This window comes from Squalius cephalus (genome assembly GCF_949319135.1).
Source record: "Squalius cephalus genome assembly, chromosome: 3".
NCBI lineage: Eukaryota > Metazoa > Chordata > Actinopteri > Cypriniformes > Leuciscidae > Squalius > Squalius cephalus.
This window is the reverse complement of record NC_137124.1, coordinates 17,381,932-17,508,803: the sequence shown is the minus strand read 5'-3', so window position 1 is coordinate 17,508,803 and position 126,872 is coordinate 17,381,932. Positions and strand designations below refer to the sequence as shown.

The following is a 126,872-nucleotide window of genomic DNA, read 5'->3' as shown; positions in this document are numbered from 1 at the left end:
GATTGAGAAATTATCACCTGCCACTCGCGGATTATGCATATGGTTATATATCACATGCGCTTAATGATGCGTCACACCTTGATTACGCAGCATGGATTTAAACCCATTGGTTCTAAAAACCACAACACACAAAAAAAGTCAAAAGTTAAAAAATGTTACCTGATCTTATACCACACCATATGTTGGTTAAATATCATTTTTTTATGATTTCTAACTTGACTGTTCAAATGCGCATCTGTAATGCGCGATGTTAGTCCTTTGATTATTCATACAGTGATTCATACATTGACTCATTCATTCGTTATTTGCTTTATTTCTATCTATCTATAACTTCCAGGTGTCGACGTTTTAAAAAATAATTTCTATAAAAATGATCTGTTTATTATCTGGCGCGAATCTGTTAAACTGCGTTTCGTGCAACCATAATAGCTGTCTTGTGGGGCCAACATTTAACAATTTAACAACAAACAAACACATAAAACAGTATTTAAAATATTAAATGAATTATATAAATAATGACCCTAAAACAAAGTGCTGATGTAGCCTACCTCAGTCTGACGCGATTACTTTTCGTGAGCGCTCTAACTTTAGCGGAAACATTTAAAAACTATTAAAACATATCTATCTATCTATCTATCTATCTGTCTGTCTGTCTGTCTGTCTGTCTGTCTGTCTGTCTGTCTGTCTATCTATCTATCTATCTATCTATCTATGTCTGTCTGTCTATTATGCAGAATGAATCCCCCTGCCCCTGTGTTGAACAGACTCTGCTTAACCAGCGCACCGAGTGACCGATTTGTGCTGGTGTCATCTAATACAGCTGGGACGTGGTTTCAATTACGGCCACCTTATGATAGCAATCACTCAAGGACATGTATGTAATGATTCTCAGCACATGAGGCGAGCACTGCAGAGCAGAACTCCAGCTGTTTCGCTCACCCTCTTCACGTCTGATTCCTGAGGCGCACATTTGATGATGCTCAGGATGAGACAGGCAGAGACGAAGGGATGCTCGTCATATAGGCTTTTCTGTTCACTTGTTTGAAGCGTAACAATTCTCGAACGCATTTAAATAATAGTGAGTTCGTTTAAAAAAGGATAAATGCGAAGAGCTCGAGAGCGCGTCTATAAGTTAAAACCATCCATTCATTTCCTCAGTCTGTTTGAAATAGTGCAAGCTTACGCATTCTACTTTTACTTTTCTATCTTTTTACTAAGCCAAAGTAAACCTGTTTGCGCTGTGAAATGCAAGGGATTTCTGTCTTTTTTTTATGATATTTTCCTAAGAAATTATTTCGCGCACGATGTCTGCCGCTGTCAACCTGGATGCGTCTCTCAACTACACACTGCCGCCTAGCGGAGACAGAGAGAACGTCTCAATCTCCGATTCCAGCGCACGCTGTCATGCATCTAGCATGTAGCTATTATTTACCATGTTTCCATAGTGGGCAAAAAAATGGAAATAATCCCTTTCGTATATCAAATAAAATGAACTATTATTGCAGCATATTACTGTTAAAAATGCCTTTTTCGCTCAAGCTTAAGAAGTTTACTCAGAGACCACAGGTGTATAGTTATTCTGAATAAAATAATTTGTATTTATTAAACTACATAAATCTGATATAGTTAATCATGTGTGTGTCACTGTTTCCCCGGGAAATACGTGCTAAATGAGCTCAGACTTCCAGCTTAGAGAGTAAGCAAGTTCACATCTTGATGAACTCTTGTTTGATGTGAGCGAATTAGCAGTGACGCAAGGTCCTGAGGGGCCTGGAATTACCAGATTTATTCCAGAAGCCTATTAAAGAGGATGGGTTGAAGGTGTTGGAAGATTCATGAAATGTTGCTATGTTATTGCTAGTTACTGAAAACTCATTTCAGAGGAAGAGTGAGTTACTACGTTTTAATTAAAGTGTACAAAAGTTTTACATTTTAAAGTTGTGGAAAACATGAACCATTGATTTCTATACTTTAAAAAAAAATAAGACCAGGAATGTCCTTTAAGAAAGTAAATTGGAAAAATGTTGACTTTAAAGCTTGAAACTAAACTTATCACAATTGAATGAACAAACACCAATAAAATAATTGCAATTTAAACACCATTAACATTAGTCAGCTCAGCTCTATAACATTAATCTGATACTCTTTGACCCTGGAACCTTGTGACACAGCATTATGCCCTTGTATAAGCATTATACAATTCAAAGTAGGCTTACATACGCATAGCCTATACACAATCACCGATGTTTGACCAAAGCTCTTAAATAACACAAACAACGCCAACACCTTTTCAAACTGAGGTCACGAGATCCTAATATACACCTGTGAAGGTCATACACACAAACCTGGCTGTGCTAACTGTAGATTCTATATTAAACAACTTTCACTTCCTGTTCTACAGGAAGTGCACAAAGGACACAGTGAGGAGCACGGTCTGTCAGTGTAACATGACTCACCAGTGCTACTTATTCACGATGAATCCATTCTGAGTTAGCAAACGGTATTGAAGCTGAAGGAAATGACAGTGGAAATAAGGGTACATGACTAATCGCCATTAGGGCCACACACACGATTAAAGGATAAATCAAATCCACATGTTTTCAAATCATATACAAATAAAACAGTTAAAGGGAATGTTTCCACAGACACATATCCCAGAAATAACTACTAATGATCCACTTTTCCATAAAGCGATTAACATTGCTCACACGTATTTACCAATATAAACAATTCTTGAGAAGAACAAGCTCTGATGAATCATTGGACAACTATAACTTCAGTCACTGAGATAGACTGAGCATTATCAGCTGTCAATGTAGAGCTCATGATTCCTCAAATCGAGTTATATATGACGGATACTAGATGGTAGGTAGATTGTTATCTGAAAATCATCAGCATATCCCAATTCACTTTGATTACACAGACCACAGCCGGAATATAAGGGTCACCGTGAGGTCTGATGGCTTTCAGCTGCTAATCTGGTTTGCATTACAGCTAGTGGATGCAGTTTAGCCACAACAGTTTACAGTACATTACCTGATATAGAGGATGAATCATTGTGTTTTGCCTATAAAAATCAAGCCAGGTCATTTCCACTGTTTCCAAAGCCCATTTTAAGACCTTGTAGCATGTATAAATGTAACCAAACCTCATCAAACTGTGGCCCTGGAACCAATAGAACATTAGCAAGGGCTTAAAGAGACCATGTGAATCAGTGGAAGAGAACAAGCAAGTTCCCCTGGTGTTGTCACTCAATGAAATCGTGTGTTAACTCTGTTATTTCCCTTCCGTTAGTGAGAAGAGGCACATGGCATCTCTCCTTTAATGGGATGGATCACAGTCAGACAAAGATGCGCAACTGAGAATGTCAGTCCAATTTTATCTTAAATAGAGCAGTGTGGATTAAGTTGTTTTATGTTGTGGTTTCCATAAGAGCCAGCTCACAGACACTCATCTGGACAGAAGTACTATACATCTGCTATTTATTCAGGCAGAGCCCCTTAACATTCAGATGGCATTTAAAATTAGCTATACTTTTTTGGTTACACTTTATTTTAAGGTGTCATTGTTACAGTGTAGTTATACATTTAAGACAACATGTAATTATAGGATTAGCTTTTGGTTGAGGGTTAATTGCATGTAATCAATTTACTGTTATTACTATGGTAAGTACATGTAACATATGTAACAAAGACACTGTAAAATCAAGTGGGTAATACTTTATTTTACGGTGCCCTTGATACAGAGTAATTACTTAATTAGGTACTTAGTAATAGACGTTGTAATAACATGTAACAAAATGTACTTAACATGTAACTAAGTTATGGAACAGCCTGTACTTACAGATTGTAATTACACACATGTAATAGGCAGCTACTGTTACACATGTGTAACAAGCCGAGTTGGATAAGGTTTATAGATACACATGAAGTACACTTAAGTACATTCTTGATACACTTTATTTTACGTAGCTTATACCTGTGTAATATTATGTAATTACAATGTAATTAGGAAACTACTGCATGCATTTAAGCTGTGAACTAGTAAGTTAAATCAAACTAAGGCAGAGATGGATAAGGTATGTATACACAAAGTACACTTAAGTACATTCTTGATACACTTTATTTTACGTAGCTCATCCCTGTGTAATATTATGTAATTACAATGTAATTAGGAAACTACTGCATGCATTTAAGCTGTGAACTAGTGAGTAAAATCAAACTAAGGCAGAGATGGATAAGGTATGTATACACAAATTACACTTAAGTACATTTTTGATGCACTTTATTTTACGTAGCTTATTCCTGTGTAATTGCAATGTAATTAAGAAGCTACTGCATGCATTTAAGCTGTGAACTAGTGAGTTAAATCAAAGTAAGGCAGAGATGGATAAGGTATGTATACACAAAGTACACTTAAGTACATTCTTGATGCACTTTATTTTACGTAGCTTATACCTGTGTAATATTTTGTAATGGCAATGTAATTAGGAAACTAATGCATGTATTTAAGCTATGAACTAGTGGGTTAATTCAGATGGATAACATATGTAGATACACAGGAAGTGCACTTAAGTACAATCTTGATACACTTTATTTTATGTTACATACAAGTAATGCTACAGAACATACACATTTACCATGTGTAACTGCAGACCTTAGCCTAACATATTTAAGTACTTGGTGTTACATTGTGTTACACTAACTTTCTTACATAATTACAGTGTACCAAGTCCGTAACACGTATGTAACAGACTCGGCTTGTTACACATGTGTAACAGTAGCTGCCTATTACATGTGCGTAATTACAATCTGTAAGTACAGGCTGTTCCATAACTTAGTTACATGTTAAGTACATTTTGTTACATGTTATTACAAAGTCTATTACTAAGTAATTAATTAAGTAATTACTCTGTATCAAGGGCACCGTAAAATAAAGTGTTACCATGATGTTCTAAATTTTGCATTCAAAATGTAACAGTGATGAGATCATAAAATTTGCATGCTAGCTCTATTTTGTTATTTATTTATTTTTAATATTTTTTTACTTGAACAATTGATTAATGACAGATATCATTATTTACTGTCCTCTTGCTATCAGAAGGACAACACCAGCAAAGAGCTTCTGAATAAATGTTAGAATACATTACATGAATTTTGTCTGTATGTTTGCCCAGATTTGCAGTCTGAACGAGTCAGTGCTAGTTGCCGAAAGTCAGAGCCAGTCTGCAGATTTTGGGCAGTCAGAGACGACAGATTTAAATAATAATCACGTTGTTTATGATACACACAGACCCAGTATCATAGTATCAAACGTGTGTGATATTTTGAGCTGATTTTAAAACACAATTTATTTTAATTTGTCATGCGTCTTTTAGCAACGCATGACAAAGTTATAACAAAGTTATAACTATAACTTATATAAGTATATATAATATACTAATATATATATATAATTCAGACTATAACTATAAAGTTGGACAAAATGTATGACACTTTTTATGGTTTTAATAGCATATATTATATAGATTCTGTCAGAACGAATCACTGAACTCAGTACAGAGGTTAACGATTTATTTCGGTGTCAACTGAGTAAACACAATTAGGCACAAAAGCCAGAGAACCATGAAGACACATGGACCTAGATCTCTATGCAACATAACAGGAACTGCACATTAAAATCTTGAAACCAAAAATCGCTGGGGATAAAAACTATTGGAACATGTTTGTAACACAACTGTAACATCACAAGTCACAAGCTCAGTTCAAAAGGACATGTGCCCCACTCTAACTCGGAACCAAGGTTGCCTTTAGGTCCATCTGGGGTCAATTCAACAACAAAATGCAGAAAGTGTGTTTCACATTAACACTGTCAAACTGTTTCTGGTGTCCTTCTGTCACCCTGAGTCTGTTTTTGGGGATGCTGAGTTACTTTGTTATTTGCCTCCTAAAATGAATATTTGAATGTGAAGGTATAATTTGAAGCTAGCTTGTTAAAGACGGTATAGTCTTTTCTTCCCTATTGTGATGTATATCCAAGTGAAACGGTTAGAGCGGGACTTCATTTTGTCTATCGGGAATTGCTTGGATCGTTGGATGCTTGTGGTTTGCTATTGCTGTGATGTCATGTGAGTGACAGGTTGTCCTGCCCTCGCGCCATCATTAGAGAAGAGAAGGGATGATGCTGCAAGTTATTTTGATTAAAGATAATGAGGGAACATGAATTCTGGAATATTCCTTAAAAAAAAGAAAAATATAAAGATAATTTTCATTTGGTACCTTTAAAGCTTTTTGGGATTAGTGGGTTAACATACTCAAAAAAACAAAAACAAACAAAAGAGTAAATCTTAAACGCAGTGGCGGATGGGCCTGAGGCCCAAATGGAAATTGGGAAAATGGTTTAAATATGTAAAATCTTGAAACGATTCCAAAATTGGATTTTGTGCATGAAGTTTATTTTGGTCTCCTATCTGAGATCAAATCTAAAACCAGAGTATTACACCATTTTCGATTTACGATCCGGTATGGCAGGAAGTCGGGTACTTTACTCAAGGTGACACCTTCTGAGTTTCCAAGGCAGAAGCAGAAATCCCAGAAGAAGAGGCACAATGAGTTATTGGATGAATGTGAAAAGACAAGGTCAAATGAGGTGCATGACAAAATGAAAACATGTGAGTATGTCATAGACTATACGAGAAAGAGAAATTTACAGTAAAAAAATAGAAAAAAAGGCAGCGGTGGTTACCAGAAATTCAACGTAAAAAAAATAATATGACAATGTTTCCGGTACGAGATGGCATATAGGTGCCAGATATTTTACAACTGGGTCATAAACGCAAGTGACTAAACCCCATCAGGGTAACACACATGACACTAAAACAATGCAACAACATAAAACACCTACTGTAATGTATGTTACTGATTACAAAAGTAAGAATTAAAAAAAACTTTTTAAATAAAATGATCACATGTGACGTGTCATGCAAATAACATCAATTTGACAGTATTTTACAATAAAACATATAATGCAATGGTTAACCATTTACAGATTTTACTGTTTACTCTGTAAGACAACTTGATGACAAGTGATGATAAACTTACCTTAAAAACCTCAAAAAAAAAAATAATAATAATTCTAGCAAATGTAAAACTGAAAAAGAAAGAGAACTGGTTTATCAAGGAGAAAACAAAGAAAATGAAATAAACATCCAGTACATAGCCTAAAGGTGTTTTGAGAAAGATGTACAGACCTAAAAAAATTCCCAGCCAACTGATTAAAAGATATCAGTGATGGAGATGGGAATTTTCCCTTTTCAGTGATCTCTCAGTGAAAACTGCTTCCATTAGACCGAATCAAAGGCTATTGATCACCAGCAGCAAGCCATTTCAACAAATATGTCACATTTGATGAAAATATCAGAAAATTTTGAAAAGGTGTCAGTTCATTTTCTTGTTAATGAGAATTACACACTGATATTAGCAAATCTTTGATGAGATATGTTGTGAAATCCAGAGATTCTGCGCAGCTCCTCACTTCGGGAAACCAAGAACATTTATGACCAGCTACTCAACAACAAACACATTCCTGTTCCTCAAAACAGATGGAGGACAGAAGAAACAGATGAGGGAGAAATGACTGTTATATGAAAACCGCCTCAGTTTTGTGAGGTTCGGTATATGATATATCTAAGACAGGAGTAAATGCACTAAAATAGTATAGTATAATATATTTTAATAATAAAATTAGCCTGTGATATTTATATAGATATTATTACAAATTGTAAATTAATTGTAACTACTTATATAATTGACAATTATTATAAATTATTATAAAATAAATATTATAACTGATCATGTCCCAATCTCAACTGTACAATAATAAAGGCATCCACAACAACAAAAATATAAAAATAAGAGCTAATAGCTTTGTAACAACACAAGTAAATATTTAATATTTTCAGGATGTCAGAACAAATATTGAACATGTTTCGTCATTGTTTGCTCCACTTAATTTACCCGAAAAAATGCTCTTGTTTTGTTCCCTGTCAAATCACCTGCCTTGCAAACATCTGTGAGTGAAATCTGTGAGTAACTGAAGTGGGCACACATATGGAGAGCACAGTTCCAAGGAAGAGTAAATTACACTCGCCCCGTCTTCATGAGCACGCAGTTGTGCGGGGCGAAAATACCAACATCGAGGTGTGGGGCGGTCGAGGTGTATTTCGCTTGGCAATGGCAAGCCATTTTTTTGTAACTTTGCACGCGGTTCCGCTTCTGAAGATGCAAAACTTCGAAGCAACTCTGGCCGAGCAGGTACGTCTGTACCGGCATCTTACCAGCACCCAGTTTTGCGTTTGTCCAAAGCTTTTGCTTACATTTACAAAATTAGCCTACAAATGACGTGAAGGCCAAGTATGGTAACCCATACTCAGAGTTAGTCCCCTGCATTTAATCCATCCAAGTTAGTGCACACATATTAGGAGCAGTGAGTAGTGAACACACACACATTTTTTGCAGCGGCGCCCGGGAAGCGATTGGGGGTTAGGTGCCTTGCTCAAGGGCACCTCCGTCAAATAAGCCTTTTTAATGAAAATAGAGGTCCATGTTCAATAAAAATGTTCATGAAACAAAAAAAAATTTTTTATCAGAATACACACAGACTCACTGTCTACACCTATTTCTAGATGCACAAAGTTACCCAAGTCATGTTCCTGGAACAACATCCATATCCCTTACCCTAAACCTGACACCCAACCTAACATACCTCTAAATATCAGAGAAAAATGTTGAGAAATGTTGCTGCAATGGTGGTCCAGGATCAACAAAGATGTTGAACCAGGAACATGACCTATATGGGCAAATCATTCCAAATACTGTGGCTGAGGTCATATTGTGAACCAAAGAAAGTAATTCTCCTCTCGAAAGCAATCATCTGTACAGTATATCTCTAAAATAACTTCAACTTCATATAAACGTTGAAATTAGATTTTTTTTTTAAAATCCAACCTTCATACACTGGGGATGGGGATGGAGAATTTGTGGCAAGAAAATGCAGAAAGGTGGCAAGGATGGTAGTACGAATATTTTGAGATATTTTTGGTAAAGGTTTGGGGTTGGTAAGATCTCTTCTGCACTTGTAATATTACAGTTTAAAAATAATTGTTTTATTATGTCATTTATTCCTGTGATGGCAAAGCTGAATATTCAGCATCCAATTTCTTTTAGAAAAAAATTCTGACCCCAAACTTTTGAATGGTAGTGCAAATACCAGATCATTAATTTTGGTATAAATAACAGTTGAAAGTTAAAAAGAGCCCTTTATTTTGACGATTTACCCTTCAGCTGTGGTATGAAATCTCGGAATCAAAATCATTGTTGAAACCCTAAATCAAATTATTTATAAAAGAAGAGGTTTTGATTTCAGGGCAAACGTTTAAAATAGAGATATCAGCATTTGGACAGTAACAGGACCCAAAAGAATTTGACAACCAAGGGAGTCCAAATCTAATCTAACCTAAATTCCTAGCAACTACATTCCAAAGCAGTCATTCAATCCGATTTTGTCCAACCAATTTAGTCTAAAAGAGGGAAGAATCAAAATGCCAGGTCCTTTGTCTCTAGCATGAGCTGTATCGAATAATGTGTGGTTTAGGTTTTCCAGTAAATTTTTATTACAGTCACAACTGAACAGGTTCCTCATTTACCCCCTGCTTCATGTCTTAAAAGTCACTCAATTCATATGGATTCATTTTACAATCTCTTTATGAACGTTTTGAAGCATCAAAGTGGTAGTGGTACTCTTCATTTGTGTTCCGAAGATGAACTAAAGTCTAACGGGTTTGAAGCATCGTGAGGGTGAATAAATGATGACAGAACTTTCTTTTTTGGGTGAACTAACCATTTAAACAAGACAAAATATGTTTTTGAAGGAAATTAGCATTACAAAATGCAAAGGCATTACAATGCTAAAATGATATGTAAAGATTCTAAAACACAGACATGTGTGAGAGCCTCCGAAGTAAGCGTCATCTTTTGATTCTCATCTTAAACAATATGGTTTAGTCAGTAAGTTGATGCTAAAGCAATTTAAAGTAGACAAGGTATTATTTACGACCATATTGTTGATGATGACTGATGCGATTTACAACAAATAGTGTTAACTAAGAGGGAAATATGGAGTGATTGAGCGGCTGTGTGGATGGAGATGGATGGTTGAATGATAACCCCCCACTACCCACTGGCTTTGTGGAGGCCAGTGCTATTAGCATGTCCATGTAACAATAAATCGCCAATCCCACACACACACACACACAAACTCACGCACACCCTTAGCGCTCCACAGCAATGATGGATGGGCCCCTTCAGGCCTGTGTAGGAACCGGGGTGTGTGTCGCTGTCAGTGTTCAAATTAAAAACCTAGCCCCTCCCAGAATCCCTCCCAAACACCTTGACTGAAGGGGAGGACACACACCGCGCACACAGAGGAAGCCAGAGTTTTGTTTCTGTAACCTTTGACTCCTGAAGCCCATCAATAACCTCCCAGCAGCACAGAAGAGAGGGAGGGTGGGCTGCCATCCATCTTCATTGGAGGAGAGGAGAACGTGCGCTCGCTGTCTCTCCTCTCTTCCCTAATCACTCCATCTTCTCCCACACTCTCACTTCACTTTCACTCACAACCTTTTGTCTGTCAGTTCTCCCTCTTTGCATTCAGTTTGTCTCCTGTGAATCTCCATGTTGATGTACAGGAAATCAGGATCTACAAATTGTCCAAGTTGAGATTTTAACCGAAGCATTTGAAATAGTGTCAATCTAGGGTCATTTCTGCTTCTAAAAATATTTAAAGAGATAATATTTGCAAGAATAATAAAGCACTGAAAACTATGAAATATAAGGTTTATATACACCACTGTTCAAAAGTTTGGGGTCAGATTTGTTGTTGAAAGAAGTCACCAAGATTTATTTGATCAAAAATACAGTAAATATTGTGAAATATTGTCGAAGTTTAAAATAACTTTTCAATTTAAAATATTTGAATTTATTCTTGTGATGGCTAAGCTGAATGTTCAGCATCAATACTTTAGTGTTCGTTGTCACATGATCCTTCAGAAATCATTTTAATATGGTTTTAATTTTGTTTCTCATTATCAACATTGAAAATAGTCGTGCTGGTTAAAAATTTTCTGTAAACCATGATTCATTTTTCAGGATTCTTTGATGAATAGAAAGCAATAAAAAAATATAACTGTTTCGCAACACTGTAAAAGTCTTTACTTTCACATTTAATCAACTTAATGCAGTCTTAATTAATAAACGTATTAACTTCTTTAAAGAAAATCTTACTGACCAAAACTAGTGTCCATGCAAATCAATAAACCAACAATGCAAAAGTAAAAATGAATCAAACTAACCATTAAAGCAAAACCTGGAGTAACGAGCAACAGAAGGTTTTGATTTACATAAATCGCTCAAGTTTCCCTGATTACAGAATACAGTTTAGGTGTTTATATGACACACTGATGGTTATTAGGCCTTATAAGGGCTAAGTATTTTTGCACTGGGGTTCAGACATCCCAATGCAAAAAACAAAAACAAAAAAACTTGCAGCTTTGATCAGTTAGTCAAGTGATTGTTGGTCACTGTCTTGGTAGAGAATATAAACTGTGGCATAAAGAGAGAGAGACAGACTGAGATTAGTTCAAAGATCACCATATTTCCATAATCAGTCTGATATGAAGCCGTGGCAGACACTATGCAAACACCCCGCCACAGTTCTTTCCTCTTCGGCTTTTTTCATCTGACCCATTTGCAAAAACAGTCACAGATTTGAACAATAACTTATATAAAGGCATATAAACATGCAGGTTATTTTTAACTCTCTTCCGTAAGAGACAAAGATCCATGGGTGACATGCTATCAGCTTTCGCCATCGCCGACAAACTGCTTTTATCTGTTTCTTTTTTTTTCTTCCTTTCTGTTCTCAGCAAATGTTTATTATAAGCTCCACTGCACGCGATGTTGTCTCTCTCTGGATACTGAGACAGGAGTGAGATAGTGACCTCACCTGACCTCTGCTGCTCTGGCACACGAAACATGGGCACTTTTGTCTAGATACATTTGATATCTTTGCTAATGGAGTTGGTAAAGCAGAAATATTTCTAAAGTGACATTCATTATCAAACTGCATTTCATCCCATCTTGGATTGTTGTCAAGGTTTGAAGATTTTGAAGATTTTCTAAGTTCCCACAGTGGTGTTTGTAAACTCAAGGTCTGCCTCGTGAAATGTTTGTACATTTAACAGACACAAGCATATACAAGTGTGACATTCGCCTACGTTTGCAAATAGAGGAGATCTACAAGTAATTCACTAAAGCTGGTGACAAACTTTTTCACATGTGTAAAATAAAATTATAATCATGTCATACAGATTTACTTAAAGTGCCCGTATTATGCTATTTTAAAGGTTCCTCATTTTGTTTTGGAGGTCTCCTACAATAGGTTTACATGCATCCAAGGTCAAAAAACATTTCTCAAAGAGTCTGAAAACGGTTTGTTTGAAGATTCAGTCTCTCTAAACACCTTTCCGCAAGCAACTCTGCTCTGATTGGTCAGATGGCCCAGTCTGTTGTGATTGGTCGAGCGCTTACATAACGGAAACGAAACGCTCACACACAGTGATACGAATTATGGCGTCAGTTTTTCCGTATCAGTTCCAGCACAACTCCAAATCCTTTTGAAGTGTATGAAAAGCTGATTCGCAGCGCTGAACACAAACCGAACTCTTCCAAGCCCCAGCTACAGTTTGAGGAGGGGTCGAATTAATCATCTAATGAAGACCATATAGGTGGGCATTATGCAAATCTGTTACAAAGTTACATAGGTATGTAATAGGAAGTGAGACTCAGCAGTTCAGAATCAAATCTTTCTTTTAGGAGACAATAACTTTGTCACACACAAACTTTGCAGAGCTTTTACATTCACAAACAGCTCCATTACACAGTGCAAGAAAGTATAGGGTCTGGGTAAGTCAGAGTAAGATAATCTGTAATCTTGATGATCTGATCTGTTTCTGACAGATCATCACTCTTCTTTTTCTTTGTAATGGCCCATTTGGGGACACAGGACAATCTTTTTGTTCTGCTAAAAACATGCAAATGCGAAGCCTGATCTTGATCGCATCATCTCTTTCCTTCTCTCTAACACGTGCAGAAAGCTCAAAACGACAGAAGTCGTTCAACCACTCACTGGATACATGCGGTCAAGAAAGGATATCAGTATATACAAACTTCAGTAGATCTTTGTCAGTGAATTCTGTATTTTTTCCAACTTTTGAACTAATGAATTTATGTAAATCAGGGGTCTTTACCATGGGTCCACAACCCACAGCAGTATGGCAGGTTCTTTTTTTAAACAAAAGCAAAATACTAAGTTAACTTTAATCAGTGCTAAACTTATCAAACTAAAGCAAATGCTTCATTGAATCTTCTACATTAAACTGTATCAAGTAAAATTAGGAAATGTACACACAAACCATAACTGACTTTGAAGGTATCTTATGCTCACCAAAGCTGCTTTTATCAAAAATACAGTAAAATCATAAAATTGTAAAATATCATAATAAAAAAAAAATCAGATTTAATTCATTCCTGTGATGGCAAAGCTGAATTTCCAGCAGTCATTACTTCAGTCTTTAGTGTCCTTTACCCTTCAGAAATCATTCTAATATGCTGATTTGGTGCTCAAGAAACACTTTTTATAATCAATGTTGAAAACTTTGATCGTTTTCCAAGGATTATTTGATGAATAGAAAGAACATTTCTTTGCCTGGAAATGGTTGAAGAAGGGTTAAATCAGTGAATGTGACTTCAAGACATCTTGAACTGACAGTGGAAGTGAAGTCACCATTGCCCGTGGACATCTAGCAAAAAAATGACAGTCTATTGAAGTGTTAAAAGAAAACTTTCCAAGAGGACTGGATTACCAGATTCCCTTACCATGGGTTATATGACAAAAGGAAAAGTCATTCAAGCAAGTCCTTTATCTTGGGTCGTAAGAATGAACAATTCATCTTCAGTTTTACATTTGGCTCAACGGGGTCATAGCTGCCAGAACTTCCGAACTTCTCCATCGGTCCCGGGCCGTGAGGGAGGGAGACGGGCGCTGAGACCGGCAGTAGGAGGCAGGATTCATCATCCGGTTATAAGCTGGCACGGCTCGGTTCCTGAACCCCAACAAAAAGCCTGTCGCGCTCAAGTGAGCCCCAAAAGATTTGTTTTGCCCGAATCGCTCAAATATTGTGGGGAATCAACAGACCCAGAGGGCCACGGTGTCTCATCTGAGAGGATGAAGAAGCGGAAAAGGAAAATGTGTTTGTGGTGTGGTCACAGTTCAGTAACGTTTTCCACACACAGAGATAAATAGTGGTAGCAGGGGGCATCTCTCACTGCATGATGGGACAGTGATTGCACAATATTGGATAAGGCAGGTTTTTGTGCCATAATGAAAAGGAAGGAAATGAGGGAGAAGAGTTGTGTGTGTGCCGTGTACTTCAAATGGTTCTAGGTCATATAAGGTCTAATCTAAGAGTCACTGACCACTTTCATATTTCATCAAGCATACTACAAAACAATTAAACTCAGAGTGACTTCATCTAAACACAGACAGACTGGTAAGATAAAAGTATAAATACTTTAGTGAGTCAAAAGTATTTACAAAATGTATATATTCATGTACGTCACAACAAAAGCCCATTATCAGATTCTGTCATTGTTTATAAACATTTATCAGAGCCATGGACATGATGTTAGTGCACATCTGGACCAGTGTTATTATTGTTAACTAAAACTATTACAAATAATCTTCATTAATTGAAATAAATTAAATTTAAAATATAAATATTTGATGAAAAGCTTAAAAATTAGAAATGTTATCTTGGCAACTAAATGAAATAAGAAAATCATATAAAATACAAAAAATACAAACAAGTTGAAATGCTAAAATTACTAAAACTGAAATAGATATAAAGCTAAGTAGAGATATAAAACAAACAAATACAATTATAAAACCACTTAAATTACTAAAACTAAAAAGACAACTTAAAATATAAAAATAAAAGCTGATTCAAGATATTATTAAATACTATAATGGTCTACTAAAATAACACTGATCTATTGGCAAGGCGCTCATGTGGAACACACGGGTTCCATGTTGCGACCATGTCACATGTTTCCATTCTGCAATTCCGCTATTTTGTGCCAACTGATTTGCAGATGCAAAATAAAAGTACACAGTCTCGATTTATTACATATTTGTTGGCATTTGCAGAATTTATTAGCATTGTAGTATTCATTAGTGGTTTAATATAACAATCTGTACAGTGCATCTCCCTCTCTCTCTCTATATGTTCTCTACAATCAGAGCTGTCTGCAAAGGCTGAATGTTCTCATGCACGCTCACTCTCATACACCAATGCACATCCGTTCCCTGGTCGCACGTCCAAGGCCAGGTGCTGTGCGGAAAACACATGAATCAAATATTGGCATGAAAAAAAAAAAAAAGTCAAGGCACAGACAAGAAGAGCTGAATCCAGAAAAACTGCTTATGGTGCTTGTTCTGTCCCTAAAACTGAAGAATTCCCTTTATAGTTTAATAATTTTGCACCTACTGTAAGGGACAGGCTTCAAACATACATCTTTTGTGCCAGTAAAAAGAAAAATGAAAGAAAAAGAAAACTCCCGTTAAACAAAAACAAACAAAACAATCCCTCAGTTCAATTTGAAGAGAGAATATAATATTGCACCCTCATTCCTATCAGGGAAAATATCAAAGTTATGGCAAGACGTCACCGTTTAAATACAAAGAGCCATTTAATATTAGTTTTAATGTACAGCGGTGTACAATCTCTGGACCGTTTAAATGTGCTGACATTAGCCTGCTCTTGTATAATGCCTTTATCTCTAAGGCATTATAGTAGGTTCCAGGCCTTACACATCTTCAGTCAGTTTTCGGATTGAATGCTATATTTGCAATCAATGAATACAAGACACTTAAGCCTCTATTCTGCGCATTGGAAGTCCAATCAAAAACAACTTAACCTTAATCTGGTCATTTTTGTGACAATAGTAAACTAATCGTTTCCAAAGCTACCACACAACTGTCATTCTTTAAGGTATTAAAATATAATCTACGTCTTGGCTGTAACAGACTAAAGCTGGAGTATGTCTAGTATACAATTACTATGCATTAAATATTTAACAAGGGCAGTAACTGGATTCCCTGTATTGAGAACGCCAACAACAAAAAAATCCCTCATTATGATCTGCACTCACATGAACCCTTGACCCATCTGTGATAATATTAATTTATCTTCTCACAGATATTAAAGGGATAGTTCACTCAAAATGAAAATTCTGTCATCAATAATTCACCATCATGCTGTTCCAAACCTGTGTGACTTTTTCTTCTGCAGAACACAACAGAAAATATAATGAAGATAGTTGGTAAACAAACAGTTTTGATTCCCATGGGGGAAAAAGATACTGAGACATTTCTCAAAGTATCTTCTTTTGTGTTCCACAGAAGCAAGTAAGTCATACAGGTTTGTAACATAATAATGACAGACATTTCATTTATGGGTGGACTATCCCTTGACAAATTATGACAGCAATACTCAAGCATAGTTAGTGTTCCAATTTCCTTTAACTTTGCAGCAATTTAAGTAATATCCACACTACAGTGCAACTGTAGTTGTCAAATTCAAAAATAAGATAAATAATACTTTAGAACTGTTGTAAAGGCAATTCAAATTGTGAGACAGGAAGCTAGTGTGACAAAAGAACAATACAAGAGAATAAAACACAACAAAAAACAGTTTCAAAGAACAAAATGTGATTTGGTGTCCTTTATGTGTTCAGTTAGTACACAGGAAGACATGGACACCATATCACACAGGCACGGGATGGTTTAGCAGGTGCACCTTTCAGAGAGGAGCATTAATATGTGTATGTGTCAGTCCAAGTGTCTTTGTGTTAAAAGAACAATATACCCAACTAATGTAGATGTGCAAGCGTAGTCTACACGCTCTGATGTGGGCCGTCTGCTGATGCGTTGGCTTTCTCAGGCTTGGTTGGTGGCGATGAGATTTTTCAGCTGTTTGACAACAGTGTCTATAAGCTTCTGCTTGTCCCGTTCGTTTTTACGGAACTGAGCGAACATGTTGTTCTTGCGGCTGGTGTCCCTCATCCTGCACACAATGAATGAAGCATATCAGATCATTAGATTACAAAAACAGAAAAAAAGAGGATGCAAAAGATTGGGTTTTTTCACTTTGATAGTTTAGACTTTCATGTACTGTAGCCTCAGTGTGAAATGCTCATAAAATGAGAACAAAGAGAGTACAGAGTATGTAAAAGTAGAATACAGAAAATGAAAGAGTAGGATGGCTTCACTAAAACATAACCTTTCCAAATTCGTCACTCATATGAAAACTAGCCAAGGAATATGATGAGACAGGGTGGCCACTTAAACTCAAATGTAATGTTGGTCACAGGGTGCTGTACCACTAAAGAGCTCAAGGAAGGGCACAGACTTTAACTGAGACTACCATTGTGTGGTCAAGAAAGACATTCCAAATGGTGCTTCCATGCAGGAACCTTGGAGCAGACTTGCATGGAGGTTCTAATGATCCTGCTCACTTTCCTGCCGCTTGTGCCAAACGCTCATTCTCAGTAGCTTGGAGATCACTGAGCCAATGCATGCACATTCCTCTCATTCGCAACCGGCCAAACCGTGGCAGAGCTAGGCACCAGAGTTCGACAAAATACTGAAGTGACCCATCATCATTAAGGCATTGAAAAAAACACATTCTTTTATTCTGCATAGTCTGTAGTCCTCCGCTTTTAAAGAAGGCATATCATGAAAAACAGGATTTTCCTTGCTCGTTTGATACTGAAAAACAAAACAGCAAATCATCAATGAAAACGGACATCATTTACACTACTGTTCAAAATATTTTTTTTATGCTTTTAAAAGTCTCATGCTAACCAAGGCTGCATTTATTTGATCAAAGTCAACTGTAATATTGTCAATTTAAAACAGCTGTTCTTTATATATATTAATTATATATATATATATATATATATATATATATATATATATATATATATATATATATATATATATATATATATATATATATATATATATATATATATATATATACATACAACTATATTAATGCATTTTAAAATGTAATTTATTCCTGTGATTGCTAAGCTGAATTTTCAGCAGCCATTACTTCAGTCTTCAGTGTCACATGGCCCTTCAGAGATCATTCTAATATGATGATTTGCTGCTCAAGAATCATACCTTATCAATTTTGAAAACTGCTTAATAGGGGTGGGAATTTTTAGGCACCTCATGACCTAATCCGATTCCGAGAGTCACGATCCGATTCCAAAACGATTTTTTTTTTATTATTATTAATTAATTAATTAGTTTACTGACTTGAAAGTCTTAAAATCTTTTTTTTTTATTACATTTGTAATTATATGAACTTTTTACAAATTAAAAATATAAATTAAAACAATTTTAAGAACTGAACGTTCTCCATTCAAGAGCTGATGATTTTTCTCTTTCTCAGCTTTACTGATGACATCATAGACAGCGGGAGATCTAATAAGCTGTATTCACACTAATGCACAGATCTCTTTTAATTTAATGCATCCTTGCTGAACAAAATTAGTTTCCCAACATTTTTGAACGGCAGTGTACATATGGAAGTTTAAAAAGTACATTAGCAAAAACAGCCTGTTTAGGGTTAGACAATGGGTAGAAAATGGCAAAACTAAGCTTTGTTGAAAAAAAACATTTAATTAAAATTTACAGACCTTTCAAACACAATGCAAGTTACAAATATTGTGAAAGAAAGAGTCACTCTGTTACAGAAGCAATTTCATGATCACCACCAGCCACAAATCCAATCGTTCTTTTTCTATCAACTCATCCTGCGAGTCTTATTCACTAAATGTTATTAGGCGAGATAGGGTCACCACGGACACATATCTGTATTGCCATAGTGTGCATCACTGCTTTTTTACAGAGAGCCGCCTGTGATTACCATGGTGATAAGAATCACCACCGCCTAGTGAGGAATGCTTGCTTTGTTGAGCATGAGAGTTTGTGACTCGCTTCTGGAGTTCAACAAACAAGTGGAGATGGAGGCGGACAGAGTATTAGAGAAGTGATTCTCAACTGGTTTTGCTTCAGGCAAGGATTTTACACTGGAGATTAGCTATCGACCTGACCAAAAAGCAAAATTGTTGATTAAAATGATTAAAACGACAGACTGCTCTCGGTTGCCGATAACTCATTCCACAAAACATTGTAGTTGGCACAAACCATGTTTTGCTCCATGTTTTTGACGATGAGGGCACTGGCCTAATGTGGATAGCTGCTATGGAGAACTAGAACTTTTGAAATTGACATTCACAACAGTCTATTCATTTTCATAATTAAGAATGTAGTAAAATAATTTTAAATGGCAACATGCAACTTTTAAATTGCATTTTTATTAAGCATTTACAAAACTATATCAGGGTAGAAAACATATTTGTGTCACTCTAACGCTTTTTGCATTTTTCTTCCCTGCTGTCTATAACCCCATCAGAACAGCTTGTAGCGCATTTCTGGGTCATAACCAGTGCTCGAAGTGGGCCGGTACATACTGGTACGCAGTACAGGCACTTCTATATTTTAAGCTGTAGCGTACCCTCACTTGCATATGCACTTCTCACATGTTGCCGGTACCAGGTTCCACTGTAAATTTTTCGCTGCGTTCACTCCTCATCACACTTTCCTCCAGCGAAAACAAAACTAAACAGAATTAATTTTTTTAATTAAAACGTATTATTGTGGATGTGGCATTAGATTAACATCATGCACAGAAATGATTAAAGACACAATCACACTGTGAAAATGATTTGTTGGTTTAACTTAAAGTAGCCTTACCTGGTTGCCAGATTTTGAGTTCATTTAAACAAAAAAATTAAGTTGATACAAAGAAAGAGATTAGTTTATTCAACAGAAACTCTAACAGTTATGTAATCTGAACAATGTTTATGAACCTAAGCTGATTTGACAAAAGATTTGTGAAAAATCATAATTTTGTTTACAGTGCAGTGGCAAACAGCACTTGGTCAATGCACTGATTTAAAATGCTTATTTTAGATAAACATCATGTAGATATTTAGTTGTACTAAATAATGACCCAGCAGCTGATTGTGATATTTATAGCCTTAGAGTAAAGGGATTTGTGGTTTTTGATGTCGCTTTGAATTATCGAATTGGCAAATTGCAGATTAAACATATTGTCAATCTAGACAATTAACCTAATATAAGATTTGTCTATATTCTAAACTATTATTAATGAATGAGACAATATATTTAATGTTTTTATTAAAAACTACCCACACCCAATTGAGTTTAATGCGTTTCTATTTTATATTTTTCCTCTTCTGGATGTACAAAAATGGGACATTTAACCAGTACCAGTAAAATATATTGCCCATCCCTGCAACGAGGTGATACACAACCACATCACTGCTTCCCTGACTTCACTTCCTCAGTTTCGATGCTTCCTCCACTTACAAACAATCATGATTTTATTGGATGAGGTTTTTTAAACAAACTAAAACTCATATTCTTATATTTAATCTTCATTTCCCCTCTCTAAGTAACTAAAAAGCCTTTTCTTTTTAAGTACACTCCAATAAACAAAACTTTTCTCTTCAGCGAACAGGTTGTGCTCTGATTCCACACACACAGACACAGACACAGACACACACAGACAGACACACACACACAGTATTCGTGCTTAGTAGTGTGCTAACTCTGGCCAGGCTAAATAATACAGATCACTTTCACTGAGAAAGAGGGGCAAGAGGGTAAGGCTGAGGTAAGTGCAGCTCAAATGGGATCAGGCGGATATGTGTGTGCGTGTGTGTGTGTGTGTGGGGGGGGGGGGTGTTGTGTAATACCAATCCACTGCTGTTTTATATCACAGATACAAGAGGACAGACAGAGGAGGGAAGGAGGGAGGGAAAGAAACCGAGAGCGACAGAAGAAAGCTGAAGTGATCGAGGTCACAAGTCTAGCAAACATACACACACACACACACACACACACACACACACAAAATTGAGGAATGCATACTTTCTGCAAACATGTACTGAGTTTTAATAAAAAGCATGCAAACACTAACATTGACACTCTTTCTTGTACATAACGTACAACAAAATCATAAAGTGTACCAAACCCTGCAAGCATACACTGATTACACACTGATCATGTGAGTGATTATAAAAAAACTTGTAAGAAATATCCAGGTCGTATTTTACACCAAAATTAAAAGAAATAAAAAAAAATTACTATTACTGTTGTGTGTGTGTGTGGTTCAGGTATTCGCTACGTTATGGGAAAAATGCCCTCACAAAGATGGCAATATCTGAAGTCCTTATGGGCACATTTTTTGGTCCCCATGAGGAAACCGTGTCTAAGTGAAATTCTTTAGGGTTTGGGGATAGAATATAATGTACAGTTTATACAGTATAAAATCATTATGTCTATGCAATGTCCCCACAAAACATGAAAACCCATTTATTTTCTTTATGTAAAATATTGTTTCCTATTCTTATTTTGGGAGGTAAAATATAACCTGGAAATTTCATGAAAATCACCAATGTAAGGGCACATCAACAAAATGCAGAATACTTACGATCGAGAAATCCTACTCATGAGTAACACATAAGATAATGAGAGAAAGAGAAAAAACCTGTTTGCATCTGATCAGATGTCTTAAAGTAAGTGCATGTGGTTTGATGAGCGAGAGATGAGAGGAGAAAGAGATCAGTGTGAGACTCACTTCTCTAGGAGGGCTAGAGCCGTGTGAGGATTGACTCGCAGGTACTTGCAGGTGGGTCGGCCGTAGTCAGCCAGATACGTGGACCAGTCCCACTGAGTGAAGAGATCCAGTAACTAAAACCAGGATGGTGGTGGTGCGGGAAAGACAAGACAAAGAGAGATCATTAAAGTTCATTAAACACCATCATTGGCCCTTGTTAGATCAGGCCAGTTCACTTCTCCCAATGTTACATAAGTGAGCAGGGCCTCTTAAATGAGATTATAGAGGAGACACAGGGGAAAGCAACATGACAAAGCAGGGGATTAGAGGAGAATGGAGAGAGGTTAAAGAGAGAACAGCCATTTACACTCTTTCACCCTGAATGCAGGGCTCTTTCTGACCCGGACCTGACCCGATAATGGGCCGGTAATGACCCGTGATTGACCCGGCCAGCTACTGACCTTGCTGGAGCCTGGCCAAAAATGCACCCCTCAGCACTGGCTCAATAAACAACAGAGCACATTCCTCCCTCCCAAACAAACCCACTCGCACAAACACACACACATTTAGACGCAGATTCAGTGCTGGGAATGCAAACAAACACAATCAAACATGTCATCAGAACTTGCCAACAGAAAAAAAAAAAAAGCAAATGAATACACAACAACCTCTGTATTCAACCGTAAACACACATAAAGGACACATGAAACCATATATGCCTATGTGTGCACAAGGGAAAAGCATCCAGGAAAGCAAGAAATGTCTTTAAGTATGTTAAATGCACTGTTATTGAGCTACAGCAGGTTTTTATGAAGTCGAGCTACAGTCTTAATCGGTCTTTCCAAACAAGTATACAATGAATATTTATTAAATATATGTCAGATATGTGCAAATAAGTGCACAAAGCTGATGAAGTTTTGATTGAAGTGTATACATGCTGGATGAAGCCACGCTATAAATGCATTATCAAGTTCTGCTAAGGTGTCGGGCAAAATTTCAACGGCAAAAAAGGACCATTGTCTATTGTCAATAGTGTAGGGGTATATAAAGCACAATTCATTGTGCGGAATTATCTTTCAAACCTTGAACCCATAGCGCAACCTGCATGGAGAATTCATGATTGCGTGGATTACTACTGAAGTGACTGAATTTTGCCAGCAAAAATTCGGTGAACAACAGTAAATATGACCGCAGCTTTATTTCGACTTTTCAAAAAAAAGAAGAAAAGAAAAGACCGGCAGTCAGAAAGTATTGTCTTAAAAGTATTGTTTTAGTCCAACTGAAATCAAAATGTTACTAAACAACAAATTCAACCACCTGTATTTTCAAACAAAACTTCTCATGAAACAATGCACACGCACACACACCCTGTGCGATGGCAGATAAGCACCTGCGTGAGATAAGTGATTTCTGGATTTGCATACATATCTTGTTTTTTCCTTTCTCTTCTCTTCTTCCCGCTAGCATGGTCTATACAGACCCACCAAGGGAGGAAGGCTGAGGAGAGGAGAGGAGAGGAGAGGAGAGGAGAGAGAGAAAAGTAGGCCAGGTTTTGCCGCTGTCATTTGTAATCTGAATGCACTTGCATTCCACATAGCGCTAGCTAGTGTGTCAAACTCGTCCATGACCTGGGTTTCACCTTTCCGCTCTGCCTCTCCGCTCCGCCTTCACCTCCCAATGAACTTCCACTCGGTCTCTCTCTTTGACCTCGGCGTGACCCCCGACAGTGTTATCGGCCCCTTTCTGAACAAACAGAGGGCCACGCTAGAGAGGAGCTGGGGCATGGGGGCGTGCGGGCGCTGGATTATCACTTCCTCTCATTCTTCTAAAAGAAAGAATGATGGAGAGAAAGGGAGCAAAAAAAGAAAACATGACGTTGCACATTGATGTGTTGCTCTCGTTTCCCTCACAGCCTCAGCGTCACCCCTCGTTCACACTATCTCTCTCCTCTCTGGGCCGTTTGGATAAGGGCTTATAACAGTTATTCCGACCGTCGTACTTGTTTGTTTGGAACATAGCAGGAATAACTTTTCTCGTTAATAGCCTGGGGCTGTTGGGAATTGACTGCCGTGTTATTCTTTTCTCCCCTTAGACTTGTTGCACTTTCTGGCAGTGTTCTGGAAAAACAAGGTTTGATTTGCCACTTTACTCATGCAATAAATCTAAAAATGCTCTGGTGGGGAGTTTGTTACGTAATGATCTAGTTACCTATGCCCTAGTAACCTAGTAGCCATCTACAAACGGCTTGTGAATAACCAGCCAATAGAGTATAATTATTCATTATGACTTCATGAAGTCGCTGCGAATGAGCTGCTATGTAAAACTAAGATGAAAGGATAACGTTCTTAACCTCTAAGTCGGTTAGTTTTGTGTTCTCTAGTCACTAATGCTGAATTGTTTTTTTTTCTCTTTGTGCCATCACTGCCACTATTAATTCATCCATGCCTTCTCCTCGCACTCCTTTTCTCGTTAGTTCTCCTCTCACCTCTGGCTGCCCTCTGGCTCTCAGTGTTGTTTAGTGCGTTCTGGAACTATCAGCCCCAGAGGCTCATGCAGGCCAAAGTCAGTTGAGCTTAAGCCTGAATAATGATAACATTGATAATAACCAGCATAGAAAAGAGAGATCAGCCTAGTAAAGAAAGAAATAACAACAACCCCACTTTGCTAAAACAAACTAGAAGGGAGGAAGAGAGAAAATGGGGCCAAAGTATCTATAGTTAAATATACAGATTGCCTGACCTATATTCAAAAATGCCTATGCAGTTATCTGGTAGAGTACAGCTTTGGGTTGCATGTTAATAAAAATGTCTTCTAAACATGGGATGAGTCACAATGGGCTGGTATGTGAGTTGTGATTTGAACGGCAGCAAATAGGGCTCAAGTGACCGGTCATAAATGTGAACGACGAGCAAATCCAATACAGATACAGCAGCAGTAAACCTCCGCTGGGAAGAGCAAATATGAACATGAGATATCCAGAACACCTTTAAGTGCACCAGTGTTTTCTCTGATGTAGTCAGTAAAAAGAGCAACAAGTGTTCAGTTTTAAGGGATAGTTGGCTAAAAAAAAGAAAACAAAAGAAAAGTCTGTCATCATTACTCAACCTTATGTTGTTCAGACCCATAAGACTTTTGATCATCTTTGAAACACACACACAAACCTTTTTCATTTGTGTTTCAAAGGTGAACAAAAGACTTTGGAATGACATGAGAGCGAGTACATAATGACAATTTTCATTTTTGGGTAAAGTACAAGGTGATCAATTAAACATTCAAAAGGTTTGGATAAGAATTATTTGTTGATTTATTATAAATTATAATTAAAGAATTATTATAAGATTGTTGGGTCTATGGTTAATACAAATACTGGTGAAAATCAGATGGTGGGCTGCAAACTTTATGGAATGACTAACAATTATGATCGCCAAACATCCTGTCCACCCCTAGTCAATCAAGTGGGTGGTTTTGAACTCTTAAGGTGCCTACTAGTTAACATGCATTCTGATCCTCATACCATCACCGCTTATGATTATTTCTAGAAGTTTCTGTGAGAAATCTGTTAACGTTAATGAGAAAAGGCAGGACTTATCTTGACATTAACCTGCACATGTAACCAACAGAGAGAGGTCTGAATCAAAAACACTTAGCTCAGCTATCCATGGCTCTGGATCATGTGAATGTAGAGAGAAGAGTGGAAAGAAAAAAAGGGAAGGAGGAGCAACTAAAACATCATTCAACATCAGACGGTCAAAGTCCACTGGGAGGAAAATGATAAGGAGTATCTGAGTACTGAAAAAAGGAAAAGTGGCTCCCTGTTTCTCAAGCCATTTTTCAGTCCACACAGCAGTAGCACACAAGGTCAGAGGTTATCCATAGAGGTTATCCTGGCTTAGACTCCATCTACGCTAAAGTGTCCAGCAAACAGTAAGCATGAGACACTCAAACACAAATCTCAGTCTATGCAAACAAACATGCTCTTAACTGCAGGGAAACGACATGTCAATCAAAAAAGATTAACAATGTTGAACGTTTGCTTTCGCTGTCTGTGAGAAAAAAAACATTTTAAAATCGTAGAGGCACCAGTGCTGGGAATGACAGCATCTGTCAATCAAAACGAGAGAAAGTGGAGAAGAGGAATAAGAGACAAGAAAGACAAAAAGAAAATAAAGGGGTCCATAATGGAAAAAAGATGATGTGGAGGAGGAAGAGAAAAATGATGATGGAGAGGGAAAGGAAGAGGAGGCAGCAGAGGGAGAGCAGGAGAAGAAGAGACTCCCTCTTCTTTGCTGCCTCAGAATGTTGTGCAGGTCTCAAATGAGTCAAAACGAGGGAATAAAAATAAAGGAAGGAAAAACATGATCAGCACTTTACAATAACTCATCTTTAGTAAATACAGGTATATAGCTAACAATGACAGAAAAAACTTTTATAGCATTTATTAACCTAGGGCAATATTAAAGTTGCAATGTAACAGAAGTAGCAATGGATCTTTTATTCCTTTTGTGACGTTATCGAAAAGAAAAAAGTACAGGGTGGGGACTTTTGTATGTGAATTGAACTTTCAGTTGAGTGTAAGAAAGGGGTGGGGTATGAGCGGACTAAATGATCGGATAAGTCAAGCATGTCACCAGAGAGAAGTTTGCTGTTTAACTGGAAGATCAAGTTATGGCATTTTGATAAAAAATTACTAGGTATTAGTCATTGTAATTTTATATCTAATGCATTAACTAATGATAACAAACGAATAAGAATCAGAATGAGCTTAATTGCCAAGTATGTACCTTTCAGTACACATGAGGAATTTGTCTTGGTGACAGAAGCTTCCACAGCACAGACAAAATGACCGCGACAAGACAAAGATAATAAAAATATATACAAATATATATATAAAAAAAACACAATAGACAATATGTGTATGAAATCTTAAGTGTTACAGAGACATGCAAGTAACAATCCTAACACAATTTTGAAGGAATAAATCAATAAATAAAAAAACTCAAAAGATATTTTGAAGAACATCTCAGTTTTGACGGTGAATAAATGATGATGGAATTTTAATTTCTGGATGAATTATCATTATGAATTTTGCTGCTATATTATGTTAACAAAATAAATGGCAGAGACATACGTCTTTAAACAGAGTGTACCAAAAAGAGGCAGTAATGACCTGTACCCATCAGAGTACTCCAGAGTGAGTAGGACATAGTGATCCTCTCGTTCAAATAGAATTCACCCTGCACTGAACTCTGAACAGAGTAAAATCAGAGTGAGTGTAAAAATGAACAATGACCACTTACCATTGGTCTGCTCTGCTAGGATGCTGTGCTCCCTTCTGCTGGTGGGTCTGTGCCACAACTGAGTGGCTCATTTAATTACATTAGAAGAAGCAGAGACCTAAATGATTAAGACTGGCCAGAATTCTCAAGAGGGCTTCAGAGGATCTCAGCAGAGCAGAAGCTCCAGTCCGAAGTATTCTGACAGCCGTAAGTTGATTAAAAAGGGTACAAACATTGCTGTAACAGGCCGCAGGACACAGAGTTCATGAGATTAATTTTCCACCTTTTCAACTCAATGACAATACTTAATTGATACAGAGATTCTCTTGCTGGGTGTGTATAGTACAAGTCACTACAGGACACTGCTAATCTCTAACTGCAAAGTGAACATTTACGGAGGGAACTCTAAGCATGTCGGAAAAGCATGAGGGAGGTTGGGGTCAGAGGGTGGTCAAGATGGAGATGGTTGCGGTGGCCGATACACCGCCTCTAAGCTGAACCCCTCTCGGGTCATTGTTCTGTTATCAGCCCTGTTCGCTCCGTTTGCAAGCCACATCAGGGACAAGCAAAAACAGCCCTCTTCCTGAGGCCACAACGTCTAAGGAGCCATAGTCTGGGGAAGACTTGGCCTCAAACTTACCTTCCTGTCCTCTTCAGACAAGGAAGAGTTATCTCTGGGGTTATGGTGTGGTGAAGCGGTCATAGAGACCTGAGGAAAGTGGCTAAATCCAACAGAATGCAAAACTGTCCCATTCCTGAAACATTTAAAGATTTCAGAAGTAAACCTTATTAAAACCCGGTTCATTGAAATCTCAGATGACAAAGACAAACTGTGACTGAAGTATTATAAAAAGTTAACCAAAAGTATACAAATTATTTGAAAAGATAATGAAATAAATAAATACAAATTATATTACATAAAATAATAAGTATTTGGGTCACAGAACAGATGATTTGGCACGTCCCTCTGTATACTTTCTGTGACCTTCTGGTTGACTTGTTTTGACACCTATTTTAATAGTTACGACTGTAATTAATGGACGTTTGACCGTTTACGTTAGCCTAGGGGAAGAGGTGGCCTTACTTTCAACTTCCTGTCCATTCAGAAAAGAGAGTTATTGCCAGGTCAATATGACAACAAAACAGTCACAAGCCCTTTCAGTCCAATCCAGAAGAGATCAACTAAGAATGAGTGGTAACAAATAAATTAGCAGTATTTATGTGCGAACAGTAACATTTTGCATTTGGAGTATGAGCTCATTTTCACTGTCCATTTCTCCACACAACCCGTTTTAAAGGAATTGCTAGTGGTAATTAATAACTGTTAGACTGAAGAACTTGGCACTGGCCTGGGGAAGACATGACCTCTCTTTTACCTTCCTGTCTATTCCGACAAGGTTAGTTATTGCTTGGGAAGAAGTGTGACAAAATGGTCAGAGCTGAGCCAGTAGAAAACATCTAAAAGAGTCTGCAATGAAGCACAAAAGTATATATGTACATAAACTCATAACTTATATGTAAGATTTTGGGGTTGATGCTTAAAAAATAACACTTTTATTCAGCAAATGTGCATTAAATTGATCAAAAGTGACAAAGTTACTTTTTTTTTTTTTTTTTTACAAAAGATTTACATTTTAATAGCTGTTCTTTTGAACTTTCTATTCATCAAATAATCCTGAAAAAATGTATTACGGTTTCCAAAAAAGTTAAGCAGCACAACTGTTTGCAACATTGATAGCTCGATGGTGTTTTATGCCCCCAATGGCTCCTTAGAGGCAGCTAACTCTACCCTCAACCTTAAACCTACCCATCCCCTCGCTGCCTGGAAGGCGACGTTGGGGGCATAAAACACCAAAGACCACATTGATAATTATAAGAAATGTTTCTTGAGGACCGAATTAACACAATGCAGCCTTAGTGAGAATAAGAGTCTTTCAAAAACACTTTCAAAAAGCCCCTAAACAGTGGAGTCCCTATGGAGAAAATATGGGATTTTTACTTCCGGAAAATGACTGTTGCGCTCTATTCCTAAATGTGGTAAAAAGAAGATGAAATGAAGTGGAATATTCAAATTCAAAACAGCTTTATTAACAACATGACACACACAATGTCTTTTGTTAAAGCGGTTTCCAGAATCATATTTATGCCAAGGGTGTCTCATTGTTCATACTTATAAGGAAATAGCCTTTTTACAGCTTACAGGATATGGACAAATCAAAACTACTCTTACAGCTGCTGTAGGAAAATTAAGATGGAATGTGGATCTGTGTGCGCGTGTTGTGGTGACAGACAATAAACCAGCATTACAGAACTCCTACCCCTTTCACAGGGCATGAATAAGGATATAATCTGATAAAAGTTTTTTTGGTGATGCCGTGATGCTGTCTCTATGGACGTGAACTCTGATAGCCCTCGTGATCAAGGTCAAAGAGAGGCTACGGACTGAATACTGCTCACTCATGATCACCACAGCATAAAGACAAACAGATAGACACAACACAAAGAAAGTGAAAGAGAAAGAGAGAGAGAGAAACAAAACAAAATTAAACTTAGGGTCAGGTTGGTGCTTGTTATCCCAGCGGAATTTACCAAATCCTATTTACCTTACTAAATGACAAACAAATTGGCATTTGTAAATGGTCTACAACACATTGTGCTTTCCGGTAAAAAGGTGATGAGGGTTGAGATGGAGGTTGCTAAATAGGCAAGACCGGTAAATCAACCTTTCTGTCAAGCCTTTAAGTAGAAATTCACAGAGGGAGGAGGAGAATGAGAAAATAAGCTAAGAAAAATAGAGAAAAAAGAAACAGGGGGTGGGAAGAGAGAAAAAAAAGGAGTAAAAGGGAAAATAATACCAGTCTCTTTTCTGTACCCCCGTTACCCAGGCTCTCCCGTGAGGGCATAGCCCCTGGCGCGGGGCTGATCTAAAATGGTACAGGGTAAGCGGCTCAGACTTTGGATTCTGCCTGACTCCCTGACTGGACCAAAGCCAAGGTTACCAGAGGGTCAGCTCCCCCTCTCTCTGTCCCAATTCCAGCATGTATAACATGCATAAAACAGAGACTTGCTGCTTTACCATACAAACCCTCCTAGACCTGCCAATCCTAACTGAGCCCGTGAGAGACGGAGAGGGAAAAAGAGCGAGACAGATAGCACGTCAGGCTTATCGTCCGCTGGCTCCGAGGGAATGCAAGCAGGGTCGCCCGGAGGCCACTCGACTGGCCCACCCCCTACTCGCTCACTCTCCCTCTCCCTTGGACGGAAAGACAGGCGGAAGGCTGGAGAAAGTGATTACACCTGGTCTAGTTCTGGCTGTTAACTAGAGGAAGGTCAGCCAGCGTGCGCCAGGGCCAGAATGAGTTCACTGTCCAAAATATCACATTCATGTATCTTCCCACTCGCTCCCACATTCTCTTTCCTCATCACTTAAGAGTTGTCAGCTGTGTGCTCTACATAATACAATGGGTGAAGTTTGCACCAAACATGCTTAAAAACATTAAAATGACTATGCATGAGTAGTATTATATATATGAAATTAGTGTTAAAAAAGGATGATTCTACGTCTTTCGTTCTGTAGATCAAATATGTATAAGTGTTCCATCATAGGATGACATTAAAAATGCATCTGTTTCTTAGAGGTTAATCATGCGCAAGTCACTTTGGATTAAAGCATCTGTTAAAAAAAGTGTAAAAAGATACATTTAAAAAACTAAAGCATAATCTATACACAAAATATATAGTTTTTAAAACTTAATTACAATTATATATATTCTAAGAAAACCAAATGACAAGCAACTTATTTTAGTGCCTCTAATATACTAATGTTGATCAGGGTTGAGTACAATTCAGAAGTTAAGAATTCTAAGAAATGTAACAGGTAATTCATTCTGGGAAATATAGAAACTGAATGGAACATTCTATAGATGGTATTTCAAACATCCATCCATTCATCCACAGAAAAACACACAACTTCTGAAGCAGGGGAAGCTGCAGGGAACAACCAATCCTTAAGCTTTTGCTCCTTAACACAGTATCACAATAACAATCGATAATAAAAATAGAAAAAGAATCATCAATAAAAACAAACATACCTGTCCTATATCCTATACCTGTCTCTTTATCCTATTACCCTGATATTGTGTTCTCCAATTATTGCCTCCTTTACAATCAGAGGTCAAAGCTACCTTATAAATCTATGACAAACCCTTTTTTCTTGGAAGTGTGTAACCTCCAGACCAGCACTGTGACACTACGTAAGAGTATTCTTCTTTCTTTGTGTTGCCTCAATTTCTCTCTCCCAAGGTCACAGGTTTTGGTAATCAAAGGCCACACCAGAATGTCAAGCTGTACTAAAATCCACAGAACAAGAAAATTAAATAGCGTGACAAGCAGAATATATAAATAAGTTTTTAAACAAAGGAACATAAGGCACAAGAACGTTAAATCCATCCAAACTGACTAAAACAGTGCTCCCACAGTGTAAGTTACCAGAACCAAGGGTCAGAACTGAGGGAAAACCACAAATATGTGGGTCCCATAAATGACCCCTATATCAGCGCACACACAAAAACAAAAACAAAAACATTCTATTCTACACATTTGAAAAGTGGTGGAGCTCCAGTCCTGCAGCTGGACAACGGGAAGCCCTGTTTTGAACTGGAGCGGTTTCCAAGCATTTTAAGAAAAAGTTTAACTTAAAGGGATCGTTCACACAAAAATGGAAATCCTGTCATCATTTACTCACCCTCATGTTGTTCCAAACATGGAACACAGTAGAAGATATTTCAGGTGTTTATGTCCCTATAATGAAAGTCAATGGGGTCAAAAACATTTATGTTCCTAAAAAGACAAACGTACTATGAAACTAATCCACACGACTCAACTGGTATATTCTTTTGAAGCAACACGATCATTTGGCATGATGAACAGATTGATATTTAAGTCTTTTTTACTCTTAGATTGAATAAAAGCATTGCTCAATGCACAGAACACAATCAAATATGGCAACAAAAACTTCAACTAATGTCAAATCTCATTGGTTCTTGCACATTCACAAGGCCAAACATCTTGACATTTGAGTTGCCATATTTGATGTAGTCCGCATATGCATGTTGATTCATTTTTGGTTTTGATTTGAAAGTAAATAAAGGCTTAAATTCTGATTTGTTCATCATACAAAGTGATCATGTAACTTCAGATACACCAGTTGTATGGATTAATTTCAAAGTACCTTGATGTCCTGTTTGGACCATCGAACAATCTGGACCCTTTTGACTTTCATAATATGCCGAAACATATCTTCTTTTGTGTTCCACAGAAGAAGAAAAAATCATACCTGTTTGGAATGATGTAGGTAAGGGAATGATGAAATAACTTTCATTTTTGGATGAACTATCCTTAAGGATTCGAGAGAGAAAGAAAGAAAAGGGTAAGCTGGAGAAGCAAGAATCAGTTGACAGTTTGTGTTCATGCTGGAGTGAGAGAGAAGATGCATATCAGTGCCATCCTCATAGGGCTGAATGGGACCCTGCCGCAAAGAGAGATGTCAACCCCCTGCTCGGAGAATATCTGCTCCCTCACTGACTCCATACAAGCAGGGCAGCTCATCCGTCTGACCCCTGGAGACCTATGACAGCGCCTCAAACAGGCCTTTCACTGACACACACCAGCACACCATTGAGAAAGAGCAGGGGGGATGGCTTTAAGCGTGACACACTCACTGGGCATTGAGAGGAAGCAAATGGGGGACGATTAAACTGTGACACCTGTCACTGGCTTGTTTAGGGAGACTATGGAGAAATGGTCTGAGGAGAGCACTGCCTGTGTCGTTTCCTTTTCTTTCTCCTTCCTACATTTCCACTCCTTCTCATTCATTTTCACATATTTTCCATAAGCAAAGGCAGGAAAATCTGGGAGAGCTGGTTTGCTTGTACAATCGAGATTCTGTGGCAGTCTTGGTTCTTTCAAACTTTCTATCTCTCCCTAAAGGAACCACAAAAAAGCGGATCTGTGGGAGGCTGTAGCTGAACAGGGTTAGGAGAAGAGCACGGCCCATATGGTTTCATCCTCAATCTCTCTTCGTTCCTGCGCACCTTCACTGCCTGACCTCAGCTACTGAACCAGGCAGGTTAAGGTTCAGGGAGACTGGTTGACAGAGAGGCTCCATTAAAAACACAAACACACACTCTGGTTCATCCTACTGACATCACTAAAAGAGAATGTGGGACAAAGGTGGTCTTAGACTCACCAATCCTCCAAAGGTGGAAAATAACCTTACAGATCAGGTCCATGGTCATTGAACTGCCGGTGGATGACAAGAAACTGACTGGAATTCTTATTAACTGTGAAATAGAATGTCCTTAAGGAACAAATCATCTTCTTAAATCTTAATTTAAGCATTTTTGGCTCTTTTGTTTGTGGAGACAGGCTAGGAAATTGGATTTGCATCATCCACATGAGCACCATGGCTTAATGTGTCTTTCAGAGCTCAAAATATGAGGAAAATTCAAAGGAAAAGTTCACCCAAAAAAAGAAAAGGGAAGTTCTGTTGTCATTTACTCACCCTTATGTTGTTCTAAACCTGTATGACTTTCTTCTCTGGAACACAAAATAAGATATATTTATATATATTTAAAAATTTTGTTGTCTATATAATGAGTCCAATATTGTTATGTTTCATTTTTGGGTGAACTCTCTCTCTAAATACAAAAATATATGCAACCAGAACAGTGTTGACTGACGTGATAGATTGTATAAGAGAAGAAGGTGGAATAACAGCTGCAATCCCACAGAGAGCAGAAGGATATTTTACTGCAGTGATTCACTCTCCAAAAGGCATATGCTTGACAGGGAAATACCAAACGGCAATTTTGGAAACGGCTGGAAATCCCACATCTAGATAGAGTTCGGTTTCGATTTTCAAAGTAACCTTTATATGCACCATATGCTCACTCATCTATTCACCAGAATTTCCACTTTCTCAATAATGATCACATTGTGTCTCATCATTAATCAATGTTTAATGGTAGTTTGCTTTCGTTTTGACTTTTCAAAGTGCAAGGTTTTAGCCTTTCAGTTTTACTCAAATAGAAACTCTTAATAGAAAGTGATGTTATGTATAAATTCATTTTCCCCCAAAGCCTGCATGTTGGCGCATGTTAGGCAACTGTGTGAAACAAATGATACATTAATACTGCAAGTATTCCTTGAATGGGACACTCCCGTTAGTCATTTCTCTGAACCGGTGAACTTCCTCCTATACCACAAACAATATGAAGATTAATTATAGTGTCACAAATCAGACAAAAAATATAAGAGTTCAAAAAAATAAATAATAATAATAATAATAATAATAATAATAATAAACTACAATAGGGTACATCCACTACTGTTCAAAAGTTGAGTCAGAATGATTACTTTTGTTAATTATTCAATTAATTAATTTTATTGTTAATTTAATTGATCAAAAGTGACAGTAAATACTTTGTTCCAAGAATCAAAGAATCCTAAAAATGTAATCACAGTTTCCACAAAAATATTAAACAACTGTTTTCAACATTTATAACAATAAGAAATGTTTCTTGAGCACCAAATCAGCACATTAGAGTGATTTTTAAAGGATCATGTGACACTGAAGACTGGAGTAATGGCATCTAAAAACTCAACCATGCCATCACAGGAATACATTACATTACATTAAAATATATTAAAATAGAAAACAGTTATTTAAAAATTATAATAATATTTCACAATATTAGTGTTTTTACCGACCCAAAACTTCTGAAGTGATTCTATAATTGGAGATGCATTTTGCATTTTGTATTAAAGATACATTTTAAGCTATATAAGACACTTTTTACCGCAAATATTATATTGTTATGGCCTGTAACATCTTGTGATCCATGACTATATGTGACCCTGGATCACAAAACCAGTCACAAGTCGCACGGGTATATTTGTGGCAATAGCCAACAATACATTGTATGGGTCAAAATTATAGATTTTTCTTTTATGCTAAAAATCATTCAGTTATTAAGTAAAGATCATGTTCCATTAAGATATTTTGTAAATTTCCTACCGTAAATATATACAACATTTCTTTTTGTGAGTGAATGCAGTACAATCGCGAACATAAATGGACAACTTTAAAGGCGTTTTTCTCAATGTTTTGATTTTTTTGCACCCTCAGATTCCAGTTTTTCAAATAGTTGTATCTTGGCCAAATACTGTCATATCCTAACAAACCATACATCAATGGAAAGGTTATTTATTCAGTTTTCAGATGATGTATATATCTCAATTTAAAAAAATTGACCCATGTGACTAGTTTTGTGGTCCAGGGTCACATATATTTATAATAATATAAGGTACACTATGTAACTTTCGGCACTCTAGAGGTTAATAAACAAAACTGTATGCACCTTGCAGAAGAATGTTGTAGCTGGAGCTACTTCTTTCTGTTTATGTACTTGTATATATACTGGGTTACTCTGCAGCGGTTGGCGTCCTGCTCTGTCTAAAATAGTCAGAATATAGGCATACCGTAGTGATTCAGGATAAACCTAAAACGCGATTTGGAAGATGGATTTGTTATATACATTTTGGGAAAAAACAAACAAACAAAAAAACATAGTTACATAGTGTACCTTTAAAGAAAAAAATAAATATGTATACCATCAAATCGCCTACACAGGTAAGAACTACAGATTGAAGTTTGAGAAGAACAAAATATCTCATTTTGTTACAAGAAGTCTTTATAACTGAAGGAACATTCTCCAGATTCCCTGACTCTCTAGAGAAGGTTGCTGACTGAGATTTGGGAGCAAGCAGCAAATTTTCTTAAACCGCAGTGAACTCCTTTCGGGGTGGAGGGGGTGGTGGTGTTCAAATTTCTGGCTCGCCAACATGTCCCCGCCTTGCACCCTGTTGCCGGAACAACATTTTTTCACTATGGGTCACTAGCGGACTCTGAGTTTGTTTAGCGATTACCAGACACACACATAAAAATATAAAGTAATATAAACAGACTCCAAAATAACCCTGAGAGTATTAAATCATCAGATGGTGCCAGAACATTATACGGATTACATTTCAATCATTCGTTTCTGTGCAAGCATCAAACCACACTTAAACCAACATAACCAACTTTGACAGCAGAAAAGAGTTATCACAATCACGAGAGAAAAGTGATGTCAGAGACAAAGAAATAGAGGTAAAAGAAATCAGACACAGCTGCAGTTGGCTAGCTAGAATTGTATGGACACTAAGAAGGTGCCCATATGGTTCAGAAGGATGCAAGCATAAGCCTCTAGTGGTGTCACTGGTGTTAGGCTTTCACCGCCAAGGACTAGGAGAAAGGAATGGAAGGGGTTAGAGAGGGGAAATGCATTTTACATTGAATCCTTTTAACAACGTTCCAGGAATACTAGGATAATGCCTGTGGACAGGCCACAGGAATGCTTAGCAGCCTCATGGTTCCTAAATTCACGGGATCAGGAAAATGTTTCCCCGCCCCCTCTGCACTTCTATGCAATGCCCTAGAATGAATCATGAAGTGTGGGGAGGAGAGACACCACAGCAGGGGATGTATTTAATGTCTCTCATACCTTCAACCATCACCATCTATGACACAAATGGAGGCTTTTATGCACCTGTACCAGAGCACCACATTACTTTGAGCCCCGCAGGTTTGTGCACCAATCATAACTGAAATGAGAATGGTTTTAAAAATTCAAATTCAATAAGTGAATTTGTAATAAATATGAATGCAAAATCACAATATCAAATTTGAATGTAAAATAGAATCAAAATGAACTGAAATTCAACAAATGTTTTACTAGAAAAGCAATATTATTGCCTTTTAAAGGCAATATTTGAATGTTAGCATGACAAAGTCTTGTTTGAAAGATTTGTAAAATTAAAAAAAAGATTTTTAAAAAATCCTTTAAGTTTGAAGGTTATACGGACAGAAAAAATGACAAACAGATGAATAAATAAATCAGACAGACAGACAAAAACCATATGCAGTTAACCATCAAATTAGTCAAATCTAGTCAAACTCTACTTAGACCACCCCTTCATACACTAAAAACAGTTCCGCCATCAGGGCCTCCGCATTAACCAAAGCCTGGCTGGAGGCTCTTTCCACCCCCCACCCCTTAGAACTCAGAGGAATTTGGGAAGGCAGAAGATCCAGCGCAAGAGTTGAGGCATGCGGCAGCCCCGAGAACGTGCACTGCTGGGGGGCCAGCTTCGCCACAGAGGCCAGCAGGCCTCCCACACCAAGGCCAGCCAAGGGTTCCCATCACCACAAACCTTCCCTAATCTGCTATAAGACTCCTAAATATAGAACTGCAGCATGGAGCATACCATTTATCATAATGTCTCCTTCTGATTCCTCAGTCTAATTTTTATCTGTTGCTTTTTCTTGGAAAATCTTGGAAAACCTGCTAAAAAGACTGGAAGGCAAGTCAAACACAGGAAGGTTTTTATCTGTCTTCAGTATTTTCTTTCACCTCTATATGCTTCACATTTTGAAATGTCAAATTACAGGAAGGCCACTTAAACACAGTGTTTGAGATTGACAATTGATTGTGTCTGAAGTCCAGTTCTTATGTCATATCTTACGTAATTACATCATATCCATCCTTATCCTTACATGTCATCCTTCATGTGTTTTTGCTATATGTACATTCATTTTGCATGTAACAGATGAACCCACTCTGAAAATTCAGCCATGACACCATAAAATTCCAGGTAGGCATTTTGGTTGAAGAATTTTAACTCTGCTTCATAACCAAACACAACCGTATTTCGCACTCCAAACAGCACTGTCAACCATATCTCCGTGCTATATGAATGTGGCTGAAGAGTAAAGATTAATGTAATAATGAATGAGGACGTCTGAGAATTAAGTCGTTCGTCACGTCATCCTCCATCCATCCTCTTATTACTCTCTGTCTAAAGCACTTTGAAGCATAATTTGGATGTCCTTTTCTTTTTGTATTCTTGTCTTTTCAGATAGGAGAGTGAATCCAGGTTCCAGCCTTTCACCAAAACCCCTCCCAGAGCTTCCGGACCTTTTCGTTGTCTATCTCCAGAAGGATTGACCCGCAGCCCCATCCCAGGACCCGGGAGACCGGGACACAAACGGGCCCTTCAGGTTGATTTATCGGGCGTATTCAGGGCCAGGCACGCAGAGGGACAGAACAGTTCTGACGTCTCTGATCACCAGAACAACCCCTTTAAAAAGCCACCTCTTGAGAGAAGTCTGCACCTCTAACCGACTTCGGATGCTATTGAAATTATAATAACAATAACAGTATTAATAATGAAAGATATCTTTGTAGAGAGTCATGCATCATGACAGCTCAAAAGCAAAACATGACATTAAAAAAAGCAAAATGGCTATTTTGTTCATTCTTTTCTTCAGCATCCTCTTTTCTCCTCTCTTAAAAACAAAACAAAGCAAAACCACACAAGCGCCTTCATGGTGAAGTCAGGTTTAAAAAACTAAAAAAAAAAAACTAAATGGAAAACAAGTGGCACTGCATCATGATGGCAGGCGGGACAAAACGGAATTGTTTTAGTGGAAGAAAGAGCTATCTGTCACTGTCTGTCAGCTCATTCATCCAGTACTCCCTGAGCATCCAGCCCATCCGTCATCCCCTCTCAGTCCCTGACACCCGCCCAGGTTGGCCACTTTGGCAACAAGGGAGGGGGTCCCAAATATGGACCCTTATAACCCCACTGTTATTGTTTCCCTCTAGATCTCGGAATTGACAAACACGCATACGCTACATACTTCTTACCAGCCGTTTTTTTTTTTTTTTACTTTCATTTGACGTGTCCCAAAAACAAAAACAAAAAACTGTACTTATGTTTAATACAACTGATGCATGACCTGATACAATATATACATTTTGTCTTTTGAGGTTGAGGTTTTTGCCAATTTTATTTTATTTTTAGAAAATATATAATGCAAAAAGATCAAATAGATATAATTCAATTGGATTGAAATTGAACTACCACATGAGCATCACTTACTAGAGATGGGGGAGAAAACTAATTCATCGATGCATTGTGATTGATTCTTTAACAATTGTGAATCAATTTACAAAATGTAAGAATTGATTTAGCTAACTTCAGTTAGATGTACAAACGCTAACTCAATCGCTTAGCTGTTTTTTACAGTATGCAAGACATGCAAGACCTGCCACACAGGACTGTACATGAAAGCCAATGTTGCAAAAGAACAACCTTCAACAAAGAATATTCCAAGCTTTTGTTTGTAGCTTTTTCATTCTGAATTTAAAGAGTCACTTAATACATGTTATATAATGTATAAGAAAATTTCAATGCAGCTTCAATGGGCTCTACACGACCCCAGCCGAGGAATAAGGGCCTTGTCTGGCAAAATGATCAGTCATTTTCAAAAAAATATTAAAACTGTATATACTTTTTAACCACAAATGCTCGTCTTCCACTAGCTCAGCGATGCACGTCCACAACTTCACGCATTACGTAATTACGTTGGAACAATTACGCGTGACATAGGCGGAAAAGGTAGGGTACGGTAAAAACTTCATCTCATTTTCTCCACCAAATTCAAAATTGTCCGACATCGTTGTTTCATCAGGATTTGACTTAGTCTTTGCATGTTCGCTTTGTAAACACTGGGTCAGTACTTCCGCCTACTTCACGTTAGCATGCATTGTAGCATTGCAGAGCTAGTGCAAGAGGAGCATTTGTGATTAAAAAATAAAATATAGAAAATCTATCGTTTTGCTAGATAGGACCCTTATTCCTCAACTGGGATCGTGTAGAGCCCTTTGAAGATGCATTGAAACTGCAATTTGGTCTCCCGTTGGTCCCCGTTGAAGTCCACTATATGGAGAAAAATCCTAGAATGTTTTACTTAAAAATCTTAATTTCTTTTTGACTGAAGAAAGAAAGACATGAACATCTTGGATGACATGAGGGTGAGTAAATTATCAGGAAATTTTAATTCTGGAGTAAACTAATCCTTTAAATGGATCATGACTCCCTGAATCAGAATTGAATTATGAGGTGCTTACAAATAGTCTCAACATAGGGTACATGTCTGAACTTAAAGTATGCATGTTAACTGCTAGGCTACGGCTCTGACAACATAATACTGAACGTTCAAATGAACTGCAGTAACAAAATCGATTCTGTGCAACCAAAGAACTATCAAAATGTCCTCTAAACAAAAATAATAGGGATAAAAGAATAATGCCTTGGAGTGTTGTCTTTCTGATTGCAAAATCACCTTGATGATGATCTCAGTGTGTTTCAGTTTTTGTTTTTCAAGCCAGAGCAATGGTACAGGCCAACGTTTTCTATCAGCGGCTCCAGTTCCGCAATGTTCAAGTGTGCAGAGGTGCAAGTAGGATAAGATGACTCATAAAGAACCATCTAAAAAAAAATCTTACCTTAAACCGAACAGAAGGAGGTCTTGAGGCCACCTCTGTACCACAATGGTAAATACAAAACCACCCAAAGGTGAATATCAGACAGGGCCTTGAGACCAAAGATATGAATAAAAACACACACAGACTCACACATTGGAGGAAACCTTCAAACAAAACTAAGGCTAGCGTGGAGGTTTAGGGGGTTGGGTTTGACAGTAAAGGGGAAAATAAGAGAAAGAAGGGGGGGGATGTTGAGGGGTAAACAGGGGAAAACAGAAGAAAGGGGAAAGAAGAATGAAAGAAAAGAAAAAGGAGTGGAAAAAAACAAAGACTTACTTGTCTCAAGTCGATGAAGGCGAGCAGCAGAGTGTCCCCCTGGAAGCCAGGCACCGGGCCGGCCCTGGCAAACCCTGTGGGAAAGAGAGAGGGATAAAGAGAGCAGGGAATTCGCCATGGAGCGGGAGATTGGCAGACGGATGACAGCCGGGACAAGGGGAGGACAGGGGGAGGTTCAGTGGGGGCGGGGGAGGTGAAATGGAAGGGGGCTTTGAAGGTTTTGGGGGTGCTGGCAGAGGGGGTGGAGGGTTCGTTTGGTGGTTCAGAGCAGAGTCATGTCTCTCGGTCTGCCACCGGCTTTGTGCGGCCCATTCGGTGGAAAAAATCATCATCAAACTCTCATTAATTCTCCCCAACGTTGATCTGACAAGCCAGATAGAGGGACTGTGTGGGGATGAGGGGGCAGCCTTTACCCCGTAACCTGAGGCCTGACGGCGATTCCCATGAGGCCGCTCTCCCAGACCAGTGGCGTGGTACTTAGCGAAGGGGCCGACAACACTTGTGAAAAGCCAATGGGCTGGGGGTGTGTGGGGAGTGCAAGAGTTGTAGAGGTTTCTGAGGGCCATTGGACCTTTCTGTGCCTTTGGACGGGAACCCGTAAACAAGCGGCTTCACCATTCTGAAAAACGGAACATTTGACACGCGGAGACAAAACAAGCCGGGGCCAGAAGAAATCCCTTTCACCTCGTGATGCTGCGTGCCTTTCTTGCCTCTCACGCAAATTACACGCCTGCCATCTTTATTTCTGACCCCCGCAAACGCTGAGCCAGCGACTGCTTACCCTCGCGCTTTTGTTGCTGCGTCTCAGCCCGAGACTATGCCGATTTTGCGAACTTCCCCATTCCCCTTTTTACAGGAGAGAGACCTGCGGCAAAGGCGGCATGGTTTACATGACGCGTGTCAGAGCACATCTCATCAAGATTCAAGAACAGAGACCTCTAGGCTTTCACCTAACTGCCACATTCCAGTGTAAAGCCCTGTTACTGACTACACTAAGAAACCTCCCAAGGGATAAGCAAGGAAATGCTGTCAAGATCTTTATGCTCCCCAAAACCAGCTGAACTGAACAGGAAGCAACTCTTGACGCCCTCTCCCTTTGAATGTCCAATCGCTCGCTCCTGGTGTTGTACAGGTCAAAGAGGCGCCGCAAACACGAGAGAGGCCAATGTCAGTTTAACAGAGCCTCTTGTGGGCTCGAGATAATAATGCAGTCGTATGATGACTGATAACATTTAATTAGGAAAAGTGATTAGGAAGCATTCTAGTATATAATATGACTGATTATTATTATTATTATTATTATTATTATAATATGACTGAATGTCCAGTTGTACCTGAAAGTACCCAAATGGCCAATTTTACCCAAAAATACTCAATCATAAAATAACAGATTACGAAACGCAGTAACACATTACAATAAAGTTCAATTTCTTATAAGCATTAGGTATCGTGAACTAATTATGAATACACTGTAAACAATTATTGTTGATTTAACTTAAAAAAGTAAGTTACCTGGTTGCCTTAAAATATTGAGTTCACTGAAATAAAATATTTGAGTAAATACAATGAAGGAAATTGGTTTAATTATTAGAAACTCAAAATATGATGCTATGAACCACATTAATTATCGAAGTTGATTTGACAAAAGATAAAAAGTTGTGATAACAAATCATGAAAATATTTTTTTACAGTGTTCACTATTGTTATTTTTAAACCCTACTATAGTTAAATTAAACCCTTAAAGTACCTTAAGGAAAAATTGTATTACTCTAAAGGTTCTTATGTGCATGTTTTAGGGGTACAAAGTTGTCCCTTTTAGGGTACTGCCCCAGTGACGAGCTGTTGTACAATTTTTGCTAATTTTTTATGACAGTGAAACCATCAAGATGCTTGTCCACCCCTTCAACACTACACATCACGACTATGTTATGACCTTCTTCTTTCTAAAGCTATTTCCAGACTTCAATACATTCAAAACGCAGCAGCCAGAGTACTCACCTGCACTCCACAGTTTACCCATATTCAACATTACACATTAAAAACAAATTTGGGGCTGCTTATGATCAAGCTTTATGCAAAGAAATATATTTTCCAACCCTTCTGAAACTCTCCAAACTGAACCTCATCGTTTCCTCTCTTCATCGTGCCTTCATATCTCCCTCCCTCTCTATCCCACAGTGCAGACACTTCCAAACTGTTGATAGATTGAACCACAGACACATCATCTGTGCATTCAAGTGGTTACATCTTTAAGAAGTTATTTTAGTTTTCCATTTTGTCCTAAGACCCAACCTTCAAACTTCCAAAAAATGTAAACACCTCATTCACCAAGTCTCAAAAGGAATGAGTGTATGAGTATGGGGGGGGGGGGGGGGGGGGGCTTTATTATTACTCGAATGACATTTTGATTAAAAAGCTCAGTTTTGTGGTTTGAGGCATACAAATAAACAGAGGGTCTCTAAAAATGAAAGTAATCACTGGTAATCACAGGCTGCTTGGTAAACCAAAGCAAACCACAAGAAAAAGGTGTCATACAGTGTAACTGATGTGACCGTTATATGACTGGGGTTATTTTCTCTCCCTCTCTGTGACCTATGTGCGATAGCGTGCTCTGGCTGAGGATCAAGGGAAATCCATTAACCATACGGGGTTAGGTGCTCAAAGGCAGTTTTAGCTGTGGTCACACGCAAAGCCGTGAGGAGAGATGAGCCAAGCGACAAATCTCGGATGCTAGCAAAAAATGCATACCCTTCTCTTTTCACCTTTTTCTCTAACTTTCAGCTTAGTCTTTCAGAAAGTCACATGGGTGTCAAATAAGAAGTTAGTTACAGCAAACACAGCATTGTGGCTTGATTAAAAGTCTCCAGTAGGATTCGGGAAATTTTAAATTGAGCCACACCAGGATGAAGTACAATCATGCAATCAGGTTTAAAGGAGGATTATGAATAGGTCACTGAACTTTTACTTAAACTTACTCTCACACTCTTTGACGTCCACGTTGAACTGCTGCAGGGCTCCCATAGACACTTGCCTGACATCAGCCTCCAACAGCAGCTGCAGCAGGGAGGTGGAAAGGTGTTTACAGGCTGACATACATGCCGTCTGAGCCACCTTCCCCTAGAGAAAGAGACAGATGAGAGAGAAAAACAAAGAAATCTGAGGTTCACAAACTGAATATCTTTCACACAGTATAACCCTCTCCAATAGGTGGTAAAACTATGGACATTTATTTGAATTGTTTACATGTTTCTCTCCTCCCTGTCCCTGTCCAACTGAATATCATAAGATAATCCTTTCATTCACTCGATAGTCAGAATCTGCTGCATTCTGGTCTCTAATGTAGATGTCCAGGAGCACACACAAGAAATACTTTTCATATTGTATTTACAACCACAAGAGTCAATGCTTACATGCAATCTCACAAACATAAAGAGGGGAGCTTAGCAGCACTATGGTGCATATTTATGCCGGGAGAACCGCAGTGCTGTTTAAACATCAACACACGTTCACCGTCACACACGCTGATACACACACAATTCAAGCTCCAAGCCGAAAACCTCAAATATGCCCTTGTCTGCCGTCCAGCGCCTTCCTGACAATCAGGCTAATACTTTAGGGGAGATCCAAAGCTATTAATATGACACTAAACCTTAAAGAAAACAGCAGACTGGAGGGCCAAGAGTCTATGTGGGATTTTTATCTGATGGGGTCAAAAAATAAAAACAAAACACCATTATACAAGAGGACTTCCTGCACATTGGAAACACTCGGGCAATAAATCTAGTGAAATGAAGGATGAATACACAGTAAATCCATGTAAGAGAGAATGAGAGGTCTTTTTGATCCCTTTTCTGTCCATGTGTGATGGGTAGAGAATGGAAGGAAAAACAGAAAGCAAGACAATGTCCTCTTTGCTTCAGTCATCTCATCCTTTCCTCTTCTTCTGTCTCTCTCCATCTCACATGGAAATTCCACTGTAGACATTTCTTAAATTAGAAGCTACTAGCATTAACTAACTAACTAATTCTCAGGTTCGGTCTCTGACAGCTTAGAGGCCTTAAGGACTGTGGTGGGGACAAATAAAAATAAATAAATAAAATAATATATAACCTAGACCACTTCTCAACTAACTGCACTTTTCTAAACCACATCTATCCAACTATTCCAAGGTTGTTCATTACATTAACTATGGACACGTTTCACTAAGTGACATGTTTTGCACTTGTGCTATCCATCTTTTTACAAAATGAATGGCACTTCGCTACATATTAAGATTTCTAATGCAATGAACTTCATAGAGTTTTAAGAGTGTCTTAAGTTTCTAAATACTTTTCAGGGTCACTGTACATTGTGAGCACAAGATCTAACTACAGCAGCACAGCCCCGACATAAGGTTGTTCTTACAGAATCAGAGGGCAAGGACTGGGGAGGGTTGGCGTCACCACAACATCAGCTGACCATATGGCTGTGAACTTCACTTCAGCTTCTTTGTACACAGTCATGTAAAGTATAAAGTACACACACATGCACCTGACCGACAAAGACCTGAATGGTTCAGGTCAGGTGGGGTCAACAGGAAAAGCACTCCCCTCCTCTCTCACTCCAAAAAGAGGATGGAGGCGTGTGATTGTGTCCTGTGTGGGGTCAGGCCCCATGTGAAATTGCTATAATCCATCTCCACCAGCTTCTGAAATACCTATGGCCTATGTGTTAATCTACAGTTGGCATGGATATAATGAGTAGAAAACTGTTTTGTGCATTCAACGTGACACTTAACATATAACGTATACAACTACACATATGCACACACATTGCAGTCATATTCAGTCAGCCACTAATCAGGCTGAAGCACTAACTAGGTGATTATAGATGATTAGAGTGCATGCACTGCACTGCAGTGATTAAAAAATAAACACACTTGTTTTCCGGACTCCTGTCTCTGTATGTTTAATAGCCATAATAAATCACAGAGGCCAAAGGAGTAAGGGTTGTTTCTGTTCCTCATGGTGGAATGAAGACACACACGGGTACCTGTCTCCTACTGGGGACATTCTCATCACTCACGAGTCATTTGGTCTGATTGGAGTAAGGCGTTTGTAAAATGTGGTGAGCAAGAGGCATATGCAAGGATTGCACAATCTTGGCAGGGGTGAATAGATTCTCTATTTCCTTATATTGATATATTTGTATTCATTTATACATGCATTCATATTTTCTGCTGCTTAACTGAAGAAGCATAAACTTTTGAAACCCGCATTCATACTGGACAATAGCAAAGAAACCAAGAAACCATGTGAGAGAGACTGAAATTGACTGATTTATAATTCAGTTTTTATCCAAAGCAACTTATAACACTATATTATACAAGAAAACAAGTAGTGTGCTACTACACCAAATTTCAACTGAGAACTCCAAAGTACATGCAGAAAAGTGGAAACACTCACAAGAGACCAAGCCAAATGCAAAATATTTGCTTTTAATGACCCTTCAGGATCAATTACCCAATCAAAATATGAGAAGAATGATATATTGGGAAGAAGAATAGATTAAACTTGGTTAAGGTAAAATGACAAAATGATTTGGCAAGAAAGGCAATCTCCAGCATATCATGGAATATGGGTATTATAGTATTATGCAAAAAAATTCATAGAAAAACAAAAAGCCCACAAGAAATACAGAATACATTGACTACAATGTAATAAGTTATTAATATTTTGTTGGTTCCATTACAGCAGCCATTCTCCTGGGTATTGACTTTGCGCATATGTCGTTCTTAACTTCTTTCCAATCCTCCTTAAATTCTTCTCAAAGTTGAGCTTCATTGGAAGACCTGCATGACTTATCACAATTCAGGGTTTATAATTTCTCAAATGTTTTCAATGGCTTTAAGGTCAGGGGACTGAGGAGGCCACTTGAAGACTTAAAAATGCTGAGCATGAACACTTATTGCGCGCAACTTTGTTGCATTCGTAGTGCGTTTGGGAGCGTTATGTTAGAAAATACATATTTGCTCTCCAAACAGATCCTCCATACTTGGCTACATAGTGTTCAGCAGGATTCCCAAGTATCAGTCCATTTTCAAAGAGCCAGCAACTTCAAACACCTGCTGAAGACATGGGTCCCCAATACTATTATGTTTCCCCTGCCGTGCACCACGCATGCTTTAAATATTAAAACACTCCAGTCATCTCCTACGAAAATACCTGACAGCATACAATGCTAAGTTGTTAAATTTCTACTTGTCAGACTGCAGAACATGGCTCCAATCTTCCATACTCCAATCTTTATGTTGGCAAATATAAGGTGTTCTTTTTGTTTGCAGTTGATAAAACTAATAAATGCTTTCTTTACTGTTATACAACCTCTCAATCCAGTCTCTTGTAGCTGTTGGTTTATAGTTCAAGATGAAATTGGAGGTTTCTCACAATTGCACGTTTTATCCTTTTATCCGTATTATCGTTTTACTAGCTATTAGCTAACTCTGGTGCAATTACTTTTAATTGTGCATTGTCCCTGTAAAAATAAACAATAAAATTAAATGAAAATCCAGATCTTTAGAAGCTGTTTTGAGGTGGTCCCACATTCAGGTGATTTTCATCCTTCTGTAAAAATGTTCACCAGCCACAATACTTTACATTCTGCATGGTAGTGGTCTCACTGTGCTTTGAAATAATTCTGCTGACATTGTGACCATTCACTAGCCTGGAAATCCAGACCTAAATCTGAAAGATTAATGGTCTGGCATCGACTAATGAAAATCGGCCAGCTCAAGGGGCGGCACCAAGCATGCATTTGAAAATCTCACTGCACGCAATTGGATAACACTACGACCAATCACAACAAGCCCCGTACGCTTAGCTATCAGCAGAGCTAACTGGTGGATTAGACTCTTGCCATATCCGGTCGGCAAAACAGCAAAAACGCCCTTCTTGCAAAGGAACGATTCGAGCGCCATCTTCTGTTCCTCTTTTAGATAAAAAGCCAAGTCTAACTCGTTAATTGTAGCGGCAAAAGCAGTTTCAAACAACTGGTGTTCATCCATAGCCATCCTGCAATGTTTACTAATAACTTCGACGTCACAGCGCTGTCGTCATCTTTAGCTCGCCTCTGGCCCGCCTATATCAGATAACCTGATGTGATTGGTGCAGCTCGGATAAAAGGGCATATTTAATGAGTATCATTACTCGACGCCAGAGTAAACTCGCTGAGCAAATTCAACTTGTGCTCTCGCGAGAACTCTGGATTTCCAGGGTAACCATTCACATCCAGCACGAGCAATATCCAAAAACAATTGACCAAATGTAACTATTTTAACAATTTCCTCCTTGGTTGCAGAGGAAAGCTCCTTCCATTTGGCCATTTTCACTAAAACCCACAAAATCAATACATGTATGGTTGAATCCCGGCTACATGTATAAATCTGAACAGATTAGCTACTTTCAACACTTAAACGTTAGAGCCTTCGTTCAAAGATATGTGTTTAGAGCCTGATTTAAACAGTTCTGCTTCGTGTGGCACACCCCTCTCACAGTAGCACATTTGTTTTACAGTTCAGGGCAGGGGGATGTTAACAATTAGCTCAGGGGCTCAAAGGAGGGAGCGAAAATCAAAAAAAAAGGAAAGAAAGTAGGAGAGGGTGCAATGAGTGAACAGTTAAGAGGCCGCTTGCACTCCTCCTCTCCAGTCTCCAGTTAATTAAACAAAGGCTCATCAAAGCCCTCATTAAAAAATACTCAACAGCAATTGGCTGTCAAAATAAACAGAACACACGGTACAGTGAGACAGAAAGAGAAACAATAATAAAGCAAGAAACAGAGATAAAGAGGAGGAGGAATACAAGAACAAGGGGTTCTGGACACTGGGCCAAGGTTAGATTTCTTAATAACAATAATAATAAGTTTGAAACGTCACAACACTTCTACAAACGGCCCCAACACGCACCACATGCGGTGGACCCCTGAGAAAACTCAGCATGGAGTGTGTAGGCTCTCTCAATGCACTCATATTTCAAACGCGCCGGCTTATTTATGCAACACACACCGATCCCTGTTTGCAAAAACAACGAATGTACACTCACGACATCCTAACGAGAAGCAGAGATTATCGCTCGAGGAAAACCGATGCCTGTCTGCGCTGATTACACTCTGGTCGGAGGAAGGGTGATAATATGTGTTGGACTTCCCGACACCATGCTGCACTGTTCCAGCATTTCACAAACACAAAGGGAAAACAAAGACAGAAGGCCAATGAGTTTGGAGCTCAAATCAGGCTTCAAGTAAATAATGACATATAGTGTTCGCCTTACAAGGTGCTTGATGAGATTGATATGGAAGGCCTTTCTGTTACCTAAGGGTTTCCACAGCTACATTACAGAGGGCCAGGAAGCATATAAAAAAAAAATCCAACAAACATTTTAACACATTGCTTTGGAAATGAATAAAAGAGCTGTTGTAAAGGTTTTAATAAAAGAAAATCAGAGGATACTGTGTGTGATAAAAATACTAACAGCAGTTGTGGCTCCCACTTTTTGGAAGGCTTTTCAAAGATTACCTGCTTGATTAAAATGCCTCATTCACACTAGACGTTCATGTATATTTATGCAAATTTTGGAATATAGCATTAAAATGCTGAAACACTAAATGATAAATACTTTTCCAAAATTTGCATTAAAAGTAATTTGAGGAGGATAAATGTTTTATTCTGTATGAAGACATGAGATTTTGTTTACTTGAACAGATGAGATGGAAAGGCTGCTTTATATGGATTGTTTTTGCAGTTTTTAAAATGAAAGGTATAATTTAATTAAATTAAATTCAGAATGAAACTTAGATGGAAAAACACATGATGATAGTGATATGCAGCAACAAAGAAATAATACACTAATGTTCAAAAGTTTGTGGTCGGTAAGATTTTTTTTTATGTTTCTGAGAGAAGTCTCTTATGCTCATTTATTTGATCTATTTATTTTACACAGTAAAAACAGTTATATTATTAAATATTGTTGCAATTTAAAATAACTGTTTTCTGTTTTAATATATTTATAAATGTAATTTAATCCTGTTATGGCAAAGCTGAATTTTCAGCAGCCATTACTCTAGTCTTCAGTGTCACACGGTCCTTCAGAAATCAGTCTAATAGGCTAATTTGGTGCTAAAGAAATATTTCTTATTGTTATCATTAATGATTTTGATAACAGTCGTGCTGCTTAATGTTGTGTGAAAACCGTGATACATATTTTTTAGGATTCTTTAATAAATAGAAAGTTCCAAAGAACAGCATTTATTTGAAATAAAAATATTTTGTTACATTATAAATGTCTTTACTGTCAAAAACAAAATCGTACTGACCCCAAACTTTTTAACGCTAGTGTAAGTCACTGACATTCAATGTTGGTGATTTAAGGCAACACGAGCAACGGCAACAATTGATGATATGATGAAGCTGTACAGAGTTCAGCTTCCTTCAAATGTACAGCAAAGTAAGCACGACTAAAAATGGGAGAGCTTGATACTTTCAAACAGCAAAAATCAAGACTTTGAAACAAAACCACTTCCAAATTAAACAAAACCAATTCTACTAGCAGATAGGGTGGACGTCTATGTTATGGCTGCATCAGACACTACAAGATAAAGCTCCTCATATGAGCTGCCACATTTTCAGAGCATTTTGCCAACATCAGCTCAATAATGACAAGTTAATGCAACAGAGACACAATGAATATTAAGCTTGCACACAAAGGTTTTATGGATCAGATAGCAAATACACTCAAAATGTCTGGCGGAGACTGTCAGTCTATGAACAGACCACCATGTAGAAACAGAATGTTATGGCAAATAGGCGGCTCCACAATCCAAAAGTGCCCTGCCAGTCATTCAGTTCCATCAAGAAAAACTGTAAATTGCCATCATATGATGCTTTAAGTCGTCGGTTCACAGTTTTATACAAACACCTACTGTCGCACTTTAAGAGGATTGTTTACTTTGCATATAAATCGACGTAAGGTAACGTTATCGGTGCAAGGCACACAAAAATCTCACCAATTATTATCTGAATTTTATGGTAAAAGTCTACAAACAAATACCAATAACCTAAGGGACAAAAAAAGCACTACTGTCACAGCTTCAGACGCCTCATTTGTGTTCCATAACAAGCATTAAAATGCATCCAAACAGCTATGAGTAGGTCAGATGAACACCAGGCAGCATGCAGAAGTACTGTGACGAGAAATGGCCAAGGTTATAGCTGAAGTTAGACCACACTGCAAACATACTCACCGGTAGTGTGGCGTGCTCTATTGAATTGCCCTACAGAAGATAGATAGAGACAAAATTTAGGTCAAAGGTCGAGTTTATGACTCCCCCGGGTTCAAATGTGAAGTCGGTCAACCACACTCTCCCGTATCAACTTGGCCGAACAGTTTACGATCAACACTGAAAGTCCCTCTGAGTGTCAAAGATGGTTTGTGGTCGGGTGAGAAAGGCCGAGCAAGTGAGTGTGACTGATGGGACTGTGGCTTTGGAGTCATTATCAGAGTTTTTGGCTCTGAAGTTGATGGCAGGGTCGCTTCCACACACACACAAACGGTCAGTTCTTGACCTTTCCTGAAAAACATCAGGAGTGTGAACTGGGGACATGGTGAGGTTGCGCAGATGGGGCTGAGTGAATCAGGATGCACTATGTTCACATGTAGAGCTGGAATGTGCAAACACAATAATATAAGCAGGATCGCTTGACTGTACATCTGTGGTTCGCTGTTATGCGTGTATGTGTAGATGGAGAAAGTGAGACATTCAGCCTGACCGTAACCTGACCTGGGGTCGTACAAACATTGCCCCCTGTTGGTGAAAGTCAGCCAACAATGTGAGCGCTGTTTTACAGTGGGCTGAAAGGGTCATACTTCTCTCTTACTGAAAGCTTAGAAAAAGGGCAGTCAGGAATTTAAGAGATTACAGGAGCGCAGGAAGCAGCATTACCGCCACCAGCCCTGGATCAGAGACAATCCCAGCCAGTCATGCCGACACGGAAAGGTGTTTGGTTGAGGCCCGTAGGAGGGAAAGCTCTTAAATACTTTGATTGTCAGAAATCCCTCATGACAGGGGTCAGGACCGGGCTGTGCCAGTGCTAAACTTCCTTCACTAAAGCTGAGACCTAAGGTCACGCCACACAATCTCTTTAACTCCATGTCAGCTGAGCCACACATACGCTTGCAAGCCCAGAACACTCCAATTCTCTTACTTGCTATGACCCTACTTAGCTTTCTGTTGAAGTTCAAGTGTACTGTGAGGAAAATCTTCTTTAAAGTGATGGAGTCAAATAGGGGAGACAACAAAAGCTCAGTCAGAAAATGCTGGGTACAGGGATGGATTATGGCCCACGCCAATAGAGCCTTAAATTATTATTAATTTATTGATGTTTCTAAAACTGATGCAAATAAGCAACAGAGAATCGCAGTGCGTGTCAGAACTGTTTGCAAAAAAAAAATGTGCCTTACTGTCACAGCAATAAGTGAAATTCCAAGTTGCAATTGCAGAATGTAAAGCCACTATTAAAAGATTCAATAACATCTTAACCCTCTGAAAACTTCTTTAAGTTCTTGTATTGCACAGTGTTTACAAAAAGCTTGTGCTGTATGCCCATCTTTTTCAAGGTAAGGTGAGTTTAAGATGGCGCCCAGGATCCTCACAGAACCATAATCTCTCCTTGGCTGGGTACAAATAATATGCAATTAAAAAGCATTCATGTAATCTATGTCCAAAAAAATGTGTATGTGGACGAGATACTCACGGGCAGGTGAGTGAACACTGCAAAGGTGCTACAGAGGAAAGCAATGAGGTCACTCAGGTAGTCACTGGCCTGTCCACCTCCCTGTACTGCCGTCCAATCATAATCAGCCAGCTGCAAAAACTGGTCAATCTTTTGATTCAGGTTAGTGTAGATCTCCTCTTCAGCAGCATGCCTTGCATCCTATACAAAGAGAAGCAAAGAATGAAGAAAGAAAGAAAGAAAGAAATAAATAAAGTACTAAACAGGCACAACATGCATGTTAAAAAATACTAAATAATAATTCATACAATCAATGGGGGGAAGGGACTGACACCACAAGCTGCAGGTTCCTACCTTGAAGGTTGAGGTTCCATAGAGTTTGGTGGCATTAATGGTGTCAGGAGGCACGTTGGTTATGTTGGAGATGAACCCTTCTAGGTAGTGACAGGACTGCTCCAGGTGAGTGGTGTTGACGATGATCTGAACCAACTTTGGGAATCAAAAGTGATTCAAATTAAGACTAATCCATTTTTGACTGATACAGCACAATTAAAAAGTGAAGATCTGTATGCTTTTTAACTATCAGACTGAGCTGAATTTCACAAAGAATTACAATCTTTATATAAGAAATCCTGCGGGTCATAAAGAACTAGTTTTTCCACCTCCACATAGAGAGGTCGCCTGGTTGAGGTAAGGTGTAGTTTTCCTTGCTTTACCCTGGGCAAAAAGCCATATGTTGACTGTGAAACTGTAGAGTTTAATAATATGCATTTATGGTGAAATTACTACATTTTCGTGCCAATCCATGTCTATTTTTATGTGAACAATGCGCTGTCACTTTAATTCAGCACAGCAAATCTCGATGCGTAAATGATCGCTGCACTGCTGCAGACGCTGTTCCTGGAACGCATTTCCAGACCGCATCAGTGAGCAGTGTGAACGCTCTAACCTGTTAACATGGGCACGAAAAAAAATATGCACTGCAAACGGAATAAGTGTGAACCTGGCATAATAGACATAACATTATGACTGTCTATCTATAAAGGTGCTTGGAAACATAGTGTATTGTGAAGCGCTATACAAATAAATTTGATGAAATACAAAATTCAAGTTCAACAGCAACACTGCTGCTTAGTCTTTTTGCCACTCAGAAGGTGTAACTGCAGTGACATCATGTGCATACCCTCCATTTACAAATAATGCTTTGAAATTATTAGGCTTTAATAGGCTAATAGGCTTTGATTATAATATGAATAGGCTTTTTTACAGTGTACATTAACGTTTAAAAGTTTGGGTAAGTAACTTTTCTTTTGGAAGGAAATTTCAGCAAAGATGCATTAAAATGTGTCATAAGTGACAGTAAAGACATTTTAAGACGATTCTAATCGGTAGAATGATTCCTGAAGCATCATGTGACACTTGAGACTTGAGTAATTGCTGCTGAAAATTAGGCTTTGCCATTACAGCATTAAATTAATTTTATAAATTATTTTAATATTAAAAAAAGAAAACTGTTATTTTAAATGACAGTAATATTTCAAAATATTCCTAGTTTTACTGTATTTTTGTTCAAATAAATTGGTCTTGGTGAGCTTAAGAGACTTTCAAAAACTTTCAAAAAACTCCAAACTTTTGAGTGGTAGTGTGTATCACTTTGTAAACAATTTAAACAGTTACGTTGATAGATTAACATTTTTACATATAACAGAGCTTTTCTTTAGTAATAATGCAGCTATTTTTAATCGGAACTTTGTAAAACCACATAGTACGGTCATCAAAGAGAAAATCAATGTTTGGGGAAAAGATTCTAGTGGCATGAGTAATAACTAGCAAAAGCTCTATGTGGGAGTAATTCTAAAGGGGAAAGGGTACGGAGAGGAAGTCAAGGGTATGGTTAAAGGGACAGAGAGGGTTTGTCTGTGGGACGGAGACCTGGAGCAGCTCTACGTTTAGTTAGATGGTCTGTGGTGCAGAGTTTGAGGTCCACAGGCAGGGCAGGGCTGTCAGCAGCAAGGCGCTGATGCGCATTGGTGCTAATTGAGCCCAGACCTTTAGCTTGGACCCGCTTTTCCCTCCCTCTCTCCAGTCATGGTGCACCACGCAGGGAGTGAAGCCTGATGCAGAGCCCGGGTCACACTTCCGCACCTCCACCAGATCCGGGGCAGGAGAGGGGGAGGAAGGAGCTTGATATCTGATCTCGTATGTGTGTGTGTGCGTAAAATGGTAGTAGTAAGACTAGACTTTGCTATGCAAACTACCTGAAACCAATAATAAAGCCTTTGCTTTTTCAAAATACAACACTGAATGTCTTTCTTTCTTCCTCTGCTATTCTTTCATCATTTTTTCATCAGTGGCACCCATCTGAACAGAACACATCTGGATTTGAGGGGTTATAAACAGACCTGACTGCAAGCAGAATCAGCAGATCGGAGAAGAAACTAACCACATTTGAGTGACAAACACGGGGCTACATGCTACCAGCCAGTGACAGGTCATTTTATCTGCTTGTCACTGTTGCGAACAATCCGCCTCAGATTGGGCTTTGATCTGAAATGTTGTTTACATATAGCAACTTTTAGGGGTTGTTTCATTAATAATAATGAAAAGCTGCTGAGTCTGATCATCAATGTAGTTGGTCTTTTTCGTGAGTGCTTCTTTGCAGGCAGACAATAGACTGGGTAAGATAATAACATGCTATAGCTTGCAAAATGTAATTGTAATGATCAAATGTAATGTTTTATATATTTGAATGAAAAAATAAAAATGGTGTGTAATTGATAATCTATAGTAATAGTAATTAATAATCTGAGTGACTGGTATTCACCAAAACTGCAGTTGTTTCCCATCTTGAGTGAGAGAAAAATGGTACTAAAGGGGTCTGTCTACAAGATGTGGATATAATGTGACACAAGAACAGTTTTCCAGTGATGTCTAGCATCTTGAAAACTGAGAGTCCAGACAGAGACTCTCTGTTGAGGTTGGATTGAAACTGAGACAGCAAAGGACATCAATAAAGAACAACATAGATGTGTGCAAATAATCACAGACACAAATGGAAGAGAGAAAGAACCTCACCTCTGCCAGTCCTACGTTTTTCTTCTTTATGGCATACTGTAGGCAGTGGCTAAGGGTTCGTGTGAGCAGGAGATTTGTAGATTTACGGATCATGTCATCAATTTCTGTTGAGCTGAACATGAAAATTCATCTCATTAGGAATACAGTTATAAATGCACATATTTATGTCTATAATGCAAATCCATAACCACATATTCAGGATTGGAGGAACATTGTGGACCAAGTGTAACGGTATGGGGTTGTGTCTTGCCCCACCAACACCAGATCCCTTAAAACCTTTTTAGATGATATAAAATATCTCACATGTTTTCAGTAGGTCAGTAGGTTTTTTTTCAAAAGAAATAATACTTTAAGCAATAATGCAAATTTATCAGAAAACAGAATAAAGACATTTATACTGTTACAAAAGTTTTCCATTTCAAATAAATGTTGTTCTTTTAAACCTAATTATCAAAGAATCCTGAAAAAAAAAATGTATCCCGTTTTCCACAAAATTATAATAAGAAACGCACAAAATCAGCATTTTAGAATGATTTCTAAAAAAAAATCATGTAATGGCTGCTGAAAATTCAGCTTTGCAATCAGTAAATTACATTTAAAAGTACATTAAAATAGAATTTTAATTATTTAAAATTTTAATATTGCTGTTTTTCTATTTTATCAAATAAATCAAGCCTTGGTGAGCAAAAACATAAAAAATCTTCCCGACAAAAAGACTTTTGAACTGTACAAATTCTGAAATTGCTATATGCATTTTGTGCTACTGGTATCGTTGAACTCTTATAGCGGTGTAGCAGTGTGAATGATTTTCTTTCAGACCCAACATAAGGAGTGCAAAATCACAAGCAAAATGTTTTTGCAGTCGTTCTGAATCACAGAGAGTCCTATGTGCTCTAATCTCAGCCTTGATACTCCACCTCCTCTGAGAGAAAAAAAGCACAAAGTGGAACCAAACAGATGCAAGATTCTAAGATGTACACATGAACACTCACAGACATGGGCGGGATTTAAAACCACTCATCAGGGCCCAATAACACCCTCTGGGTTTCAGTAAACGCATGTTCCAAAAACCAGAGAACAACCACACACAGATATTACGGTTTAAATCAACACGAGGGAAAAAGGGGGATATCACTTTTCTTTATTCTTCTTTTCAACGATGGGGGTGGGGAGGAGTAAAGGGGCTAATTTTGTCAGCCAGTGGTCCTGTGCTTGTTAGTATGGCTGCATCTTCTTCTACCCCCCCCCCCCACCCACCCCCACCCCACAGACTGGTTCAAAAATCATTTAAAAGAGTAAAAAGAAAGAAAGGGACAATATGTCTCAAACGTGTCCATCAATATGAGCCAAGGCCCAGGGTGCAATAGTTTTCCCCCTCGATCTGGGCAACAAACGCATTCCTCGCAAATTACTAAATCGTCCCTCATTGTGCTGAGAAAAGCAGAGGAGGAATTTGAAAAACGTTCCTCTCCTCAGCGGGGGAAAAAACTCTGAGCTCTCTCCGCTGACTTGGCAAACAGGAGAGCTGAACGGAGCAGAGAGTTGGAGGTCAAAAAAAGGGAGAAATGGAGGTGCTATTCAACCACAAGATGCTGAGAAGTTGCTTGCAGACCTACATACAGATTAGAATATTAGCATCAACAGTGACGCTGCAAATTCATGGTGACTGAGATATTTTTAGTTTTGTGAATTTTGTTCAAATTTCAGCAAAAGGAATGTCATCAGTTAATGGATTTTGAATACCATAACACAGCTCTGAACTTGAACATTACAATATGGAAATGTTCCTAGTATTCCTTTAAATTGAGGACTGAAAGCGAGCCATTGGTCTTTTGTGACAATCTGGAAACTGACAGTGTCTGGATGAATCCAAAAGCCTCTGGCTATTCCTCATTTTAAGAGGGAGGGGGCTGCAATACAGAAAGAGAAATTGTAGTCTGATTAAACACAGACGTTTTACTGGCATTTACGTTTGATTTATTCATCCATTCAACTCTCTCACTTATTCAGTGAAAATTAAGGTGGGGGTTTGGTCTGATAAACAATGATCTGAGAGAAACAGATGAGAAGGGAACCAACGGAGACTGAAAATGTCCAATTAACTTCATTGGAAAAAGAGAAACTAAACCAAAGAAGAACGCAAGACAGCTACGGCTCCCTTCGGTTAGCACAGAACGTATGTTTATTAGCTATTCAACCATCACAAAAAGTAACGTTTCAGCAAGCTTTAACTCAAGGGTAACTTCAGGTTAATATGGTAAATGCACATTTGTAAAGCGGCTCTCATGAGAGAGGTCTAAAGTTCGCTGGACATGCATTGGGGGAGTCACATACATTCCTGACGTCTGGTCTCCAGGCACCTGCACATGGACTTGAGCCCCTTACCTCCCCCTCTGACCACATCTCATCTCAATATTAGTAGAGGGAGACCACAAGGACTAATTGCCTCCGGTGGACTAGTCTGGGTAGTATGCAGAGCTGTTCTTTTGCTCCTTTGGTGTGTCAATCATAGGTTTCCGTTACCAATAGCAACAGGCTTTTTTTTCTCTACACTCTTCCATACATACACTACACACATACCCAGCATCCTGACCCCACCATCTGAGACCTCTGGTTGCACGCCATCTGGCCGCCTGCACTTGTGCTAATAGGGATCCATTTTTACAAATATGTCAAATACGAAAAAATCCAGCGAGTCGAGCCATTATTTGACAGTATTCTTAAATTAGCTGTGTGTACGGGGGATTTTGGCTTGATCTGGAGCCCTTGGACCCCACACGCCGAGGCACGGACTACTGCGAGCGCAGCCAAAAGAGGTCAAATGTTTATTGTTGAATTTTAACTGACATTTGAGCGTGGGGACCGGCCACGTTCTGAAAACCACATAGAACATGACTGGTGGAAGTGAGGAGGCAGTGAGTAGCCAAAGTCTTGGTAGGGGTCCCAATAAAACTGAGCCAGCTTTCTCTGCCAACATCCATACAGAATTATATATGACACGGACACCTTTAAAACACAATACAAATGCTAAATCCAAAAAGGCTCCTTTTTAATTACTATTCCCACAGAGTCTAAAAGCCAATGTTTGGATTTTAGCACTAAGTAAAGGATAATGTTTAGTGATCACTATACAAAAATATTTGACTGCAGAATGCCAAAACTGATCAGACAAAATCAAGCATTCTAGAGAACAGTGTAATAAATTATTTTTGATTATGTTCTGTATATTTTTCCATCTAATTCAAGGGTGTATCATTTATAATCGGGGACCAGATTGGACAAAATGCTAGCTTACTGTGTGCAGGCGAGCATATGGAACTTAGTGATTTACTCATTTCATTCACCAGTATGAATACCTGTAGATTCAATAATTTCATGAAATCATCCTGCAGACGGGATTGGACTGAGCCAAATACTTTGACACCTCTGACAAAAAACCAAGCAGTTACCCTCAACGTCCATTGCAGATACACTCTCTCCAGGATCTGGACAGTCTAGGAGAATTTAGCACGCACAGACTCCGTCAGACAGGAAAAAAAGGTATTATTGCTCATTTAAAGTCATTCTTGCAGTGATTGTAGAATATATCTCCAAAAACAATACTTTCACAACACAGGTAGTCCTGGACAGGCAATCATTGCTTGAAATTAAGCCAATGAGTCAGGAAATACATTCATCTTTTCTACTGTTATAATAGGCATCTTCTATCGGACCACTCTACAGGCGACACTGTTAAGAGTGTCTGGTTGGCTAGACAATGTCTCAGACACTAATCACTAATGATGATGATAATGGAGTAGTAATTTGGTAGGATGCCGGTTTCTATGTGTTCTCTGTCCTGAAACATGTTCCCTCATTTCCTTAGTAAACCTCTACTACACAAGCATGCACACAAGAATTAGGATATCCAACAGAGACATCCGCTTTTAAAGTAACCAGACCTGACGAGGCACTCAAAGAAAGAGCCAGAGACAGGGAACATCAAACGATCACAATTGAGAGGACTCTTCTTAGTGCATAGCTCAATCAGAAGGAGGAAGACGGAAATGCCAACGACAGTTCTACAGACAGTGGCCTTTAGCCTCGACCCCTTGACCTACTGTTCCATTCAGGGTATTAGGAGAAAGGATGAGATATCAGATCACAACACAACGTGACTGAGGTTAAGGGGTGGTTGGGAGATGAATGCTTAAAGATTTTAATACAAAAGGTCGAAGGTTCATTCCTAAACAGAGGTGACACAGCAATGAAACCTGCTTGAGTAAGGCACTTAATTAAGATAAGGCGAATGCTATGAGGCCTCCGAATTCCAGACCTCAGTCAATTTTTCATATTTAAAAATAACATTTGAATTTCTCTGAATGACTAATTGGCAGTTTAAAACTCCTCCTATGCATGCATGTATAATTCATAATTCAAGTTATACTAAAACAATTCATACTGTAAGAGCACATACAATGTTAGTATTACTTATCATCCATACAGCAATGCTTATTAATGAAAACTATTACAGTAATAAGTACTGTTGCTTGAATAAACAACAAAAAATGAAATTATTACCTAGCCTATGGTAAATTATTAGCAAATTGTGATGCAATAAATAAGGTCTAATTTAACAATGTCTATCCCCAAAAATAGACAGAACAGAGAGTATAGAGTAGAATGGCAAAAAGGGTCTGACTAAATACATTAGTGCAATTGTAGGCGTTATTATAGCACAATTCTTAACACCCCACACTAAAGCTCAATTATTTCCAAATACTGGTTATGGCCCTGTCCACACCAAAGGATAAATGTTATTTTTATTCTAAGTGCTCTGTAAACATAGGCCTACACTATGGTTTAAATGTTTGGGGTCGGTACAATTTTTTTAAATGTTTTTCTTATGCTTATGTTTCTTATGCTGTCTATGGCTGCATTTAAAGCTACACTGTGTAACTTTTTTAGTTGATTCTTAGCAAAAAACACTTAGTTCTTTCAAAAATATATGTGTTCATTAATGTATATTTACTTCTTTCAAGTAATAAAGTATTCTCTTAAGTTTATAATCTGCCCTTGAAAGTACATACGGGTGAGGGGTTCGAATGCCGGTCGCCATGTTGCCCGTCCATCTTGAAACTACATTAGCCAAAGAGGGACATACCTGTAAATTCAAGCTTCGCCTTTTGCGTTTTTCACTCAGTGACACCGTGACGAATGCGAGGGGGAGATTACTCACGAGCTCGCGAGTGCCGGCAGATTTGAAAGATAGTGTGGTGTGTGTGTGTGTGTGTGTGTGTGTGTGTGTGTGTGTGTGTGTGTGTACGTGTGTGTGTGTGTGTGTGTGTGTGTGTGTACGTGTGTACGTGTGTACGTGTGTACGTGTGTACGTGTGTACGTGTGTACGTGTGTACGTGTGTACTCATATTTGAAAGAGAGAATTAAAACGTCAACGCGACAGACAAATCAGCAAGACCATAGTCAATATTGGAGTAACTTTTCCCAGATGGAAAGAGCTCATGAGGAGAAAAGATTTTAAAACGGACGCCGAGGTTGCCTGCTTTCTTCTCGACAGGTAGCCTAATTCAGCCTGTTGTAATTCATTTGTGTAAATTCGAAGTTTTATAGTTGCTTGTCTAACCATAGCATGGTTGTGCATAACGCCAGAACGACCTCTAGTATAACTTCATCCTCGCGTCAATGGTGAAAAACAAGTATTGTTTACCTTGTAACATAAATCTGTGCTGCGACGGATCACAGGTAATGAATAGCCTAGTTTTAAAGGCGCAATTTTTTAAGCTATATAAAAAAAAGGACACTGTAAATTTTAGTTATTTTTAATTGCTTTTACTTTGTACACATTGTAACGTTAGCCTTAATCTGATTATGCTGGGATAGCCGATTCCAAGGGTGACGTTTACCTCCTGACATCTGTCCTGTAGTTTTATTCATTTTAGACGTATTGTTTATTATTGTCATGGACGAAGTCGATAACTGGAAGCCATGTTAATCTTGGAATAATACGGCCACCGTAGGAGTTAAAACGCCCTCGGAATTGAGAGGAACAGAAACTAATATTCACTGGGTAGTCATATACAATTTCACCGCTAGATGGGGGTAAAAATCACACAGTGTAGCTTTAAAAAAAAAAATCCAAAATACAGTAAAAACTGTAATATTGTCAAATATTATTACAGTTTAAAATAACTGTTTTCTATCTGAATAAATTTGAAAGTGTAATTTATTCCTGTGATAGAACAGCAACATTTTCAGCAACCATTACTCCAGTCTTCATTGTCACATTATCGCTTCTTTGATTAATAGAAAGTTCAAAAGAACAGCATTTAATTGAAATAGAAATAATTTGTGACATAATTGTCTTTAATGTCACATTTTAACAATTGAATGTGTCCTTGCTGAATAAAAGGTAATGTGATTGCAGCGCATACTTTAAAGTTGGATGGATTTTGAATTTGATTGGCTGGGTCGTTACAATTGTGGACTCCAGAATCCTCTTAAGAGCATTTTTAAAATGTAATGGTTGAAGGTATTATTCTTGGTGTGAACGGGTCTTAACTGATAATAAATTGAATAACTAGATTACACTGGTGCAACTCTATTCCCAAAGTCTGCTCCCTAAAAACACTCCTGAATCACTGAATCCTGCATTCAAATTAAAATTTCGCCTCTGTCACCCACCAGATGAAAATTGTAAGTCTAATCATTATCACTATTTGTGGCATCATTCATCCCCATAGCACAAATTTATTGGGATGAGCAAATCATTTAAAGGTTAATATACAGGGTATCCTAAGCATCATGAGCAATAACTTGCCTTAATTCATTTTACTCTCTGACATTATATAACAGGTTGCTAAGCAGGTCTTTTATTGGGAAATCCACAAGTGCTGTTTTCACAACTGTTTGTTTTCTACACTTGTGAAATGGACTTCTCTTCTGAGAAATATCATAAAGGGAGATCATACTGAAGCAGCATTTCACAGAGCCATTTATTCTGTCCAACAGCCTGCAGACTGGGAATTCACGGTAGGCCACACTAAACAGCTCGGCGCATCTGGCAACCTCATCAGTAATTCTAAGAAATCATAAACTGACCAGAGATCAGTCAACACCAGGAGAAATTCCTTGAAATAACACCCACTAGCACCAAGCACGCAATTAATTAGGAAAACACACAGAAACTGTTTGGTGCAGACAGAACTTCCTCTCTAAGGCTCAGCGGCTACTCTAGGGGATAGGCAAAGACAATGGGGTGGGTTTAGTGATTTCACAACAGAAGAATGAAAGGTTAAAAAAAAGGCAGTTCAAAAATAGGTACGTAAACTGGCATCCAAGCAGCATGATTTGCTAATGAGAACATTTGGACAAAAGGGTTATATAATGCAGGTGTGAAACAGATTAAAGTATGTTTGAACGCTCGTACCTAAGGTGCAAGTCCTCAGAGTATTTCAGGCAGGCGTAGATGAATTCTTTGATTTGTGAGTATACTTTAGGCACAAATTCAGAAAATGGCAGCTTCTTCGGAAAAGGCATCTGTTTAGAAAAAATATATGAGTAAATGAATAAAAAATAAACAAATAAATAAATAAATCACAGTACATAAAGCAAGAGTTCTGGAGGGTTTATGAAATCAGAAATATAAACTAAAGTATGTGAATTATTCTTTAAATATTTATTTGAGCTATAAAGTTGTCTAAATCATTAATTTGACGTGGGACAACTTTTCTAGGGGGACACTACTGGTTCTGGGGCTGTATAACAGAACACATTTTTTTTTAAAAACATGATAATTTCACTTAAGAAATTATCTTTAGCCAAGAATTAAGATTGCTGTAATATATAATCCCTGGGAAGTATTTTAACAGCTGCCTTGCCCTGTGTACTTCCATTGTAAGTGCTTTAAATAATCAAAATATTGACAATTCGCAACAAATGCTGCTAATAGAGCGCACCAGGAATTTCCCTTTATAAAAGAAAAACACAAAGGCAGCCTTATTGCATGAAAAAGAACAACTGCAAGTGCATGTATCACCAAGAATGGTAGCATCCTTTGATTACTACAACAGTATTGGGCAGTAGTTCTTGTTGACGTCAATGGGAGAATTCAAATGTATGGCTTTGTTCAAAGTATTTCAGAGGATGCGCATGTTAGCAATCAACTTCTTGGACAACAGGAGGATATTTATGTCTTTGTGGAGACTGGAGGGTGTGTAACTGAGGGAATCTGTGAGAAAAATATCTAGGATAAAAGCTTTCTTATGTGCCTAATGCTCACCTTGTCGAGCTCTGGATCCTGGAAGGGGAATTGGCCTGCGATCCGCTGGTACTCATCAGGGGACGTCACGGGAATGGGGCTGTAGTTGTCCTGATCCAAGATTTGCCTAACCAACAGAAGAAGTGTGAGGGGAAAAGACCTGACTTCACAGATGAACCGATCATAAACCTGAGGACAACAGCAGGATATTTAAGAAGACTAAATAATCTAAAAACCATTTACTGGACTCATGAGAAGCATGTCTGTCTGTGTGTGTATTTGTGTAACTCAGTCAAGGCTAACACACACACAACAGATCTTCCTTGAATGCCTGTTCCCACAGTAATGATATTCTGAGTCATTCAAAGACTCCAGAGCATCATTCTTTTATGGAGTGAGTCAAGTGTCTCTGACAGGGATCTAAAAACGACTCCAACAAGGTTACAACAACCTTTCCAAGTCATCTGCTCTTAAGATTCAGCCGAGGAGCTCCAAGGAGCTTTAACAATTTTTTTTTCAACGAATTGACATTTTTGGATTAAATGCTCTTTAAAGGATCCCCAGCACAAAAAAAAAAAAACAGAAAATATTTGTCCTTCAAGCAATATGATTTAGTCATATGGGTGTAATTTGATCAGTGATTTTAGTTTAATAGTTTGGCCTGACAAAATTTCTCTGTCCTTCAACTGTCCTGTAATCCAGAGCCTCTGCAAACATAAATCTCTGAGCAATACAGGTATAAGATTCAGGCAATTTCTTTAAATGGTACTTTGATAGAGGGCATTAAAAATGTATATTTCATAAAAAATGGATGTTTGGTAACCAAGTATTGAATTGCAGATCAGAACAAATGATGTACAGTAAACATAACCTGATTTAAACTGAACGTGCCTTACATTTGGGCATAACCCCATTAGTATAATTCCTTCAGTATGGATTTCTCAAGGGTCATAAGGTGATAACCAAATCATCATTATCCTTACTCAAATGAAAAACCGAGGCATCGAGATGAAGAAAACAGAGAAAAGGGAGAGAGAAAAGGAGAGGCAGAAAGCACCTGAAGGACTGGTTCCACTTCTTCAGCAGTATCTCCCCATATTGATCCCTCATCTCCAGCAACATGTCAAACAACTGGTTTACTGGAAAACCATAACCCTGAAGAGAGGGGTGGATAATACCCAGCTCAGTTGAAAACAGGAAGCAATGCATGCAACTCTCAGCAGAAATCAGAATGAAATATTGTTTATACATTTACATTTGTCCAACGTATTTCTTAAAAAAAAAACGCATTTAGTCATGTCCCCAAAACACGCATGTAAATTATTAAATAAGATATTTTCCTTCCATCTAAATAATTCAAGCTTGAAAACATATCTAAAAGTATTTGTGTTTTTGCCATTCACAAAGAACACATACTTGCATTCAAAGACAATGAGAATGCAGGGATCTCAAGGCACATTACTTTTAACTTGACACAGCATTGCAGTTGACTGAAGGCTAGAGATATGATACATTATATCAAACGGAACAAACAATATACTGAACCTTTTTGTAATGTTTATTCAATGCTGTATTTGTTTGTCACAATATTTGTTGTCACAATACTGTCTATAAAATTATACTTTTCCCAACACATTTTTTATATGTGATTATTTATTTGATTGAAAAAAAAATCTATTCATTTGACACCCCTTGTTCTTAGACGTTATCCATATAAACAAGAGCACAACAGCTGCCCTGATGGTCAGGTACTACCCCATCTCACCTGCAGTGTGTCTGCAAACAGCACTATGAGATTCTTCAGATCTAAAATCAGGTCTGGATCAGTGCAATAAGACTGCAAAGACACAAGAGAGAATGATGGATTACAGCAGAAGCAGAGGAAGGAAAGCACAGGGATTAAGATTACTTGGTATAAATGTAAAAAAAAAAAACATTGTGAAACATTGATTTTAGCAAATAAGTATGTGACAATTGTATGACAATTGTAATCTGGGAATTTAACTGTCTGGTTTGTAGTTCTAAAACCCAGAGGAGGGTTGGTCTTTTTGAGACATAGGATCCCTCAGAATTTTAATAGGTTTTAGAGAAGTGTTTTCAATTTATGAGTAAAATAAGGACAACTACCATCACACAGATGAGAGTTCATTTACGAGGACAACCGTGGCAGTTCTTTACATTTTTAAAACCACAACTGTTTCAAACTTCACATTTGAGGTAAATATACACAACTGTTCAAGTTTGTAAGTCAGTAGGATTCTTATGGGTGGGGAGACATTACTTTTATTCATCAAGGGTGCATAAAATTAAACAGAAAAAATTGGGTTTTTTTAACTAAGCACACAAAAAAAATATTTTTAAGTTTCTATTCATAAAAAAAATTTTACTATAACTATTAACATATAATATTACTATTACTATAAAATATTAACTAGAGTGAACGCATCAATATTTCACACTGTTTGTACTGCATTTTTGATTAAATAAATACTGCCTCGGTGACCATAAGAGACTTCTTTCAAAAACATTTTTTAAAAATCTTACCGACTACAAACCTTTGAACGGTAGTATATGTTGTACAACGAAATGTGAAAGCACAGTGTCTTCGAGTAATGTAAGTCACCACCTTATTGTACTAGAAAACCACTATCCTAAAAACCCATCAGAAATTCCAGAGGGAAGTCATGGGGAATTAGGCTTCCAGGTTGGCCTTCAAATTGATGCCTTGACTAAACAGATTTACTGCTTGTCTTTTGGCTTGTCTTGCTCAGTGTGTGTTGAGTGTGTAGTGTGCAGACATACTGAATGAGTACGCAAGGCTGCAATAGTCTTGGAAAGAGCCAGCTCCCACAATTCTTCCACATAAGCCCTGTTTACCAGGCCCTGCGTGGTGTGCAAGATGTGGTCCTCCACTACAAAAAAACTACAGGACATAGACAAAGAAAGTGTATGAAAGAGAAACAGTGAGTACTTTACAACATCATACTGTATGAAAACATTTCATTAAACTACTAATATCTCAAATGGTCACACTGATGCTGTCCAGCACCCAAAGGAATCAGAGTCATCAAACAGGCCAGCAAAATTCCCAAAAAAATCCCAGACATCTCACTGTGCGAGTGCCCTGAGACTTTTTTGTGTAATTTAGGATGTTTGCAAAAGCCTCCATTCCAGACTCCGGCCTTCCCAATATTCCCATCCAGACACTCGGAATAACACCAATCTGCCAGTCCACATCTCCAGAACCATAAATTCTAAAGCTCAGAGAGTTTTCCGGCAGCACTGGGATGGAGAATCAGGAAGGGCCAGAGCAAGGGGAGTGTTTGGCAAATGGGAGGGTCTGAACACTGAGCCAATAAAAGGATTCAGCGGTTTTAATTCTATCCTGCATTAAAAACATTATAAGCATCTATAATTGATTTTCAGTTAATTTGGCCATTCAAAATAAAACGTACACTGCACTTACCCAACAATTTGATTGAAGTAGCGCCTGTATCCCTCTAACGTTTCATGCTGGAGACCACAGTAGAGAGGAAGGAGAGTTTATGAACATCAGTCAATTGAGCAGTCTACTATAATAATTTTTCTTTTTTCTTTTTTTCTTTTTTTTTTTTATTGCTGAAATAAACTAGATTGACCTAAAACATTTTTATTTCATTTGCTTTAGAATTCATTATTTCTTTGAAAAAAAATGTTACCTCTATTACATCAATAATAAGTCATATTTCTGATCAAATAACAACATACCTGTACAATCACATTCAGCAAAGGTCTTCAACACTTTAACATACACTACCAGTCAAAAGTTAGGGGTTAGTAAAATTCTTTAATGTTTTTGTAAAAAAATCTTTTAATGCTCACGGATACAAAAATACAATAAAACAGAACTGTTTTCCATTTTAATTTATTTTAAAATCTAATTTTGAATTTTCAGTATAAAGTTGATTTTCAGCATCATTACTCCAGTTTCCAGTGTCACACGATCCATCAGAAAACTTTTCAATATGCTGATTTGGTGCTCAAGAAACAATTTTTCTTGTTATCAATGTTGAAAACAGTTTACAATATTTTTGGGAAACTGTGATACATTTTTTTTTTAGAATTCTTTGAATAGAAAGTTCAAAAGAACAGCATTTATTTGAAACAAAAAACTATTGTAACATGTCTTTACTTTCATTTTACATTTGACTTTTGATCAATTATTATTTTTCCTTGCTGAATAAAAGTATGAATTTCTTTAAAAGAAATCTTACTAACCCTAATCTTTTGAACAGTAGTGGTGTATACCTGAAATATTTTGTAATGACATCAACACTGAGTGCAACTGAGCTATATTTTAGCTGGAACGATGGTTCAACATCATTTTCCAATCGTTGTGCAAGCTAATGAAAACTCTATATGAAGACATCTACACTCGAGGTCCCCATTTTAATTTTCAGGCCCTAAATTAACTATACCTTGGTGTCAAGTTCATTGTATGCATCCATGTCAACCAATTATAAATTTGTATGTAATGTAGCACTAATGACTTACCACCTCACAGTTCCTGAGAGTTTATGTCAGGTGATGTTAGTGATTGGGGTGGTGCAGTGAATATTATAGGAGGGTGTCAGACAGACAGTTAGACACGGCATGTTCTCAGGAGGTGTAAGGGCGTACCATGTTAGAGTGAGGCTGTAGCACGAGTCTGGCCTGTTTCCGCCGCTGCTTCCTGTAGTAGTTCTCAAACGTGTCCCGGGCACCCTGTGTAAGGCAGATACACGTTCTAAGCACCTGAGTGACAATATGGCTCTCAATTTGTGTGAACAGCTCTATGACCAATGAGCATCAGTCATGTAAGACTTGTGTTTACACCAGAAAAGCTCAAGATGACACAAGAGAGGGAAGGTAATGACGGAGAGAAGCAGTTGACACAGTAAAACAGATTCCTACTTGTAGAGACCAAGCTAAACTGAAAAAAGAGCATATCAGGTACTCTCTCTTCTAATCTCATAGTATGACTCAGAATACAGTGCAGCAGAGGGTTGTGGTCTAAAAACAAAGGCACTCATTCAGCGCTTAAAGACTTGACCCTTTTCCCAGAGTCCCAAAGTGCAGTTCCTGTCCACCTCAAACAGACTGCTATCAAAGTCTATAAGGGCATGACACCAACACATGCACACACGTCCCAGTCAGAAAAGAGCGTAAAAACAACAGACACGCACAGAGAGACAGAGATAAAGACAGAAAACAGCGGCAGTACGGTAGGACTTATCACTACCTGGTAAAGTGTCTCTGAATTTATCTAGACGGAGCGGGTGACTGTAACTCTTATAAAAGGATAATACAACAGGCCAAGACTTGACCAGCTATAACACTGCACGGCACACTAACAGAGCTTCTCATGTATCCACAGGCAGACTTGAATGTCAATTGATTCCAATAGAGTTTGACAAATCTAAATTAATAATGTGATACACTAAGCAAATACATACCACACATGAAGTCATGGCAGACATAAACATGGTTCCTTATTTGAATATAAGAAACGGGCAAATGCACATTTTAAATATGCTCTACGTTTCATAAAGAGGAATGAAAACACAATGAGGTCTGACTCACTTGCAAGGAAACTGCAAAAAAATAATCCAAATGATTTCTGGAAAGAAATCTAAACTGTAAAACATCTTTGCCAACAAATATTGATGGTGTAAGCATCAATATTTAAGTCTCTGTTATCTGTGATGTTAGTGCCTATTAATAAAGACAAAGCTGGCAAAAGAAATAGCATGGATAATTACCGGCCTATAGCTCTGGACAGTATTCTAATCCAAGGTCCTAGTGAGGACTTTACTGAATAAGTTGGAACAGTTTGCCCTGACCAATGACAACCAGTTTGGTTTTAAACCTAAACATGGTACAGATAGTATGTGTATTTTTGCTTTAAAGGAGATTTTAGATTTGTATAACAGGCATAATTGCACAATTATTATGTGTTTTATTGATGCCTCTAAAGCATTTGATCGTGTACCGGTAAATAAAAAATCATTTTACAAGTTACACAACAGAGAAGTTCCCAAATTTCTAGTGAGAATTCTGGCTTTTTGGTATGCTCATCAGTCAATGCATGTAAAATGGAGTCTCTGTGTCTGCTCCATTCAATGTATGCAATGGAGTTAGACAGGGAAGCATTTTGTCCCCCTTTCTCTTTAATGTTTATATGGACGATTTATCGAAGCTGCTAAACAGCTGTGGAACAGGTTGTATGGTTGGTAACACTATCATCAACCACTTGATGTACGCCAACGTTTTGGTGATTTTCTGTCCATTTAGTGCTGGCCTTCAACAGTTATTGAGGGTTTCCTCTCAATATGGCTCAGACTTTGGCATTAACTACAATGCAAAGAAGAGTAATGTTATGATTGTTAGGAGTAGGGAGGACAGGAAACTATAATGTCCTGAATTTTCTCTGTCTGGTATTGTCCTTAAGGTATGTGATGAGGCTAAATAACTGATGACCTGTTTGATGATTAAGACATTTATAGACAGTGTTGTATGATCTATGCACAAGCTAATATGTTGATTTGCAAATTTGGTATGTGCTCAGGATCTGTGAAGACTGCACTTTTTAGAGCATATTTTACCTCTATGTATACTGCCCATTTGTGGCGGCATTACAGAAAGAGCAGCATGCAGAAACTCAATGTAGCATATAATGATGGAATGAGGCTGCTACTTAAGGTGCCACGATGGAGCAGTGCAAGCCAAATGTTTGTCAGTGTTGGCATGCCCACCTGTTCTGCGCAATATCATGTACAGATGTATGTGTAGGTTGTTAGACTCTGCAAATAGTATCATTTCAACACTGACAAACCTGGCCCTAAGTTCAGTCAGGTTCTTCTCCAATATGTGGAACCATTGGTGTTTTAGCCTATATGTAAACACGTGATATTTTTTATTTGTATTTGTCTGTGTTATTGTTTGTGTTTTGAACCACGTGTCCTTAATAAAGCTTTGATTGATTGATTGATTGATTGAATAAAAAAAAAAGATAATTTTTACAGAAGAAGAATGTAAAATGCTACAGTAAAAACCTGTTTATTGGTTAACCGCAAGTTAACCATTTAAATTATAAATGGTTCAACATCACACTGCAAGTCATTTTACTGTAAAATACTCTCAAGTTTGTTTTTTGCAAGAACATACTATGCACCATTTTATTAATTAATCGCATTAATACAGTGAAAAATAATAGGGGGTGGAATAGGCTAAGAATCTTTAGCCGATTCTAAAGATTTTATTGGTCATGTGAATCACAGTACTGATTGCCTACACCAAACACTGACCCCTAAACCTACCCGTCATTGTAACCTTAACCAATGAAATTAGCTGCAGGGCGGGATTTCCGCTTAACTGGTTTGTGCCCAGTGGGATTTTTTTATTTATTTTTTATTTTTTATAGAAAGATTAAAAATACGGGAGAAATACGGGACAATATTTAAACAGGATGATAGCGGGATAGCAAGGTAAAATACGGGAGAATCCTGGGAAAAACGGGTGGGTTGACATGTATGCTTACGATGAAGACTAATTCACAATGCAGCTTTCTATTTTACCACTTGTATTATTATGGTGGTTATTAGTACATTTTAAAGTACAAAGCAGAATTTGGTACTTCAAGTAGATTGGTATATTAACACTATGTCACTTAATGAAATATACAGTTGCAAAATATGCAGGCACCATTCCGTAATAATAGAAACATTGTCACTGTGCTTTTTACAGTGAACTTCTGATTTAATGGGATATTTTTACTTAAGACTCTGGCATAATAAGTATGTTGTAAGAGTAAATGACTAAGGGCACAATAGTGATACTGAGACCCTTGAGAGTTTGAACTTGCAATCATTCGGTTACCAAGCCCAAATAGTTTACAACTAGGCTACGCCACCAAGACCACCCAGATGTAATGATGTGAGAGGAAGAAAAAGGTTTGAGAAATAAGAATTGGAGGAGAAAACAGTGGGCACAGAAATGGAAAAAGCATTATACAAATTTCAAATTACTTCAGAACAACCTGAAACCTTTAATAACAACAGGGATCAAACAGATACTATGCTTTGACCACAAAGGCCTTCAGAGTACAATGAAAGACAGAAGTTTGAACAATTCAGTGAGAAACACAAAAAGAAAGTATAAGAAAGTAACTTGTTCAACACTAAGTGCAACAACACACACACACACACGCATACACGCATACAAACCTTCTCTCTCACAAAAAGTGTTGGGAAGTCTGATTCATTTCTGATTCAAGATGGTTCATTCATCAACTTATTAAAAAAAATGGATTCAATGATTCATAGCCACTTGCTTTAAATTATGAGCAGCTGCAGCTTCAAAGTAGCTTCCCCAAAACTGAACAGTCCGAAGTATGGCAAAATGACTCCTGCACAATATACGCTCAATGGTGACACAGACTCTTTGGAGCAGGATGTATATTACCTCAGAATCCTTAAAAAGAAATTTTGGAGAAGGAACAAAAAGGATGTTAGAGAAGGATGCTGTGTTCTGTGTGAAAGGAATTTAACTGAGTGTGTCCATCCTGTTGGCTATACAAACTTTTGTGCGGTTACTAGACTGAGAAGAGCAGGTCTACCAACTGCAGTCTAAACTCAGTTAATCGAGTCCAAATGCTCCATCTCATATAGATGTTCCTTAACCTAAACAGTCAAAATCAAAGGAGAACAGTGCCAACATCTCCTTCTCAAGGGTTTCGTGCTGCAGCTGGCCCATCACAACCAGTCTCTGTTTTTACTGATCTGAACACAGACCAGAACTGTCAGAGAATGGAGACACTGTTCAGAGTTCCATCAGGAGCAAAGAGGAGGAGTTTGAGCTGGAAGTCGGTACAGGAGACTAACAGGAAAAGAAAGCCAGGAGGAATAGAATAGAATAGAATAGAATAGAATAGAATAGAATAGAATAGAATAGAATAGAATAGAATAGAATAGAATAGAATAGAATAGAATAGAATAGAATAGAATAGAATAGAATAGAATAGAATAGATCAGATCTATGACCGTTTTACACTACAGTTCTACAGGAGCAAACAGAGGTAAGAGTACAAAGTGACCCCAGGAAATCTCCACCGGCCTCGGATTTCTGACATCATTAAATGTCTGCACTTGAGGTCATACGAATTGAAAAGTCATTTTGGCTGTGTTCTGGCAATGTAAAAACAATAAGAGGTTATGGTAAGTGCAAGACCTTGAGGCAGAGAGGTCACACTTTTAACAACTAAACTTAAATATCACACTTCCTCTTTTCTCTGCCTTCTATTCTATTGCAGTCCACTGTTCTTTTAATTCCACCACTCCATAGGGATAATCTTTTTCCTCTGTCCATTTGAACTTTATTATCTTCAGATTCATAAAAATGTCAATTGTTTGATTGCAGTGTGAAGAAAAACTTAAAACACATTGTCTTCTATTTAAGTTTTTCAGCCAAATTTGACAAAAGAACAGGCTGTACCCTCCAATGGGCACTTTGACCTCTCTCTTGTTCTGTTCTCTTTCGCCATCCTTATTCTTTCCATCCCTCGGCTTGAATTTCCAACCAGAGTTCAACTTCCTGTTCCTCCGCAGCAGCTCCACACTTATAGTTCCAGGCCTCAAAGTCATACTGTCTCACACACATGCAAAAAATAAAAAGCCAAGGGACACCGTGGCCGGGTCACGACCCCCTGGTATGAAGGAAACCCAGGTGAACCCCCTCAGCGCCTCCTGCCATCTGGAGTGCAGCCAGCTCAGGAGTCAGAGCAAGACCAAAAAAGCGCCATTGTACATCTACAGGACCACGGTCATGAACAAATTCTATATTTGACTTGTTTCCCTCCCTTCCACAAGTGTCTCTCTGTGCCTCTCACTCTTTACAGTAGCGTGTAGCGGTGTTTACATGATGTTTGTTTAAATTATCTGGAGTGATGTCACACTAAGGCCACTCGACATATAAACATACAACAGTCTCAACAACTTCCTTCCTATGGGGGCGTTCAGGCCACTGAATATACAGTGAATGGGAAGTATCTGCCATAGGCGCATTGAAACAGGCGTTCATGAGTTTGTGCTCACCGTTTAAACAAAAAAGTTCTTCAGGGACATATAAAGTGCAATTCTGATTGTTTTTGTATAAGTAAGCATTGTGATTTCCCAGGGTCTGAGGTGACTCCAGGGTCACCAGGGAAAGGAAACACAAAAACTCGAACATTCCTTCTTAAAAAGAAACACATCGACTCACTTATCGGGGCTCTTTTCTCATTTGTTTGCTTTTTTTCCTATAACCTCAAAACAGTGTGTGTGTCTCCCTTCTATGACTCCCTGGTCACTTTCAAACAACTCTGGTCCTTTACTTTTCCTCCATTTCCTCTGCGTCCTCAGACGGCTCCTAGACCGGGTTTCCAGAGCAGCTTTGGACTGGTCAAAAAAAGGGCAAGACATGAACTCTAAAGGCTTCCTCTCTACCCCGAACCCCCAGCATGCCATTCTCACCAGCTTCCATTACAAAGACTATTGTAGTAATGACAGTCCATCTGCTCGCACATGAAATTTACAAGCTGAAGGGTCATAAAAGTGACATTCCACCAACTCAAACAATTCAAGAGTCTTCATGAGGAGCTGTCAGCACGTACACTCCGAAAACAAACACGTGCACCCTCGTGTCAAAAAAAAACAAAAAAACAGACGTACCCACCCAAGCATGTAGACCTACACCAAATTCTTGGTCGTATTTTGAAGCATACCACAAGAAAATAGTTTAAAGACTCTTGACTCCACAAATGTGTGTGTCTAGCAAGTTAATAGTTAATAAATTAACACTGATGCATTTTTCATTACTTGTGACTGCGTCAAATGAAACATTTGTTTGTGCAGGGAACATTCCAGGGTACTTTTGGGTGGAGAACTTGCTGGTAAACTATGGAGCAGTTTCCACTGGCAAATTTAGTCAAAAAAATTAGTCATTGACAAACAACTGGTGCTAGCCGCTTAGATTTAAAATGACCAGCCAGCACGGATTAACAGATGTACGTATGTACTTATTATTTTGTCAAATACTGCGATTTTGTGATATTATAAACATCTAATATGAAGATATTCCCCATTGGGATTTCAACTTTATTTCACTTAATCATGCAGCTATACATCAAATAAAAAATATTTACACATTTACTATCATTCAAAAGTTTGGGGTCAGTAATATTTTTTAATTCTTTTAAAAGGAAGTCTCTTATGCTTACTAAGGCTGCACTGATTTGAACAAAAATACAGTAAAACTGTAATATTGTAAAATATTACTAGTGCTACAATTTAAAATGATTGTTTTCTATTGTAATATAGTTTAAAATGTCAGTCTAATATGCTGACTTTGTGCTCAAGAAACATTTCTTATTATTATCAACATTGAAAACAGTCAACATGGATAAAACGTGATACATTTTTTTAAGGGTTATTAGATGAACAGAAAGTTCAACGATTTTTTTGTAACAATATAGATGTATTTACTGTAACTTTTGATCAAATTAATGCATCCTTGCTGAATAAAAGCATTAATTACTTTCCAAATAAATTCGTACTGACCCCAAACTTTTGAACGGTAGTGTAAAACGCTCACTCATAAAACGGTAACGTTAACGCATGAAATTTTAAATGACCAACCTCTCATACACACACTAAAATACATATCCACATTTTAAGGAACATATGTTGAAAACACACAAGACATTCTCTACCTGAGAATAACACTGCAACAAAAGGCCTTGGGGAACAAAGTGAGGGTTATATGTAAGCGTGAGGGCCAGCATAGAGATTGTTTTCAGTCAAACCTGAAATACAACAGAATGCAAATGAGAAATACTTACCAATACAGTGTAGATGTGTAAACAGCGATACACAGGAGAGAAGTCCACCAAGTCCTGCGCACCAGGAATCTGCAAAAAAATACAGTCAGTGAGTCAGTGAGAGACACATATTATCCTATACAAATAACCAGCACTAAAGCTGGAAGTCAATAAGGAAAAACAACATTAAAGATATTTTTCAACTAGAATTTATTTAGATTTTCAAAGGTCATGAAAAATGAATGTAGTGTAAAAAAAAAAGTAGTTTTACCACATTTAACTTATCACATTCTCTTTATTTCCCTTTGACTTGAGCCACCCTTGACCTTACCAGTATAGGAAAGACTCTTTTTCCAAAAGTAACCCAAACAAATGGCCAACTGAACAATACCAGCTTTGATCTGGTGCCCGCAAAATAGCAACCAGGGACATTCAAACCCGACTACTTCATGGCACCACCAACAATTAAACCAGAGAATGTGGAAAAAACAATTCAGTCTTGATGCACCACTGGGACAGTGCTGGAAATGTCTGCCCGGTTCAAGGATGGCGTGTTCACACCAACATACTCCCCTACAAACAGTTTACAGACAGGACGAAGGGGCGCAAGGGGACATCGCTCAGGTGGCAAGGGGTCATTAAACGGGCACTGATCTGCATCTTTGGACACAACCGTTTCTCAGGAAGCCCCTGAGCACAGAGATTCAAGCAGATTAAAGCCTGGCACAAGCAGTGCTTCTCAAACAGGAGCCAGAAGAGGAAAACATGATGACGCACAGGCTGATTGAAGCTTGGATGGAAGGGAAGGGGGGGAAAGGTCAAACAAGAGGGCAAAAAGCATTAACCTTACCAGGGTCAGTTGAAGGTAAAATATTCACTTATGGAACTATTGTGGAAATGTTTATGTTGATCAAACTGATATCAAAATAGTATAGTTAACAATGTTGCACCATCATGGAATTGGGAAGACATTAGGTAAAGATGATAACTTTAGTCAACAATTACATTAACGTTTATTTAGCAAGTAACTTTTTGTTAGTTGGTTTGATATGAAAGTGTCTGCTTAGCATAACGCAAATGGAAAACAAAAGTCCATCACCAGTGCTTTAGTACAAACACAACAAGTGTCAATCTTGTGTTGCTTCAGTTTGAGCAAGTGAAAACACCAAAACAAGAAGTCACACACGCTTATCTGAGCACGTCAAAATAAAATCAACGTGAACTACACAACGTCTGTCTTGATTGTGTCATTTTAATTTGTCTCAAAGGACATAAGCGGGGATCATCCTTTCGCTCCGTGCCGGTGGTAGCAACAGCTGGGGAGCACGTCTTGCATGCTCCACACGTCTCACATTGCTGCCTCAGAGGAGCAGGGCAGGCCTAATGACACTAAACGACTGCGGAGCTGAGACGCTCCATTAAGAAAGGGAGGGGATCCTGGACTGGGCAGGCAGCCCAACAGCAAGTCCATAGGGATATTAAAGTAAAGCAGGAGAAAGGGACTGATGGAGAGGGACGAAAACAGAGACAGAGAAACTGGGATTTAGAGTCAATATTCAGAGATGCCATTAAAATATATTTTTTTAACTAAATGCTGACTTTAGATTTTTGGCTAATGTAGATAGAACACTGTACTAAAAAACTGTGACAGTGTTTTCCAGATCTAAGTTATTCATACAAAGGTTGAATCAGTTGGAGTGGTTACTGAATTAACCTGACTCACTTATTGAGTGATTCATTTCGACATGTTTCACTGAATGAACCAAGAACCATTACTGTGTTTTGTGGCTGGTTGTTTATTTGAATAAGTGTAGAAACATTTTGGATTTAAAAAAAATAATAATAATTTAAATCCATCTCAAACATATTAAAAGAATTGTTAGCGGAATCACTAATAAGAATCAGAAGCAGAATCGTTACATTCATTATGATTCCCACCCAAATGAAGGACTGACACAGAAGGAAAAAGAGCAAGAATAGAGAATAATACCCAAAGTTACATTTGAATGGAGAATTCTCTTTTTTTCTGGTTTCATAGAGTGCCTGTGCACAAAAGTAGCCTAAAAACAACTTGGTAAAAGCTTAAAATAAATTGAAATGCTTAACTGCTGAGGTGAATCTTTCCTCTCTCACCTCGTCCTCCTCTTCATACTCCACATCCAATATCCCAGAATCCTGTTCTGTGAAGGGGTTGCTTTCAGTTCTGTCCACCTCTGTGCCTGAGCGTGCATCCTTCCGTATCCTCCGTCCACTCGCTGACCGCTGCTGTGATGTCACGGCATTGTCACGAGCGATCTGCACCTGTGCCTGGAAAACAAACACAGCAACATGTGAAGAGGAACATATGGTAGGACTTTCATTTTTTGCATTTAATTATTTATTTTTGCACAAAAAAAATTGATTGATAGATAGATTACATTTGTTTGTTTTTTTACAAGAATCCAAATGAAATTTGAATACATTTTAAATTACAAATAAAAAGTTATTTTTTCTCATGACAATACTAATTTCTGCAAAGCTACTTTAAAATACAAGAGAGGGAGAGGAAGAGGGAGAGGGAGAGAGAGAGAGAGAGAGAGAGAGAGAGAGAGAGAGAGAGAGAGAGAGAGAGAGAGAGAGAGAGAGAGAGAGAGAGAGAGAGAGAGAGAGAGAGAGAGAGAGAGAGAGAGAGAGAGAGAGAGAGAGAGAGAGAGAGAGAGAGAGAGTGTGTGTATTTTAGTATCCCACGATACCAAGAAATAACAAAGACTGAACGTATGTCAATCATTTTCCATGTGACATTCTAACTCAATAGCGATACTGTTCTACATGTTGACAAAGTACGTCTTTTCCCATTAGTCCCAACAAAGGGAAAGGCACCTGTGAAAGGATTTCCCATAAGCAAAACGTGAGAGTTCAGATGAGATTTCCTCAATAGAACACTATTCTTTAACTAACAGCGTCTGACGTCAAGACTAAGTTAAATGCGCACACAACCTTCTCCTTACAGACCTCTCAAGTTATTTAGTGGGGAGCAAGATTCGGGCATGGAGGGCTCTTGAAGCAGACAACAAAAAAAACTGCCTCTTTATTGAAAAAAAGAAAACTCCATAACTCCAAAACACCATTAGGACAAGGGAACAGAAACCAAGCAGCGACAATAGGATACAAAGGGGATGTTGTGGGCTTCCTGGTGGTTCCACAAAAAGGATTCAAGACAACACTGTTTATTCTGATTATTCTTCTCTGAGAATGAGAAGGTCCAAATGAGCTTATTAGACTACGCAAAGATTGAGCTCTCTAGTAGAGTCATGTGCGTCATTGCGAAGGTATATCGGATGGTGGCACATGAAGAGACCTTTGCAACTCAAGAATTCCTTCCCATGAAGAGCATCAGATTTAAAGGACTTCATTACAGGAAATGTTGTGAACATTTCAACCCAGTCTCTTGAAGCAGACAAAAAAGGTAATTGAGAGAAAACTTCAACACCATAAGGGCAAAATAATTGACAATAGGATGCAAGGTGGATGTTGTGGCTGCTTGATGTTTTCACAAAAAGGATTCAAGCCAACACTTTATCCTATTATAATTCTTCTCTGAGAATGAGAAGGTCTAAATGCACTAATTGGACTATGTAAAGATTGAGCATTGTCATTGTATTCATAATTGTATTGTGCTCCACTCATTTCTTTAGACATGTCTGAAGTTCTAGTCCTCTTCTAACCTCTAGTAGAGGCATGTGCGTCATAGCGAGGGTTTATCGGATGTAGTATGTTACAGTAGTGTGTTGTCTATTGTGCTTCATTGGCTGTTATGTCCCACTCGTTCAGTTCGGTCTTCTCATCTTAAGTAGAGGCATTCGCGTCAGAGTGATGGGGTACTGGATGGCAAACAAAAAGAAAGAAACAAACACTGCAAAAATTCCTTTCCTTCAGTGGCCCCATGAAGTGCTCCATTATTAAGAACTTTTGAATTTCACAGTGAAAGACATTAGTTAGCCACAGCTGCAATTTCAGGATTTAAACTAGAATGTGACTTTGTTAATGCAGTAAAGGAACATGCCAAATAAGAGAGGAAAAAGATTATTCCTTTTGAAAATATATTTAGTTGTTAAAAAGTTATGCAGTTTGTTGTACAGCATGTATTCCCTTCAGAAATATTTGTAATTGTGAATAGGTTGCAATAGAAGTAAAAATCCCATCCACTTAGCATGAGCTTGGAAATTGTTACATGATGACATATGCTTCTATAGAACTTCAGTTTCACTCAGCTACGAACTCCCACGAATCATTGCAAATGATGAAAATCTCTCTACAATCTCAAACAACTTAAGTATTTGATTATTTTGCAATCGTTATTTTATGTACTGTAATTTTTACTGTTTTTACTGTATTTTAAATGAATGTTGTTATACATTGTGTGTATATGAGTCAGAGTCAATGACAAATTTCCACATTAGTGGACAATATAGTTTAATCAATCAAGCATTCATAGTTTATTTTTGTTTTCAGCTAAACGAAAACTTTTATATCAGTTTCTGTAAAAAAAATCATTCTGGTGCATCTCTACCTCAAACAGATTGAATTTTATACTTATAAAAAATATCTATACATCAGTAGTTTTATATTGTACGGCTGTCTTTTTATTTAGATGGGCTGTATAGACCATGAAAAAACATACACAGTACTGGTACCTTTTTCTTCGATGCCCTTATTATACTTTTTCAAATAATACCTTTCATGTAGTGTGTAATGTAGCTGTCTGTGAAAGTAAACAATCTGCAAAGTTGTGAAGCCGAAAGTGTACGATAAATAAAGTTATTGTCTCTCAAAAGAAAGAATCGACTCTGAAACGGCTAAACGATTCGTCAGGAATTCGAATCCCACTTCCGTTAAGGCTACACGTCACTGGGTAACATATTTGCCTAATGCCCACCTATGTTCTACATTGTCTCCCCGCGAACAACTTGACTAGCCCTCAAACGCTGTAACTTGTGCACATGTCGATAAGACACCGTTTTCTGCTCTGCGAAAGCAAATTCTCATTCACGTTAGTGCTCGGCTAACGTATGTGCTGTTATGATACAGTTAATGATACAGTTCCCACATGTGCACCGCAATAAATTTGAAATATACACATCAGTTTGTTGATGGACATACACTTCTTAATGCTGATTAGAGCTGTAATCGGGCCTTAAAAGTTCGGCCCGAAAAGGCCCGAGCCCGACAGAGTTTGGCCCGAGCCCGACAAGTACATTTTGATTGACAGCTTTTTAAAAGCCCGAACCCGTTTACAGCCCGACTGTCCAAAAGGCTGTCTATCAGCAGTGATAAGAGTGTCGGAGAATAGCGCGGACACGCGCTTCACACCGCGAGCCGGCACACGCACCACTCGGCGGAAAAGGGAGAGAAAGAAAAAAAGAGACTGCGCCGCACGCACACGTGAGCACCTTTGTCTTTCGTAAAAAAGGAGTAATTTATACATTTTTTAACATCATTTATTCATGACTAACGGAGGCTAGAGGCCACTTGGAAGTTGGAACAAATAAATAAAATAAGTCCTCCAGAGACCAGCCTCCGTTTCACCTCCTCAAGATCCATTTTCACGCTAATCTAAACACATCACCTGACCGCTCATTTACCACGCAACCCGAAGCGCGAGCCCGAGCCCGGCCCGAGCCCGTGTAAAATAATAGAAATTAAGACCGAACCCGACCAAACCCATCGGGTCCCGTCGGGTCCCGTCGGGTTCGGGCAAAGATCTTCAGCTCTAATGCTGATGGTGAGGAATTATAGTTGCAACATCTCATGATGAACGACAAACTGAGTAGCGTATCACTGAGAAACGTCCTGATCAAGTCGCCCTTGCGATGGAGGTTTAGGTTGAATAACTAGTTATTCCAATGTTTCACCATTGGACACCATCATTACTGTACACATTGTAAAGACAATCTGTAAGCTTTAGGAAGCCTCCAGAGTTGGAATTCAATGATGGTAATTGGCGTTTTGTTTCCGACATGCGCTGTAAGCATTAGACCAACAGACTTGACTGTCTGACCAATCAGAGCAGAGTAGAGTAGAGTAGAGTAGGCTCGCGGAAATGAGGCATTTAGAGAGACTGATTCATCGGACAAGTCGTCTGAGAATCATTGAAAAATGTGGTGATGTGCAATGTATATTATGAGAAAATGAAAGCGTTTTTTGACCTTTGATCCATGTAAACCTGCTGTTGGAGACCTCCAAAACAAAATTAGGAATCTTTAAAATTGCATAATGGGGCCACTTTAATATTCCTTTGGAGAAAAAGAATGAAATACTTAAAGGTAGGGTAGGCAATTTTTCATAAACACTTTTTACCATACTCATGTACAACATACATGTATTTCCATTCCTCCACGCACTCTGCTAGTGCAGACATTATCAGCGCATTCTGTAAGGCAGACAGACAAGTCACTGAGCGCAAGTTGTAGACAAGTCAGATCTCTGTAAGTTGTTTACGTTCATTATTATTGTAATGTTATGTGCTTTTGAGACGCTTTGCCGACTCTGCTCTGGCTGTTTAGCAGGAGGCGTGGCTTTGGGGAGCGCTCTGAAGGGATGGTGGGATCTAATGCTTTCAAAGCTAGCTTGCTATTGCTAGCCTCTCCGAAATTGCCTACCCTTCCTTTAAGGAGCCTAGACTGCTAAAACAAAGATTATTTTCAACAGGTTTCCCCGAACACTGCAGCTTTGTTAAATGTTCAATCATATACATTTGCATAATTTACTGATAGTGAACAGAATTTTTAACATTCATATGATTGACTATGTCAAATAATGATGTTTGGCAAAAGGTGATGATTTCCAAATAACTAGATATAACCAACCTCTCTCTAAAATAAAAAGCAGAAGACAATGAAGCAAATATTTTAAGAGTCATTCTGAAGAAGGTGGAAACATTTGTCATGTCATTGTATAAACATGCTCCTTCAGAGAAAATATACAAAAAGGAGTAAAATGGAACAAAACTTTGAGCTAAAAATTGGGCTAAGAAATAGAAGTGACTGACATAACAAAAGGGCAACAAAAGGGTTCAAAAGAAAAGGAAGATTAAAATTCAAGCTTGAGGTCTATAACATAATCTTTGACTAACCACTTCTCTATACTCAACATACACACAGACTCTCTGTGCTCGACAGCTTACAATGGAGCCATTATTACAGCACTGGATCTCCCAATATATTTATTTTCAGATAATTTGTTAGTGGAATTAAAACAATCACAGGCTCACAGAGACTGGGCCTAATTTCCAGTGGAATAGGAACCAGTCTGCAAGTCTGGATCACAGAGCCCCTAGACAAATAGCCTTCTGTTATTAGCGGTTCGCTCGTGCGCTTACTCGCTCCTCTGGATTTGGGGATGGAAGAATGGAGTGGGGAGGAGGGAATGAGAGACATCCAAAGCTCAAGAGAAGCCATCTCTGCTGTGGAAAGGGAAGTGGATCCACTTGAGGTTGAGGGTCTTACCCTGAAACAACCGATTTATTGCCCAAAGGTATTTGGCGGTGGTAGTGATGCCATCTGTCTTGTGACGTCAGCCTAAAGAATGTGGAAACTTCAAGTATTTCTCCACACAAAATTAACAATGTGACCATAATATGCAGAGATGACGGGTAAAAATGACCAAATGATTCAAAAAAGAAGTGGGCAAATACAGGTTCAAAAGAGAAAAAGTTAAATCCCTGAACAGAAGAAAAATATAAATGATGGGAGGAAAAGGCGCTCTGTTCTTCATCAGTCAGCAAAGAGCAACTGATCTATTCTTCTCCAGCTTCTACAGTCAGAATGTCTCCAACGTCACTCGACCACAAAACCACTGGAACAGAAACCCACAAAAAAGTAGAAAGAGCGACGACACCCTTCTGTATTTAACAGCAGAAACCACTACTGAAGCTGCAAAAAGGCCACAACGAGTGCCAACATGTAAGCAGAGCAGTCACATCTGCTAGCGAGGAGAAGTCGCAGGTCAGAACCAGGAGCCAGCGTCTGTGTCAGCAATCAAGAATAAGAGAGTGTTACAGATTGATTCTCTGAGTTAACAGAAAGCTTGTGCAAGGTGACATTAGAGCTTGATTTATCGTTCACTTGGTTTACTTTTGAGGAACAACTCCATAGCTTTGCTCTAATCAGCACGTGCCGGGTTACAGCCAAAACACACACGCACATGAACGTGTGCCAAGAAGACAAATCTTACAGGACTCAAAGACATGCAAGAAAACAAACTTTAATAGGAGGAATGTGAGGCTTTGGCAAGTGCCGACTGGACGGTCACTTTGTTCAAAGGTTACTGGAGTTTGAATATTGGTTTAACTCTACACCAACATTCCACTTCTGCGGGAGACGTTACGGAGCGGCGGAGGCAGGCAGAATCTGGGATGACCTCTGCTGCCACCTACTGGATGCAAATGGAACTACATGATGGAGAGCATTGACTGCTGGGGGAAAAAGGGAGAATTGACATGAGATTAAAAGGTGTTTTTGCTGGTTTACAAGCCAAGAAATAAGGGGGAAGATGTTGACATTTTCTGAAGAAAAAAGTAAGTGATGCAAAACCTGCTGACACAATGCGAAGGTGTTGGTATGTGGTGTTGAGCAACAATAAGAGTTCCCTTAGGAAACCCCACGACCCCCCCAAAAAATTAAAAAAATTAAAATGTAATTGCTTACTCGAGGTTCCATTTTAGTTTTCACCAAAACTTATAAAACACACTTCCTTTCTCTCTTTTATTAGAGGATAAACCTGGGGATACGAAGTCAGGCTCCAGGGAAGATTGATTCATTCAAACAGTGTGTTCCCAAAAGGGAGTCGCTGAAGATCAGATCCAGCCGTGCCCCAGATCAAGGTTTATCTCAGAGACTCAAGCAGTAGCTGAAGTCAGTGGCCAAGACCGGGTCAGACATGGATCGCATCAGCATGAGCAGAATCTGGGTCAAATGGAAGTTTGTGATGGGAGATGATGGGAGATGAGAGGACGCTAGGGTGGGAGGAAAAGCAGTTAACCACGTTTTGAACCCGAACAGCCGCGCATGGTTAGGACAGCACATGGTGATGTTGACATAAGTGTGTGTGCATTTGCCTGGGTGGTTGTGCATGCTGCAAATCGTGTGGTTCAAGAGTTTGAACACCGTTCAGTACAATTTGCTGTTCTTCGCCAGAGGCCACTGGAAGGGTAGGACAGGCACCCAAGAAAACACATAACCAAAATCACATGAGCCAGTGTGTTTCATTATCTGTTTGGCAATCTCATCCACCTTACATCCAACCAATATTACACACGGGGATTAATCCTTACAGCTTATGTTAATGGTTTAAAATGGCACAAGAACTTATTTGCGCATCTGCATGGCCCTCTATGGGGTTTTGTTACGGTCAGTAGAAACGTACGGATAAAAAGAGGGATATTCACTGATTGTTCCCAATTTGACTTCATCTTGTGCAATCTACCCTTCACCCGGTTACGTGATTCCCTTTATTTCTACTCCCACAATCCCTTCAATAAATCCCAATACTGAATACAGATGGCCCACAAAACCAGGAGGTCTCAAACGCCAATCACCTAGAGGCCCAAGAGGTGGGCTAGGAAGAGTTGCAAAAAATACCAGTGTTTTTCCCATTTGAACCTAAACTACATACACTACAGTTCAAAAGTTTGGGGTCAGTACATTTTTTGTAATATATATATTGAATGTATATAAAGATAATTATTGGCAAGATTATACAGTTATTATATGTATAGTCCTTTTCAGGACAACTCCTCTAAATCTATTATACTGCTCTGCATGGTCATGAAATTATTTTACTTCACTCAGATAAGTAAAATTAAATGTCTGAATTGGCTGTGCAGGTTGTCAAAGCGTCACTTAACAGAAACAGGGCTTCCTATGTAGTGCACTGTGATGTATTCACTATATAGGAGATTTATAAATGAGTGAACAAGAGAGTGATTTGAGATACAACAACTATTTGTGACAAAAATGCAAGCATGCATTGCTTCATGTCTTCATACAGGGTACAACTATATTTACATCCTGTGTTTAAATGCAGAAATATGCTAAAAATAAAGCTTCTGTAATAATACTTAACAAACCAAAATAGAAAAGGGATAAATGTTAACAATGAGTAACAATGTTGTTCATTAAATTAAAAATAATCCAATGAATGATAATACATTGTACTAAAGGAAGGACCCAAACTAATAGACGTGTATGCCCTTTGATAAACAAAGCAGATGATCAGACTCAGAAAGCAGACCAGCAGAGAGTTCAAACCAAACAGTCCCATCATTTAGATTGGACCGGTGGAAACTCACCAAGTTCCGGAGCTTCAGGAGCCAACAGTTTGTTCAAACTATGGACAAGGGCACAGGCTGATGAGGAGAGGGGAAAAAGGGACAAAGTGGAACGAAAGGCTGGGCTGGGGCAACTGGAAGCAGACCAGCAACAGAACAAACGGGTATCTCTGATTACAACTCATGGTGTCCACATGCATTTGCTCATGTCAGACAGCGAATGCATTAAAACCTGCTGGTAGAATACACATCTACCTCAGTCCTGCCTACCTGGATGAATACACATATTGTTTCATTGTTCAACTTCTCTTCTTCAACATCGTCAGAGACTAAATTAACTTTCCAAAAACCAATGTTATTGAAGCAACTTTGAAACTCTAGCTTTCCAAGCTACATGCTACTCATAACTGGAAGTGATTCAATTACAGTAAAGCTCCTCTTGAGAAAAAGTAACATTACAAAACTAGTCCCAGAAACAAAAAAGCAGCCACATACATTATTACATTGAAGCTGAGGGAGCAATATCCGTCTTTAAATATAAAACTACATTATTATATAATTAATCATTTCCAGTATATTGAAGTGTATACTTGGCACACAAAAAAAGTAATGAGGGTTTATGACCTCCAGCTTGAACAGAATGCATCATAAAATTGCATTCTTCTTAAAAATAAAATGCATTTTAACTTATAGAATTTAGCTGGAAACATCAGCAGCATTTAACTCAATATTTCGATTTTTAAAAAGGCCTAAATGTCACACTTCTGCAAAGCGACTCAAATAGGTGAACCATTTCTGGAATCATTTATCGTAAACTACCTGAACAAAAAGAAGAATAGATCAAATTTATAAAATAGACCATATAAGAATAGACCAATGCTTTTTAAAAGCTGAACTAAATTCGTACTGCTGAAAAAATGTTAATTTAGTAGTTTCGCTACATTTGTGTTCTTGAAAGTGTTGGGGTGTAACTAAAAAAAATTCACACAGTAAAAAGAAAACATATGTTATAGCACACCATCACATGCGCACACACACGTGTGGCTTTGGCCTTTTTCAAGGAGGAATATTTGAACTCTTACATGACATCTTTTTGGCTACTTTTGCTCTCCACTGTTTCTTAATTAGTAGCAGCAATAGATCTGAGAAGAGTGGAGAACGTTCTGAAGACAATGTGATGGTGAAGACTGCAAAATTATCCTTAATGATGTTGAATGTTCTAGGTGGTTGCTTACTGGCCAAGTGGCTATGACAGTGGTTCTCAACCACTTTGACTCCAAGTACCACTACTGTCCTAACAACTAGGGCTGAACAGTATACCGGTACTATGGAAGCATTGGGATACTAGAGTCAAAATACTGGCAATATCATTGTATTTTTTTAATGGTAGTATCATCAGTTCGGTAGTACCATGAGGAATGTTGTATGTGCGGTAGGTACAATATTTAAAATGTTCATTAACAACATTCAAAAGCCTCATGACTTTTGTTTGTGATTTACTAGATTAAGGTTTTTTTTTAATTAACTATTTTTTTAAATTAGGCTACTTCATATACCCAGGTGTTTTTAGACAGTAGGAATCCTGGATCTTCCATCGAAGAAGAAAAAAAAACAATAGTTGAAGTAAATTAAAAAGAAATATCTAGATTTTAGTTGTTTGAGCTTGTAATGTAATTGTAATGCTTGTTTTGTCTTATTTTAAACTGGCAAACTGCGCAGTAATATAATGGTACCAAGATATGCTCTCCATTATAAGTCTGTGTTTTTACTCTAGTAAAAACGGTACAGGATGAGTTGCAAGAAAATTGTAATACTTATTGATATGGAAAAGCCCCAAACTTAGTATGTATGGGCATGCAAGTATGTGCAATAGTGATGCCTGCCTGAGAAACCACCTCCAATGGAGCTTTCATCCAATATCATCTATTATGACCAGTTTTATTCCTCTGTGAAAAAGAACAAGTAAGAAAGCAAAGAAAAATATGTCAAAGAGAAAAGAGAAAAAAGTGAGGCCAGATTTTTATGGTGCTTGGGAGATCTTAATGTCTACTTGGCGTTTCATATTCTAATGCACTCCTCACCCCATCTTGGTCTAATAACTGTAAAAGAAAGCAGAGGACTTTTCTGCATTCCAACGAAAAATCCACTCAATTTCTCTCATATGTGTTCCCTGAGTCTTCTCCGTGTCTCCGTGCACTGTCCTTGAAGCAGCGTCCATACACTGTGTTCCTAGACTCCTCTGGCATAAACAAAAGCGACCTAAAATGATCTTTGATTCAGAACAGATTGGTAGCTCTCTTTCCTCCAGACTAGATGACTAGATGGTCAGAGATAAGATGAAAGGAAAAATGGGGAAAAAGCACATTAAACTACCGAAGAACAAGGCCTTTGTCCTTCCTTCGGAGACCTCATGTTGAAACCCAGCTGTGACCGTCAGGTCAGAGGTGAGCACATGAGGCAGCTGTCAAAGAATAGTTCAGACACACCTCCAGGCATTATTCAGACACGAGCACTCACTCAAACACAAACACACACACCTGTTTCATGGCAGTCTCTCCGATCTTATCCGAATGCTTGCGGATGCTCTCCAGGAAGTCTTTGAGGTCAGACATGGAGACGTCTCTGATGTGCGTGCGCAGGCGTGGGATATTCTCTGCCATGATGGTGCAGAAACGATATGATCCCGCTTGAGGCAAACAGCTCTCCTCCAACTGTTCCAGAGTTCGTAGAGCTGGATAGTATCTGGGTAGCATACGACAGGGTCAGAAATGATGGATACAGGAAATGTTGCATATATATGCTACTTCAAAAATCTTCCCAGTATTAATGAGCACAAATGCAGGGCTCAACAATAAGTTTTTTTTTTTTTGTTGGCCCACTTGAGACAGAAGTTCAGACTCTTCTTTCCGAGTCATAATTTTCCATGGCTTCTTTTTTATTGTGACAAAAAAAAAAACATTTTACATGGAAAAAATTAATAATTAATAAATGAATAAAATTATTTATAATTGCTTTTTTTCATTTGTATATACATTGTGTATGCATTCATATAGTCATATCATATATGCATTAAACATTTTGTATTATTTATTTATTTATTTTTTTAAACTGGAGGGCAAATGACAGTCCCGTCGACTGACCCAAAATTCTCAAAGCTCTCCCCAGGACATTCTTATTGTTGAGCCTTGCACATGCAGTGCGTGTTTTAACCTTTGGTTAAAGACTTAAATCTCAGCATGATAACAATTTAACCCAATCAAGATGATCTCAGAGATGAGCTATGCTCATCGCACACACACACTCTCTCTGAATACAGCATCACAGTCACGCAACATTACACAGCAGACCCGACGCCGGAGAGAGAGTCTCTCTTGGCCGACCCTGCCGCTACCTCCAGGCTAATGGCAAAACCAAGCACACAAGAGACGGGGAAACACGGAGAGCAGAGATAAATAAAAAACAAAAAAAGTTGCAGGCCCATGCCGAACCTCAGGTCACACAGAGGACACGACAAGACAGCAAAACCAACGCTTCAAAAACGTTTAGAGTGGCAGTTTAGGTGGACTGGCTTTTTCAGGTGTTTCCACAATTTTGACTCCCAAATATAATGATCCCATTGTAAGGGAACCCCCTCTCTAAAATATAAAGGCAGCTATATATTTTCTTTGTATTAAAAAAAATACGATTTTAACAATGCAAAATTCATTAAAATGAAATACTATTAATGTATTGAAGCAAATTATTATCAAATTTCTCTGAAAATATTGATTATTTATTAAGTGTATATCTTTTCTAGCCACAACTAGAGTGATGTTAAATGTAGACATTTTCCATTACAATTCAATTTTATTAACAGTTAAGTTTAACAGTCCTATCATATTTTGTCAAATCTTTTTCAGAAGCTCTTTTACGTCCCCCTGAGGGTTGCGATGTGCTTGTAAATAAGAGGTGTGTGCTCATGAGGAAGCAGGATAAAATCCTGTATCATTTCCACCCAGTTCCCCCTCTCTCCCTCCACCTTCCGGTCAGATGTCTACTGTCCTTGACTATAAAAACAAAGATCCCATAAATAACAAAATTGCCTGAAAATGTTGAGATTTGGGATGGTTCAATGTATGCAGCTGCTAAAGCTAAGAAAATCCGGTCCAAATGTGTCCTCTGTGTCTCCGACTCCTGACATCTGCCAAATGCTGCTTTGAACATCTCTCAGACATCTGAAAACTCTCTTTCTCTGTCTGGTCACAGTCACATCTGGCTGGATGAGATACTCCAGTGGTGCAGTGATCAAGGGCCTGTTTAACCTCTTCAGCTCTGCAGCATATTTTGAATTTTTTAGAGGATTTGGCATATCTGAATTTAAAAGAGCGCCCTTCCCACATACATTGGAGTAAATGGATAAAAATGGTCTCATTTTACAGAAAACACTCTGAATTTTAACACAGTGGTGGAATATTGCATATATTATATTGTATATATTCACAATTTTATGATAAACACATATAAAAAGTCATTTTTTTATACAGTTTTTAATTAATATTTTATTTTTAAACAAAATTAAAAAAAACTTTTTTTTCTATATCCCTTCAGAAAGTTTCTTTTGATTCCACTAGGTGGCAGTAAACAGGGACAAAAAAGTTTTTTTGGATATCTCCTTCTAAAAAAAAGTTATGGAGATTTATCTGAAAGGAGTCACTGGTGTCTCCAAATCTACTTTTACAGTCTCCATTTTTGATTGCTAAAATAATTGGGCATACCTGAATTTAAAAGAGCGTCCTACCCACATACATTGGAGTAAATGGATAAAAATGGTCTCATTTTACAGAAAACACTCTCCATTTTAACACAGTGGTGGAATATTGCATATATTTTATTGTATTTATTCACAATTTTATGATAAACAAGGATAAAAAGTCAGATTTTTATTGATTTTTAAATTAAGTTTTTATTTGAGAGTCTGTAATTTAGGACCTGTTTGGTGTATTTCCCTGCGGAAGATTTCTTTTCAATCCTCTATGTGGCAGTAAACCGGGACAAAAAGAATTGTTTTGATATCTCATTCTAAAAAAAAGTTATGGAGATTTATCTGAAAGGAGTCACTGGTGTCTCCAAGTCTACTTTTACAGTCTAAATTATTTATTTCTGAAAGAATAGAGCATACCTGAATTTAAAAGAGCGTCCTACCCACATACATTGGAGTAAATGGATAAAAATGGTCTCATTTTACAGGAAACACTCTACATTTTAACACAGTGGTGGAATATTGCATATATTTTATTGTATATATTCATAATTTCATGATAAACAAGGATAAAAAGTCAGATTTTTATTGATTTTTTAAATTAAGTTTTTATTTGAAAGTCTGTAATTTAGGACCTGTTTGGTGTATTTCCCTGTGGAAGATTTCTTTTCAATCCTCTATGTGGCAGTAAACCGGGACAAAAAGAATTGTTTTGATATCTCATTCTAAAAAAAAGTTATTGAGATTTATCTGAAAGGAGTCACTGGTGTCTCCAAATCTACTTTTACAGTCTCCATTTTTGATTGCTAAAAGAATTGGGCATACCTGATTGTAATATTGCGTCCTACCCACATACATTGGAGTAAATGGATGAAAATGGTCTCATTTTACAGAAAACACTCTACATTTTAACACAGTGGTGGAATATTGCATATATTTTATTGTATTTATTCACAATTTTATGATAAACAAGGATAAAAAGTCAGATATTGATTAATTTTTAAATTAAGTTTTTATTTGAGAGTATGTAATTTAGGACCTGTTTGGTGTATTTCCCTGCGGAAGATTTCTTTTGAATCCTCTGTGTGGCAGTAAACCGGGATAAAAAGAATCTTCTTGATATCACCTTCTAAAGAAAAGTTATTTAGATTTAACTGAAGGGAGGAAAAATGAGAGGTATGAGAATGTAGCAGTTCTTGTATTTTATTATACACAGAGATAATAAACTTCAACAAAATAAATTAAATTAAATGTTTTAGAGAAAAATGTGCAGTCAGATGCCAATGAGGGCATCTGACAGGTCCACACCTTCCATATGTTTATTATAGTCTTTCACTGCCACTGGAATCGGGACTCTGTGCCTTTCCCATACACCCTCTGGATTCTTGACACGCCTGAGGACCTCATCACCGTCATCTGCCTTGTGCATTGTCGAACACATGGTCACCTCTCGTGTGTCCATCCACTTAACAAAGAGAAGTTTCCCGTCTCGGAGCCATCGAATGGTTCCCCTTTGGGCTTTGCGGCTGATGTCATTTGCCTTGGTTTTGGGGAAGTATTGTGCCACACGCCAGAGTCTTCTTAGTGAGCTGGTCCATAAAAAGGCACGGGCTGGTGTAGAAATTGTCCATAAAAAGCTGTGTGGCTCTGTGGCCTCACAGAATCACCAACAGAGGGTGTGGGGGTCTTGGAACCTTCTTGCTGCTGGTGCATGGCAGATCTGGCTGCCATTCATCACCACTGTCCAGACTGCAAAACAAAACAAATTTGTGAGAATTGATAAGAATGTAAAATGTGTACCTTGAAATGCAATGTAAGTCGCTTTGGATAAAAGCATCTGCCAAATGCATAAATGTAAATTTATAAATCCACACTGCGATTCAGAAATGCATGCTAATATTACATGCACAAAAATAATTCACATATGCATATAACAGATACAAGAATATAGTATATTTGCATATCCACACAAGACAAATACATGTGCAAAGATGAATGAGCACCACTCATGCATGCACTGATTCAAATATGAATGTAACAAACATGTAGAATGCATTTCATGTAGAGAGAAAAATGTGCTTTTACAGATGCCCAGATGTGCTAAAATAATGTTACATGCAGATTTGTATTTTAGCAGGCATTTGTTCATCAGTTGTATGGATGCTTGACACGCAAGCATGCATCTCTGCAACTGATGAACAACGCTTGCCCACATGCATGCAATCAAAGCAACTAATGAACAACGCGTGCAAAACTACAAACATGCATGTAACATTATTTTAGCACATGTGGGCGACAACAGCACACAAAGCTTAGCAAAAGCTACCAAGCTTATTTGAACTATTGCATGAATATATGCATGGGCTGTGCTCGTTTATTATTGCAAAAATCATCTCAAATATGCATGCAACAGACATACAAAAACATTTACGCGACGCACAAAAAAATACGCACATGCTTAGCAATACCAACCATGCTAATTTGAATTAGCACGTGCATGGGTTGTGATATTTCTCGATTTCTGTTGCATGCATAATTTGCATTGTTGCATGCATTTGTCCATGAAATACACAGATACAATGTTTATAAGCTCGAAATGTGTACTTACTTGTTTTTACATTCAGAGTCTTCGCCAGCATTGTCTAACAGAATCGAAACTGACATCGTTGCAAGCATCAAGCTCCTCCAAGACAGCATCCAAGCCGACAAAAAACTTTCTTGAAGCCATTGTCCAAAGACAAAACACTCCAACCAGTTGTAAAAACCTCGCAATTACTCAAAAAACACTGTCCAAACTCTCCAACTAACCCAAACTCAACTGCGAGGATCTCTGTCAGCCGCGTAATAAGACCCGCCTCCTCAACTTTCCAAAAGGATATCTCGGGCTGTGATTGGCCTAGAAGCATGATCGACGTCTCCGTTGATAGTTTAGAAACCCAGCTTTTCTGTCGTATGACGCAATACGTGATGACGTCATCGGGAATCGCTGCTATAGACCATCAAAACTAAGGATAATAAGACTATTTGTCTGCATCGCATGTTTTGATCTGGACATCGGTGACATAATACAGTGCCATTTGGCCATGCATGCTCATAGACATGTGAAAATGGTTTCATTTTGAAGAAAACAACCTAAGGAACGAGCTGATATAGCGTTTGAGGCGTTTAGCTACACACGGAGTTAGTGATCCGACCAGGAATGTGACTCATGTGTTTGCTTGTTCAAAAGAATCGATTCTGTTTTCGTGATTCCTTGGATAATAATGTTACTGTAAAGTGTTGGATCGGTGAAATAAACTGCACAGTGATATTCCTGAGAGTGAGAGCTTTCATTTGATATATGACTTGTTTATTTTTGGTGAGTTTGTGTGATATAAATATGAAATTTAATATCATTAATATGATTTTCTCAAGGGGGGGTCATTGCGGGGGGGTCGAATATAGACCTTATTATCTTCTTCTATGTAACATAAATGCAAAAGTGATGAGGTTGTCAGGAAAGCTGAGGTTCTAAGCTTTCAAACAATACCATATATGTATAGTTTTGTGCTGCACAACTTATAGATTTTTTTAAATGATTATGATTATGCAATATTGGACCCACCGGTGGGTCCGCGGGGTTCCGCGGGAGGCCTCAGAGCTGAAGAGGTTAAATCATCAACACCTTGCTCTCTCTTCCCCAGCTGAGAATGTCCTGTTCTCAAATGTAAGGTTTTTTTTTTAAGTAAAGGTGTTAAAATATTGTGGGTACTAAACTGTCCTTGTGCATTTAAGTCCAACCTGAATAAGTTTATCTCTACTGCCACCTAGTGCTCATCTGGTGTTTTTGATGTGCACAAAAAAAGGCATCGAATAAACTTCATACCTTTTAGTCCTCATCTGTTCCTGCAGTTTGGTGTACATCTCCAACACTGCAAGGAAAAAGCACGTGGAATTGTGGGAAGAGTGTCAAGAGCACAGCATGTGAGCTTCCAAGCACTTAAAAAACATACACTACAGGTCAAAAGTTTTGGTTGGGTATGATTTTTATATTAAACATTTTATTTATCAAATTTGATTTGATAAAAAATACAGTAAAACATAATATTGTTAAATATTATTATTAAAAAAAAAACAGTTTTCTGTTTTAAGATATTTTCAAAAATGTATATTAATTTATATTCCTATCCTGCAGCCATTACTCCAGTCTTCAGTATCACACAATCCTTCAGAAATCATTCTAATATGCTGATTTGGTGCTTAGGAAACATTTCTTATTATCACAGTTGGTAACGGTTGTGCTGCTTAATATTATCTGGTAAACTCTTTGATGAATAGAAAGTTCAAAAGAACAGCATTTATTTTAAATAGATATCTTTAGTAACATTATAAATATATTCACTGTCACTGACCCCAAGCTTTTGAATATAGTGTAAATACAGCAAATATTTAAAATTGACAGACAGAGGCCTGATGTTTCTACCTGGTAAGCAGTGTGTGAGTTTGTCAATGGTGGTGGCAATATTCCTCTGCTGCAGACGGCACTGTCTCAGTTCATCCATTGACGTCAGGAGCTACAGGGGAGGTAACCACTGATTTCAGTCATGCTTGTTAATGTTACATGTTCTGAATCAAAACTAAGCAAACAGGATAGGATACACACCCCCTTGCCGTCATTTTGTAGATTCTGATTGGTCTCGGTCACCTGACCCTGAGGAAGATAAGACAACCAATTATCTGAGTGAATAAACAGAAAGTATATTTGTTGAACAATATAGGAACTCTGGATTTTCCTGGCATATGACACACTAGCGGTTCAAATTGTTTCTTGTTTCTTCTCTCTGGTTTTATAGGATTTTCTCAAACCCTCATCTCCTGTTTCTGCACCTTGAGTTTCTGGGCTTCCCCGCGCACTTTGAGCAGCTCAGTAATGGAGTCCACAAAGCCCTGGAAGTGATGGTTGCACATCTTCTCAATTTCACGGTCGTGGTTGCGGATCCGCCCCTCCAGTTTCTCCATGAAGAGTCCATGTTCCTGTCCATCATAAACAGACCTTTCAGGAAAACAAGGAGAAGATAAAAGAAGTGTCAAAATTACATTATATAAAAGAATATACATTAGATTGATGCTAAATACAAAATACTATATTACTAAACAGAACAACTGAAAATATTGTCAAAAGATATATGAAGTGCTTCGTTGATCTTTAATTGTTTTGAGCTTATCTAATACAATAAACAGTTTTAAAACTGAGATATCCTTTCTGATAAAGTGAAGGGAATGCAAGTGCAATCTCTGTAAAACATTCAATCTTTCTCCATTGTTACTGACGCTAGGTGTTCACCACTAGGTGGCAGTAGAAGATATGAAATAAAACACTCCTCAAGAAGCTCAACAACTCGTAAATGGATATTTTTTCTTTTTCATTTGAAATCAAAGCAAACGACAAACGGCAAGAGTTATTTCAAAATAAATGCAATACTTTCCCATCTTCTGCTCTGCAAATACAAAAAAGAAAAAACATTGGAAACGACACACTGAAAATGTCTTTCCAAATGTTTTGTGTTTTATACCTCATAGCAACATTTCATTTTGCGTAAAATTAAGTATGACATCTACCATACCAACTAATGCACAGAACAAGTGACAATAAAACACAATTCAATTTGATTTTATTCAATTACATTCTAGTGTTCCACTCAGTCCAGACGGTGACAAAGCAGTTTTACCTCCAGTAAGCAAGCCAATGTGACAATACTTTTTTTTAATATGGAAATCCTAAATTAGTAAGGGAAGCATGTTTGGGGTGAATCCGGACTTGGCAGGGGGAGCCTGACTTAAACATCACACTCTCCTGATAGAGGTCAGATAGTCATCATCATATGTAAATTAATCCTGTTTAATAGACAGAGCCACAGTGAGGTCTGTCAGGGAAGCATGTGATGTCCTGTTCAGTGAAATACACTAACACAAAGGACACAAACACACCAGCACATGGCTTCACCTGAGCACAGCCTTCCTGTGCCTCAGGAAATGTCCTCTTTCCATTAGCACAGGCTTGACGTCACTGATAGCTTCTTCCACAAACACTCACGCATAGTAAACACCTCAAATCCAGGGCTGCAAGGTGAAAGAAGCACTTCCCAACCTGAAATTAGGGTTTTTATCTGTAGTAAGAGGAAGATGCTGGAAGGAAATGTGAGACGTGTACAGGAAAAAGTGAACACTGTGACAGACAAATGAGCGGACATGCTCAAATTAGTCACGCGATGCCTAATATACTCTACTCAAAATTTAGAGTATTTATAAGGGAACGTGTGCACAGATGAATACTTTATCATAAATACTTCAACATTCCATAAAAAAAATAAGAACTGTCAATATTGATTTCATGGTGACTTGATGTTGGAGTCATTGTGCAAGTTTGAATCTCGCTCGAGGTCCTTTCCCGATTCTGTTCCCCTTTTTCCTCCTATTGCTTACACGGTTTTATGAAATAAGAGACAAAAAGGCCCAAACTGTTTTTTTTAAATGACATTTGGCTGTTAATAAATGTTTAAAGAAAAAAAAAGAAAAAACACATATCTAATTATCATGTAAGTAAGAGCCATCTTCACTAAACTGTGTTGCACAACTCCCTAAGCAAGAGTCACAAAAACAAGCGCAGACATGGAAACAAAAAGCTGAACAAATAGTAAAAAGCACAGCTGCAGTGGTCCATCTGTGTGAGACTACAGCATCTGGCTCAAGACTCTCAGTCAAGACTCTTCCTAATGAATAATCAAATTTAAAAAAGGTCAAAATAACTTTTGTGTGCATTAAGAATATCTCACTGACTGTATGAACGTAATGATTCTACCCGTTTCGCAGCATGGACCAACCATGAAGTAATCTTACTTGACTGACTGTCACTTTTGGCTCTCACAGTCACAAGTACTATTTGCAAATAGGCTGACGTTCCCAAAACTGAAATGTGATATCCTCCTTGAGAAAAAATGGTGCCTGATTTCCCAATACTCCCTAGACCTAGCAGATAAAGGATGAGAGAGAGAGAGAGAGAGAGAGAGAGAGAGAGAGAGAGAGAGAGAGAGAGAGAGAGAGAGAGAGAGAGAGAGAGAGAGAGAGAGAGAGAGAGAGAGAGAGAGAGATTTTTTTTCACCCAAACATGTCACACACACACTAACTGGAGAATGTTAATTTTTGTAATTTGTTAATTTGTAATTGAGAATTAATTATATTTACTGTTCTACTGAAGAAAATTCACCTACATCTTGGATGGCCTGAGGGTAAGTAAATTAACAGCAAATTTTCATTTTTGGGTGAACTGTTCCTTTAAGTCTGAAGAATGCCAACATTGCTTTGAGCAGTGTGTGTGTGTGTGTGTGTGTGTGTGTGTGTGTGTGTGTGTGTGTGTGTGTGTGTGTGTGTGTGTGTGTGTGTGTGTGTGTGTGTGTGTGTACAAGAATGTGTACACTTGTACAACTATCTTTGTGAGGATCAATTTGAGTTTTAGACCATTGGAGTGAGGACAAAGAGAGTAAAGTGAGGACATTTTGGCTGGTCCTCACTTTCTGAGACCCCTTTAAAGGTCCCGTATTATGCCCCTTTTCACAAGATGTAAAATAAGTCTCTGATGTCCCCAGAGTGTGTATGTGAAGTTTCAGCTCAAAATACCCAACAGATCATTTTTTACAGCATGTTTAAATTGTCATTTTTTGGGGCTCAGAAAAACACGCTGTTTTAGTGTGTGCCCTTTAAATGCAAATAAGGTGCTGCTGGACGGCCAAGGGGGCGGAGCTTCATGAGCTCGCGCTCAGTCTCTCAGCCTCAGGACAATTTCATCTCACGGAATGATGATAATATCAGAAACTCTCAGTAACGGCGTTCATTTCGAGTCTGACAATAATGCCTACAGAGTCAGAGTGCTGTATAGAGATGAAACAGGTATAGTTTAGTAGTTTAATTACTGTTATTATAACGTATTTGTCATCTGCTTGTAGGCTATGTATCCATTATTTATTAATAGCCTACAAGTCTGCTGTCTGAATGATGATCAAACATATACTGATGAGTTTAATAAAGTTTATTGTACATCACACAAAAGATGAAGCGTCAGTTTTACTTCAGAAAATCACCGTAAGAGCTGAGTAAACACAGTAATTTATTAGAAGTGTGCAAGTAGCCAGTAGAGTTGAGGGAGCATTCCTGTGGGCGGAGGTTAGTCAAAAAACGGTTTTAATGACGTCATTAAAGAAGGAAGTAGAGGGATGTAGTCCAAACGAGCCGTTCACTGTAGTCAACTTCTGTTAAATAAAATATCTCGCTTGGCATTGAACTTTGAGCTTTATAATTTTACAGATATTATTTATGCTCTAACAGCAACATTACACACTAACTAAAGTTTGAAACATGGGATCACGAAGAACGGGACCTTTAAAGGCCTGTTTGAGGGTCAAGACTTGGTTTTAGGGATAAGGTTATAATTAGGTTATGGGTAGGTTTAGGGTAAGGGTTCGGGTTAGGCACTAAGTTGTGATGGGTAAGGTTAGGGTAAGCGGCTAGAGATTGCATTGTGTCAATGAATGTCCTCATAAAGATAGATGTACAAGAATGTGTGTGTGTGTGTGTGTGTGTGTGTGTGTGTGTGTGTGTGTGTGTGTGTGTGTGTGTGTGTGTGTGTGTGTGTGTGTGTGTGTGTGTGTGTGTGTGTGTGTGTGTGTGTGTGTGTGTTGACCTGTTACACAGCATTCCCATTCAGAACATTTCCTCTGCAAACTGTCGTCACCCTCAACCAACTTAAGGGAAACCTATGCTTATGTGTGCTATGATGTCATATCCTGTTGGCTGAATGAAATGTAGAGATAGCTCAATGGCAGCTGGGAAACAGAATGGATCGGAAATAGAGCAGAGGATCTAAACTTAGAAGCAACACCAAACACACGTTAGCACCTCGCACCAACAATAGCAGCGCACTTTTTCTGTCTATGATGTAACCGATCTAAACTTACTGTACAAGGTAGTTCAAAAGGTACAACAAATACATGCCAGATAAGGGGTGGCTGATATGACAAGAATATTATGAGTTATTTTATTCCATGATAATGGCATATATCACAATGTATTTTTTCTGCTAGAATAAAGGTTGTTACGTTACCAACAGGGCAAATAAACAGTAAAACAGAACAAAGATACACATGGAATAAATAGTGCTATAAGTTTTTTAGGCAGAGTGGGACAAAAAAATCTGTACTCAGATAAAAAATAAATACTACAGTAATTGAATAATTTAATCAAATGTAAAATAAAACAGAGTCTCGTATTTGTGAACTTGGCAGCAGGAATCTCTAAAGTGAGATTGAGAAATTTAAAGCTTCCAGGCTTCCGTACGTCAACGGTTCGATTCTCTTAAGTCTGTATTCGATGCATCCTCGATATCAAGAACACATCCAGGTACTTTCATGAGTCCTCTGTACTTGTGTAACATTACTTGAGTATTGGAATTGAACTTCCACAGTTGATGATGACGTAGTAAAAGAACCCAATGACGCAATAGAACGCTTAAGAACGCATATTGAGAAAGAGCCAGAATCTGCTTAACACCACACACAAAAAAAAGCACAAAGTTTTGTTTTGTTCAAAGCGATCCACACACTTACGAATCCTTTCATTATAACCATAATAACATATAATAGTTTAGGGTTAGACCTACAACTATCCCGGTCTCAAGTCCTATGACAGATTTAACAACACTAGGCTATAGTTTGATCTCAGTGGTGATCTCTGGGTCAAAAAATGCAGGTAGTTAAAAAACAAGAAAGTCCGTACACCTGCTATAAATAGGAACAAATTCTGAATTGGTTTTTAAATTATCAGAATGCCATCAATAATTAAATTATAGGAATATAGGATTAATAGATAATTATTAAAGTATAATTTATTGTATAAATGACCTAAAACATGGACTTACTGCAGCACAATAACTGCAATTCATGAGGCAGTGAAAGCAAACACTGTCCGGGACAAAGTTTGGTCATTAGGTCATGCTTTATTGACCCTGGACCAGATCTTCGTCTGACTGCAAGGGCTGAACTCCATCTGGAGTTTCTAAGGTAACATTAGAAGCTCTAAAAGAGGAAATAGTCTCAGCACAGTACACTGGCTAAACACTGAAACCTGATCACTGTCTAACAGAGGGAAGAGTTTGCAGTCACTGCAGTTCATGACTCTTAAATCACTGCCTCATGTCAATGTACTCAAAAAAACCTTTCATTTGATTAACCTTTTATGGTTTATTTAAAGGAAACTATTTGAATTGGAAATTTTCTTAAAGTTAACCAACAAAACACCTAATTATACAATTCTAGCAAGAGCATTCGAACAACCCATTTTTCAAATGGGAGCGAACATTAGCTGTAAGAAACTCAAAATCCCTTCTAATTCACCAGAATAAGCACAAAGCAAGTTCATGGTTCTGTTCAGCAAAGACAAACTCTCTTGGAGTACGATGGTACCGTAGTCAGTGATGGTGGTAACAGATGGTAATTCATGATGGTACTGAATGGTAAGAGCTCAAAAATAAGGATGGCCAGCCGGCCCATAGCCAGCGTGAGAGTGTTTCAAGACATTTGATGGAACTGACACTTGGTGCATTACTACTAAAAATAAAAAAACACATTAATTTATCTTGTCCATCCATTTTTAAGCAGACTTTTGGTTGTCTGTGATATATTGTACATTGCTGCTGCAAATTCTGCTATTTTGTCACCAACATAATGTTATAGCTGGCTAACAGAGATGAGGTTAATCAAATTGGCAAAACTTCCTTGTGACAGTAAAAGCATCAGTAAGAATGTGAATTATTAATATTCGGCATCGTATGCCATAATTTTTCCAGAAAATTTGTTTATGACTTTATGAAGTTTGCTTGCAGCAAGTTTTGTTTTTGCACAATATAAAAAAAAAGAAAACAATTATGAAAAAAAGTATCAAGGTTTCCACAAAATATTAAGCAGCACAACTGTTTCAACATTGATAATAATAAGAAATGTTTCTTGTGCACCAAATCAGCATATTAGAATGATTTTTGAAGGATCATGTGACACTGAAGACTGAAGTAATTATGCTGAAAATTCAGCTTTGCATCACAGGAATGAGTTACATTTGAAAATATATTAACGCATAAAAAAAATATTTTAAGTTGTAATAATATTTCACAATATTACGGTTTTAATGTATTTTTGTTTAAATATAAACAAATATAGCAATATTTAGCAATATATTGCTAAAGACCCTTGGTTCAAGCAACAGCACAGATAAGAGAGAACACAGACGCATAGAAACATGCTAAACCAGACGTTTGTACCAGTAACGGCATGGTACAGAAAAACCTGAGGTCTTGTGGGAGGTGAATAAAGAGAAAGGTAGCAGCAGTCTAAAAACTAGAAATTCCTCTGTGGGAATAAAGGCAGCAAGAGTGAGGGCAGAGACGGGCCACAGTGCAACAGCTGGACACTAAGAGACAAATAAACCCCTCATACTGAGACAGACTGATAAATGATCTGTGTAGCAGCAGTGCAAGCCAGAAGTAAAGCACTGAGCAACACAGAATGTTGCCCAACGTCTAATTCAAACATTACAGATTTCGCAAGTACTTCTTGCACACAGCAGAGCTCAAAATGTCAATCTTAATTCTCTAAAAAATATCTGATTAGAGAGCATCTTTGTTCAAACATTACCAATGCAAAAGCACATTAATGTCAGAATAGAGACTGAAATTAAACGTGCACCAAGAAACTTGCCAAATCTAAATGTATGGCATGTGTGTAAAATGTTGTATACTCAAATGAAACTCACCTCTTCTGTGTCATATCAATGACACAGGAATGGATGTTTATCGGGGTGGTTGCCCTCATGGGGGTAGTAGTAGCCTAGTTTGGTTGTGGGTCACAAAAATGCCAGTGAATAGAACATTTCTAAAATAGCACTGCTAAAATTTATAAGACCACAGATGGATTGAGCGAAACTAACTTGGTGCACATGTAATTAATTTGCCTGTACAGGCCATTACATTTTTTAAAGTTAAATCAACTAATTAAAAACAACAACAAAAGGCAGTTTGATTGTCTTTGATACAGAGGAAGCCATTAAGAGCTTATCACAGAACTAATCTAGTAAACCACCAAGTCCACTGTGGAGAGAAAAGGAAAGAATCATTTCAAACACTTCCCTGGGCCTGTAAGTAATCGTGTGTGTGTGTGTGTGTGTGTGTGTGTGTGTGTGTGTGTGTGTGTGTGTGTGTGTGTGTGTGTGTGTGTGTGTGTGTGTGTGTGTGTGTGTGTGTGTGTGTGTGTGTGTGTGTGTGTGTGTGTGTGTGTGTGTGTGTGTGTGTGGTGACTCAGCTGGGTGTGGACCTGGCTGCACCTTTGTGGTGAGTTGGTCTCTGCTTCTCTGCTGAGGTTGATGGCTGCAAAAACATCACACATAGGAAATAAATGCTGAAAACTCTACTCTGCATTGCTGTACCTGATTGTTGCTGCTGTTATTAAAACTGAGCAGAATAAAGCAAAACTGCAAATTCTAATACTACAAGTCAAAGAAATGTCTCATGTGGCTACAGATCAGTTATAAAAAAAAAACATGTTGTAATACAAACAGAATTGAAAGAAAACCTGAAGTTATAATAGAAACTACAGAAAGTATATTGCCATTAAAAGGCATAGTTCACCCAAAAATGAAAATTCTGTCATAATTTACTCACACTCAATTTGTTCCAAACCTGTATGAATTCCATTACTCTGTTGAACACAAAAGAAGATATTCTGAAGAATGTTGGCCCCACTGACTTCCATAGTAGCTATAAAAATAAATACTATGGAAGTCAATGGGGTCCATCAACTGTTTGGTAACCCATATTGTTCAAAATATTTGTTTGTGTTCAGCAGAAGAAAGAAATTCATACAGGTTTGGAACAACTTGAAGGTGAGTTACAGAACTTTAATTTTCGGGTTAACTATCCCTTTAAGGGTTTTCATAACTTAAGGTTTTTTTGCAACCACCTGCAGACATCTCTCTCAGTCCTGGCGCCCTGAAGGTGGAGGTCCGCAAGTAATTTCCTTCATCATTAAGTGTATTGTTTGCAGGTTAACTGTGTGATTGCAGCTCTGTTATAAAGGTCATCTGTTTGCCGATCTAAAGATTCCCCACTGTTCAGAAAGTACATGGAACAAAACGGAGAAGGTGGTGGTTTGTGGAATGATTGCCCACCTCCAACTGCGCCCACTGTGCAGGCTTTTGTGCTTCCAGGTTAAATGTCTGACTATGGCAACAACCTCTATTATATTACTTTTGTTCTAAATCCCAAACCGCCTGTATTAAACTTTCATGCTCACCATTGTGTTATGCACATTAATGATATCTCAACTCATGTGGCTTTTTAATGAGAGGTAAGCTTTTACTGTTGTAAACAATATATGACCGACTATTTTTTTATTTTCTTGGTGGATAATAGACCAACAAAGTCAGACCCAGGTCACGTCTAGAGACCAGACCAGTCTGCTTGACTATAGGGACCACAGAACGTGTTTTTGCGGTTAAAAAGGTTTGATGCAGGTCAAAGGAATGTAAAAATGCAAGCTCTCTTGAGACATGTTTTTTAAAAGTTGAACTTCTTTTAACTTGAGCACCACATTTTTAGAACGGCGTGTCATGTGCAAGTTCCTGTTAAATATGCGAGAAGCGAGCGCAATGGTCAAACAGGTCCGTCTAATGCATGTTTGCACAGAAAAACAATGGAGAAGCAGCACAGTATTCCACAGCATTCTGGACTACACTCAAATTAGTCACTAAAGCAACCTAGCAATTCATAGAAAATGTGAAAGCCTAGATCATTACATTTTCATATGTAATCGAACACTTTGAATCGATTAACTGGAAATTATTTTTGCAAAATTTGAATTGCTTTTAATGCAAATGGAAATCCTATGAAACATTGATACAGTTCTTTGCCTCTGTTCTTTAAATAATCAATCATTGAGTAATGATCCTCAATAACTGGCTCAAGCACTCTCAAGTGTTTGCTCGAAATTCCTCAGGTGGATGCAGAGAGAGCCCAAAATATTTACAACATTCCTCTTGCCATAATTGGAACAAAGAACCGTGTTTCCAAAGCTGCAGTCCTCTCTTCCTTTTTGAAGCAGTAATCACTCTACAGGGGTCAAGACAACAACTGCCCACACAAGAGACCAGGAGATCAAGGACATTGAAGACAGAAAGATTTCTTCACAAAACGTATAAACCGAAAAAGAAGAGAGATTGGATGAGACAGACAGATAGAGAGAAAGAGTGATAGCTGAGAAGGTAATTGCAAGAACAAGCAGTCAAGTGTCTAGCATTCAAGTCACTGTGGCCCAGCATGTGACAAGAAACCTAACTACTCGTTCTTGGTACTCCAAGATGTACACATACACACACTTAGTAATTAATGTCTAATAATCAAGACATTAAATAAAATTTTAGTTCTTTAGACTTTCTTACATTTGAGCTCTAAGGGCCACACCCTGTAGTTTAATGCTGTTGTCATCACTCCTTTTCTGAATGATTAATGATTTACAGTTGGGATGAGTACTGATTTATGTTACTGAATTATTAACATTCAGTAACAATACACAAACTTGTCCTAAAAGGGACTTTTTGGAGATTTTTAGTTTTGTGATTGGTTACAGCATTATTTTCAGCTGTGCATCCCAGTCTGATTCATTTTGGTTGTCCAATTCACCAGGTGTGTGAACTCACATCCTTGTTGTAGTCTATAGACTACTTAGCCAAGGATGTAACCATGTCTTGAAGATTGGGGGGACCAAAGGTTTTCGTTCTTTGTTTTGGGGGGGTATTGGTCTTTTAATTTAAAGATATTAAATAATTAAAGGATTAAAAGAATGATTAAAAGGAATAAAGGAATTTAAAAGAATAAAGAAAACGAAAATAGAACGGTAAAATAAGTTCTGATCTAATTGTAGCCTAGTTGTGAAGAAATTAATTGAAACTATTTTTATTTAAACATATTTATTTAAAAATATGCACACATTTGCTCTAACTTGTATGTCTATTCTGTCAAATTATAGCATTTTCTGCGAAATTCCATAAAAAAACAAGTTAAGTTGTTTGCATCACTGTATATTACTGAGGGTTGGAATTCACACGTCTCCAGTGAACAATATGCCCCGCCTTCTTTGACCTGATTGGCCAATGGCCAAAATTTTGACATTGACGAGCGCTGTTAGACCTCTGAGGCAGGCCAGCTTAAAAATATAACTTTTTAAACTCTCATCCTAAACAGTGGTGAGTAATGGAGAGCAGCAGAGCAGCAATATATCAAATATTGGGGGGGACAATTTGGTTATTTGGGGGTGACTCCCCTCAATGCCTTTGGTGGTTACGGCCCTGCATTTAGCACCAATTGTTACAGAAAACATAAAGTACTTTAGTTACTAAACTAGGAATTACCTATTTGCTGATTGCAGTTTATGTATTTCAGATCAATTTTCCATGAAGACATATAAAAAAAAAAAAAAGTTAAAGGCTCTGTAACCACAACAAATTCAGCTGTATAACTACATAGCAGTTTACTTAGGCAGACCACTGAAATGGTTAAGCAGGTCTCTTCCTAAAAGCTTATGCACTTCTCCGCCATCTGATACTGTGGTGTAGCAACAGATCTTCTGTATTGAGACGTGTACAAGTTAAACAGATCATTGGGTAAAGTCTAGGACGAGGACTTGCTTCTATTCATCGCTTGATGAATAGAATGAACTGGAATAGGATGGAGGCAGATCTGAATGTGAGCTTGCAGTCGATTGTAACGAAGGGCCGTGATTTAGTGGACTGAATGATTGGAGTGCTCAAGTTATCAAATTTCCATAAAAAAAGTACAAGCTTATGTGATAGATTTTTTAAATTAATTATAACTAACATTTTCAAATCAAAATCATTTATATGCTTTTGAAACCTAAATGTTTCCAAACACTTTGGTCAAAGTCAGTCCATGTGTGTCAATCTGAATCATCTCCGAATATAACAAAAGGGGAAATTAAACTAGACAGATATCTAAATTTAAAAACTCATGATTTTGAGTAATCAAGAAATCCAGAGTTTGTTTCTGCCTAGTAACAGGAGGGTTTGCTGGATTATACATATGAAGAACCAATCATATTGTAGGAAAATTATGTAATGTATCATGTCACCTTTGCCATGCTCCTATTCTATAAAAACGGTTGTATTCTTTTTGCTGGTGGGATTCTCTCTGAAATTGGTCTGAGATCCTCCGGCCGTGATTAAAACATAAGGCATTGTCTGGAGTCTGTCTGGCTACTGCTGCGCACCAGGTTAGTGGAACACTAGAGACCTTATTCCCAAGTGCTAGTGTTCATGGGAGTCAAGACGTTGACCGATGTCGATTAGGAGACGCGCAAGAGGATAAATATTATTGAAGAGGTCCTGAGAGGACCCAGGTTAAACTTAAGTCAGGTGCGTAGGGAAAAATCTGCCACACTTACAAAAAAACAATCCTATGAATGGATAAATCGTTCACAACAAGATCGATTAAATGCATTTAGAAAATTGATTTCCATTTCATGCTCACATTAAAACTTCTAGATAGCTTGGGAAGGATGCGCAGACCAAGGAAAGGCAGAATTATGCTACAGGGCTTAACCATTGGAATGTCATCACAAGTCCTGGCGTGTATATGATTATGAAATAGCCAATCACTTCTTCTATGGAGCGATAAAAATGACTTGCAGAGCACACTACATTACATACTTCAGTGGCATGTATCATAAAGCGATTTAAATTACTAGCCATAGCCAGTCCATTTAGAGACTGACTGAAATAATCGAGTAATTATAGTTTGAGTTGGGCGGGAGTGGAAGCAGTACAGTCTGGGGAAACTGACTCACTAAGACAGATCAGCCCAGGCTGTCTCAGCGTTCACTCTCTCTCATACAACACACAATTTGAGACCTAGGGCCCTAGAAGTCTTGTTAGAAGCATCTTCATATAAAGCCAAACATAGTTCTCTCACACTCTTAAGAGTCAGCTCTTCTCATTTAAATACTTGCACATTGGAAAGAAAACATGTTCTATGAGACATCTCATGGATACAATATAACACAGACAGCCCATGGTACAAATTCTGATGCCAACAGACGCTGTATCTACCAACAAAACACACACTGTTCATGTGAAAGCAAGTCACATTCGCTGACAGCTGTGCCACAAAAAGCAGAAAATTCAGTCTTTAGAAAGAGGTACTAATTTAGACATATGAGGATGTTAAACCTGCTTACGTCAACAGAATAAAGGTAAAGCACTATCAACTGCATCTGAGCTTAAATGGGAAGCATTTAAAAATGGCAACAAAAAGAGCTCAAACAGACATCTAAATTGAGGAGAGAAGAAAAAAAGACAGAGGAGATAGTGTTTCGGAGCCAGGAAGTCAATCTCAGCCAACCATTAAAAAAAAAATGTTGCCATTGATTAGCTTGTTTACATTTTATTGAGCCTTGTCTCATAATGTGTTGTACCATCCATTAAAAGCACATCAGAAAGTGAGAAGCCTTCCACTGTCCTTAACTTAGCACTTTAAGGAAACATCTAGAAGAACACGCGGTCCATTAGATCTGCACAGTCAATTAGCTGGCAATAGTCAGGGACCCATGCTTTTACTACACAACTTGACCTTACAATACGATACATGGGAAGTCGCTGAATTACTTGAATTAATCCTTCTAATGTGCTGTACAACAGTGCAGGAGAGATATGAGTTGTATATGTTGGATTAACATGGATTAAAAAAAGACCTGGGCCCAGTTGTTTAAAAGTAATCTGATCAGATTTCGGCTATTGGATTCATTCAATCTTGAAAATGGGTTGATAAAAAAATTAAATAAAGATTCTGAAATCGGATTAGATCACATAATCTAATTTATGTTTTGGTCTGGATCAAACCCTTCAGTAGCCTACGTGTTGTTTAAAACTTTTTAGTAGGATTGGGATAACTTTGGTCCAAAAATATCAGGATTATCCTAATCACAACAGAAGGGGTGGATTCAGGGTGGATTTCAGGAATAAAGTGTAATTAATATTTAAAATTGGTCAAATAATACAATGAATCATGTAGTATAAATATTTATTTATATTTTGCACTTAATTTTTGTTTAACCATTACAGTGATAAAGTAGTACACATTAGGTTCCCTATTAAGTTTTTCAATACAGAACAGAAAAACTGTCCCCATTTTTTATTTTGTCCCCATAAAATAATTCCCCAAACACCTGCCAATATCAAGAAAAGAAAAAAAAACTTCAGCAGTTTTTAACACTGTATGTTAATTACAATTACACAAGATGAGATGAACCAGTCAAAATACGGCATATTTTATTGCATGTATATTTGTGTTGAAACAATTATCTTTCAATGCTTTTGCGTTCTCTCACAAATGTTTTTAGTCTCAAAAAGAATTTCCCTTGCCATCTCATATTTTTCCATCACAGTGTCCCTTTAGGGTAGGGGTCTGACTGTTTAAAGGAATTTTAAAATGAAAGGGGATGTTTGCATTGTTTTATAGTGCCATTCTCTTCAAATAAAAACACTTAAACGAACCAACCCCACATTAACTTTTCTAACTGTTGTTCTTACATAGCTAGTAGCCTACATTGTGATTTGTGAAGATCCCATTTAGAGAACTGGTAACCCAGATTTGGTAATCTGAAAAAGTGCGTATCTGGTTCTGGGTGATCCAATCCAATTTTGCTTTAAAAAAACAACACAAAAGTAAGATGGATTACCTGATCCTGGAAAGCAAAACCTTGGATATCCAAATCCAGATCATTCTGATCCAGATTAAACTTTTTGAACAGAGGCTAATTTGAAGGGATACGGGATTTACTAAGTTCTTGTGGGTCAATCTAAAAGATCCAGGTCCAGGTCACAAATTTATAAAAGAATTCAAATTCTGCACAAAAAAAAATTAAATTATACAATGCGATACAGTATTTTTATAGTATTTATTTTATTTTTTTTACTTTCTTAGGCCTATATATATATATATCATTTTATGTAGACTGGATTGGAATTAGATCTTTTCATGCTTAATTGCCATGAAAAAAGTCACAATCCCTAAAATTTTCTTAATTTTTGTCTTAATTATTTTTTTAACTCTTTAAATTCTTCCCTGCTAGAAAACTTCCAAGCGATATGAAATATCCAGCAAAGACAATGTTTGGTTTTGCAATTGGATTGATCATAGGGTCAGCATCACTGTGTACAATTCATCCACGCATGTTTCAACTTTTTTTTTATTAGCTTGTAATCTTTAATCGAAAGTACATAAACCAGGTGAAACAACAGACTTCTCTCTGGTGGCGAATTTAGTTCGCTTAAACGCATTCAATTTCATACAATTCATACGCATTCAGATACACTTCCATCCAATTAATAGCCAATGGATAGAACCTTACATTTTCTTTTTCGATAACCCATTTAACACTAGCCTGGCTCCGCCCTCCTAAGTACTTCCGCTCAATTTTCATTTTCCTTCAGTACGTCGCCTGGGTTCGCGGTATATTCTTGGGTTTTCTCCGGCCAATTTTTTGCCGGTCCAATCAGCGAACATTAGCTCTACTGTCTTGTTCTGTACTTGACATATATAATAAAGAACACAGCTCCTTATGTTTTTAGGTGCACTATCTTATTCGGCTGGTGTAAAAGAACCACATACAATGACCAATGTTATAACTAAACATGAAAATATGACCAAGGCCATGAATTCAGGCTGTGCTCGTAATGTCACCTCATTCTGTAAATGAAAGTCCCACCAGAGGGTGTGAGAATATGTCATTATCAATGTGCCCCACACACCACCCTGCTAGCACCAAAATTAGCACCACACAGTTCCACTATCTAAACAACATGTAAAACACAAACTGGTCGCCAAGTAACAGGAAATGGATTCAATTAGTGAACTGGTGCTTGACTTGTATCAACATAGTTGACATGCAGGTTAACTATGAGGAAAGTAAGTGGAAAAGGCACCCTTAGATTTACTGTCCACATTATGCTCTCTACATTCTGTGTACTTGCTCAAGAGTCAAGACATTGTAAATCTTTTGACCTTTAAGTAGCCTAACTGTCATTGAAAAAAAATCACAGCAGATCTTCACCATACACAGTATTAAATCATAGCATAGATGCTGCTGTCATATTGGTAGGCAAGGCTAAAAAGATAACTGAATGAGATTAAATATATGCAAATAAAGATAAACTAAAGCTGAACCAACTAATCTAACATAGGCTAGCTACTTCAGGATTGTTGATTTCATTTACCTCTCATAACACGCACTTTTCTAAAATGTCAACCACTTCTGACAGAGAAATGCTGACCTTTAACTGAAATCTGTGGTTTGCAAATTTAGCTCAAGCTGGTTAAAAAGTTGAAACTCCACAAGAAATAACTATGTTCATTTGGTTCATTCTTCATATGCAACTTTTAACTAATTTCTCCCATAACTATGTCCATTAAAAACAAATGTGCAAACAAGCTCTGACGCAGAAATGCAATGTAAGAAAAGGTAAAATGATCCCATTTAAATGGGAAACAAAATGCCAATGTTTTGAGGAGAAGTTAAAAGCCTGGGTCATTTCCTTAAATACAATGGACAGCAACAACAGAACACAGTGTAAACGTTTCGTTTGGTTTGTTTTGTTTTCAAATAAAGAGCATTATTCATTATTCTCCAATATCCGCCTGCTCTCTCCGGGACTCCTGCAGGGAGCCCTGTGAGAGGAATACTAACTAAAACTTTCTCTAAACCGCTACTGAGCACCTACTTTCCCAGCCTGACAACTTGAATGGAAGATTTCCTGGCAAGTCTCTAAAGTGAAAAGTTGAAGGAACAAGGAGAACAGGCTCTCCGGGCACCTTTGAACCCAAATGTCACATTAGCCCGGGAGCCTCCTGTACGGTTAATGGAGACTTACCGGAGCGTTGGTCCAATGCAGTTAGTGTCTGTGCTCTCAATCTCACGCAGGATTCGCTCGTGCTCTGCCGCTGTCTCCGCGCTCGCCATCTTCCATATCCTCGCGACGCGCTCGAGAAAAAACACACACAGCGCCCAGAGTCAGAGGGGGGAAAATACCGGAGCTTTTACTTCCGGTATTACTGTTCAACTGTTAATTAATTTCAAAACAAGTTTTTTATTAAACAAACAACAACAAAAAACATCGTGTCTGTAATACTTTAATGAGGACATATGGAGGAGACATTTAATTTAAAAAGTGTTTTTTTTTATATATATATATATATAAAATAATTAACTTTTTTAACTTGTCACAGTTAAAGAAAAATAAAGCCAGAAATGTATATATTATATTAATATATATATAATTAATAAGTGAATATATTATACTATATTAGAATGTAGATGCTGCTAATTATTACAACTCTGTAGCACTGTAAAAGTTTAGCATCAACTAAAACTGTATTGCAAGACAGCGACATCTAATGCTTCTTCGTGTACAAAACAAACCAGCATTCACTTATAAGTGCCAGCATATGCATTGTGTTAATGGGTGTTTAAACATGACATGGTAATAATTCCGGCATTAAAATATAAAGATTAAATTATATACTTATTGCAATTGCATCATCATCACAGCCTCTATCGTAAAATCACATATTTTTATCATTAGGCTTTCATATAAATCAAATATTTTCGGTTATCATCAGTCTTTGTGGCTGTCATTAATTTATGAATAATTATCGATGTCCATAGCAACACTCTATAATTGACCACTCATCCGCGAAACAAACTAAACAAATAAAATAAAAAACAAATAAAAAAAACTCATCAGTATTTCATATTAATGTATTATTTTATTTGGTAAATAGCCATGTACTGAGTGAGGTAATGCAAAAACAGGGTAATCAGGAGTCAGGACCCCGGGCTGTATTCGCCATTTTTATTATTAGACTAATGATTCTTCAAATCATGTAAGGGTACATGGTTTTAAAACATGATTCCGATTTATTTCTCTATAGCTAAAACTTTTTCATTAAAACAACAGCAATACCTGTGCTTATATTTATGTTGTTGGTTTTATGATTGCGATTTATTTCTCTACAGCTAAATCTTTTCTTTAAAACAACAGCAATGCCTGTGCTTATTTTTTTGTATTTATTTATTTATTTGTATGTTCTTTCTTGATTTGTTATTTACTTAATTGTTGTTTACATTGTTTCGTCTTCGGTCTGCTGCACTATGTTGAGTCGGAAGTGAAATCCTGTTGCGCTTCTTTTCCGCACAGCACGGGTGGGTGAGTGTCGGCAGAGAAGGAGAAGGAGTCCAAACAGAGCCAGTCCAAACACCAGAGACCAAGATCACCCGGAAGATTGTACCTCAGACGCCAGAAATCGGTAAGAAACTCGATATTTGAAATATCAATAATTAAATAATGCAAGAAGCGATGTTGAAACTACTACGAAGCATGACGGAAACTTTAAAAAGTTAACGTTAGTCGTTGGACGGTATAACCTAATGGGTTTGTGTGGCACTGAGTCTCAAAGTTGTAAACAGAAGTTTCCTGTTTTTATATTTGAACGAGTGAAATTAAAATCTCACCTAAAAAAAAAAATAGTCATTAAGGTTGCCATCATGGTAAGAAACTCGACAAACACGACAACTAGTTGGCTGTTTGCGAAGCGTTTTAAAGCTTGGTCTTGGGAATACTGGGGTTTAATGTTATGTTTATTGTAGTTCAGGTCGGTGTACGATAAAGCAGGATAGTTCTCTGAAGTCAGCTCTGAGAAATGTGTCTGTGTCAGTTTACAGTATAAACGATCGCGGCGGGAAAGCCTGTCTGAGTTTAGACCATAACACTGTTTGGTGTGGTGTTGGTGTCTCAAGAGTGAGATGCTGCGCAACAGTGTTGCTTGTATTATTAATCATGAGGAATTGCACTGTTTGACTCATCTTCAGCAGTAGCTTAAGAGGTTATGGCTGATCCCTTATCTGCTCTTATTTGATCTGTTTGAAGATAAGCTAATTCATAATGTGGAATACATATGCAGTTATGTCAAATAAAGCTGATGACTCCATTTACTAAAACAGCAAACTTGGACATGTGCATAAATGAAAATCAACTTCTTTTTTTTTCTTTAGCTTAGTGTTCAATCATGGCACAAATGTTCATTATCTCTGACAACGAGTCAGAGACAACAGAAGACCTTGAGGACTCTGGCCAGACAGAACATGACAGTGGATCGTCAGAGAGAAAGCAGCACCTCACTGTGTCTGATAGGCTTAAAGGTGAGTCAGTCTCAAGGGCCTGTGGGATAGTTATAAGAACACACGTCATTTCTGCTGTATCCTGGAAACACGTCACTGCACATTTACAAGACAAGTGAATCTCAAACATGAATCTGTGTGAATCTCAAAACTATTTTTTTCTCTGAATGATCTCTGTGTTGGCATTGGTTTTAGCTTTAAAGATGATTTATTTTACATGAAGAAATGCTTTAAATGAATTCCAATGTGAGGTCTGATCTGATCAGACAAGGGTCATTCAATATCAGACGTCATTGTAGGAGAGCAGCTGGGAAGACAGAGAAATCTCTCGATGAATGAGGATCTGCTGGAGACCGGGGCACCAGATGAAGGCGATTTCAGGCCTAGATCTCGCTCTGCTCCTCCTGCTTTGTGGGCAGCTAAGAAATATGGCCAACAGCTAAGGAGAATGAGTGATGAGTTTGACATCCTCCTTGATAAAGGGGTAAGAAAACAATTATTTGGCATATAGGAGCAGAGGAGGGTTTGGACAATCAGAGAAGTATACCCTAGTTCTATTAAAGGGTTAGTTCACCCAAAAATGAAAATTCTATCAGTAATTACTCACCCTCATGTTGTTCTAACCCAGTAAAACTTTCATTCATCTTCAGAACACAAATTAAGATATTTTTGATGAAATCTGAGAGCTGGCTCACTCCTTCATAGGCTGCTAGGTAATTGCATCTGCTGGCCCAGAAAAGTTAGTAAAGACATTGTTAAAATAGTCCAAGTGACTACAGTGGCTCAACCATACGTTTATCAAGCGATGAGAATACTTTTTGTGCGTAAAAAGAAATAGCGACTTAATTCAACTATTAATTTTCTTCTGTGTGGGCCTCTGACGTGAGTTCACGAGACGCATGCGTGAGAACTGAAGATGACGCTCACGATGGGAAAGCGTGAAAGGTAAGCCATTCATTTTACGGCATTGGTAAGGCACTTTTACGTTTTCTCGTTGGTTTCTCACGATTCGGACATCCAGGAAATGCACACTTTAGAACAATTTTACACTACATCGAGACCCATCTGCGTCATCTTCTCAGTTCGCGCGCATGCGTCGTGGCGCACACGGAAGAAAAGGAATAGTTGAATAAAGTCGTTATTTTTGTTTGTTTTTTGCGCACAAAAAGTATTCTCATCGCTTGATAAACTTATGGTTGAGCCACTGTAGTCACTTGGACTATTTTTTTAACAATGTCTTTACTAACTTTTCTGGGCCAGCAGATGCAATTACCTAGCAGCCTATGAGGGAGTGAGACAGCTCTCAGATTTCATCAAAAATATCTTAATTTGTGTTCTGAAGATGAACGAAAGTCTTACGGGGTTGGAACAACATGAGGGTGAGTAATTACTGACAGAATCTTCATTTTTGGTTGAACTAACCCTTTAAGAATAGCGAACATGCAAGGTAGACTAAAAGTATGTTTAACCTACTTATTTTACCATAAAATAGATCAAAATGTTTTTCTTATCTCTTAAATCTCTTACAGATGAAGAGGGTGAAGAGCGCAGGAACAGCACGCCAGATGCGGCAATCACCCAGCTGGTTGGCCTTCCTTTGGAGTCACAAAGAGTCTGATGCTGAGTCGCGCCCTGCTGAGTGATTGACAGTGAATGAATGATGGAAGAAGAGAGAAAAAAAGAACTACTGTACATAACAATTGGTGGCAGAAGAAAAGGATGCACTGCTTTGAAGAGAAGGAACAATACTATTGACTGGTTTTAAACCTTTTGCATGAACTGCACTGGGACCCTTGACTGTTGAAAAGCATGAACTGTGTCTGACTGGCATGTGCTATGCCACAAAGAAAACAAAAATGGAGAATATCCTTTGACTTTTCTTAAGCTCTGGGAATATTTTGCAGTAAATTTCGTGAATGTGAGCTGGATATCAGCTTGTTCAAAACAGACTTTCTGTCGCTCTGCCATATCGGCTTTTAGGTTCAGATGAAACACTTCATGAAGTACAAAAGCACATCAAAAGAAGTCAAAGATATTTTATACTACATAAATTGTTAAAGAATATATTAACCATTTTTTCTGTACAAAATCTTTTTATCTGTAAAGGGACTTTGGACACTTAGAAGAGCCCTTCTGTTTTATTACCATCTCTTGAGTCATAAAAATCTCTTGGAATCATCTGCAACCAACAATACCAATAAGTACAAGAGCCCAAAAAACAAGACTGGGTCTGAATACTCATGAGAGCAAGAACAGAGGACACCATCATAACTGGTATTACTTGAAAAATAAAAAAATTCAATGCCTTGTAACTTTTTTAAATTAGTTTAAAAAAAAACATTTTATTGTGTTATTTTTGTTGTTTGTAACAAGTATAGCCTAACAAAAACTCTAATAAACCACTTTAAGCAAAGGTTCCTCTTACTTAGTTAGCAGCACTAGTGTAAAACATAAGTACTGTTCTTCATGGTAGTTGTATTGGTGCTACATATATCAAAATGTCTTTGTTTCCAAATCTGGTTTAATAATACTGTTTGCATCAAAACATCTCTTTTGCAATACCATTTAATATTTGTATTAAAAAAAATGCAGTAGCAAACCAAGCATGAAATAAAGAGACGTAGGTTATACTGTGGGATGTAAATAGTACATCTTGGAATTTCACTGAGTCGTTGAAAATCCATTGAAGGATTTGTCATTGTGTTGTCTTTGTTAAGACACTTGTGTTGGATCCCAGCAGAACTTCTCCCCACAATCAAGAGCAGAGAGCCTTTCCATATCCTTCTCGCTAATCTCAAAGTCAAACAGACGCCCATTCTCCTCCACACGGTCTGGCTGACATGATTTTGGCAGTACTGGAATGTTCTGTTGTACAGCCCACCTCAGCAACACTTGAGCTGGTGTCCTCCCATACTCTTTAGCTAAATCCAGAACCACGTGGTCTGATAACAGAAGCCCTGTTCCAAGAGATGAGTATGCTTGAAAACACACCCCTCTTTCCTTACAAAGTGTCCTAAGGTCCTTTTGGACCAGCTTTGGGTGGAACTCTACCTGGAGAACTGCTGGGGGCACTTTACAGCTCTTCAGCAGCTCCTGCATGTGTGCTACTGTGTAATTCGACACCCCAATGGCCCGAAATTTTCCTTCTGAGTAGAACTCCTCCAAAACTCTCCAGCTTTCATCACGGTTTTTGGGGTTTTGTTTATCCCCCACTTGCAGCCCCTGCGTACCTGGCCAATGAATAAGATATAGGTCAATGTAGCCCAATCCCAACTGATCCAGGCTTCTCAGGCAACCATCCCTTGCTTTGGTGCCCTGGTCTTTGGGACCCAGTTTACTAGTAATGAATACATCTTCTCGTGAGAGGCCATGCTTGTGCAGAAGGCAACGGAGGGCATGACCTACATGTGCCTCATTACGGTACACTGCAGCAGTGTCAAAGGCACGGTAACCAGCTGTCAAAGCAGCGTCCACAGCATTGTAAGTGTCCTCTTGACCCTGCAAACGGAAAGTGCCCAGTCCCAATAGAGGCATCTGGGTCCCAGTGTTGAGAAGCACAGGTGGCTGAGGGTCAGTCATTATGAAAGGGGGAAGCCTTGCTTTGGAGACTATGAAAACAATAGTGCATAAAGATGACGTAATGAAACACCCATTAGATTAAATCCAGAGAATAAAAATAATAGATTTTGTAATTACATGTAAGTTACTGTTAAGATAAAATGATAATAATACAGAGAAAAAAACTCACCCTGCAGGTTTTTTGAAAATGAAAAGACAAACAGTCGCCAGTGACTTCAACACGGTCAAGGTCCAACGATCAGTTCCATGTAAATAACAATGCTAATTTATCTACGTACTAACTGTAAAATATGTAGGAGATAAAACTTTCTGCTAGAGTCTTATCTTCGTCAGGTGCTGTTTTACAACTTGCTCAACCTAACTTGATCATGTGACAATAGAGGGGCGGAACATGGTGCTGTGGAGCTCTCGTCACCATAGAGATAGCAGCTGATTCGCACCTCACTGGATGACGCTTTTGACCAATCAGAGTTTGTTGTCGTGACCTGGGGGCGGGGCGCTGACAGCTCAACGCGCGCCCGCGCTATTCAGTTTAGTCGCTTTCAACGTTGTATAAGTATTTGGCGCCGAATACTTGAGGCGTTACGGTAACTTATACTTTTGCCTCTGGGTGTTTATTAACCATGCCATTTCCATTTAGAAAATTAAAAAAAAGCTGAAGCTTTTTAAAAAAAGCATTTAAATTGGCTTTATAAATTAAAGAAACACTTTGTTTGATAATTTGCCCTAGCTAGCTAGAGTTTTTTTGAGTAGGCCTACTCTGGATTTCTGTACACTATAAATGTATGAACATAAACATAAATATTGCTTTTATAAAATAGGTTACACCATAGTTTTTTGTATGTATTTTGTTTCTTCTTCTTTTTTCCAGTGGAGATTCTGTTCATCCTCATTAGATGAAGTAACGTTAACGATGTCAATCCAGGCCTTTTCCTTCCCTGTACCTGAGACCAGATTTTTTCAGGCTGGACAACAAGTCTTCAAATTCAAGATAAGACCAGGAGAAATGAGCAGGTAAGAACATGCAAGCTTATTTTATTTGTTTTATATAAAATATGCAGTATTATTTTGAATATACCTTTACACTTGCTATTCAACAGAAAAATATAATTTTCTCTAGACCTATCTTACTTGGATATTCCCTTTCATAGCTTTGATAAGGAGGACATGCTGGAGGGGATGCTAGTCACTGAGGAGCTGGAGGTTTTTTAAGATCAGGATTATAATTTTGGATTCAAATAGGATTCATAAATTTTGGGAATTGGGAAGATTTCATTCCTGATGTGTTTTGCTTCACAGAACGCCGTGCGTGCAGTACTTGCAAACCTGGATGGTCTTCACCCCTTCGCAACCCAGCATTTCAACATTTTTCCCTGTATGCTTTTCTGAATATTACTTTAAAAGATAGATAGATAGATCACTCAAAAATGCAACATCTGTCATCATTTACTCACCCTTATTTCATTCCAAACATGTATGGCTCATTCTACTAAACAAGAAGATATTTTGAAGAGTGTGAGTACCCAAACAGTTTTGGCTACCTTTGACTTAGGGTTAGGGTTGACTTAGGACTTGTTTTATCAACAAAAAAACGTTGACACGTTTTTTTATAGACCTTTTTTTATGCGTGTACCACAAAGGAAGTCATACAAGTTATACAAGAGTAAATGATAACAGAATTTTCATTTTTGGAGGGCCTTGACATTGAACTTATTTTAAAATATTTGTCATTTTAATAAAAAACTGAACTGCTGTTGCATTCAGAGTCAGTTAAACTAAAAGTGATGTGTAATTCATACAAATAATGGACCATTACTTCCCTTGACAACATACAACACTTACAGACAAAAGTAAATGGGAACAAGTGTCTAAAATGAGGTTCATGAAGGAGAGTGTAAAACTGTCTCCGTACCCCTTCCTTATCACACTATATGTGGAGGATCGTGAACCAGCCTTTCAATGCGCAGGTGGGAGGTCTCTCAGTCTCAGCACGCTACCTGAACACTTTACTATAACATATGCTCTGAATAAACTTTGTCTGCTCTTGTTTACCAGTGACGAATACCAATTCCTGGAGCACACCGGTGAGTGTCTCTTATTAAATATGCATTTCTTTATGTAGTTATATTGAGCTGTTGAGCTTATTTTGTGGTTCATTTCTTAATTGAGAATGTAAATGCCCTCAGGAGTCTATATTGAAAAGTCCACAGTGTGCTAGTGAGCCAATGAGGACAGTCCAAACCACTGCAATGGGCCATCCAGAAGAGGGCACTATGAGCCAACACAAGCAGCGTAAACTAACCACAGAAAACTCTCAGTGCTTTCAGTAAGTGTGTAGCTTTTTGTATGCTGTATGTGGTGAAAAATCATTGTCAAGTCTTGTCCTTAACCTATGCAAATCTGTCTTTCTCTCATAGTGTATTTAATTATGTTTTATTACAACACATGCAGGCTCATATCTGTACTTCCTCAAAGTCCTTGCTAGTGTCACAATAGGACATAAATGGAAATAAAATAATAATGAATGATAAAACGGCAGAACAGGATCAGCCTAAACTTTAGCTCATGACTCGCATACAGTAAATAGATGCCAATCATTTATAGCATACCATTATAGGATGGTGTTTATAAGTAGACTACCTTTTCTTGCTGTCAGACAGACACAAACCCAGGAGACATTTGTGGGAATTTCCACTTTGTTTTCAGTGATGATTGATAAGCTGATAAGATTGTTGACCCGAGTGATGAGGTGTTGAGTCAGATGCAGTAGTTATGAAACAACAGAGGAGCTTGAGCATGGGGCGCCATCTCAATGAAGCTGTCACTCAATCAGCAGGCAGAACATAATAATTTAGCTGTTAAAATAACATCCCACCTCATCCAATTCCTCCGTGTAGAAAGAGATGCACAAATCAATAAGAACAGAATTTGACATGTACTTTTAATTCCGTCATGTCCTCATTTTGTTTGTGGTGGGCGATGGGGAAATTATGGTGTTGGTTCATTCTGGCGAGGACTGCATTAATTCAGTGGAGTTTACACAACTCACCTACTGCAGTGTTGAAAATAGATGGCTTTTCAGGGAATGTGTGTGTGTGTGTGTGTGTGTGTGTGTGTGTGTGTGTGTGTGTGTGTGTGTGTGTGTGTGTGTGTGTGTGTGTGTGTGTGCACAAGCCCTCCGGCTGATGTGCTTATAGACTTGCCTAAAACAGGTCTTTTGTTTTTATGTTAAATGTGCTGGAAAAGGGAACAGGATTTAGATATGTCCAAAAAAAGACATCCAATAGATCTTTCTCTCTTTCAGGGAGTCCCCTTGCTCGGCCAATGGTGCAGAAGCGATGGTTTGTGGCAGTGAGGTTAGTGTATGAATGTGTGTGTTGGTTTTTCTGTCCATCACTCACTCACACACACACTGTCTCAATTGTTAATCATCTTTAATTGCCCCTGCAGGGTGCACAATCTGACACATTAGCCCATTCAGGTGGCATAACTACTCCATGATGTTAATTATAGAAGCTGATAAAAATAAAATACCTGTTTCAGGTACTTTTCATTTGTGAAACCATCCATTGTTGGTATTTTCTTCATCTTTCTCTCGTTTCTTTCCTGTTGTAGATTCGTGCTGATTCAGATGTGAATTGTCTACCAGCACCAGATGTGTATGATGGTAAATTGCGCATTCAACATATCAGTGTCTTTCCTAATCTTCATTTTCAATGATCATTTAAAAGCCTACGCATTTAGTTAATGACCAAACTAAGCAATGTGAGCAGAACTGTGCCATTAGATTCCCATCTTTTCTCTTTTATTTGTCATCAAAGCACTATTCTTTTTGAGGATCATCCAGCAAATAATCAGTTAAAATTAGTTGTCGACCGATGGGGGCCTCTAATGGCCGATGCTAATATCAGTATCCAGAACGGCGGGTGGCCAATGGCCAGGGGCGTCGCTAAGGGGGGAAATGAGGACTGTGTGTACGGGGGCCAAGAGTGCCCCCACGAGGGGGGCCAATGCAGTAAACTACAGGGGGCACAGAAAATATAGCAATGCCACTCAACATTTCCTCCAAATTCACAAACAAATGACAACAGAAATTGTTTACTAGAATCTGTAACTTGGCCAATATTGGTCTATAATGAGTTAAAAATAATAAGTGTTAATGAACTAAAGTATGATTTTAAATCTTATAGACTTTCTAACACCTTGTTTAGATGCCCCTCAAAGTCCTGACCCAAATTCAGCCGCTGGACAGAACACTGGCATCATTTCTAGAATGGCAAGGTGAGAAATCTGTTCAATTCATTTCACAATTCACTTTTCACATTACATATTGTTTCAAAGCAGCTTTACAGAAAATCCATGTATCTACATGTCAATTTAGAGTAATCTGTTATCAGAGGTGACTGTGTCCAAGTTATGTATTTCAGAAATGTACATAGACAAATCACGCATTTAACTAACAATGTATTCATTTAAGGCAGAAACAATGAGCTCATTGAAGTAATGAATACATGTTGTTAACAAATGATTAGGATATATAGAAAATGTATATAAAAAAATATATCTTATGAAATATGACATTAATGTCCGGTTTCACAGACAAGGCAAGTTAATCCCAGACTAAAATACATGTTTGAGCTGTTTTAACTGAAATCAACTTGCACTGGCATATCTTAAAACATGTCAGTGCCATTGTTTTGTCTCAAGATGCACTCCAGTAATGTTTTTTTCTAAGGCACGTTAATAAAAGCTACTTAACTAAGACCTTTAACCTGGCTTAATCTAAACTCTGTCTATGAAACCAGGCCTAAATTACATATTTAAATCTGCAGAGTGTCAATTTTGCACTACACCAAATGGATTTGCAACAATTATGACTGTTTTGAATCTGTATGAAGTTATGAGATTGTTTTCTTAAAGTTTTTCCTGCTCTTTTCACAGCTCACTGTTTCCCTTCTCACTGTTTTTCCGCAAGAGTCCTGCAAATTAAAAAGTTCAAACCATCATTCCTTGACACTTACAGAGCTCCAACCTGGGGTTTTTTTGTGTGTTTTTTTCATAGCCAAGTCTGTTTTAAGTTTTTTTTTTTTTCAAGGTTTGATTAGCCCCTGGTCTGTTATTTAACCTAATTTGTGCTGTTTTGTGCATTCTGTTTGTGAATTTCTTCTAAACGTATCAATAATGGTTCTAAATGTGTTCACTCAAATACATCAACATTTTTCAAACTGTTGCTTTGGGTGAAAATACCTTTTGTTGCATGTCACTCTCACTAAGCCTGAAATTACGTTGCATGTTCTATTATGCATTCACCTGAATGGAGTCGTTAGAACATCAAGTTTTGTTCACTTTTTTTGTGTTTCTGTGTGTTTGAGTGTGTGCGTGTTGTTGCATCATCCGCTAAATTGAGTGAGTGTGTGTGTGTGTGGCAGACCACTCTCAATAAGGTGAGGTCATCGGCCAAGGCTATACATGCCCAATCCTCTTGTCTCAAAATCCACACCTGTTTCTGACTGCCTTTGCAAATTATTACAGGATCAAATAAGAATTAGTTGAAGCTGTCAAAGACTTCTAACTTTGGGTTCATGACTCAAGAAAAGCAGAGCCAAGATTTATCTCTCTTTTTTTTATTCTCAGAGTTTACATATCGCTGTAACCTGGAAACCAGGAGAGTCATGAAGAATTACCTTATTAATACATCCGCTTGCACTTTATGAGGGTATAGCATCTGCCAGAACAACAGGAGAGGGCATGGCCTCACGTTTTCACTCGATGAGCTAATTATATTCACATCTCGACCTTTAAACCTCCGTGTCAATCAAGCTCTAAACGTTTTCTAAGAAGCTGGCCCTGTATACATCTTAATATCTCTTTATAATTACACTCCATCCTGTGACAAAAACCCAGGAGGCCTTGAAGTATGAATCATGCTGATCGTGTATGATGTGGGGAGGTGGGTTGAGAGGACGAGTTATGTCATCCATTCCATTTGCAATGACAATATATTGTGCGTGTTGGAAAGTGAATGGATTAATAGTGGTTTGCTAGTATAGTCAGCACCCAGGAATGCATTGTTAAGAAGTTTTAATTTAGCTTTCGCACTAAAATTGCATCACCATTGATTTATTCATATAGCGGACGCTTTTATCCAATGATCAATTACCACATCATTTTTCTGATTGAGTCATCTTTTCTTTTTTATAACAGTAAAGAACATTTTATTTTTACTTCTATTCATTACAAAATCCTGAAAAAAAACAAGGTTTCCACAAAAAATATTGAGCAGCAAATCTGTTTTAAACATTGATTATGATTTCTTGAGCACCAAATCAACATATTAGAATGATTGTAATGGAGTAATAGATGCTGAACATTCAAATTTACTATAACAGGATTTTTTTTTAAAAAAAAGAAACTTTTATATTGTAATAATGTTTAAAAATTTTACTGTATTTTCATTAAAATAAAACATTACAAACTCTCATGGCCCCAAAGTTTTGAACAGTACAGTGAATAATATGGTCATGCCTTTATTCTATAAAAGAAAAAGAAAAAAACACAGCTACTGGAATATTTCTCTTTATATAGTCTATACTTAACCTATTCAAATAAACTAAGATGTGTAGTACACTCTTAGTCTGCTATTCTCCTCTGGAAATATGTTCAGCATTTATTATGCTGTGGGGTGAGAGGGGAGGTCCACCTAAATTAATTAAAATGATTAACTAAAGATATGTTGGCAAAAATCCCCCGTATAAACTCTTGTTTCTTTATATAATTAAGCAACATCACAGAAGGACATGTGCTGTTTTTTTCCCCTGAATATCAGCTCAAAATACATTTATAAAATAGTCCAATAAACAAGAAGCTAAAATTAAATGACTTACATTTTAAACACAATATTATCTGATAATATTGTCCGTTTTTGCTCAACAAAAAAGTTCCAAACAAAGAATCTTTGAGTGTCTCTGAGCAATACAGTGGTGTTTCGTTACTGAATGAAACCGTGTGTTTAACGAACGATGCATAGAGTCACTTGCTTCTTTCCTGAATAAATCAGCTGTTTCGAATGATTTGGTTCAATGAATGATTTAAAGACTCATTCATTCAACTCATAGGACAGTGAGTTGCCACCACCTCACCATTTTCATTTCCAAATAAAAAATATCTTCACATTTTTTCCCATCATTTAATTAATCTACAGGGTGGGCCATTTATATGGATACACCGTAATAACATGGGAATGGTTGGTGATATTAAAGTCCTGTTTGTGGCACATTATATGTGAGGGGGCAAACTCCTCAAGATGGGTTTGCCCCCTCACATATACTAATGTGCCACAAACAGGACTTTAATATCACCAACCATTCCCATGTTATTACGGTGTATCCATATAAATGGCCCACCCTGTATATTTAAAATGTAATATTTAAAAAAACATAAAATTATTGTAAATGCATTTGTATAAACTCTGAGCTGCACTAAACTGTATATACACATATACAGTGCAAATATGGATTTTATTTACATTGATTTCATTTGTAACAGACCAATAGTTTCATATTATTCTCATTAAATTGATTGAATAAAGAATTTAACATTAAAGATGACATTTTACTAAGTACAGAATATATATATAGGCTATACATAAAGGTTTAAAAATCCTGAAAATCCATTTAAGAGAGCAAATTTGCCACCTTGATGGAAAAGTTATTTTCTGTCACTGGTCCAGTGGCTCAAAAAAATGTTAGTAACCTCACTTTAAAAATGTATTTCTTCAGTAGTTTGACTTTATCTAACACCACCTAGAATTACCTTTGTTTTGACATCAGCAGAAGTCAAAAATGTTGAGGTTGACATGACTCAAAATTCACTTTAATACAGATATATGCCAGCTATGTCTGCAATTGATGGACTTGCATCATTTTCAGTTTAATATTGTTCTGAAAATCCCTTTAATTGCTGACATTTTTGAAAATGTCACAACATTGCACATTTACAGTATAGGCCTATTGTTTAAATTGTTTACCATGCAGTGTGCATGTTCACACCTGAACTGTTACAGACCTAAAGCAGCTTTTTTGAGATGTGTGGACCAGTCATAAGGGCGTAGTTTGCAAGAATTCAAACGTGATCTAAAACCATCACATACACTTTAAAAGAAAAAAAAAAGATGAAAAGAGGAGAAAACATCCTGCACCAACATAAAATGTATGAAGTTATTTATTGTAGTAAATTTTGACTAAATTGTTGTACAATTTATAACAGGTAATCTGTTACGGGAATCGATTTTTCACTAAAGATTTATATTACAACTGTGGCATGTTGTAGCTATAGCTTCTAAAGGTGTAGGTTGCTATTTTTCATAAATGCTATAGATTAAAAAACAGAAAGAAAAGGGTTAACATTGGCCTAAGCATGTAATGAGGAGCCATCAATGGTCTTTACCTGTAATTATATCCTTATTGTAACAAATGCTAGATTTAAAAAATTACAAAAGCTGTTCATTTTTAATAGGGCCAAGTTAGAATCAAGAGATTTGAAGTATGGACCTTCTTGAATTATTGACTATTGGTTTGCCCCATGTGTAAAATGTGTTCTGCTAATAATGACAGATATAGGAAAAACCTGACTTTTGGATATTCCAAGAGATGAAAGGAAATTAAAATCTTCAGTAAAAGAAAAAAAAAGTTAGTTGGACCTACCATGACACTTTGATTTAGAAAATGCTGTCAAACTATCATAAAATACATCATATATCCCATGTAAACAAGTCATTGCTAACAAGGTTTTTACTTTATTGCAGTAATGTTATCAACCAACTTTGTATGTGTGAATGATACCACAAAAGACCATTTTGGAAAAAAAATTCAGACCAAAACTACACCCTTGGACAAAGACCAGAGCAAGACAGATGAAAGGACATGCAAAGGTTTATAAAAGTTAAGCAACATACAAAGAAAGGGGAATACAGCAAGCTCACTAAAACAGTGGAATAATAGCGATGGGGAGGGTCCCGTTATTCACATC

General features: G+C 37.9%; 5 protein-coding genes across 17 annotated transcripts in view; 3 read left to right on the top strand and 2 right to left on the bottom strand.

Moving 5' to 3' along the window:
* Nucleotides 1-16,325: 16,325 nt before the first annotated feature.
* On the bottom strand, nt 16,326-112,134 carry exoc6b (exocyst complex component 6B). Of its 8 annotated transcripts, none has more exons than XM_079867098.1 (24): nt 111,961-112,134; nt 95,815-95,980; nt 95,591-95,638; nt 95,411-95,501; nt 94,814-94,859; nt 88,748-88,952; nt 78,011-78,211; nt 75,926-75,994; nt 68,692-68,775; nt 67,499-67,545; nt 66,835-66,955; nt 65,798-65,869; nt 65,090-65,187; nt 64,054-64,159; nt 63,202-63,311; nt 55,779-55,890; nt 53,058-53,192; nt 52,725-52,904; nt 51,215-51,244; nt 43,916-44,057; nt 40,941-41,014; nt 21,917-22,029; nt 21,770-21,781; nt 16,326-17,239 (listed from the first exon to the last, which is right to left on the bottom strand). In XM_079867098.1, the coding sequence occupies exons 1-24, from the start codon at nt 112,047-112,049 to the stop codon at nt 17,113-17,115; spliced, it is 2,478 nt and encodes an 825-aa protein (XP_079723224.1). In that variant the 5' UTR covers nt 112,050-112,134; the 3' UTR covers nt 16,326-17,112. The 8 variants fall into 8 exon arrangements, with proteins under 8 accessions (XP_079723224.1, XP_079723226.1, XP_079723225.1 ...); XM_079867100.1 differs by having other exon boundaries at nt 78,038-78,211; XM_079867099.1 differs by lacking the exon at nt 21,770-21,781.
* Nucleotides 112,135-113,270: 1,136 nt separating this feature from the next.
* On the top strand, nt 113,271-116,982 carry badb (BCL2 associated agonist of cell death b). Of its 4 annotated transcripts, none has more exons than XM_079867173.1 (4): nt 113,271-113,395; nt 114,146-114,287; nt 114,554-114,750; nt 115,796-116,982. In XM_079867173.1, the coding sequence occupies exons 2-4, from the start codon at nt 114,155-114,157 to the stop codon at nt 115,907-115,909; spliced, it is 444 nt and encodes a 147-aa protein (XP_079723299.1). In that variant the 5' UTR covers nt 113,271-113,395; nt 114,146-114,154; the 3' UTR covers nt 115,910-116,982. The 4 variants fall into 4 exon arrangements, with proteins under 4 accessions (XP_079723299.1, XP_079723298.1, XP_079723301.1 ...); XM_079867172.1 differs by having other exon boundaries at nt 113,272-113,395; nt 114,141-114,287; XM_079867175.1 differs by having other exon boundaries at nt 113,275-113,395; nt 114,566-114,750.
* LOC307156004 (glyoxal reductase) lies at nt 115,853-118,220 on the bottom strand. Its single transcript, XM_079867159.1, has 2 exons — nt 118,015-118,220; nt 115,853-117,874 (listed from the first exon to the last, which is right to left on the bottom strand). The coding sequence occupies exon 2, from the start codon at nt 117,843-117,845 to the stop codon at nt 116,979-116,981; it is 867 nt and encodes a 288-aa protein (XP_079723285.1). The 5' UTR covers nt 117,846-117,874; nt 118,015-118,220; the 3' UTR covers nt 115,853-116,978.
* Nucleotides 118,221-118,348: 128 nt separating this feature from the next.
* Nucleotides 118,349-123,039, top strand: majin (membrane anchored junction protein). 3 transcript variants are annotated; one of them, XM_079867167.1, is made up of 11 exons: nt 118,349-118,432; nt 118,717-118,859; nt 118,997-119,048; nt 119,145-119,220; nt 119,690-119,812; nt 119,901-119,929; nt 120,032-120,171; nt 121,150-121,201; nt 121,461-121,512; nt 122,057-122,126; nt 122,787-123,039. In XM_079867167.1, the coding sequence occupies exons 2-11, from the start codon at nt 118,759-118,761 to the stop codon at nt 122,833-122,835; spliced, it is 744 nt and encodes a 247-aa protein (XP_079723293.1). In that variant the 5' UTR covers nt 118,349-118,432; nt 118,717-118,758; the 3' UTR covers nt 122,836-123,039. The 3 variants fall into 3 exon arrangements, with proteins under 3 accessions (XP_079723293.1, XP_079723291.1, XP_079723292.1); XM_079867165.1 differs by having other exon boundaries at nt 122,036-122,126; XM_079867166.1 differs by lacking the exon at nt 118,349-118,432 and adding an exon at nt 118,493-118,628 and having other exon boundaries at nt 122,036-122,126.
* Nucleotides 123,040-126,811: 3,772 nt separating this feature from the next.
* gpha2 (glycoprotein hormone subunit alpha 2) overlaps nt 126,812-126,872 on the top strand; it is a 2,793-nt gene continuing 2,732 nt past the window's right edge. Inside the window, exon 1 of the mRNA XM_079867176.1 lies at nt 126,812-126,872. This exon is cut by the window's right edge and continues 192 nt beyond it. The gene's annotated coding sequence lies outside the window, so the exon portion shown is untranslated.

Bases quoted from the DNA above. Each gene is read 5' to 3' on its own strand.
- LOC307156004 (XM_079867159.1), bottom strand. From the start codon at position 117,845: ATGACTGACCCTCAGCCACCTGTGCTTCTCAACACTGGGACCCAGATG.
- exoc6b (XM_079867098.1), bottom strand. From the start codon at position 112,049: ATGGCGAGCGCGGAGACAGCGGCAGAGCACGAGCGAATCCTGCGTGAG. The intron at 95,981-111,960 runs GTAAGTCTCCAT...TTTTCCTGAAAG, and splicing joins TGCATTGGACCAACGCTCCG to GTCTGTTTATGATGGACAGG. The intron at 95,639-95,814 runs GTGCAGAAACAG...TATCTTCCTCAG, and splicing joins GGGAAGCCCAGAAACTCAAG to GGTCAGGTGACCGAGACCAA.
- badb (XM_079867173.1), top strand. From the start codon at position 114,155: ATGGCACAAATGTTCATTATCTCTGACAACGAGTCAGAGACAACAGAA. The intron at 114,288-114,553 runs GTGAGTCAGTCT...ATTCAATATCAG, and splicing joins TGTGTCTGATAGGCTTAAAG to ACGTCATTGTAGGAGAGCAG. The intron at 114,751-115,795 runs GTAAGAAAACAA...AATCTCTTACAG, and splicing joins ACATCCTCCTTGATAAAGGG to ATGAAGAGGGTGAAGAGCGC.
- majin (XM_079867165.1), top strand. From the start codon at position 118,759: ATGTCAATCCAGGCCTTTTCCTTCCCTGTACCTGAGACCAGATTTTTT. The intron at 119,221-119,689 runs GTATGCTTTTCT...CAACACTTACAG, and splicing joins GCATTTCAACATTTTTCCCT to ACAAAAGTAAATGGGAACAA. The intron at 122,127-122,786 runs GTGAGAAATCTG...CTCTTTTCACAG, and splicing joins ATCATTTCTAGAATGGCAAG to CTCACTGTTTCCCTTCTCAC.